Source organism: Orcinus orca, chromosome 5 (genome assembly GCF_937001465.1).
Source record: "Orcinus orca chromosome 5, mOrcOrc1.1, whole genome shotgun sequence".
Taxonomy (NCBI): domain Eukaryota; kingdom Metazoa; phylum Chordata; class Mammalia; order Artiodactyla; family Delphinidae; genus Orcinus; species Orcinus orca.
The window spans coordinates 34,611,041-34,753,885 of record NC_064563.1 but is presented as its reverse complement, the minus strand read 5'-3'; the positions used below and the strand labels follow the sequence as shown (position 1 = coordinate 34,753,885).

The 142,845-nt window shown below is 50.6% G+C and overlaps 2 protein-coding genes across 3 annotated transcripts in view; both read right to left on the bottom strand.

Moving 5' to 3' along the window:
* The window catches only part of RAB6B (RAB6B, member RAS oncogene family), a 58,899-nt gene extending 26,306 nt beyond the window's left edge, over positions 1-32,593 (bottom strand). Inside the window, exons 1-2 of the mRNA XM_004278924.4 lie at positions 32,174-32,593; positions 6,314-6,372 (exon numbers count right to left, since the gene is read on the bottom strand). Coding sequence (XP_004278972.1) covers positions 6,314-6,372; positions 32,174-32,243 — 129 coding nt within the window. The 5' untranslated portion in view covers positions 32,244-32,593. The remainder of the gene's footprint in view (positions 1-6,313; positions 6,373-32,173) is intronic.
* Positions 32,594-60,201: 27,608 nt separating this feature from the next.
* SLCO2A1 (solute carrier organic anion transporter family member 2A1) lies at positions 60,202-138,413 on the bottom strand. Of its 2 annotated transcripts, none has more exons than XM_033404063.2 (14): positions 137,874-138,413; positions 102,236-102,373; positions 95,641-95,803; positions 79,927-80,154; positions 79,060-79,158; positions 77,039-77,175; positions 75,135-75,213; positions 74,450-74,614; positions 73,264-73,453; positions 71,500-71,665; positions 69,022-69,185; positions 65,629-65,693; positions 63,024-63,193; positions 60,202-62,182 (listed from the first exon to the last, which is right to left on the bottom strand). In XM_033404063.2, the coding sequence occupies exons 1-14, from the start codon at positions 137,967-137,969 to the stop codon at positions 61,994-61,996; spliced, it is 2,049 nt and encodes a 682-aa protein (XP_033259954.1). In that variant the 5' UTR covers positions 137,970-138,413; the 3' UTR covers positions 60,202-61,993. The 2 variants fall into 2 exon arrangements, with proteins under 2 accessions (XP_033259954.1, XP_004278974.1); XM_004278926.3 differs by having other exon boundaries at positions 63,024-63,147; positions 137,874-138,411.
* Between the last annotated feature and the right edge of the window lie 4,432 nt (positions 138,414-142,845).

The window sequence follows — 142,845 nt, the reverse complement described above, 5'->3', positions numbered from 1 at the left end:
TAATAATGAATCCAGCCTGTATTGTCTTCATCTTTAGAACAATACAGTTATAAAATATAATTTACATACATTATATATATTTGTGTATATATATATATATATATACACACACACAAATATATATAATCTATCTATCTATCTATCTATATATATAGCTTTTTAATGAAGGAAGGAGCAAAGTGCCCTGGAAGGCAAAAGTGCCTAAGGCCGTGAAAGTCAAAAGGCAGCTCAGCCAGTAGCCCATCCACAGGCCCGCTAGGACCCTCCATTCCAAAAGGGCACAGCCCGCCCCGGCACCGCCCCCCACGCATGCGCAGCACTGGATCATTGCACCTGGGGCCCCCACCAAGGCTTCTCCTTCAGCATACTAATCCTCCCTCCCACACAGTGGCATCAGATCCTCCCTGCCCCTTCCCACTCAGCTCCCACCCTCTCCTCCAGGAAGTCTTCCACACCCACTAGAACAGCCACTGATCCCTGCCTTGTCTGAAGCTCCACGCCCCCAAGGACCACAACACTCTTGATGAGCTTCACGCATTAATGTAGGATGAGAGAATGGGAGGATGAGCAGGGAAGTACCTGGACAGCAGTGTTGGTTACGACGTGAGCCTCAGCCCCATGTCAGCACTCCAGCCGCAGACCATGCTCCCCGGGGAGGGGTAGGGCGGCCACGTGAGGCCCACCCCCTCACCTCTACCCGCCCACCGCCCAGGATCTGTCCTTGCAGAGCTGCAGCCTGGCCACCCCACAACCGGACCTTGCCCTCAGAGCTGGGTGCCCAGCACAGTACGATGTGCACACACACCCTGGCAGATGGGACAGATGCTGCACCGTGCACCCCGTAGGCCAAGGGCCAGCTGCCTTGCCCGGTGCCCTTGCAGCACGCTATGTGGCTCCTCTGAACCTCCTGCCTCTTGCTGACCAAGTGCTCCATGCCGTGGCCACAAAAGCCATCTCCCCTGGACCCTGCGTGCCGACCCATCCACTCGTCTGACTGGCTGCACCTCCTCTTCAAGGTGGAGCCCCGGGCACCTCCCCACCTATCAGAGGGAACCCTGGCTCCTGGTCTGTCTTGGCTGCTGTGGGCTCTGTGTGGGCTCACTCATCTCCTCACAGTGACCCCCTGACAGAAAGGTGCTCAGTGCCATCAGCAACCTACCGCCAAGTCCCCAGGCCTTTCCTTTTCCCTGGCCCCGGCAGGGGAGGGGATCAGAGAGCAGCGCCCATGAGTGTGAGGCTGGGTGTCCAAGGAGGACATTCTGGCTTGACCCATCCCCAGGTCCTTCTTCCTCACTGTGGCCCACTTCAGGCCCACCAGTGAAGGCGATGTGGAGACACTTTAGGTGTGGGGCTTGGCTGCCCAAGCCTGGCAGCCTCCAGACCACCTTCCTGAGTCTGGTTGGACAAGCATTAGCAGAACTCGCTGCCCCTGAAAGAGAGACTTCAAAGCCCCACGCGGACGACCCCTCACATACCATGGTCATCACAAACGCCCCCTCCCTGAGCACCTGGGATGTGCTGCTGTGAGACCCAGCGGGAGCTCGGCTCCCCTGAAAGGCCACCCGTGCTGCAGGGGTGAATTGTCGGGGTGGGGCAGGCGCTGGTTTGGGGGCTGCTGAGCAGCCAGATGGGCAGCTCCATGGCGTCAATGACCAGGCCCCAGTGAACCTATTTACTTTATTAAATCAACTTACAAATGTTACATAAAGAAACATCTGATCATTCTGAAAAGCCCTGTAAGAACAAAAAGACTTGCTGCCAGATAGGCTCCTGGGGAAATGGCTTCCCCAGGTCAGATGCTGGGCCAGTAGCACGTGAAGCGCCAGAGGGGCCTGGGGCCTGGAGGGGTCCCCAATGGGATCAGACTGGGAGGTGCTGGGACACTGTGTAGTGGGTTGAAGAGTGTCCTCTTCCCAAATTCTGTCCATCTGGAATCTCAGAATGTGACCTTATTTGGAAAGAGGGTCTTTGTGAATGTAATTAGTTAAGGGTTTCAGGATGAAAAATCATCCACGATTTAGGGTGGGCCCTAAATACAATGACTGGAAGTGGTAGGAAGGATTCTCTCCCAGGCCTTTGGAGAGAGCATGGCTCTGCTGATTCCAGACTTCTAACCTCTGGAATTGTGAGAGAATAAACTGTTGTTTTCAGCCACTTGGTTTGTGGCAATTTGCTATAGCAGTCCCAGGAAACTAATACACAGCTAGCAGGGAGAGAGGAAAGCCCCCAGATCACTCAGGGGCTAACAGCAACTCAGGCAGTCCCTCGGCCTGTGAGGGCACAGTGGACACAGCCATGCTGTCCCCTTCCCAGAGGCACCGTGGGACCCAGGGAGTGCTCCAGTGCAGTCCTCCAGAGACACTCCCAGGAGCACCTAGGTAAGCCCCAGCGGGCCGGGACCCACTGGCTGCTTTCCTAACTTGTGCTGGGTGGGAGGTCTAGGGACAGGCCGGGGGCTCCAGCCTTGGTTATCAGTTCATCTCAGTCACCTCTGAGATTTAAAAATGCTAATGCCTGACCCAGCCTGTGCATCTCCAGTCATCCCCCCAGTAGGTACTGCTAACGTGCAGCCAAGATGGGGGACCCATGAGAAACCCCAGGAAGAGGGCTGCTCCCAGATTCTCCCCTCTCACCCACAGCCACCACCTGGGGGGCTGAAACCTCCCATTCTGGTTCTAGTGCAGGTTTCAAACAGATGGACCAAGGGCCAGGCCCACAGGTGGGTTTCACTGGCCACCGGGAGGGGAAAGGGAGTCTGGCCCACAGAGAGGGCCATATCTCATCATGGCGCAGGTACCAGGGGTTTCTTCTTAGTACATTTTGAAAGACATTTTTTAGTTGGGATTTTATATAAGAGCATTGTTGCAGACATGAATCTCACCAGGCTGTAAGTCTTGACTTTTTGCTTCTTTAAGTGAGTGGATTTAGATGGGGTGACAGGTGGGTGGTGAGAGGCTGGGGAATGCACATGTCAAGAGGAGAACAAGGTACACGTGTGTGCAGGGGAAATGCCAGGCAGGAGGCGGCAGGAGACCCGCTCCCAAGGCCACAGGTCAACAAGGCAGCATCTCCCCTGGGCCTGCCAGGCGGACCGGACCCCGGAGAGGTCTGGCGGGGAACCGCGCTCTGCGTGCCCAGGTCCTCATGCCAGCTCCTTGGGGCCTCGGGCATGTTCAGCCCCAGACAGAGGGAGGACTCGCTGCCACCCAGGATGAGGTTGAACCCTCTCTACCCTCCATGCCTGGCTCAGGGCAGGGCCAGATTCTGTGGCCAGGTCATTTTCTCCCACTTCTCTGCAAACAGAGTAAGCACTTGACAAACATCCGTTGTCAGAATAAGTGAATAGGGGAGGGGGTGGGAGACAGAGCCAGAGACACACATAAGGATGGGAGGGGTGGAGCGGTGGAGCCGCCCTGGGAACTTTCTGGGCACCTCAGCCAATCAAGGCGGGGACAGGGGCGCTCTGCTGGGCTGTACTGGTTGGTACACAGGGTATTTGTGGGCAGTGCTGGGGAGTGGTCAGTGTAGGGGGGCACAACTGGGAACATCCCCCGGGGCCCTCAGGCATCTTGTCTACTTCCCAAGTGCCTCTGCCACCATGTTAAGAAAAAGTAACATTTCCCCCTCTCCATCTCCAGAGAATTCATGAAAATGGGCCTGTGTGAGCACACAACTGGAGCCCCAGCCTCCCAGCCTAACTACCATCTTAGAGGGTATTGGGAGAGAAATTCTACCTGCAGCCAAAAAAAAAGTCAGAAAAGCCTACAGTGGGGAGGGACTTGGGCTTTCTTCACTTTTTGCCAGGACACTGGACATTGACACTGGGCCACTGTGGCCGCTCAGTCAGATGGAGTCTAAAAACCAAGGCAGACAGGGCCTCTTGAAGCCACTGTGGTGGATTCTGACACCAGCTGACACCAGCTGTGGGCAGGCCCTGCTCTGGACCCATGAACGCAGAGGTGGATCCGAGGGGTCCTGGCCTCAGCCAAGCTGAGAGCCCATCCGGCAGCCAGAGCAGTAGGAGTTCCTGTAGGGCTGGGAGGGCAAAGGAGCCCCGAGGACAGTGTGCTAGGGAAGATGGAGCCGTGGAGGGGTGCAGAGCATGAGGAGGGTCCTGACCACAGACAAACATGTGCTCTGAGCCTTGATGAGTCAGAGGAATTTTCCACAGCAGAGGAGAGAAGAGGGAAGGGCATTCCAGCAGAGGTGACACCATGAGCCAAGGCATGGAAGTGGGACAATGTCACTGAGTGGGGAGCAGCAAGCAGGGAGGCCCGCTGGACCACGGGATATGGGACAAGCAGTGGGCCATAGGAGGTGACACTGGAGACTCAAACGACATGGGGAGGAGTTGAGGCTTTGATCCACACCAGTGAAGACCACTGCAAAGGCTCTGAGGCCATCTCTACTGCCCACCACTGCCAAGAACACCAGCCAGCCAAGGGCATCACTTATTATCAATGGGACATCAACAAGAAGTATTATAAGTAACTTAATATTTGAAAAATCAAATAATCAGAACAATATCTGTGAGATCATTCACTGACACACACACACATGCACATGAATACACACACAAATATGCAAATACCAAGTCAGACTTGAGAACTGAAGTTAGAGCTGTGATTCGGATGCAAAGCGACGCAGTAGGACTCCCCTTACAGGGAGGAGAGGGCTCTGCAAGCCTGCCGTGGTACAGAGCCTGGCCTGTACCAAGCAAGACAAAGTGTGGCTGAGATAATCATCCCAGAGCAGATGTCCAAGGCTGTGTACGGCACTCGGGGCCCCATGTCCTTACCCTTCAGTCAATTCTTACCAAGTCCGCTAGTTATCTGGTATTTCAGATGACAGCAGAGGAAAAGGAGGGATTTAGAGGGAGGCAGAGAAAGGAGCTGTGTATGAGGCAAAGATGCTGGCTGGTCCAGAGTGAGACAGACAGACTAAAGAGTAGACACAGAACCGTAATCTGCAGTGGGCTGTGCTCTGCATGCTCTGTAGGTCCCAGCATGTGGGAGACCTCTTAGCACAGCAGTCCCCAGTGTGTTCTATAAATATTTATCCTTTGAGGACTCGATGACGAAAGGATTCCATGACCAAATACATCTGGGAGATCCTGCACACTACATCTCCCTTTCAGCAAATCAAAACCATACACTGATGTAGTAAAAGGCCCTGAGAAGTCCTGCAGTAGAAAAGTAGATTTACTTTCGTTCACCAGTGTTCCCTAAGCCCCAAACCCTTCTCCCTGCCTTTGTTCCCTCAAATAACACCTACTAACATCCCTTGGAACTACTATCTCACAGAACCCACTGGCTTAGAAAATTGAATTATTATTTGTGTCTGTCTTAAGGAAGAAAACAATATATTTTTTCTTAAAAATAGTTGAAATGATTAAGTTTGGTGCTTTGTGATAACAGCTTTAGCTGCAGGGGAAATTCACTTCATTTGCTCATCAATGGTGACAGGAAAGTGAAATGTTACTGACCTTCAAGAACTCAGCCTTAGGCTACATGGAGCCACCTCTGGTTGATTCCAGACCACCCTTGAGAGCCAGGAGCACACAGGTCACTCTATCCAGCCTCCTGCCCATGTAGAGCAGTGCAGGCCCATCACACCAGCCTCTCCAGGGAAGGAAGTGTCCCAGCAACCGTGTGTGTGTGTGTGTGTGTGTGTGTGCGCGTGTGCGCACGCGTGTGTGCGTGTGTGCACGCGTGTGTGTGTGGGCGTGTGTGTGGCTGTGTGTGTGGGCGTGTGGGTGTGGGCGTGTGTGTGGGGGGGGCGTGTGTGTGTGCGCGTGGGTGTGGGTGTGTGCGTGTGTGTGCGTGTGTATGTGTGGGCGTGTGTGCGTGTGTATGCGTGTGTGTGCGTGTGTGTGTGTGTACGCACTCACGAAGGTCCAGCACACAGCCACGCTGGAGGAGCAAGTTCTCCTACTGCTCTTTCACGTCCCTCATTTTGCTTCTTGCCCATCCTCCTCCGCATGGTGATGCCCCCAAGAAACCAAACACTGTCATGGTTTAGCCCTGCCATGGGGGGCAAGAGAACACAGACTGAAAGGTGTCCTTTCTCTACTGGAAACATTTCCCTTATTGAGGTTTGCATCTTCAGAAGGGCCCAGGGTCTTTACCGGGCTGGGACCAGTGTGCAGATGGGAAGCTCCTCCAAGGCAAGATGGATGCCCTAGGTCCCAGGAATGCCCCACTCTCATCCTAGCATCAGCAACCCTGGGAGGGAGGCTGGCATGGTGTCCAGGTGGCTGTCAAGGCTGCAAACACTGCGGGGCTTGGTGGGGGGCAGGGACCCAGGAACTCACCTGGTACGTGTTGTCGAAGCTGTCATACATGAACCGCGTGATCAGAGACGTCTTCCCGACTGTAAAACAACAAGAGAGGGGTTTAGCCGTGATCTGAGCTAGGCTCCTCTAAACACATTTCATGTGACAAAAACAGATAATGAAACAAAAAAGCCCAGAGGAAAAGATGAGATGCAGAAACAGAAGTGGGAGGTGGGACCCCCAGAGAGGGACATTGAGGTGAGGCAGCTGAGTCTACACTGGGTGGGCTGCAGTGGCGTTCCTGCCAGGCACCAAGGAGGAGGCCTCCCCCTGCCCTGTGAACTCTTACCACCCAAATCCAAGTCTTCCTTGACCCATAAGAGCCCAACTGATGCAAGAGCCATACCTGAAGAATCAGAGCAAGTGTGTGCACTACAAGATGCTTCTGTCACATGGGCCCACGCTCACCTGGAAATACTGCCTTGCCCTTGGTCACAGGCTAGGATGGAGACATGCTCCTTTATTTCAGCCTGGGCACTGATGAGGAACGTGGCTTTCCAAGGAACCAGAGGGCAGGGGAAGTAAATGACTCCCCAGTGTCTCTCTTGGGCAGGACTATTTTTCATAACGTGTGCCTGACTGTCCAGCTCCTCGCAGGATGTTTAGCATCCCCGGACCTTGCTGGGTAAATGCCTTCAGGATCCCCCGTCACCGTGACAAGCCTGAACTCCCCTGCACATTTGCAAATGCCCTCTAAGGGGCAGTAACACCTCCAACGGAGAACCACCGGTATGGCTAAAAGAACCAGGAAGTCTCTTGGGAATCCCATAAATGCTGCTAATTTCCCAAATTGCAGGGTTTGGCTTCTGACCTAACCCTGTGCAGGTCCCCTGAGGCCTGGCTGTGGCGGAAATGCCTGCTGCAGCATTTGTGAGCATCTGGGTGGGAAGGAAGGGCGATAGGAATATTTGTTAGGTCAGGCCCAGCATGGAGTGCTACTCCATCCCACCGAGTCTCTGCCATGGCCCTGGGAGGCTCAGAAGGGGACCGGACCAGCTGAGCTTGGCTCAGAGCTCTTTGTGCTCCGGGCTGCTGAAGACAGATAACTCTGGCAGGGAACGCAAGAGAGCCAGCGCCCAAGAGCTCTCATTCCACCTCTCCCCGATTCTTGGACGGGATGTCCACAGGCTGGGCCTGGAAGGGTGGCTGGTCACTGCCTGGACGGAGCAGGGCAACCCAATGGGGTTCCTCTGGGAAAGGTCCTTTTCCAGTTCGGAAGCCTCAGTAGTGCACCAGGTGAGTGCAGTCCTCTCCCAACAGCCAGCACTTGTAAGGGAAGGGCAATTGTCTTCCACGGGGAGAAGACACACTGCTTGGTTCCAGGCCTCCCAGACCTCACCCTTCACGTCTCTTCATTGGGCTGTTCCTGATTTGTATCTTTCATAGTAAAACTGTAATTGTAAGTAGAGTGCTTTCCTGAGTTCTGTGAGTTATTCTGGTGAATTATGGAACCTGAGGAGGGTCGTGGGCACCCCCAGATTTGCAGCCAGCTGGTCAGAAGTGCGACTGCTCCTGGGGACCCCACTTACAGCTTGCGTCTGAGGTGGGTGGCAATCTAGCTGGGGACTGTGCCCTTAAACCTGGGCAGCCTGACACCAGCTCAGAGTGGGTAGCGCCAGGACTGAATTGCAGTACACCCGCTGGTGTCAGAATAGCCTCGTTTCTCTTCTCAGTATCTCTGGGGTGAGCAGTAATACACCCAGGATCTCTTGTAAGTTTACCTGGAAACTGCCCTTTGAGGTTCTAATAAAAGTTAAATCTGTAAAGTACTTTCCAATTGCTTTAAATCTCCACTCAAACTCACACAAAGGTGAGAAGTGGGGGCTTCCCACACCTGGAGGATCGGCTCTGAGGCTCTGAGGCCACAGAAAGGCCTGGCTGGGAACTGCTGAGGGGGGACCGACCACAGAGTGAAAAGTGGAGCAACCCGAGCCAGCAGGAGGAGGATGAAATCAGGGAGCGCACGGCATCCTCCTTTTCCAAGAGACAATGGACAGTTCCTTCCTCCTCGGGAAGAGAGGTACTGCAGGGCCCACTGGTAGCTCCCCTGTGGTGACACACAGCACCTCACACCTTGGCGAAAGGGACACGGTCCTCTTCTCCAGCGGGCTCTCCCCTGGGGCAGCTGAGCAGGCAGGGAGGAGAGACAGCGGAATCCCCAAAAGCCACTAAAGGAACAGGAGGTTCACGGAGGAGTGAGAGATCAGAAAGCCCTGCAAGGCTTCTCTGCCAAGTTCCCCTTCTTGGGGCGCCAGCCACTGCCAGTGGCTTCACAGTGGCTTGCAGGGCAACTGCTAGGTGGGAGGAGAAAATGCCAAAGGAACAAGTAGTGTCCTGGGACTGTGCAGGAGGAACTTTTAGGTGTGGGGTCCTGGCCAGTGCCAATATTTTCTGAGCTTTCTCACAGTCACTGTAACAGGCAACACCTGAACCCTGTATTTACGGAGCACGTCAGGCACACCCCAAGGCTGTGCCAGGCACAGATTTACACGACAGCAGTAAACAGAGGAGACGGGACACCCACCTACCTGAAGCTTGCAGGACTTCTGTGTTTGCAGCTACGCTGTACTAAGCCCTTAAGACCACCCTGGTTAGTCCCCAACCCTGAAGCAGGTACTCATGCACCCCCATTTTATACAAGGGGAAACGAGCTGACAGCTCCTTGCCTAGGGCCAGAGCCGAGCAGGGTCAGGATGAGGTGGTCGGACCAGGGACTGAGCTCCTATCCCTGACGCTCCTCAGCGTCTTTGGGTCATGCTGGGTTTCAGGATTCTGCTGGGTCATTATTGCCACCACTGTAGATGTCACGGAGCTCTGGGAATAGCCTTGCCAAGTCAAGGCACCTTTTTCTTGGGATGGGCTGGAGGCAGGGCCTCTCCCTACTCAGGCAGTGCTTGACCCAACCTGCAAGGCCAGAAACTGGGAATTCAGGCACGGGTTGGGCAAACGGAGGGCTCAGCAAAGCAAGGATGGATGGGTTAGGACACCTGGGGCCCAGCACACCAACTGAGGCCTGGACTGAATGACAGCCTCATTATCAAAAGGGGATGATTTCTTCCCACTCTTCTAGGTGGTTTTTCTCATTTCTCAGAGCAGAAGCCCTCCTCTTCCTTACCTCAGAGCTTCCCCAAGACCACCCATATTCTTTCCATGGCTGCCAGGACAACATGGCTCAGACCCTGTCTGAACCTGTCAGCTTGGCCTCCCTGCTTAGAGGCCTCTAACTGCTCACCCTCCCCGCGGCCTCAGTGTGCACCCCTTACTGCAGGCAAGTGTGCACCAACACCATGGCTGGTGTGTCCTGCCCCGGCCCCAGCTTGAGCCAGGCCTCACCCCTGACCCATGGCCCCAGGGCTCCAGGGTGGGGCTCACCAGCCTGCAGGGGACCAACCAGCCCTCAGAACAGAGCCCAGGCAACACTATGCAGCACCAACAGCAGGAAAGGTGCCTCCATGCTTTGTCCCTAGGGCCCTGAGGCAGAGCTTTACAAAGGAGCCCCTCGCCCACTGCTGCCCTGGCATCACGTAAAGGAGCTGGCTGCGTAAAGGGGCCGCCCCACGCACTTCCTGACCCCACACCCCACCCTCAACAACTGCTCTGGGTGGAAGGTGCTGGAACCTGGGTATGAAGAGCCTGCACAGCCCACCTACCTGGCCACTCTCGTCTCACCGCAAAGAGCAGCGCGACAGCTGGAGCCGTCAACTGACAGGGCACCACCACTGGGCCAGCCAAGGGGAGGTCCAAGAGGACAGCGCATTCAAGCAGCTCAGACAGGGCTGGGCAGGGGGAGGGGTGGGAGACCCTCCCCCTGAGGTCCCCTGCCCTCCTGAGGCCCCTTGCAGCCTGTGGGAGGGCCGCCTCCCACACAGCCCTGTCCTCAAGGTCATACTGTCCCACTGCCCTTCTAACAACTGCTCTCCGACACCACTGCAGCAACGTGGAGCTCTTTCCCAGGGCAGAGATTCAGCTCTATTGGAAGGATTTTATTAAAAATAAGCAGGCAATCATTATTGAGCTTTTCTCTCTCTGCTCACGGCTCAGCAATATGCTTATAATCTTCTGGTGGTTTAATCCCACATGATTAAGCAGGGAGACATTTTCCCTCTTTCACCCAAATGAGGGTGAGAAAATGCATTCCTGAGCACTTATTAGGAGCCTCTAGAAAGAAGGAATGGAAACGCTAACTCTTACTGGGATTCTGCTCAGCGCCAGACAAGAAATTCTTAGGTTTCCTCATTAATCCTCATCATGATCCAGTGAGGTGGTTCGTATCCCCAAGGTCACATGGCTGGGAAGCAGTGGAGCTGACATATAAAACCAGATATGATGCCAAAGACCTCACCTCATGAATGACATTGCGCTGGTTTATGGGAAGGTCTGACCAGCAGCAAAGCAGGAGATCACAAAGGGCGGGGGCCCAGGGGGCTGGGCATCAGGAAGGCTGCAAGGGCAGCTGTTGAACTGTGGGAAGCGGGGGTCAGAGGAGACCAGGTATTTCGGGCGGAGGGAACAGCGGGAGCAAATGCACACAGGCAGGAAGATAAAAAGCTTGTGCAAAGAGATGGGAGGCAACAAGGTCAAGGTCATTTCCCCTGTCCTTTGGCTCAGGGAAAATGGGGCCAGACCAGGTGTGTAAGGAGAGGGGTAAACGACAAGCACTGTTTAAGGAAGCTACGTGTGGCCACTGAGTTGATTTAAACCAAAATCCATCTATGGAGCCAGTTGTAGAGGAAGGGAAGGGACGGAGAGATAGAGGCAAGCCCGGTGGGCCAGGGGCTAGATGGCCAGGCCATGTGGCCACACCAAGGAGCACGATTCTCTCCTGGGGCGGCAGGAGCTCCCGAAGGGTCTTAAGCAGAGAGGTGGTGGGAAAGGTGTGGCAGCTCATAATGGCCACGATGGCTCACAAAATATGCCCCATACCACGTGCTCTTCTTACAATGTACCACAGACACTCTATCCAGAGGTAAATCTGTGGGCCCGTGACTGTGGCAGAAATGGCACCGTGTGTGACTTGAGGCGAGGTTAGAAAAGGCAGCACAGCTTCGGTCTGGAATGCTCCAGCTCCCTCACACTCTGAAAGCTAGCCCTTCAACCCAGCCACCATGCTGTGAGGAAGCCCAAGGCAGCCTACACGTGAGAGAACCACATGGAGACACCCAAGTGTGAGAAACGGAGGCCTCCAGCCAGCAGCCAACAGCCAGAAGACCTGTGGGTGGGCGAGCCTTCAGATGACTCAAGTCCAGCCTTGGAGCCATCAAAGTGGAACAGAGGCACCCTTTCCCTGCTAGGACCTGCCCAAATTATAGATTCCTGAGCAAAGTAAATATTTTCATCCTCTCGAGCCACTAAGTTTGGGGTGGTTTGTTATAGAGTATTAGGTAATCAGAGCAACAGTTCTGTGCTTTAGGAAGAAAACTTACACTTCTAAGGGGGGAAGGGCCTACAGGGGCCAGATTGGAGGCAGGAATCCAGCAAGGGATGGCGGATCTCAGTTAAAGCAAAGGCAGTGGCGCTGGGGAGAAGTGGAGAGCAGAGGAGAGTGACAGGACCTAGTAACTGGTCAGACTCAGAGGAGAGCCCAGGACGCCTCCCTGACACCTGGCTTTGTGACTAGCACACGATGGGGCCATTCCTTAAGCCCAAGCGAACTGGACAAGAAGCAAACACCACGTCATCACTCTGGATTCAGGTCACCCATAAAAGCTTTCTTTAAAATTGTCAGACCAAAGCACAGATACCAGCACTACATTCTGAAAAAAATCATTACATAATGATGGGTAATAATCATGCAACCTCATGAGCTGAGGATCTAAGCTTATTTTCCATTATTGATGTCACCACGGAACAGTCCTTTCCTTACTCACATCTAAGCTTCGGGCCCAGAGGTCTTGCAAACCTGTGGGCTGTCCCGATGAGCTCGGTTCCACACACCCTGGAAGTTCAACCAGAGCAAGGTGGCCCTTCATAGCCAGCTAGCAGCACCCACCTGGACCTCACCCATGGGGGCCACTCACTCCACCAGCCTCCCATGGGCCCCAGTCCCCATCTCAGTGGCAGGTCCCAGGTAAATAGATTTTTGTACATTCAGGTGGCTTCTAGGTAGCCGCAGAGGACGTGAGGCCTCTCTGTTCATTCAACAAACACCCAGTGGGGGCTTACTCTGTGCTAGGCCCAGGCTAGGCCCAGAATTCATAGTGAGAAGCAGATGTCCTTCTGCCCTACAGCAGCCCTCACCCAGTGGCAGAGCCAGATTCAGGTGCAAACACCTAAGATGTGAAGCAACTTGAGAGGGGGTACCAAGAGGCCAACAAAAAGGTAAGGCCACTCTCTGCTGGGGAATTGCAGAAGCATCCTGCAGGCGGTGGCATTTGGGCTGGGTCTTGACTGGTGAAGACAAGGCATCAGGGGGACAGCATTCCCAGGAGAGGGACCAGAGGGGTCTGGTGATGTGAGGCTGAGGTGTCCTCTGCATACAGCTGTCCCTTACCCACATCTCACCATGGCTGCCACGTGAAGCCAGACTCCCAGGGCTTTGGGGTCAGTGCCTATGAGAGTTCCCTGGCATGGCTGGGGCCCGGGCCACAGGCTGACAGCTGAGTGGGCTGTGAGCACCCAGACTCCCACTCCGACACTGTCTTGCTCCAGGAAGGACCCCTCTCCGCCCTGTCACCTCAACTGCGGGTGAGGGTGGAGGTGGAAAGACTGCCGTGAGGGCCAGAAATGGGGCAATATGTGAGGCAGAGTGCAAGAAGTTCGCTGGAGACTTGGTAGAGGGTCTGCCAAGACCCGGCAGTGTGTGCCCCACCCCTGGGTTCCCCCCCCACCGAGCCACACCCGAACCTTGCCCCACCATCTGTGCCCAGCTGCTCACTCACGTTTGCCGCCCACACCAGCGCAGGGGCGCTGCTGGATGGTCAGTGGGGTCTCCCCTGGTCCTCCTCGGGGTCACAGAGCTGGGCCCAGGGTGGCAGGCAGGAAAGATGTGGCAGACCTCACTGCCATCTCTAGGCTGCCCTGGCGGGCTGCCCACCTCTCAGACACTTGTGTTTTTAGGAAAGCAGTCCCCATGCCAGGGAAAGGGTCTCTGCATTCTTGGCCCATAGCCCCATCAGCCTGCCCAGGTCAGAGAAGGTCCGAAGCTGTCACAAGGTGGCCCTCGGGGCTGAAAAGGCAAATCTGCTTCCCCAGGGCTCAGACCAGCAACCCATTCCTACGATGGGCCCAGCTAACTCAGGTGTCCCATCAGCTCAGTTTCCAGAACACAGATGGGAAATGCTGGGGAGTGCTGGGAAGGAGGCCAGTCCCTTCCTGGTCCAGTGTCCCTGCCCTGCAGGGGCCTGGGGAGATGGCTCCACCAGTCCCATGCACCTCCCTGCCTACAAAACCCCCCATTCCTGGCCTGACCATGAGGTGCACAGCCCCCAGGCCCTGTGGTGATAAGACGAACAGCTGGAGACACCAGCTTCATCTGTCTGATCCTTGTTTCCTTTTGTTCTATTTTCACAAACCAGAAAACCCAGCCCTGCCCTCCTGCAAGGTGGAGAGGCGTGGGGGGCTGGGCACCGGGCTCCTGCTGCACACCCCACCCTGCCACCTCACGCTCAGAAGAGCTGCTGCAGAACAGGGCTCTCCCAGCTCCTACCTGAGCCCTGAGGGGCTGGCTGGCTCACCATAGGCTAAATGAGGAAACACGTGAAAATCCCATTTCAAACCATCCCCCCAAAGACTCAGGCGGTAATTAAGAAATATGTAAAGCTCTTAATTGGACACTTTAATTAAGTGTGTTAATTCCCTCTGCCAGAGGATGCTCAGTCACCTGGGCCTCACCCGGGGACCCAGGGAAGACAGAACCGAGGAGGGAGGAGGGGGGAGAAGCGGAAGGAGTGGTCGCAGGACAGTGGTAGGGGCTGGTCTGGCCCAGGCCCTTTCTCCTGCTCCAGCTGGGAGCCTGGTCCATCCCCGACGCTCTCGCTTCCCCACTGTCCTCCAACTGTCCGCATCTGCTCTGTCTGAGCCCAGTGATGCCAGGAAAGCCTGCCCTGGGTCAGTCGCTGTGGGGTGTCATCCACTCTCTTCCCCCACCAACATATTATCTCACCTCTGCCGCTCACTGAGCTAAGAGGTCATTATTCCAATGAGGTCAGGCTAGATGGTCTTTAAGGGCTGCTTCCAGTCTGAGGCGAGTGACAATGCTTACCAAGACTGAAATGCAGCTGGATAAAAGGACCAAGGGAGGGGCTCATTTCCAGCTGTGGGCGGAGTCCCTTTGACCCTTGGGTCTCACTAACCTTCAAACATTTCATCCCATTCCCACTCCCACCCCCACAGGCCTAGAGCCCTGAGAGCCCAAGAAGGGTCTGTGCTCCGCTGTCTGCTCTGGTGGGAGGGCGGAGGGGCACAGAGGCCAGGGAGGGTGCACCAGGCTGTGTGTTGGCATGACTGCTGTGCACAGGAGAGCTCACACTCATCTGATAGCCTGGGTTAACCCTCTCCTTCTTTCCCCCACAAAAGGATCACTGGTGACTATATTATTTAAAATAATATCAGGATACAGTAGCTACCTATCAATAACAATAGTGGATAGCTGCCCAATTCCTCTGAATGCCCCTACTGTGTTGGAGAGGTCTAAAGCCATCCTCCCCAATGCAAGAGCCTCCCTTGCAGCTCTGTTGTAGGCATCCTACCTAGAATTCTCCCATCAGATGCTCACGTGAGACTCACCAGAAATGACCGACATGAATCTAGTGAGGTGTGGGATGTCCCTGGATTCTGATGTGGGTTTCAACACCAGCCTTTGACAGTACCCAGCAGAGGGACTGCGTCTACCCCTGGACCAGTGCTGGTGTGAGTCAGGCTGCTGCTCCAAGCCTGGTTCTCTGACTCTGACCCTCCCAGAGACTCTGTGCTCCCCAGTCATTGCTCTGATACACTGCTTGAATCGGCTGGAGAGTGAGAGTAGACTTCTCTTATTTGCAACTAAGAATTTTAAGAGGGATATAAGGGAAAGGATAAATAAGCTAAAAAGAGAAGGCTGGAGCAAAAAGTTTGTTCACAGACATACATCTTAAAATATATTACCCGATCATTAAAGTCAGACTAAGAAACTGCCTGAGCTCTCTGGAGGTCAGAGCAAAAAAAAAAAAAAAAAAAAAGAGCTAACGTGATCAACTGTACAATTCTCAGTATTCATAAGACAAGACCAAACTAGTTGTTAATGATGAGCTTGTAATAAGAGCTGGATAGCAAAAAGTTCTTGCCAAGACTCCAGAGTGCAGAAATCATGCAGCAAATTTACGTTTATATAATTAATTGTATGAATATCACAGATGAAAATCAAGAATACTAACTAGGGTTTCCCTTGTGGTGCAGTGGCTGAGAGTCCGCCTGCCGATGCAGGGGACACGGGTTCGTGCCCCAGTCCGGGAAGATCCCACATGCCACGAAGCGGCTGGGCCCATGAGCCATGGCCGCTGAGCCTGCATGTCCGGAGCCTGTGCTCCGCAACGGGAGAGGCCACAGCAATGAAAGGCCCACGTACCACAAAAAAAAAAAAAAGAATACTAACTAGACAACACTCCTGTCCAAGCCAATGTTCTCACTCATGGGCCCAGACCAGTGTCCCCTACAAATAAATGATTAAATGAAAAAACAAAGACCCAAGATGTTAGCTTCTGGTCATCAGATTTATCTTCTCACTGGAAACAATCAAAAGACAGACAAAATATATGAAACTGATTTTCAAGACAGTACATAAGGGCAGTAAAGGACAGTAAACCCTGAGAGACATGAAGCAAATCAAGTGAGCCCCCCAACTGCCCCCAAATTGTTGCCTTGAGAAAACTTCAGGACATGGCACAGGGAGTGGGGAGATAGAGCTGAGAGTCTGGAGAAAACATGTCAGCCGAAGTTCACAAGAGAGGAAAGAGGTGCACAAAGAGAGAGAGAACACCAGAGGTCTGCGAAGTGGCTCACTTAAGTCTTCAGCTGAGGACTGATCAGCAAAGGTGTGTAAAGAAACTGCTCAAGACTTGGGAAAGAACCACCCAAATGGATTAAAAAGGAAACAGCACCTGGCATCTACATAGGCCTGGGATAGTGCCTGTTCCTACCAGCCAGAGTGAAAAGCTTCCTCATTCATGGCACACTGGGGAGAGAACTCTGAAGGGCTGTGCCTCAAGAGTGGGAAATAATTAGCCCCAGACTGAGCACCACTCCAGTCCCAGCTAACAAATCCTAAGAATTTATAGGAATACAAAAACCATCCAATACACAACATGACAAAATTCACAATGTCTAGCATCCAATAAAAAATTACCAGGCATGAAAAGAAGCAATAAAATAAATCCTTAATAAGGAGAAAAAAATCAGTCGAAACTGACACAAATGTTAGAATTAGCAAACAAAAATATTTTAAAAAACAATTATTATGACTGTATTTCATATGTTCAAAAAGTTAAACAGAGATATGGAAGATATTTAAAAAGACACAAATCATCCTTCTAGAAGTAAAAACTACAATGTGGGAAATGAAAAATACACTAGATGGGTTAGCAACAGATTAATCCCAGATTAAATGCAGAAGAAAAGATCAATGAACTTGAAGACAGAGTAATATCTAAAATAAAACACAGAGTAAAAAGAACAGAAATAAATTACTGGAACACTAGTGAGCCATAGGATGACATCAAGTAGATTAACATACATGTATTTGGAGTTCTCGAAGAATTGAAGAAAGTTTTACTGAAAATATTACAAATTTGAGAGAAAATGTAAACCACAGATCCAAAAAGTTCAACAAACCCCAAGCAAAGGAAACATAAAAGACATCACACAGAGGCACATCATAATCAAATTGCACCAAATCAGTGATAAAGAGAAAATCATAAAAGTAGCCAGGGAAAAATGACACACTATATACAGGGAAACAAAGATAAAGAAGACAGCAACTTCTCCTCAGAAACAATGCAAGCAAGAAGAAAATGGAGCAGTATCTGTAAGGTCCTGAAAGAAAAACTTATCAACCTAGAATTCTGTAACTTTCAGATATATACAACATCTTTCAAAAATAAGGATGAAATAAAAACTTTTTCAAATATTCAAAAGCTGACAGAATTCATCATCAGCAGATCTGTACAGGTAGTACTCCAGGAAAAAGTGAAATGACACCAGATGGAAATGTGGGTCCACATAAAGGAATAGTGAACACAGGGAATGGTCACTACATGGGAAAATGTGTAAGATTTCTTTTGTATCATTGAAATCTCTTTAAAAGATAACTGACTGTTTAAACAAAAATAACAAGAATATATTGGCTCACAGGCCTAAGAAAATATAGAATAAAAATCTTTGTTACCTTGTCAGAAACCATGCAAACCAGAAGAAAATGAAGTGACATCTCTGAAGTACTGAAAGAAAAATATTGTCAACATAGAATTTTATACCCAGCAAAAATATTTCAAAAATGGAATTGATATAAAGAAGTCAGATGCCAAGACAATTTCTTGCTAGCAGATCTACAACACAAGAAAGGAAGTTCTTTGGGCAGAAGGAGCAAGACACCTACACACTCACGCTTACATCACACATGGTTACACACAACTGACAGGCCTGGATTTTAATCTTGGCTCTGCCACTTATTTGCTGTGTGATCTTGAGTTAGTTACTATACTCTCTGAGGCTCAGCATCCTCATTTGTACAATGGAGGCAGAAGTGCCTACCTCACAGAAGTGCTATGAATCCCACAGGAGCAGTAAAATGTTAACATTCTGGGTGGAAGGCATGTGAGAAGCCTTCATACTAGTCTTACAACTTTCTATAAGCCTAAACTTATGTCAAAATAAAAAGTTAAAGGAAAAAACGAAATATGACGATTTTTAAAATTATGCACACACACACATATGTATGTTATATCCCTGTCTCAGATTCTGCACACATTCAGGAAATGGCTTGTTCTGATTAAACATTGTGGTCAACGTGAAATTTTCCTAAGGAAATAGAATATAACTGTACTTGGCATCAACAGTCTTCACCAAGAACAGGGACCTAGCTGGGCACTGGGGAACTGCTGTGAGCCCTTCTAACCACAGGCCAGGAGATGGAGTAAGCCTGGACAGGACAGCTCGGTGGGCAGAACCTTGGCATAACCACCTAGAGCCTTATGCTATCTAAGTGAGCTCATGCTCACTTAGATGCATGCAAACACACACACACACACACTCTCTCTCTCTCTCTCAACCCAGAAAGCACCAGAAGCCCTGGTTGGGGGGGGGGGACTCTCTAGTACCCCTGGTGTCTTAGCTACGAAACTGAGAACCTCATCAAGGATGACGTCTTCAGGATTTCTTGAAAACCACTTGAGCCTGAGCACACAGCTCATGTGGGCTGCAGAGTTCCTCCCCACCATGGCCAGCTCACCCACTGTCTGGACCCTCTCTACCTCACTGAGTCATCTTGAACACTCTTCTCAGCTTCAAAGAGGTGCTGGGTCTCCCCTCCAGGTCCCAACAGCAGTAGCAGCACCTGCTAGCTTTGAGTGCTAGCCACTCTCCACCCCCAGCTAGAACAGGAGCTCCCGCCTGCAGTGCACACACTCTGGCTTGGCTTCCCTGGACAGCCAGACCTGGATGGGCAGGATGCACTCCATTCCAATTGGCTTGAGGCTCAGCCCAACTCTAGTCCGACCCTACGCTGGCCAATCATGTCACATGTCTGAGTAGCTGCATGGGTGCTGTGAAGAATTCAACCATAGTGAGGATATGTACGTTTGAGAGAAGGAAGAAACACATGCTAAATTCCCACCACCAGCTGATCTTTTGACAAGGCTGGTGTTAATGCAATTTGGTAGTTTATTAAACTGAGAGGAACTCTTGGTTCATCCACAGCATGGAGGTTGGCAAAGTAATATACGTACATGCTCACATTTATACTTCTCTTCCTAAGGCAAATTGCTGGTGGCATTGCTATTAAAAGCCTCATTCACAGGGAGAGGACAGTGACAATGTGTAGACAGAGCGCTGAGAGCCATGGCTTGTGTTTTCCAGATTATCAGCTGAGGTCCAGTCAGAGGGGCCTTGTGACAGTGGACCCACAGCCCCCATCCAAGGGGGCCCAGCTGTTGCCTGGCCATGAGATCAAGCTTGCCCGGTCAGGTGGAAGGTGGCCTCAAGGTCACAGGCTGCTGGAGGCATGGCATCCTTCAGAGGAACCCTGGGCTGGAGCTGACCAAGGGTGCTGACTCCAAGGCCTCCCCGAGCACAGGGAGCTGCTCCCGGCACTTGTGGGGGCCCAGCGCCCCCTCCTGTCCCTGCATACCCTCACACAGCCTGCTCACTCTGTGCACCTTGCTGCTTTGCCAAAGAGGAAATGGGCACAATCCCAGCCGCATGTCCAGAGCCAGCTGGTGAGGGAAGAGTGGATGTGGAGACCTCCCCATTCAGTCAATAGAAAGAAGACCCCTCCTGCCCTCAGGATGGGCTCAAGGGCACCTGCTCAAGATTCACCTGGAGAGTAGGGATGGCCTTCCAGGACCATTGTTTCGGGGGTGGAAGATGCACTCTAGATCTCTGGACCCCTGGGCCTGAGAGTGAGCACAGGACCACCCAGCAGGCAAGGAGGATTCTTTGTCTCCAGCCCTTGTGGACCAGAGATGACTGCTGGCCAGGCACTGGGGTGGCCGGAGGGCCAGGCTGGGGAACAAGAAACTGGGCGTATATTCAGGTCTGCCCCTGGACTTGGACGCCTGGGTACCAAGAAGATGTATCCAGGCTCACTTGTCCCATCCCACAAGCTCCAGGTCCTTAAGGAGCCCTTCTCCAAAGCAGCACCCCAGAGGGTGTGAGCCATAGAGGACTCTGGAACTAATTCTGTCCAAGCCTCTCACTGAGCTAGGAGATGTGAGGTCAGAGAAGAGGGGCCGCTTGCCCAGGATCACATGATCCCAGGGTCACGGCCAGATAGTAACTCCTGGTGCACAGCCAAGAGCTCCACTTCAGAGGTTTGCCTGAACCCATCAGGCTTATAGAAGTATGCCCAGGACAGGAAGATCATGCCTCCTGAAGCCACAGTGGAAACACAACACGGGAGGAGCAGCAGAGATTAAAACTCACAAAGGCCCTGAGGCCTGGCTTCTAGAAGGATCACAGATCAGAGTGGCCTCAGAATGCCAAGTCATGGCAAGAAGTCACCTAGAGATCATCAGATCCAGTCCTTCACGTAACAGAGGAAAAACTGGAGGCCCAGGAAGCAGGAGGGTTTGCTCAAAGCTGCACAAAGGGAGAGAAGTAGCAGAGCAAGAACCAGGACCCGACTCCCGGGGCCTCCCTGGAGGAGGGCCTCCCTCCTCCCATGGCCCCAGCCAGCTGCTTAACCAGGAGCAGGTCATAGTTCCTCATGGAAGCTCCAACTCCTTGTCTGCAAAAGGAGGACATCTCTAAGGTGTGTCTTCCCTGGAAAAATCTTCACCCCATCTGTATTAGTTATTTGTTGCTGTGTAACAAATACCACAAAGTTAGAGGATCAAAACAACATACATTTATTATATCACATTCCCCTGGGGCAGGAGTCTGTGCACGGCTTTCCTGGAACCTCTGTTCGCAGTCTCACAAGGCTACAATCATGGTATTGGCTGGGCTACGTTTCTTCCTGGAGCTCGGGGTCCTCTTTCAAGCTCCTGTCTGTGGTGGCTGACCAAATTCAGTCCCTCGTGACTGGAGGACTGAGTCTCCATCTTCTTGGGGGCTACCGGCCAGGGGCTGCTTTTCCCCTAGAGGCCACCCACAGTTCCTCACCACACGACCCCTCACTGCCCTCTCACCACATGGCAGCTCACGCCTTCAAGGCCAGCAGAGGAGTCTTTTAGAGAAACAATCGTGGGAGTGACAGCCCATCATCTTTGCCACACCACACTGGCTAGAAGCAAGTGTCGGGTTCCACCTGCATTCAAGGGGAAGGGACTAGGCAAGGGGGTGACTCATTCAGGGTCACCTTAGGTTGTATCTGTCAAACCATCTCACATTCCTAAAAGATGCCCCCTCTACTCTTCCCTCAGCCCCCGCCTCCTCTCCTGCGGTGGTGTTAGTGGCTGGTCACCTGCTGCAGAACCTCGCAGGTCTCTCTGTTTAGGACTGAAGCGCTCAGTTGCCCTGCACGGAGGCTGTGGTGGGCAGGGGCTGTGACTACCTCACCATACATTTCCCACAGCACTTCCAGCCCCCCGAGGTGAGGTGGATAGATGAGTGGACATTGCTGTCCAGACCAGAACTCTGGCTTAGATGACCCTTTGGCTGCATGACGGAGAAAGGGGAGGAGCTGGCTCTTCTGGCCCAACACCTGGAGTTCTGCCCTCTTCTGATGCAGGTGGGAGAGAACCAGGGTGGGTGGGCTGGCAAGGCAACTTTCCAGGCCTGCATTTCACATTCTGACGTGGGCAGCAGCCGGCAGTGCTTTGGCTGGATGTGGGGGAGTGACGGATTAGAGTCAGGGGAGAATTTCCGGATCCTGGTGCTACAAGTAGGATCTGCTAATATCCCTAAAATAAGTGGCTAATCTGAGAGTGGCTTTTTTTTTTCCCCTAAAAATAAACCCTTCTCAGAGGCGCTCTCTACACAGAGAAGAGCAGAACCAAATAATCTCCTGGCCCCAAGGCTTGACCCTACTTGCAGCAGCCCAGTCTGGGAACTGCAGGGTCCCAGTGGGGCAGAGCCAACTGGCCTTGGGGAGGGAGAGACGAGGCTCAGTCTGCTCATGGAAGCCCGGTGTCGCAGCACTGGGGCCGTGGAGCTGAAGAATGCCCTCCCTCATCTCCCGGGGCCGAGCTGAGAGCCCTTCTCTCCACTCCTGCTCTGCCTGGCCGAGGGTCGTCGGCCTCCTCACAGCAGCAGCCCCCACCCCTCAGCTCATCCTCCACGTGAAGACAGAATTAGTCCCGTCACTCCTGTGCCCCAACAGGAATCAGTGCCTCCACAGGGCCCTTTAATTCTATTTGGTTGGGGCCCCAGGACGGACAGCACCATTGCCTAGAGCCTTATGCCACCCGGGCTTTCCCAAGGCCGCAGCACGTGGCGGCCAGCAGGCCTGTGAAGGTGCGCTCCGGCACCTGTGTCTGGTGGGGGGGCCTCCCCTCAGTGCCTCCATGGCCCTCTCTTCCCTGCACTTCCCGACTCCCACCCCCCATCCTTCACTGGATGGGGAAATACACAAGAAATGTGAGTTTGAATGCTTCACTTTATCCTCTTCAGTCTGTGTGATGTTTATTCCCCGCTCGTCAACAGGGTCAGAACTTTTCTCTACCTCTCTCGGAATCCGCACGCCGCCCCCAGAGGGACCTGACGCCCATGTGGAGGTCACACTCGCAGCTCTGCAGTCCTGAACCAGGGATGTGTCTCTTGGTCCTGCTTCTGCCCCGGGATGGGGGCAACGGGGGTACCCAGCGGGGTTTCAAACAGGTCAAAGCTGGGCTGAGCTGCTTGCGGCCAGCTTCCAGGCTGTTTTCTCTAGTCCAGCAACTCTGGGCAGGGGTGACACCTCTGCTGAGCACCAACCGAGGGCACAGGTCTCCTTACCCACTCTGATCTCACAGACCATTAACGTGGCCCTGCCCACAGGGGCCACTGAAATGTGCTGTGACCACTGGCGATGCATAATTAGGGTATTCTCCCTCTACCAGCTACACTGGCAAAGGAATGCCCAGGTGGGGCTCAGTAACCTCCATGGGTGGAAGACACGAGGGGCAGGGAATAGAGGTTACCAGGGCTTTGGAGGGTGGCGTTTCAGGCCTTGACGACAGACCATCAGACCGTGAGCGGGCCTGCGGGTGGGGGCCGGGTTCAGGAAGGCAGCCCCCTGTCTCCACGCCAGCTCCCTGGCTCCCACCCTTTGCCTTTTGCACAGCCAGCTTAAGACTAGGTTTCTGTTTCCAAGGCGGGGAGGGAAGCTCTTTCCCACACAGTCCTCCCTCAAGTCCTCGGGACGCCTGAGCTGGTTGGGAAGCTGGAAGCTGGCAGAGAAGAGCAAGGGAATCTATGGAAGAAAGCACAGGAAGGGAGTCAGGTGTCCGCTGGAAGAGAAGCCCAGCAAGGGAGGCAGTGGCAGGAGGCTGCACAGGAGGCAGGAGCTCGCACACCCAGCGGCCCGCTCCTCTCCAGGTGTACACCCGCCCTGAGCACCTGGCGGACGGGAAGAGTCTGGAAGGGCTGCCAGCAGTCCCAGAGCACCCAGGGCACTGTGGAGGCTGGAAGGGCAGAGGAGCTTAAGGCAGCCAGTTTGGGTACATCTGGGGACAGTGTGGTCTTGCAGAGAAGGACAAAAGTCCCTCCTCTACAACCCTTCATTGTTCCTGAGTCCTCAGTCAACAGAGAAAGAATCAAGAAAATATACATCCGCAGCAGAGGTGAACTTCAGGGCTGGAAGGAAGCTCAAGCTGATACCTGTCACAAGGCCTCCTCTAAATTCCATCCTCTGAATGTTCCCAGCCGGCCGGGGTCAGGCCACCTGGATCTCCTGCCTGCAAGTGGGCCATAGCCTTGTCTTCTAACCCATAAGCATGTCCCTCCTTGGTTGACGCCCCCCATTGGGTCCCAGCTGCCTGCAGGGAAGACCCAGACTCCTGTGTGTGGCCTGACCCTGCTTCCCCAGGTGCAACTCCTCCCACCACGTTCCCCCAACCACACCAGAGCCCAGCCACGTGAAGGATACCCAATTCCCTAGAAGGCCCATGCCCATCACAGCCCTCAGCCTTGGCACAGCTGGGCACTCTGCTCGTGATGCCTCCCTCACCTGCCAGTGAATTCCTGCTCACTGTGCACCACCTCCTCCGGGAAGCCTCCCCTGATTCCCCAGCAGACCACACCCGCAGCCTTGCTTGTGTAGTTAATACTCACATCAACACTGGCTGAGGTCCAAGAACTGTCCCACTCACAACACCGCAGACCCTCCAGCCTGCAGTCCCTGGGCCGTGTCCTCAGGGAAGGACAGTGGCAGTGAACTTGAGGTGCTCTGCTTGTGAGCAGCTGTGGGGCCACAGGGGGTCAGGGTGAGTCTGTCCCTCTGTCCCCCGCCCTGCCAGGCCAGGCAGCAGGGAAAACGCCGGCCAGTGAGTCAGAGACCCGGGGGTCCTTCCCAGCTCAGCAGTAGCAGCTTCTGGGTCCCGCACCCTGTGTAAACATCTTCGCCTCTCAGAGCCTCACTTCCCTCATCTACAAAAGTGATAAGCAGCTCTACCTGTCAGATCACAAGAGCGCTGCCCTGCAGCTCACTACACAAAAACGGTCCATCAGTGATTCTCCAAACCTTGCACCCCTACTTCTCCTCCCCTCATACATCTACGAGCAGGCGGGGAGGGGGGGTGCCGTCACTATTTCACCAACAAAATTACCTCTTACTGGAGCATTTAGCATGTGCCACATATTGATGTATTAGACACATCTTGGAAGTCCAACAAGGTCATAAAGACCCTACTGTCTTGGAGGGAAATGAGCACCGGGGGTCCTCATTTTTGAGGCCCCTCTCTGTCTGGGTGTTACATCCCAACACCCAGACAGAGAGGGCCGGGCTGGGGTGGAAGCCCAGGGCTCAAGAGGATGCCGTTGGTGATGGGGCTGGAGTAGGAGCTGGGACTGGTCTACTGGGGACACCGCATATCCCTCTTGGCTCTGGCCCCTTCCCAGCCCTCCCCACTTACCACCCACCCACCTGGCTACAGAAGGAAATGTCCCGGAGTAGGAGTACCTGGGAGCTGTCACCCATTCTGCTGTCCTCTGTATGAGATAAATGCCTGTCGGCAGGAAGGGCAAAACAGCTCCATCCCTGTTGCCTGGCAACCTGAGCCAAACACATCATCAGAAGGGATGAACCAAAGCACCCCGAGGGCACAGTAGGTAAGGCTGGGCCCAGGTAGGTGGGCCTAGAATGTTGGCCAAGAGAAGAGGTGGCAGACTGGAGAGGACCCTGCACTGGAGCCCAGGGCAGTTCCAGGGGAAACAGTTGGCAGAGGCCCTGATCCCATGCATTCATCCCTGCAGCCCCTCTGACCCGTGCCGTGCCCAGGCTGGGAGTGTTACTGGCTTGGCGTCATACTCTAAGCTGGTGCTGAGTTATAGAACCACTTAGAGCTCCACTGGCCCTAGTGATCACCAAGTTCACTAGCCTCCAGGGACACATCGAGAAAGTGAAAGGTGGGCTGGGGCTAATCCAACCACATGGCCAGCTGGTGGGAGACCCTAGACAGGATCAGGGTCTCCAGGGCCCTGATATCTCCAGGCCTGGAGGGAGAATGAGGCCAGAGGAAGGGCTACCCCCAGAGAAGGTAGGAACTAGCTTCTCAGTGTGACTGGTTCTTCCCTTCTGAGTAATGAGTTCTCAGCTAGAACCTGGCTGAGCCAGCCTCTGTGACCTGCCCTCACCTCATCTCCAGCCACAGGGGGAAATGGGTGAGCCAGTCATCCCAATACTGGAAACCCCTTTCTCGAGGGAAACCCCACTAAAGCAACAAGCCCATCCCCCAACTGCCCAGACCCTGGAGGAAAGCTGTGGTCTCCAGCACAGAGCGCACCCAAATGAAGTCCTCCTCCCTCGCCCGTCCTGCTGGGGCTCCAGGCTGCCACTCTTTTAATGCCTTTTATAGAGGTAACCTTTACTGTAAAGGCTCCATTCTGCCCTCAGGGGTGAGGCATCATCTGCTCTCTCCTGAACCCTGGTCTGTCCATTGGGTATGTCACCCCCCGGGGAACAGGAGGCACCTGGCCGAGTCACTCAGGTTCCCACCGGCCTTGTTACCAAGAGACCAGGATAAATATGCTTTTCTACTGAAAATAAATCATTTTACTAAAAACGATAACATATTCACGGTAGTGAAAATTTACTTTTTAAAAAAGATCCCACTTAGTTCAGGGCCAAAGTTACCGAAATAAAAAAGGGAATTGGAAATTTCAAGTTCAGTAAAGAAGCTCTCTTAGGAGTCCTCAGGCGTTAGGAATCTGCATCCTTTCCTGCCCTGTTCCAGGAAGCAGAGACTGGCTTCCTCATTATCGCGGTCCCCTCAGGGCTTAAGTGCCCAGCCCTGCCTGCAGCCCCATTTCCCGGCAGCCTGTCTTTTGAGCTCTCACAAAAGCTGCTCATCTCAGGGTGCGTCAAGTACTTCTCCCTGGCAACCTCCCCCATCTTCTCTGTGGTGAGAAATGGAAAAGGATGACAGACAGATACACAGACAGACAGTGGAGGAAATGCCCAGTACAGTAGTCCACCCCCGATGATTATGAATTTTGCTGTTCCACCTAACCTTTCCTCACCCTCCCCAATGGGTCTGTCCATCAGTTTCTCTAAATGATTTACACTGAGACCAGAAAGCCCTGCACATTCAAAGGCTCATTCATTCTGCAACAGTGGAAGAACGGTTGGGGAGGACAGGAACACTTTGCAGCCTGGATGGGACACAGATGGTACCACCCTCAGGCCTGCCCTGGGCGAGCTTGCAATGTCAAGGCAACACCTATAAGGATAAATATTCATGGGCTGATTTTAGGGATTTAATAAGTAACAAAAGGACAATGAGGTTATTTTGTTATATTTTAATGGTATTCATTATAATTTGGAGGCTGCAAATGATAATGATAATCAGACCATGCAAACGATGGTAATTACTGTTACACCTGCACCACCAGAACGTGTTCTCACAGTTTCTTTTTTGTCTTCTGGCGAGTTCTCGAGCATCTATCATCAGCACTGAGGGTGCCACTTTTCTCTTATACCAAGTACAGGTTAATTCTCATCTTGGTGTCTGTCTGTCTGACCTCACACCCAGTTCTTTAAACAAATAAAGCAAAGGTTCTGGGCCTGCACCTGACATCCAAGGTTCCCTCTCTCATTCCAGCCACTGAGGCAGGGAGAAAAATTGGGAAGAGAGAAAGCAGGACCAAGAAGCTGAGGCACAGAGACACTGGGTGATTCACTCAGATCTCAAAGTGAGCTCTGCCGGGTCTGGATGTGTCCCTTCCGCCCCACCTCTGGTGGCCTTGCTGCTTCTCAAAGTTCTGCAGAGATGGTGGGGATGGGGGTGCCCTGAGAAATTCAGCTTCCGTGAGATGAACAGTGAGGTGGGCATGACCAAGGCTAAATGAGCCAATCCTCTATGAAGGACTCTGTAAGTGTTGCAGATAAAAATCCTCTGGCTTGAGAAAGCGGCAGGTGTCAGGATGAAGAATCCTATTCCAAAGCGGCCTTGACTCCTGTCGCTTTCAATCTACTGATGGGCCATCAGCAAATCCCACACAGCAAAGATCTCTCATCATTTTCAAATGAGATATTTAATGAGCACAAAACTCCTGCAGGCGGAGAGGGGGGAAGGATGACTAAGATGACTAGTCACCTTAAGGTGCTGAAATTTGCCCTTAAGGGGCTTAAAATTCAGTTAGGGTTTCTGTACCTAAAAGAAGTTAATAAGCATTTTAAAATCCCGAGGAACCAAGACAACAGAGGTCTTGGGGCAGCATGTGATTGTTTCTAAAAATGTTCAGAAAAAAACAAAGCTCCACCATGGTGAGTGCCCAGCTAGGCTGGGCACAGCAGCGCCAGCAGGTCTGGGAGGAGGCAACTTCTGGGATGGGCTTCAGGCACTACCACCAAGCCAGCAGTGGGCTCCCTGTGGGGCTGCAGCAGTGTGGGTTGCGGGGAGGCAGGGGTCAGGCAGGACCCTCCTGGCAGTGAGGACAGGGATGAAAGTGGAGGGGCAGCCCCTTCCCTCTCAGCAGTTGCTACTTGTCCTGCTCTCCTTGTCCTTGTCCTGCTCTCCACCCTTGTCCTGCTCTCTACCCCACGCACTTCCTCAATGCAGGAGGGAGAAGAGCAGGCAAAACTCCCTGGAGAGGGTGGGCCCCTTGCAAGACCTACTCCCTGCACTCAGCCCGAAGAAGGAGTACCAGCATGCTGCCTATAGAAGCGTCTCCCCCTCTGACGCCTTTAGAAGGCGCCTCTGACACCTGCCCCCATAGGTGGGTAGGACGCCCTGCTATGTGCTTCTGCAGCAGCTGTTCCTCCCTCGTCACGGCCCTCGCAGACCTTTACTGTAATTATATCCGCAGATGTCTGTGCTCCCCAGTGGACTATAAGTTCCACGAGGCAGGGATACACTCAAAGATCTGACTGAATGAATAAACGGATGCTGGGAGGAGGAAGTGAGAGAGGCGGATGGGGGAGGGAGAGAGGGATGGTTGAACAAATGAGAAAACAACCAAAGCTGCCTGCTGGGTCACTATGCTGCATGAGTCCAGGGATGCCACTCACATCGTGCTCGGCATGGATGGCACCTCCAGCAACACAACTGCCAGGGAAGGACAGGAAGGTGGCTGGTCACAGGGAGAAGCTGGCCTACTGGCCTCAGCCTGGGGAAGGAGACCAAACTTGTGTCCATCAATCTTCCTGCTCCGGCTGGAGGAGTCTCAGGGAAGGGAGGTGAGCAGAGGCAGCAGACACAGCCCACTTCCCCCTCCCTGCCACACACACTCGGAGAAGCCCCGTGTGAAGCTGGAGCCCCACAGAACGCCATCAGAACTCAGGAGGAGGGCTGTGTCCCCCAGGTCGAGCTCCTTCCTCAGATATCTGCTCATGCCTGCCTTCTCTGGATGCCACCAAGTGCCCAAGTCGGGACTGGTGTGCATCACCCCCTCTTTCACCTCCACTGCCATCAGCACAAGGGCACGGCCAGCAGGCCCAGAGAGCCATCTGAGCCCCAGCAGGATTGCACAGCCTCCACACTGCAAGGAAACCCTTCATCCTGGGTCCACAGCAACCTCTCCACAATCCCTCCCCCTGCCAGGCTGATACTGGCCAGCCTGTATTCCATGCTCCACGTAAGGCAATCATTCGGCTGCTAGGAGGGGGTACTCTCTCATGCGCTAGAGGTATTCTCTCCAGATTGGCTCCTCAAGGCTTCCCACCCAAACCAGATCCCTGGAATCTCTGAAGGCCCGATGCCCCTGGGATTATCTGGTCCTGGGCACCCTCCTCATCACTGGGCTCCAGGCCGGGCACTCCTCTCTGGGATCCAGCTGTCCTCGCCCACTGGCCTAGAGAGATGCTACCAGTAAGCCAGGCACAGGGAACAGGAGAAGGCCAGCTCCTTCCCCTGGCCCCTTTCCAGGGGACTCAGCTCATACAGGCCAGCCCATGCTGTTCTAGAAGTCCCTGCTGTGCTCAGCTGACCCAAGTTCCCTGAGTACAGAAGGGGAGGTACCTCCAAGGTCACACAGGGAGGGAGACCCAGGGTGGAGGTGATGGCCAGAATTCAGTGGGAACTCAGAATTCCCTCCAGCACACAGGCTGTAGAGGATGCGGGCACAAAGGACCAACACGTGTAAAAGTGCATGTGGGCAAGATGGAAGCCATGGCTGCGGTGGCAATTCCTCTGTCCCACCAGGCTCAGAGATGCACATGTCTCCTGCCTAACTCAGGGACCCCAAAAGCTCTGTAAAATTGAAGGTAAACAACCCACTAATGACACAACAAAGTGGGGGGAGGCTTTTCAGGGTCCTAGGGCTCCCTGCCAGAAGGGACCAGAGTGGCTAATAGCCAATGGCACTGATGGCAGTGCCTTTTTCCCTAATGACCATGTTCAAAGGGCGCAGAAAGCAAGCTCCCAACCAACTAGCCCGGTATCTCCACCAGGTCACCCAACCCAGCCACAAGCCTGGCCAGAGTATGGCAACCCTAACCCCCTATCAGCTCCCCAATTCTTGGCTTCCCCAATTCAAGGTCACCTTATTTCCCAACGGCATGTTAGTGACTGGGAACAGGAGATGTGGTTCCAGCCCCAGAAGGGTTAACAACTCACAATAGGACTCTGGGTCGACACCCCATCCCTGGGGCTGGAACTTCCCATATAAACATGCTGGAGAGGTGGGGGCTCACGCTCTGAGGACTTCAGGTCTCATTTCTGTGATTTTAGGGGCAAAGGGGGTTTGCAGGGCTCAGTAGGGGCCTCAGCCCATCAGAGATTCCGTGGGAGCCCAAAGTTTTACCTCAAACACACCATCCTCCTCATCAAACCCCTGGTCCTTTGCTGAAGCATGTTCAGACTTGGAATAAACAAGTGTTTGTTGGGAACCTCCCATGGTCCAGGCCCTTTGGGAGACACTGAGGAAACATGAAGGGGTAAGAGAACTGCCCTTAGGCAACCATCTTACAGAGACAGAAACTAAGGCTCAGAGAGGCTTTGAAATCTGCTCAAGGGAACACAGCTAAGAATTCAACTCCCAGGGCTCTAGGCCCGCTAACACTAGCACTGGGATGTGAAGACCACCCCCACCCCCCAAATCCCTTTAGGCACAAGGAAAAGTTAGTTTTGTGAAACTGGAATCTACTAAGATCAGAAACTCAGAGTCCAGGACACAGGGCTGGCTGCCTGAGTTGATTTTGTTCTGAAACGCCCAGCCTGGCCCCAAAACCCATGTCACAACTCGACCACCTTTTGACACCCTTCTCTGAGCTGTAATGAGCAGCAGCAGCAGGCAGGTGTGTGACCTCCACAACCCATAGGCACACACATCACAGCAGCACTGCTCCCGGAGCCCACCAGGTCCTCCCAAGGTTGTGTGTGTCTTGGCCCCTTGTATAGACAGGCACCAAGCCAGGTGAACGGGACTGGTCTGTAGAGCTAAAGCTGCTGGTCCTGCTCCCAGAGACGGCCTTCTCCCACAGCAGAGCTGGTCAGGGCCCAGCTGGTCTCCCTGCAGCCCCAGGTGAGAGGGCTCTGGAGGGATGCTCTGAAAAACCACTCCTTCCTACAAGTGTCAGAGGGTCCATGCTCCTCAACCTGGTCTTCCCACCTCGGGACTAACCTGGATTTCAGAGATGCTTTCTCTGGGGAGGCTGCTGGGCAGTACGTAAGCCATTTGTCTCCCCCTCTCCCCGGCCCCTGGCCCGCTGCCACGGTGACCTCCCCTCCCCCAAGAAGGGCGGTGAGCTGGGGGGTGGGAAGAATCCACCGCCAACGCTCTCGGGAGGGGTGCTGGGAAGCCAGGCAGGGCGTGTCGCCTGGTCCTTTCTCTGCCCAGCCCCGGGCGTCACGGCTCTTGGTGTGAGGCGCCCCGTACCATCCCCCAAATCTGCCTCGCACTGGGGAACCCTTGTTGTCATCGCCCAGATCCCTGAGCCCCACAGGGGCTAATACACACTGGCGAAGGGCAGCGGGTCTAGAACCTTCTGTGCCCAGTCGGACGTAAGCCAGGGGAGGTAGGCGCCCTGTTCCCCCACGACCTGCACCGGCTCTTTTCAGAGGAGACATCTGTGGGTCTCCCCCCGCCCGCGGCCGTCTGCCCTGGGGTCTGGACGTGCCCGTGATTACGGTTCCGGGCAGGGGCCCCAGGGAACCCCTCCGGTGCCGCGGGGTGGGGAGCGGCCAGACGCCAGTCCCGTCTCGTTCTCCAAAGAGGGGCGCCGTCCTCCCCGCGACCCTCACCGGCGCCCCGCCACCTGCGCGGTCGCCCGCAGCCGGTGCCGCAGTGCGAGCGAGCCAGCGAGCCCGGAGCCTTCACGCCTCGGCCGGCGCCGCTGAGCGAGCCGCCGCCCTCCGGCCTCCCCGCCGCGCCGCACCTGCACCCGCACCCCGAGCCCCCACCCCAGATCCCACCCTCACCCCCACCTCCGGCCCCAGCGTCTCCACGGCCCTTACCCTTGGGCCCTCCCCTGCCCGGCCCCGCCCGAGCCGGCCCCGACTTCTCATCCCCAAACCTCCCCTCTACCCAGGCACCGAGGGGCCTTTTCGAGCCGGGGCTGGGGTCCCAATCGGGTGGATGATTTGGCGGGGGTTCGACTCGACGCCAAGCCAAGAGAATAAGCGGGGTACTTACCACTCTGCTCCCCCAAGAACACCAACTTGAATTTTCTCAGTGGGTTCCCAAAATCTCCCCCTGCGGACATGGTGCTGGCAGCCTGGGCTGGGAGAGGAGGAGGAGGAGGAGAAGCGAAGGAGCAGGGAGGGGAGAGGAGGAGGGCGAGGGGAGGCGGCCGGCGGTGCGGGAGCCGGAGGGGGAAGGGCTGGCTGCGCGCGTCCCTGACTCCCCAGCTGCGTCCCGGCCCCGGCCTGCGGCTGCGTGTCCGGCGGCGGAGGAGAAGGAGGAGGAGAAAGAAGAGGAGGAGGAGGAAGGCTGGGGCTGGGCTGCCGCGGGCGGCGCTTGATGCGGTGCGAGGGGCGCGCTCTGGACGCCCGAGGCGCGGCGCGAACAGCGAGGCGCGGGCTGAGCGGGGCGCAGGGACTGCGCGCAGGGCGGAGGAGCGCTCTCCCAAGCCGCACTGGTCGGCCCCCCTCCCGCCTCTCTTCTCCGCCCGCGCCTGCGCTCTGCGCGCTCCCCGGCCTCTGATGTCATTCGGGGCCTGCGGGGCTGGGGGGCGCCAGTCCACCCACCCGGAGCCCGCACCCGGCGGGGGAGAGAACCGCCTCGCCGTGCCTCAGAGAGATCCCCGAATCGAGCCCTGTCTCACTGCCCCTCTACGTCTGTCTTCCCCACTCTACCCCTCCTTTGAATCCAGAAAATGACGTGAAATTATCAGGGGATATTCGTTTCTGGTCTTTAAACCTAGATGCTAGTCCCTTCCTCCACCTCCTGCAACACCAATGCACACTCAACCTGGCCATCCTAGAGGGTGGAAAGGAAAGGATTGGGGGATGAGCCAGGGTGTGGTGGACCGTGTGTGCTCAGACAGGCTCTACTGTCACCTTGTGCGTCTCTTGCCCTCCCTACCCTCTCTAGACCCAGATCCCTCCTCTTGGGCACAATCTGTGAGGTCATAGGTGTCCCCACAGACATGCCCAGTGAGAGAGGAAACACCAGTAAAAGGCGTACCTTCCTCAAACCAACCGCTCCTAAGAATCATTTTATCCTAAACCTAATGCCCCGTGGGAGAGAAGGAACAATGAGGCCCTGAATGTCAGCACCTCCATCTCCAGAACGGTGCCCTGGATCCCTGGACCCTGGGGCCTTCGTGTTGACAATGCCGCTCCTTGCCCTGGCAATTAGGTGTATCTGGACAATGAGCTCCTGGAGCACAGGAGGGAGACCTCCCATTTGCCTCTGTATTCATCCGACCTTTTAAGGCACACAGAGTAAGTTGTGAGTGGGTGAGAACAAGGAGCAGGTGCCAGGTGTTAGAAGCACTCCCAACCCAGTCCTAGCATTCTGGCTAATGCTAGCTTTGAGGTTTTGCAAAGCTGCCTCTACCGTGCTGCCACCACGTGGTCTATGCTTTTAGGACTGTTCAATGAACATTTATTTGGGATTATAACCCAAATGTTTAGGAATAAGTTGCATGTGTGTGTGTGTGTATTTCATACAGAGAGAAAAGTGAGAAGCAGCCTTCATCTCTGGAGATTTCCAGAGGACATTTGTTGACCTCTTTTTGACTTACATGGCTTGCTTGGGATGTCTCCCTGTCTAGCTCCATGGTTTGTTTACTTAGAGTCTCTCTTTCTCTCATTGCTTATTAAAAACCAGAGAGTGAGTTCCATGAAATCAGCAGTTGAGGCTCCACTACTGAATCCCAGGATCTAGCTCAGAGCTTAGGAAATAGTTGTTGAAAGTTTGAATGAATGTCTAGAATGCAAATCAGAACAACTGTTCCACTTATTGAAGAGATTTGTCTTTTCCCCATTGTATGTTTTTGCCTCGTTTCTCATATGTTAATTGACCATAAGTGTGTGGATTTATTTCTGGGTTCTATATTCTGTTCCATTGACCTATGTGTCTGATTTTTGTGCCAGTGCCATACTGTTTTGATTACTGTGGCTTTGTAATATAGTCTGAAGCCAGGGAGCATGATTCCTCCAACTCTGTACTTCTTTCTCAAGATTTTTTTGGCTATTTGGGGTCCTTTGTGTTTCCATACAAAATTTGAAATTATTTGTTCTGGTTCTGTGAAAAATGCCATTGGTATTTTGGTAGGGATTGCATTGAATAGGTAGATTGACTTGGATAGTATGGTCATTTTGACAATATTAATTCTTCTAATGCAAGAACACGATATATCTTTCCATCTGTTTCCATCATGTTCAATTTCTTTAATCAGTGTCTTATAGTTTTCTGAGTACAGGTCTTTAACCTCCTTAGGTAGGTTTATTCGTGGGTATTTTATTCTTTTTGATGTGATGGTAAATGGGATTGTTTCCTTAATTTCTCTGTTTGATAGTTCGCGGTTAGTGTATAGAAATGCAATAGATTTCCATATATTAATTTTGTAACCTACAACTGTACCAAATTTATTGATGAGCTCTAGTAGTTTTCTGGTGGCATCTTTAGGATTTTCTATGGATAGTATCATTTCATCTGCAAACAGTGACAGTTTTACTTCTTTCTTTCCAATTTGGATTCCTTTTATATCTTTTTCTTCTCTGATTACTGTGGCTAGGACTTCAAAAACTATGCTGAATAAAAAAGGTGAGAGTGGACATTGTTGTCTTGTTCTTTTCAATAAATGGCACTAGGAATACTGAACAGCTATGTGTAAAAGAATTAAGTTAGAACATTCTCTAACACCATATACAAAAATAGACTCAAAATGGATTAAAGACCTAAATGCAAAACCAGGTACTATAAGACTCTTAGAGGAAAACATAGGCAGAACACGCTTTGACATAAATTGCAGAAATGTTTTTTTTTTGGATCCATCTCCTAAAGCAAAGGTAACAAAAGCAAACATAAACAAATGGGACCTAGTTAAGCTTAAAAGCTTTTGCACAGCAAAATAAACCATTGACAAAATGAAAGGACAACCTACTAAATGGGAGAAATGTCTGCAAATGATATGACTGATAAGGGGTTAGTATTCAATGTATTTAAAGAGCTCATACAACTCAACATCAAAAAAACAAAACAACCAAATTAAAAAATGGGCAGAAAAACTGAATAGACATTTTTCCAAAGAGGAAATGCAGATGGCCAACAGGCTCATGAAAAGGTGCTCAGTATTACTAATCATCAGGAAAATGCAAATCAAAACCACAATGAGATATTATCTCACACCAGTCAGAATGTCTATAATCAAAAAGACCAAAGATAACAAATGTTGACAAGGATGTGGAGAAAAGGGAACCCTTGTACACTCTTGGTGGGAATGTAAAGTGGTGCAGCCACTGTGGAAAACAGTATGGAGGTTCCTCAAAAAACTAAAAATAGAACTGCCAGATGATGCAGCAATTCCACTCCTGGTTATATATCCAAAAAATAATAATTCAAAAAGATACATGCACCCCAATGTTCATAGGAGCATTATTTACAATTGGAAGCAACGTAAGTGTTCATCAACAGATAAAGACAAAGAAGATGTGGTGTATAGATAGATAGATAGATAGATAGATAGATAGATAGATAGATATAGATATAGATGGAATACTACTCAGCCATAAAAAAGAATGGAATTTTGCCGTGTGCAGCAACATGGATGAACTTGGAGGGCATTATGCTAAGTGAAATACGTCAGACAGAGAAAGATAAATACTGTATGATATTGTATGTGGCAACTAAAAACTATAACAAACTAGTAAATAGAGCAAAAAAGAAGTAGACTCACAGATACAGAGAACAAACTGTGGTTACCAGTGGGGAGAGGGAAGGGGAAGGGGCAATATAGGGGTAGGAGAAAGAAAAAGGTTATTATGGGATTATATGAAATCATATGTGTGAAACTTTTGAAAATTGTAAAGCACTGTAGGATTTAAAGAATCTTTCATTCCATAAAAAATTTTCTAAATAAAAATAAATTTAAAAACTAAAAAATTCATCCTTTTCCCACTGGGAAAAAAACAAACAACTGTTCCACTCCTCAGAATGGCCTTTGGTTTGGAGCCCCATAGACTGTAGGGCATCACCCTGGGATATCTCCCCTATGATGCCTGGCATCAGGCACAGGGCCACATTTCAAACTCCCACCCCACTTCTGCTCTGGGGTTTTGCTCTCTCAGGAGGCTGCATCCAGCATGGGGCTGAAGGATGCCCTAGAAGGAGACAAGCCTCCCAACCGCAGCCCTTCCTGCCTCTATGAGTGGTCCCTCCATGGGAGGGGCAGGGGAGGCACCCAGCGGGGCACCCTTCCTCCTACCCACACCTTTTCGTAACATCTGGTGCTGTCTTCCCACACACTCTTGTCACATCCTGAGGAAATCATCTGTGGCAAGACGAAGTGTGACAGAAATTGTACCATCTTATCCGTAAGCCTGCGCAAGTCCTGTGCCTTCCCTGACCATCTGGTCCATACATGAGGCAGTGGGGCCGTAGGGGACGGAGGGGTGGGGCACGGGCCCCTCTGGGCACCTCTAAGCCTCTGAGTCAACTTACGTGCTTACCAGCCCCAGCTGACTGTGGGCCAGGATGCCTTGTGGGACTCTGTCCAATTCTTCCAGTTCAAATGACAAAAGCCCGACTCCAGCTACTTAGGTACAGCGACGTGGGCTGGCTCAGGTAGCGGGAGCAGACAGTGGCATTGCTCACAGAATGTGGTCGTCAGGCTATGGGATCAGAGTTGGCTCCACATCCCTCTCCTTCCCCATCTTTTGTCATTGCTCGTCTCTCCTTATTTGGGGTCTGGTTCTTAACCTGCCCTAGAGCAGACAGGCTTTCTCCAGGTGGGGAAAACAAAATGTGAAATGTGGCCACTGTGACACTCAGTTTGGCACTCCCACTGGAACAAGTTTCTTCCACATGGCATCCTTGTGTTCCATTTTTGAAAATTATGTAAAGCTTCCTATTGAGGCTAACGATGTATATATAAGTTGTAAAGAAAACCTGTCATTAGGAATGCCCATTTACCCTCCACCCAGCTGGAGCAATCAAACATCACAATATTCTGAGGCGTCTGTTGTTTCCCTCCACTGCACCCCTGCTGCTCCCTCCCTCCCCAACGCAGAAATGCAGAACCCCAGCTGCCTTTTCGTTGAGTTTATCACATTTGGATGTGTCCTTCAACAATATCTCCTTTTGTTTGCATCTTTTGAACTTTATCTAAGGTATCAAATGACGTGTTTTTCTCCTATGACTTACATTTTTCTTACGTCATGTTCCTAAGATTCATCTGTTGATGAGTATAACAGCAGTCCTTTCATTTTCACTGCGATTTTGTATTCCATTGTTTGCTCCAATTTTAAAATCATTTTCAGTAAAATGTGTCCAGTTTAAAAATGTAAAATACTTTTAGATTCACAATGATAACATCTTACATAGCCATAGTACATTAGTAAAACAAGGAAATTAACACTGGAAAATGTACCCAGTTTTCCTTCTGCTACTACAAATAATGCTGTTGTGAACATTCTTTATGTGCCTCCTGATACACCTGTGAGAAGTTTTTGCAAGCTGTGTTTTGAGTAAATAAACTGAGGTATAGAATTAAGTATATGTTTAATCTTATGCCAAACTGTTTTCCAACAATAGTTCTCAGCTCATATAGCTCTGCACCTTCACTTATAGTTTTCATTTTCTTCAAGAGACTCTTGACTCTTCTCAGCTCTTTGCTATTATATGCACTTTTTAAAAACTTTTTAAAAATTTGAAGTATAGTTGATTTACAGTGTTTCAGGTGCATAGCAAAGTGATTCATTTATACATATTATTATATGCATTTTTAATTAAACTTTTTATTTTGAGATAATTATAGATTTACAAGTAGTTGTAAGAAATAAGACAGATCCTGTGCATCATTTATCCAGATTCCCTCAGTGGTAACGTCTTGCAAAACTATAGTACCATATCACAACCAAGATACTGACAGGTGCAGAACATTTCCATCCCCACAAGGGTGCCTCATGAGGTCCTTTTATAGGGACACCCTCTTCCTCCTGCCCCACCCCTTTCCTAATCTCTGGCAACCACTAAACTGTTCTTTGTCTCAATAATTTTGTCATTTTAAGAATGTTATATAAATGAAATTATACAGTATGTAACATTTTGGGATTGGTGTTTTTCACCTGGCATACTTCTGTGGCAATTCACCCAGGTTCTGTGTATCAATAGTTGGCTCCCTTTTACTGCTGACCAGTATTCCATAGTAGGGATTACCACAGCTTGTTTACCATTCACCCATGGAAGGGCATCTGGGTTATTTCCAGTTTGGGGCCATTACAAATAGAGCTGCTATGAACATTCATGTACAGGTTTGTTTGTTTGTTTGTTTTCATGTACAGGTTTTTGTGTGAACATAAGTTTTTATTTCTCTGGGATAAATACCAAGGAGTGCAATTGCTGGGTCATATGGTAGCTGCATGTTTAGTTTATTTTTCTTTTAAAGGAATAGCCGAACTCTTTTCCAGTTGGTACCACTTTATATTCCTACCAACGTCACATGAGGGTCCGGTCTCTCCACATCCTTACCAGCATATGGTTTTGTCACTATTTTTTGAGCCATTCTGTGAAGTGTGTAGAGATATCTCACTGTGGTTTTAATCTGCTTTTCTCTAATGGCTAATAATATTAAACATCTTTTCATGTGCTTATTTGCTATATGTATATCCTCTGAAATATCTGTTCATGGCTTTTGTTCATTTTTTAATTGGATTGTTTGCTGTTTTACTGTTGCATTTTGAGAGTTCTCTATATATTCTAGGTATTAGTCCCCTGTCAGATATGTGGTCTGCAAATATTTTTCTCCCAGTCTGCAGCTTATGTTTTCATCCTCTTAACAGGGTTTTTTGCAGAGTAAAAGTTTTCAATTTCGATGAAGCCCACCTTACTGATTTTTTTTCTTTTAAGAATTGTGCTTTTGCTGTCATGACTAAGCCCTAAGTCTCAAAGATTTTCTATGTTTTTTCCTAAAAGGTTAAAAATAGGTTTATGTTTTACATTTCAGTTCATGATTCACTTTGAGTTAAATTTGTATGAGCTATGAAACTTAGGTTGGAGGCTTATTTTGGTTTTTTTGGTCTATGGATGTCCAGCTGCTTCAGCACCATTGTTCTTCCTCTAGTGAATTATTTTCGGCCATTTGTCAAAGATCAGTTGGGCCTTGTTACTGTTGGGGAGGGGGTGAACATCCGGTCTCCCCACATGGTCTTCGCTGACACTACAGGTGGGAGTCACTGCCCACCTCCCCCCACCCCATACTGCCCAGTGGGGACAACAGGCCCAGCTCCCATCTTGGTCTTCTCTGATGCCCCCATCCCAGCTGAAGGATTGGGGCACCTTGATCTAGCTTAGAGATGGTAGAAATCTATACTCACTGCTTGGACTTTACTGGGGTAGGTAGGTGGGAGTGGGGGGACCTCACAGTTTTTCTGCAGTATTTGACTAAAAGTTTTCTGTCTTACTAAGCTGCCCCTCTCCTGCTCCATTGACTAGAGAGAGCAAGCTTTGGTTGGGGCTTTATTTTTGTCTGTGCTCAGTGGTGTTTTTTAGTCACTAGCTTCTTCAGCTCCAAGTCCAGGACATAAGAGATAAAAGGAAAACCCAGGGAACTCATCACCATGTCATTTCTCAGGCCCTAAGGTCCAAAGCTGGTCTGCCTTCTTCTCTCCACCTTTTAGAGTTTTCTTATGTTTGTTTCGTACATAATATCTAGAGTATTCAATTGTATTTAGCAGGAGGAACAGGGAAGAGTATGTTTGCTCCACCTTTCTACCTACATATTTTAATGTAAACTTTTATTAAAATGTATCATGCATGCCTAAAAGTCAACAAATCACAAGTGTACAGCTTAATGAATTTTTCCAGAGTGAACGTATCTATCTAACCACCACTCAGATCAAGAACAGGAATATTTTATATATATATGTATAACTGAATCACTTTGCTGTACACTTCAAACTAACATAACATTGTAAATTAACTATACTTCAATTAAAAAAAAAAAGAAGAGGAATATTGCCAGCATCCCAGAAGTCTCCGTCATGCCCCTTCCCAGGCATTGTTCTGTTCCCACAAAGGAAAGAACTATTCAAATATTTCAGCAAAGACTGGTTTTGCCCATATTTAAACTTTGTATAAGTGGAGTCAAACAATATGTACTCTTTCTTTTATATTTATTTATTATTTATTTATTTGTCTTGGCTGTGCTGGGTCTTAGTTGCAGCACGCGGGATCTTCATTGCAGCATGTGGGATCTTTAGTTGCAGCATGTGGACTCTTAGTTGTGGCATGCATGTGGGATCTAGCTCCCTGAGCAGGGATTGAACCTGGGCCCCGTGCATTGGGAGCATGGAGTCTTACTCACTGGACCACCAGGGAAGTCCCAAACAATATGTACTCTTGCATCTCTGGCTTCTTTCATTAAATACTGGGTTTGTGGGAGTCACCCATGGTGTTGCATGTAGTAGTAGTTGATCCATTTTTGAGGTTGTATAGTGTTCCATGGTGTGAATATATCAGTTTATTTATCCATCTATTGTAGAGGGACATTTCAGTTGTTTCCAGTGCTTGGTTATTACAAATATTGCTGTTATGAAAATTCTTAGATGTGTTTTTTGATGAATATATGTGCCAGATATACACGTGTATTTCTTCTGGGCATATACCTAAGTGTGGAATTGCTAAATCATAGAGTATGTCTATTTTCAGATTTAGTATATACTTCCAGCTTTCCAAAGTAGTTGTACCAAGCAACAGTGATATATGAGAGTTCCAGTGTTTCACATCCTTGCTTACACTTAATATTGTCAGTCTTTTAATTTTAGACATTCTGGTGGATAGGTAGTGATTTCTCACAGTAGCTTTAATTTGCTTTTCCTTGATGCCTAGGAAGGTGTTATCTTTCTTTAAGGAGGATTTACATTTGTTTATGCCAGGCACTAGGGAATCCTAGCAAACGGTATTCACTTAATCCAGTTTCAGAAACTGAAATGCTTTGGAGCTGGACTGAAGTCTCTGTGAGAGCTGGTCTCCTTGCAGTCCAAACTGATGACTAGGCTGCACTTCTCTGGGTTCTCATCCCAACATGAGTCTCTCTTCTTCAGTGAGTCCTAGACTCCAACTATCTACCCCATTCCTTTGAGCCTGACTAGTACACCTCCCAGACTCTCGGCTGACTTTTCCAGAATTAGTAAATGCTTCTGGGCCAGAAGTAGTCCAAATGTTGGGCACACCTTCCTGGCTTCCCATTTTCTCCAAAATCCAGGCCCACTACATCTTTGCTACTTTGTTCTCTCTCCAATACCTTCAAGTATATTTTTAAAAACTGTGCCTAGTTTTTCTTGGTGTCCGGAATGAATCACCTAAACTTCTATCAAAAGAGGCATGGGGTTTTTAAAAAATTGCTTCTTGTTCCTTCTTCCTTTTACAGATATTCTCCCTTATACCTTTGAATATATTTGCCACATTTGCTATACTTATTTTACACAGTTGATCTGTATGCATTGTGTCCAGTTTGTTGTATATCTTTTATAGTGGTTTTAATCCTCAAGTCTCTCCTGGTTTTGGCTTGTGAACTCCCGTGTCCCTTGTGGTTATCAGCTGTCCAATCAGATAATGAGTAAGGGATACGATGAAGGTCTGTTTTTGTCGCTCCTGGTAAGTACGAAGGGTGGTGTGGGGATGACTCACACCAGATGGAGAGCCCTGGGTACTCCAGAACTGCTACTCAACCTCCTTCTTGCTTTTGTGTCACAGAGAAATCTCTCTAGTCAGGGACTCCTAGATTCTTCAAAAAAAGCAGCAATGATAGAAGACAGAGTCTTTAGAATGGTCTCATGAGTGGGATCACCTACTGTCCTTGAAACCATCATCTGCCATCCATGAGGGTCTGGAGGAGACTGGGATGGAAGAGCAGATGTCTGGGCATCTGGGCAGCCTGCATGTGCTTCATCAGAATCCCAGATGGGCGTGGCTCTGCTATGAGCCTGGCACCCCGAGCAGCCAAGTTGCTGCCGCTCATTCCTTTTCTCCCGTGACAGAGGCTCCAGCCATCCTCCGGGAAATACAGCAGCAAGGAACGAACAGAACTTAACATCTCTCCACCACCCTTTCTTCCCACCTGTGTACCTGCCACCCCCGCCTCAGACTGCTACTAACGTTTCACATTAGTCACCCAGCTTAGTCTCCCAGGGGTTAGTCACAGTGTTTATATTAGTTTCTCCATCTTACTTCTGTAATTTCTCTGTCATTGATTTCTTGGGGGAGGCAACCAGAAGACAGGGCTAGTTCACTATCTTGCACCTCCCTTTCTCTTCCTTGAATTCCTTATCATCATAATTTACGTTCCCTTCTTTTTCCTCCTTCTTCCTTTTCTCCTTTCCTTTTTCAACTTTAGGTTTGATTAGAGTTTCCTTATCTCTACTTTGCAAATTACTCTGCAAGAGAGTCTTTAAAATTTATTTTTATTTCTACTCTATTTCCTTTTGATTTGTTGTGATGTGTGTTTTTCATAAATCGCCTTTATCCAGTCATTCTAGCTATGAAACACTCATCTGAGTGAGAAACTGAGCTTCTCTCCCATCAAGTTCTTACTGCGGTCCATTGAAGTGAGGCTTCCAGGCTGCTTAACCTACATAGGGTGGGGTGGAGTAGATGTTAAACTATGTGTAAATTGGCAGGTCATGTTCAATAGTGGCTGGATGGCCAGAGAGCTGAGCAGTGGGTGGATTTTTGAAAGGTTTGCCCACAACAAAAATATCAGGCCAATTGTTGGAGGAGGTCTAAAGCAATCCAAATATGGGCAAAATTTCTGCCTCATGGTCTGCGGCTGTCATCTTTGCTGATGACCCTTCAATAAAGAGGGGATTGGTTATTGTGAGAAGATCAGAAGTTTCAGTTATTGGGGAGATTGTTAACAGAGGGCTCCATGCTTAGAGCCATAAGATCCACAGTCTCTGTTGTAAGAATTTTCATATGGCTGAGAGATGATTAGGGTGTGAGCTCACAGACCTCCTTATTGCTCCCATGGAATGCTGTGCTCTTCTCTCTTTTCTTCTTTTGTTCAATTTTTTTTCTTTTTTTTATACAGCAGGTTCTTATTATCTACTTTATACGTACTAATGTACATATGTCAATCCCAACCTCCCAATTCATCCCACCACCACCCCCACCCCCGCTTTCCCCCTTTGGTGTCCATATGTTTGTTCTCTACATCTGTCTCTATTTCTGCCTTGCAAACCGGTTCACCTGTACCATTTTTCTAGATTCCACATATATGCGTTAATAGACAATATTTGTTTTTCTCTTTCTGACTTACTTCACTCTGTATGACAGTCTCTAGGTCCATCCACGTCTCTACAAATGACCCAATTTCATTCCTTTTTATGGCTGAGTAATATTCCATTGTATATATGTATGTGGTCTTCTTTTGATGATGTGAAATGGAATGAGATCACAAGAGAATCTTAGAGGGATACCACTCCTTATTCTATGGAAGGTCTAGATTTCAGAGTTATCTGTGATTGGATGAATTGAAAAACTGTCTGGATGAGTAGATGAATTAATAGAAAGGATAAAAGGATCCATGGGAGATGGAATGGACTAATTTTTGAATGGGTGGCTTTGTGGGTGAATAGCTGAATAGAAGATTGTCCAGAAGAGTGGGTGTAATTATGTATGGATCTATGTACATGGGTGGATATTGGAGTAAATGAATGTACATATATGGATAGACAGATAAATGGAAGGGTGGTGGGTGGACTGACAGACAAAATAGGGGGTGGATAAATGGCTACATATACATGCATGTAAGTCTGCATCATGTGTGTGAATGGAGGGATGATGAGGTAGGCAGGTGGATGTTTGATGGATGGATGGGGATAACAGATGGATAGAGTCAGAGTTACATAGGTGGGAATGATGGATAATGAGCGAGTGTGTAAGTGGATGAGGGCAGTGGATAATGGATGGATGACAAAAGGGTAAATTTTGAAATCAATCCTGTGTTTTCATCTTGACTTTGCATCCTAGCTCTGTGACATAGGGTAAAATCCTTTAATTTCTCTAAGCCTTGGGAAAATTTTAAATATTCAAGAAAGAGTAAGCCATAAGTGAAAAATTTAAGGGGAAGTATTATTGAAAATAAATACTTCCAAGGATAAAAACATTCAAGAAATAAATATCAGAGAGGGGTTAAGGTCTTACTTGGAGTTAAATGTCTGTAAATCAAAATGTAGATTTCAGGAGTGGAGAAGCTGTGTTAAGATTTGGAAATATTTAACTATGAAATAATAGTAATACAAAACATTTTACAAATTGTAGTTACAAACTAAAATATAAATACTATTTATGTAAACATATTAATATCACAATATATGATGATGTGAGGGAGGGGAAGGAAGGCTTTGGATCTGGTGTCCTCATCTTTCATATCAGGGAGTCCAATGATAATGCCTACATTGAAGTATGGAAAGTAAAAATGATTACTCTCATATCAATGTGTTTTTTCCCTCTAAACTCTCTTTTTGTAATTATAGAAGGATCTTTTACAAAACCCTCTTGAAGTGAATAAATATTTATTTGAAATTTTATCATTGTTTCATGTTCCTTTTGATTTCTTTTTCAGGTTTTAACTAAAAATGAACTGAAATACAATAACATTACAAATAACATATTAAAAATCACATATTTATCAAAATATTTCAATATATATACACTTGATCTTAGCCAAAAAGCTGAGAAGTGATAAAATATTTCAGTATATCTATTTAGTTTTTCTGGAACACATACATGAAATGATGTCTAGAATGATACCCTCCTAATGTAAATATTAATTATTTATGAGTAGTGGCATTTGAATTTCTTTAACCTCTACACAGTGCTTGAATAATTTATAATAAGTATGCATTCTTTCTACAAAACTCATACTGGTTTTACCTCATATGAAAGAGAAAATTAAAAAAAAATTAATTCTCTGCTTATTCAGATCTTTGTATCATTACCTGAAGTAGTTTATTTGTAGGCATGCTCTGTAACCCTCTAGCTCCAGGCTTACTGTTAATTCTCTCTGGAATGCAACCCTTAATCTCAGGACATAGAAACTGCCATACTCGCTTTATTTTGTACGCTTGTTAGAGAAAAGTGTTCCTTTTTAAAGTGTGAATTATGTGCCCCACGAACGTCCCAGTGCAGTGAGGTGGGAGGAGAGAGGAGGGTGTGTCTCCAGAGATGCCCGATCAACACATAAGAATCATGCTCATGGACTTCCTTGGCGGTGCAGTGGTTAAGAATCCGCCTGCCAATGCAGGGGACACGGGTTTGATCCCTGGTCTGGGAAGATTTCACATGCCACGGAGCAACTAAGCCCGTGTGCCACACCACTGAGCCTGCGCTCTAGAGCCCGTGAACCACAACTACTGAAGCTCTGTGCCTACAGCCTGTGCTCCGCAACAATGAGAAGCCCGTGCAGTGCAACGAAGAGTAGCCCCCGCTCGTGGCAACTAGAGAAAGCCCACATGCAGCAACGAAGACCCAAGGCAGCCAAAAAGAAATAAATTTATTTTAAAAAAACCATGGTCATATGAGGTTATCCATCCAAAGACGTGGAATAAGATTCAGTAGTATTCAGGTAGACAGTACAGTGATTTGTAGATTCCTGACTCATTGCCACAAATGTTTTGTTCTGTCCCCCTGCCCTCCATGTGTCCCTGTGGCCTGAGAGGGCCCATCTTTGCAATCTCACACAAAGTCCAGTGAAAGAGTGTGATTTTTAAATTCTAAAATATGTGTAAGCATATTAAATGAGTAAAGAAAATTCATGTATAGAGGACTGGACTTTATAAAAAAAACAAAAGCTTTGTTCTTTTCTTTTTTCAATACATGAATTGTTTTTAATGTTTACTTATTTATTTTCTTATTAGTTATCCATTTTATACATATTAACGTCCATATGTTAATCCCAATCTCCCAATTCATCATACCATTACCCCCACACCCTGCCACTCTCCCCACTTGGTGTCCATACATTTGTTCTCTACATCTGTGTCTCAGTTTCTGCTCTGCAAACTGGTTCATCTGTACCATTTTCTAGGTTCCACATATATGCGTTAATATATGATATTTGTTTTTCGCTTTCTGACTTACTTCACTCTGTATGATAGTCTCTAGATCCATCCACATCTCTACAAATGACCCAATTTCGTTCCTTTTTATGGCTGAGTAATATTCCATTGTATATATGTACCACATCTTCTTTATCCATTCGTCTGTTGATGGGCATTTAGGTTGCTTCCATGACCTGGCTATTGTAAATAGTGCTGCAATGAACATTGGGGTGCATGTGTCTTTTTGAATTATGGTTTTCTCTGGGTATATGGCCAGTAGTGGGATTGCTGGGTCATATGGTAATGCTATTTTTAGTTCTTTAAGGAACTGCCATACTGTTCTCCATAGTGGCTGTATCAATTTACATTCCCACCAACAGTGCAAGAGGGTTCCCTCTTCTCCACACCCTCTCCAGCATTTGTTGTTTGTAGATTTTCTGATGATGCTCATCTTAACTGGTGTGAGGTGATACCTCATTGTAGTTTTGACTTGCATTTCTCTAATAATTAGTGATGTTGAGCAGCTTTTCATGTGCTTCTTGGCCATCTGTACATCTTCTTTGGAGAAATGTCTATTTAGGTCTTTTGCCCATTTTTGGATTGGGTTGTATGTTTTTTAATATTGAGCTGCATGAGCTGTTTATATATTGTGGAGATTAATCCTTTGTCCATTGATTCATTTGCAAATATTTTCTCCCATTCTGGGGGTTGTCTTTTCCTCTTGTTTATGGTTCCCTTTGTTGTGCAAAAGCCTTTAACTTTAATTAGATCCCGTTTGTTTTTTTTAATTTTTATTTTCATTACTCTAGGAGGTGGGTCAAAAAAGAAAAGATCTTGCTGTGATTTATGTCAAAGAGTGTTCTTCCTATGTTTTCCTCTAAGAGTTTTATAGTGTCCGGACATACACTTAGGTCTCTAATTCATTTAGAGTTTATTTTTGTGTATGGTGTTAGGGAGTGTTCTAATTTCATTCTTTTACATGTAGCTGTCCAGTTTTCCCAGCACCACTTATTGAAGAGACTGTCTTTTCTCCATTGTATATCCTTGCCTCCTTTGTCATAGATTAGTTGACCATAGGTGCGTGGGTTTATCTCTGGGCTTTCTATCCTGTTCCATTGATCTATATTTCTGTTTTTGTGCCAGTACCATATTGTCTTGATTACTGTAGCTTTCTAGTATAGTCTGAAGTCAGGGAGTCTGATTCCTCCAGCTCCGTTTTTTTCCCTCAAGACTGCTTTGGCTATTCGGGGTCTTTTTTGTCTCCATACAAATTTTAAGATTTTTTGTTCTAGTTCTGTAAAAAATGCCATTGGTAATTTGATAGGGATTGCATTGAATCTGTAGATTGCTTTGGGTAGTATAGTCATTTTCACAATATTGATTCTTCCCATCCAAGAACATGGTATATCTCTCCATCTGTTTGTATCATCTTTAATTTCTTTCACCAGTGTCTTATAGTTTTCTGCATACAGGTTTTCTGTCTCCCTAGGTAGGTTTATTTCTAGGTATTTTATTCTTTTTGTTGCAGTGGTAAATGGGAGTGTTTCCTTAATTTCTCTTTCACATTTTTCATCATTAGTGTATAGGAATGCAAGAGATTTCTGTGCATTAATTTTGTATCCTGCAACTTTACCAAATTCATTGACCAGCTCTAATAGTTTTCTGGTAGCATCTTTAGGATTCTCTATATATAGTATCATGTCGTCTGCAAACAGTGACAATTTTACTTCTTCTTTGCAATTTGTATTCCTTTTATTTCTTTTTCTTCCTTGATTGCTGTGTCTAGGACTTCCAAAACTATGTTGAATAATGGTGGTGAGAGTGGACATCCTTTTCTTGTTCCTGATCTTAGAGAAAATGCTTTCAGTTTTTCACCATTGAGAATGATGTTTGCTATGGGTTTGTCGTATATGGCCTTTATTATGTTGAAGTAGTTTCCCTCTATGCCCACTTTATGGAGAGTTTTTATCATAAATCGGTGTTGAATTTTGTCAAAAGCTTTTTCTGCATCTATTGAGATGATTGTATGGTTTTTATTCTTCAATTTGTTAATATGGTATATCACATTGATTGATTTGCATATATTGAAGAATCCTTGCATCCCTGGGATAAATCCCACTTGATCATGGTGTATGATCCCTTTAATGTGTTGCTGGATTCTGTTTGCTACTATTTTGTTGAGGATTTTTGCATCTATATTCATCAGTGATATTGTTCTGTAATTTTCTTTTTTTGTAGTATCTTTGTCTGGTTTTGGTGTCAGGGTGATGGTGGCCTCATAGAATGAGTTTGAAAGTGTTCCTTCCTCTGCAATTTTTTGGAAGAGTTTGAGAAGGATGGGTGTTAGCACTTCTCTAAATGTTTGATAGAATTCACCTGTGAAGCCATCTGGTCCTGGACTTTTGTTTGTTGGAAGATTTTTAATCACAGTTTCAACTTCATTACTTGTGATTGGTCTGTTCATATTTTCTATTTCTTTCTGGTTCAGTCTCGGAAGTTTTTGCCTTTCTAAGAATTTGTCTATTTCTTCCAGGTCATCCATTTTATTGGCGTACAGTTGCTTGTAGTAGTCTCTTAGGATGCTTTGTATTTCTGCGGTGTCTGTTGTAACTTCTCCTTTTTCATTTCTAATTTTATTGATTTGAGTCCTCTCCCTCTTTTTCTTGATGATTCTGGCTAATGGTTTATCAATTTTATCTTCTCAAAGAACCAGCTTTTAGTTTTATTGATCATTGCTATTGTTTTTGTTTGTTTGTTTCTGTCTCATTTATTTCTGCTCTGATGTTTATGATTTCTTTCCTTCTGCTAACTTTGGGTTTTGTTTTTTCTTCTTTCTCTAGTGCCTTTAGGTGTAACGTTAGATTGTTAATTTGAGGTTTTTCTTGTTTCTTGAGGTAGGCTTATATAGCTATAAATTTCCCTCTTAAAACTGCTTTTGCTACATCCCATAGGTTTTGGATCTTCGTGTTTTCATTGTCATTTGTCTCAGGTATTTTTTGATTTCCTCTTTGAATTTTTCAGTGATATCTTGGTTATTAAGTAATGTATTGTTTAGCCTCCATGTGTTTGTTTTTTTTCCCTGTAATTTATATCTAATCTCATAGTGTTGCAGTCAGAAAAGATGCTTGATATGATCTCAGTTTTCTTAAATTTACTGAGCTTTGATTTGTGACCCAAGATGTGATCTATCCTGGAGAATATTCCATGCGCACTTGAGAAGAAATTGTAATCTGCTGTTTCTGTATGGAATGTCCTATATATATCAGTGAAATCTATCTGGTCTATTGTGTCATTTAAAGCTTGTGTTTCCTTATTAATTTTCTGTTCAGATGATCTGTCCATTGGTGTAAGTGAGGTGTTAAAGTCCCCCACTATTATTGTGTTACTGTCAATTTCCTCTTTTAGAGCTGTTAGCAGTTGCCTTATGTATTGAGGTGCTCCTATGTTGGGTGCATATATATTTATAATTGTTATATCTTCTTTTTGGATTGATCCCTTGATCATTACATAGTGTCCTTCCTTGTCTCTTGTAACATTCTTTATTTTAAAGTCTATTTTATCTGATATGAGTATTGTTACTCCAGCTCTCTTTTGATTTCCATTTCCATTGAATATCTTTTTCCATCCCCTCACTTTCAGTCTGTATGTGTCCCTAGGTCTGAAGTGGGTCCCTTGTAGAGAGCATATATATAGGTCTTGTTTTTTTATGCATTCAGTGAGCCTGTGTCTTTCGGTTGGAGCATTTAATCCATTCACGTTTAAGGTAATTATTGATATGTATGTTCCTGTTACCATTTTCTTAATTGTTTTGTGTTTGTAGGTCCTTTTCTTCTCTGTGTTTCCCACTTAGAGAAGTTCCTTTAGCATTTGTTGTACAGCTGGTTTGGTGGTGCTGAATTCTCTGAGCTTTTGCTTGTCTGTAAAGCTTTTGATATCTCCATCGAATCTGAATGAGATCCTTGCTGGGTAGAGTAATCTTGGTTGTAGGTTCTTCCCTTTCATCGCTTTAAGTATATCATGCCACTCCCTTCTGGCTTGTACAGTTTCTGCTGAGAAATCAGCTGTTAATCTTAGGGGCGTTCCTTTGTATGTTATTTGTTGTTTTCCCCTTGCTGCTTTCAATAATTTTTCTTTGTCTTTCTTTTTTGCCAATTTGATTACTATGTGTCTTGGCGTGTTTCTCCCTGGATTTATCCTGTATGGGACTCTCTGTGCTTCCTGGACTTGGGTGGCTATTTCCTTTCCCATGTTAGAGATGTTTTCGACTATAATCTCTTCAAATATTTTCTTGGGTCCTTTCTCTCTTCTCCTTCTGGGACCCCTATAATGCAAATGTTGTTGCATTTAATGTTGTCCCAGAGGTCTCTTAGGCTGTCTTCATTTCTTATCATTCTTTTTTCTTTATTCTGTTCCACAGCAGTGAATTCCACCATTCTGTCTTCCAGGTCACTTATCTGTTCTTCTGCCTCAGTTATTCTGCTATTGATTCCTTCTAGTGTATTTTTCATTTCATTTATTGTGTTGTTCATCTCTGTTTGTTCTTTAATTCTTCTAGATCTTTGTTAAACATTTCTTGCATCTTCTCGATCTTTGCCTCCATTCTTTTTCCAAGGTCCTGGATCTTCTTCACTATCATTATTCTGAATTCTTTTTCTGGAAGATTGCCTATTTCCATTTCATTTAGTTGTTTTTCTGGGATTTTATCTTGTTCCTTCCTCTGGTACATAGCTCTCTGCCTTTTCATCTTGTCTATCTTTCTGTGAATGCGGTTTTTTCCCCCACAGGCTGCAGGATTGTAGTTCTTGCTTCTGCTGTCTGCCCTCTGGTGGATGAGTCTATCTCAAAAACTTTGTTCTTGAAATAGGTAGCTTGTGAGTATAAAATTAAACTATGTATAAACAATTAAGCTCCCATTTAAAAAGTAAATATTGTGCTCTGACAAGACAGAACAAATGTATGCAGATATTTTGGGGGTAAAAACTATTAATTAGAACATTTTAAGAGGAAGATGAATTTTGAACAATAAGTATTAAAATTTATTACAATTTATGCTGAATGTTAAAACTGATAATCCTATTTTTTCTCACATAATGTTTTTTCCCCTATCAGACAGTGCAGACTGAGGAAGTGGGGAATAAAAAAGTCACTTCTTTATTCTACTAAGTTAAAACAAATCAGACTTTTGGCTTGAAGCCATCTCTGTCTAAAATAAGTTGCAGGGCAGGTGGTGCCATATAACATGATAGTATTGGCCCTCATTTTAAAAAATCATAAATATAAAGATAAATTGGTGCAAGTTTTACAATTGGAAATGCTTTCTATTTGAGGCACTTCAATACAAAGACCATTTATTTTAAAAGATAGTAACATGTTACTGTACAATAAAATCACAAGTGTTGATTTTAATCTAAAATTTACTCAAAAAACTTAATTAAATAAACCCTTGTAAAATCAAATCTTAGGTGTGAGTTTTACTTTAAGGACAATTCTGTGTTTCATCCATGGGGCAATGGTGCAATTACAGAGGTACCAAAAGAGATGCATCCATGTCGTTTTGACTCTTTATACTGTGAACTATGATACACAGAAGCACATAAAGCATAACTGCATGGCTCAATGAATTATCACAAAACAATGTATCCACCAGGAGTTCAAGAAGTAGAACATTGCTACAATCACAGCAGGCATCCTCATGCCCTTCCCAGTTACTAAGCCTTCCTTTCTTCCCAAACTAACCACTTTTCTGACTTACAACATGCAGTTTCATTTGAGTGGTTCTAGAAGCCCAGGGTATGAATTCTATTGGGTTTCAGCTTTTCACTCAACGAAATGTTTGTAAGATCCATCCATGATGCTGTGGTTACTGTATTCATTGCTGTATGTATTGTATATGTATGTGCTCATGTATGTGTATGGTGCAGTTTCCAGGTGGGGCTATTATGAATGATGTTGTTATGAAACATCTTGCTGGTGTCTCTTGCACACAGGCAGTGTATTTCTGTGGGTATATGCATAGGAGTGGGATTTCTGGGTCAGATGATATGCAATGTGTTCAGGTTCAGTAGAAAATGCCAAAATGCTTTCAAAGTGATTACACCAATTTACACCCCCACCAGCCACATATGAGCATTCCTATTCTTGTCAACACTTAGTATCATCAGTCTTTATAACTGTGGCCATTCTGGTAGAGATGTAGTAGAATCACTCTGTAGTTTTAATTTTTATCTCCTGAATGACTAATGATATTAAGTACATTTTGATATATTTGTTGGCATTTGGATATCCTCTTTTGGGAAGTAAGTATGCAAGTACGTTGCCTATTTCTCTGTTGGGGGTATGTTTTTCTTGTTTACATGTATAGGAATTTTATGTACAGATTCTGGATACAAGTGTTTTACTTATTATATAAGTTGGAACTCTTTTTCTTCTCTGTGGCTTGCTGTGTCACTCTTTTAATGGTGTTTTTGCTGAAAAGAAGTATTTAATTTTCATGTAGTTCAATTTATCAATCTTTTTAATAGTTAGTGCTACTTGTACTCTATATAACAGATCATTACTGAGGTCTTCCACTTCCATTTCAACTTTGGAAACAGGCAGTTTCTTATGAAGTTACACATACACATACCCTTTGATCTAGCAATTTTTACTCCTAGGTTTTTCCCCAAGAGAAATGAAAACATAGATCCATAAAAAGATGTGTGCATAAATGTTCATAGCAGTTTTATTCACAGTAGTAAAAAAAATTGTAAACAACCTAAATGCCCAGGTGAATGGATAAATTATGGTATACTCATCCAACGGAATACTAACCAGCAATAAAAATGAATGAACTTGTACATATCCACAACCACATGAATGAATCTAAGCAAAAGAAGCCCGACACTGACGACTATGTATTGTGTGATCTCATCTATATGAAATTCTAGAACAAGTAAAGTTATCTGTAGAAATAAAGCATATCAGTAGTGGTTGAATGAGGTGAGAGGATGGGGTAGGGAGGTAAATGTAGTATTGACTGCAAAGCGGTATCAGAAAGTTTTCTGGAGGTCATGGAAACATTCTATATCTGGATTCAAAACTCACTGAACAGTAAGTAGGCTTAAAATTAGTGCTTTTTGTTGTATGCAAATTATATGTCAATAAAGTTGATTTTTTTTTAAAGCTTATTTTCTATTGTCTCCGAGGTTTTGGTCTAATCACTAGGAGGCTAGAGTGCTGTTAAGTGAGATGGGAAAGTCAGTGAAAGGAGGTTTGGGGAGAAAGGTGGGAGTTCTGCTTGGACTTCATTCTCCAGCAGGCCCCAATCAGCCACCTGCAGTCACCACTGTCTCTCATGGCTTCTAGCAGGCAGTCATCTATCTGGAGGTTATTTCTCAAACACAGCCCTTTGCTTCTGGACTGGCCCTTTCCAACATTCACCTGGATTTCTGGTGGCTTAGCTTGAAGCTTTAGGGGTGTAGGTATGTGTGAAAATTTAAATACCCACAGGGGCTAAGCATGTGATGTGGGGACCTCAGCAACCCTAAGAATACAAGGACCACCTGAAAGGGTGGTGTCTACTCAGCTCCAGTTCCTTGTTGTAGGACTTGAGTACTGGCCCAGGGTTTTTCCAAGAAAAAACCCCCGAGATTCAAACTCTCTCAATGATTGCAGCTAATTTAAAAACAAATGTTAAGTGGGCCAATTAGACCCCATGTGTTGGGCCCAGAGACAGCCAGTTCCCAACATCTATTTTTTAACAAGGCACATTCTGGTGCAGGGACCCGCTCCAGCAGGTCTCATGCGAACCCTCACACTCTGGGCAGCTCAGCCTGGCCACCGGGAGCCTGTGGGCCCCTGGGAGGCTCCTGCTTCTCGCTGGTCCCACCCTCAGCTCTGGACCTGCTGGGGCATCTCAGCTCTGACCTTCTCTAGCAGCAGTGCCCCCAGCAGCCACCAAGACAGGAAGGAGGCCTCCTTCCTGAGAACCTACCTTTGCCAGCCCGGCTCCCTTTCCCAAGTACAGTGCAGCCCCAGCGGCCTTTTAAACCCAGAAATCTGGTTGCATCTTGCCTCTTAAAAGCGTGTCGGTGGCTTCCCATTACCCACAGGCAGCATCCAGTTACTAAAGGAGGTGTAGACGGTACGTGGCACACCTTCCCTCTAGAGTTTGCTTCCCAGCTACACTCCGCCTCCAGCAACTTGTAACTGTGCTACCCACCCCCGACCCCCCGCCAGGCAAACATACCACAAGCTTCTCCCCTGTGAGTCTCCAAGCCTGTAGCTCCCCCTGCCCAGAACACCTTCATTCTAAGGCCCCTGCTCCACAAACTTGCTCCCACCCTTCAAGATTCAGCTGGAGTTCACCTCTCCTACTCCTGATCCCTAATCCACTAGGGAACTGGCCTCTCTCACCTTTGTGATACCACCACATACCCGCCTTTGCCCTGCATTCCGATGCAGGCATCTGTCTGCACTTCTCCTCCATGGCACTATTGCAACTGGAATTATTAGCCAATCCCAACCACACAATTTGTGTGCCTTCTTGGTTATGTCTGTCTTCCACCGGGGAATGGCTTCTATTTGTCTTGTTCACCGCCACAAGCCTGGTGCCCGGCACTTGCCTGATGCCCGAGCCTGCGACAGGACGGGCAATTGGACACTCCCCGAGATGGACAGGGCCTGAATCGGACACAGCTTTCTCTCTGGTGTCCGCTTCTGTCTCAGGGCCAGACCCCAGGAGGTGCTCCAAGAACCGGAGTTAAGGAGGGATGGGAGGATACCTGAGCGCCCTGCAGCCACAGAACGATGGTTCCCAGGCGGCGACGCTGCGGGGAGGCTGTGACCCCACAAGGCGGGCTGGGGTGACCGCCCTGCCCACGACACGTCGGAGAGCGTGGGGGAAGACGTGTGCCTGCGGGCCCTCTCGGTGCTTCCTGGCACCCTTTTCTCTACCTTCCTCGTTCTTGAATGTGTTTACTGCACTTTCGTACTGAAAATACAGATAAACAGACTAAATGGCGCTTTATCGCGCGGCGGGGGAAGGAAATCTTCTCAAGGACACGCCAGAGGCAGGCGCCGGCGGGCTGAGACCCCGGGCGGTCCCGGGGTGTCCAGGATGCGGGAGTGGGGTGGGCGAGAGGAGCCCGGCGGGCCCCAGGGCGCCGGGGCGGGGACGCTGAGCTGCGGGAGGCGCGCGGGGCCGGGCCTCGGGGGGACCCCGGACGCGCTTGGTGGGGACGCAGAGCCGGTCTCCCCCGCGCCGCTCCGGCGGGCGGGGCGTGGTGCCCGGCGTCTTACTCCGGGCCCGGCGCGGCGGGCGGCGCCCCCTGGTGGCCGCCTGCCCCTCGGCCTCGCTCCCATGGCGCCCGCGAGGCGCGGCTCTGCAGACCCCAGCGCCTGCCCCGCGCCGCCTTTCGGTGGAAATGAGAGAAAAGGGCCCCGGACCACAGTCCGCTGTGCCTCAGGTTCCTCATGGGAAACGGCAGGATAATTGCATCTCACTGGGCTTGTGGTGACGATTAAAGGTGCAAACGTATGTGAAGCTCTTAGGACGGAATGAGTGGGCGCTCAACACACCTGATCTATTGAAACGCTGGGCTGCAGGAGTCCTTCTGGAATCTCGGTGTGAATGGGGAGGAGGCTGGAGTCAAGGAGCCAGACGGGAATAGCGTGAAACCTGCCTCGGTCTTTCGCAGTGGGGGACCCAAGGGAGAACTCATCCGAACCTGCTGCTTCCTCTTCCGTAAGCTGGTGGTAGTGAGGTGTAATGAGGGCTGAGGTTTAAACAAATGTTGGGCCCCGTCTGGGATCTCTGAGGTCACGTTTATGGAGCTGGTGTCTGTAGAAGGGGCTGCACGCTGATGGACCACAGACAAAGGAGAAGGGGGTAGCAACACACTGAAGGCCTGGATGGATGCCCCTTTAAATTACCTGCCCCGTTCTGCCCTGAGCCTCAGACTTTCTGACTCCCAGCTCCAAGTCTGGAGTTCCAACAGGCTCAAGTAGGGAGAGAGAGGAGGTGGGAGGGGAAGAGAGGGGATAGAGCAGCTTCCACCCCACGCTGGGCTGGGGCAGCCTTGGAGCTCTGGCCAAGAGGGAGGACGCAAATGGGTGGTTCCTCCAAGCACAAGACGTGGGGGCTCCCTGGGAGCATGCCAGGTGTGCTGGGGGTACCGAGAGGACCGCTCCCTGAGGGACGGCAGGGCCCACTCAGGAGCCCTTTCCCAGTGTAGACAGAGTCCTGGAGGGGACCTGAGCTAGAAGGACCTTCCTGGGATGGGTTGGCTGGGGCTCTGAGGTCCTCCTTCCAGGCCCAAGTGGGAAGAGGTGGGCGCTGACTCAGCCAGGACCAGGGGGCCCCACCACTCCTGGCCGCCCTCAAAACCCTCCAGGAACCGCTAAGCCCAGACATGACTGCCTCTCCAGAGATGACCCCTGCTCTCCTTCATGCACCCTGTGTCCAGTGAGTTCTCAGAACTCCCACAGGTTTTCCTGCTTCCTGATCTCTGCCTGGAATGTCTTTCCCTGCACCTTGGGGTCTCCTGAAATCTAGCCCATCCTGCAAGGATGGATCAAGACCCTACTCTGATCTCTCAGCCGAATGAGCTCTCAGCACTTGTACCTAATTCTTGCTCTTAATTATGTGACCTTGGAGGTTAGGGATCATGTGTGTATCATCTTTTGTCCTCATCTACATCAGGTACTAAGTGAATAAAGGAAGGCACAAGTCACAACTGGGAGGGCCTCGTTTTCTCCATTTGTAGGGTAGAACTAGTCGTGCTGGCCTTTCAGGGCTGGTGGAAGCTCTGGGTGAGATTCCTGCACAGAGGATTGGCGCACCCCCTCTTCCTCCTCAGACCCCTTCTCTCTGGCTCCTCAGCCTCCCCGCTCCCTTGGCCATTTGCCCCAGAAAGTCTCTCCCATCTCAGGAGAACCCTTCCCTGACCTCGCATCTCCCTCTGCCAATACTCCATCTGCTTCCTCTGAGCCAACCTTCCTGCCCACCTCCCCGTTCCTCGGCAAACTGCCTACGGGCTCAGCTTTGCCTGGAAATCACCTCCTCACCTTTGGGAACCCAGTACTGATGCTGCCTCCTTTGGAGAACTTCTTTTTGCTGGACCCCATCCCCCAACACCTGATGCACTTAAGTGTCCCAGTGAGCACCTACCTCCATCCAGGTTCGCCCCAGTGGTGGAGGAGCCTAGCGCTTATCCATACCTGCTGTCTCTTCTGAGCTCACAAAAGGATTATCTTTCCCCATCCCTGTGGCAGTTAGGCAGGGACACTGACTAGTTCTGGCCAAGGGGCTGGGAGCAGAGGTGAAGCATGTTACTTCTGGGCCAAAACGTTTACTTACCAGCGCAAGACCTTCGAGGACTGCCTGGCCCTGCTTCATCCATCATGGCAGCATGTTATGAAGTGGAGGTACTGAGCCACCGCTTGGAGGCCACTGCCCTGAGAGTCACCCAGAGCCACAGTAGACTAAGACTAAACTCCTGTTGTGTCACGTGACAGATTGGTGAGGTTTGCTACCCAGCGCAGCCAAGCCTATCCTGAGTTTCCAGTTAAAGGAGTTTGTTAAATGAATGGATGGCTTTGTGAACTGTAAAGATCTGTGCACATTTTAGTTACTGTTATTGTCATCAAGCTGTAGCAGGTGCCTGGGATCAGGGACTCCAGCAAGCTGTGGTGACCCCTGTGTGGCACGGCAATGACACTGCGGGGGTGGGGTGGAGAGTGGATGAGTGGGTGAGCGGGCAGGGTGTATCTTGGGAGAAAAACTTTCTCTCACTTATGATTTGCCAAGGGCTTGCCCACGACCTGTTTACATATTTAATCTCTGGTTAAAGGTTATAATGAATTCTGTGCTGTTGGCAGGAGATGGACATTTCTCCCAGCTATTTAGTTCTTGTGGTTGTAAAAGATAGTATTTCTCTCTTGGATTCACAGAGTTTTTATTTTTGTTTTTTCTTTCTCTCTTCCTCGCTCTCTGTCTCTGTCTCTGTCTCTCTCACACACGCGCGCACGCGCGCACACACACACACACACACACACACAGCCCCTGGGAATCTGTAATATAATATTTTAATATTAATATGATAGTGACTGGATTCACCCCCAGATTAAATGTATCTCTTCATCTTTGAACGCAGCTGGAGAAAATCACAACGTGGCTTTGTTTCCTAAGCGAGACTGCTAACCCGTCACCAGGTGGGCGTGTCTCCTTGAAGGTCTGTCTGTGTGCAGCTCTCTCAAGGCCTTTTCTCCTAAAAGGCTTTTCCTCTTTGTGCCTTTTCTCCGTGACTCTCCTTTAACTTCTGGTGCTATAGGGCTGACGTGGCCCTGGTTAATGAACAGTTGTAACGTTCATTACTTGAAAAGCAGGTGGGTAAGTGAAATATTACCTGGTTCTCTCCACCTCCGTTACCTACCTTGCTTGGCCCTCAGTAGATTCCCCCACCTCCGTCCCATGGGCTAGTGAACTTCCGAGGGAACAGACTGACTCAGTAGGGGAGCTGGAGCAGACAGAGAGGTCTGGACAGCCTGGTTTGAGTCCAGATCCGGCCAGTTATTATTTGCATAAACTTGACTACACGGTCACTTCCTTGATTTCAGATTCCTCATCTTCAAATGGAGCCTTAAGACCAGTCTGGCCTCCAACATGGGGCTATGGTAAGGATCACCCCAAAGGGCTGTGGGCCAAAGCATGATTTATGGAGATGTGGCATTTAATTCTCACTGCGTTTTCCCTCTCCTGTGCCAAAAAGGCTCAAGGAAGGATGGGATAAAAAGGTTCCTGCATACCCTTCCTTTCCTGGCTTTTTCATTCAGCCCCCGAGGGGCTGGGAGAGGGAGTGGAGCAGAGGGGTGGGCTTCCTAGGACTGGTTGGGGGGATGGGGAGCATCATTGCGGGTACACAGGACCTTAGTCTTGGGATCTGGCCTCTTCAGGGTTTCCAGGCTCAGGGAAGAAGCAGGGCTTCTAGGAGGCCTCAGACTGGGAAGGGACCAAAGACCCACAGTGGCAGGACCCAAGGACATGCAGATGGCTCTGAGAGCCAAACACAAGGCTGGTTGAGGTTGAATTTCCGGCCAGTCAGCAGCATGAGGGCCTGAAGTCAGACACAACCAATATGAAGAAATGACAGTGACACATTTTGCACTCTCAAGCTTGTAGAGGGAGAGTTCCACCCTTAGGACTGGTAGAACCCAATATAAATGTGGGCTCTTGCATTGTTTTCCATGTCCACTAGCCCCTGATTGGAGCCTTCTCCTCCTCCAGCCACCTTTGAGCTGACCACAGGCCCAGTGTGGGTCCGTGTCTCAGTGGTCTAAGCATAAGTGGACATCCTTGAGGCCCTGATGACCCACCACACAGGGTCTAACAAGCCACATCAGCCTCACACGAGGGGCCAGTTAAAAATGCCACTCCTGGGCCCCCTTCAGCCCCATATAAAGGGCCTCTGGGGCTGGGTGGAGAGGGTTGGGAATCTGCATTTTAACAACACACTCTATGAGCGTCCAACACTCAAGGAAGCTTGTTAAGCTTTGCACCGGAAGTGAAATGAAGGTGACACCATTATAGCCCCAGCTGGCAGGTTTGCTGTGGGCCAGTTGTACTGGCTGTGACCAAGTGATCAGTGATGATTACGATATTAGTTCTCTTTTGTGTCATGGACTTAGCTGTCCATGTCCAACCCCACTTCTGCATATAAACTCAAGGGCAGGGATCAGGGCTCCTGACAGCCCAGCACTGTGGGGTCTTGACAGTCACCTGCAGAGATTCACTGAAGGGACAAGAGGTACCTGCTGCTGCTCTGTACCAGGATTATGGGTTAGAGTGGCATCACCTCCCATCCCCATGGCCTTGGGCCCCCAAGGGTTGGGGCAGGGGCAGCTCCTCTGGCCAGAAGGTATAGGTTCTGTCTGCTCTCTAGCCAATATACATGACAGTACAAATTCATGACCAAATTATATCAACAGCAGAATTATAATATATTAATAGCAATATCATAATAGAAAAAAAGGCTTGGGAGGGCAACCATCTTCCAGAATCTGAAGGTTGGCATTCATTCTTCATGAGCTCAGCTGAAGGTAGTGCCTTCAGAATTTGGTTAAATGGCAGCGAGAAGGACCAGGGTTAGTTGCAGGGAATCATTTTCCAAGCAGGCCATTTAAGGGCCTGAGGTTGCGTGGAGCCTCCCTTCCAGAGTGAGATCTGTGGAAATAGAGCTGGTGGCTTTGGAATCAGGCTGTCTGCGACAGTGGCTTTCACAAAGACTTCGGTCCCATGGCAGTGTGGCCGTTGACATTCCACCATATGAGACCTTTCTGGAGGTGGCTTCTGGACGGGTCTTCCAAGAGCAGTGGCACTCAAGAGATCTGCATGTGGCCACGACCAACGTCCAGCTGCTCCAGAGGACATGGCGAGTCAGCTCCCTGTTTGGTAAAGGCCAGGAGCGGGCTCAGTCCGATGGGGCGTGGACGGTCAAGGTCTTGTTGACAATCTCCGGGTTCTTGCTTGTGCAGCCCCAGCCCTGCCCAGTGAGCCCACTCTGGGAGGAGGCCTTAGTGTAGATGGAGGGCGGGGAAGCTCCGGGAGAACCACGCGCCAGCGCCGCCTTGCACAAGGTCGGTCTCCAATAAATAAAATACTTGTGGATGAAAGGCCTCCCTTGCTGGTTTCTGACTCTGAACCTGCACCCACAGCAGCAGCGCCTCTCAGCCCAAGTCCGGAGAAGGCGCTCACCCCTCTGGAGGCGGTGAGAAGAGGCTGAGAAAATGCTGATGAGTGTGTTCAGGACCAAGAGAGTCAAACTCTCGGGCCTCTACTTTGTGGGCTGCAGATGGCCGAGCAGCCTGGCAGCTTTTGACATTCCCTGGGCTTCATCACCTGTTTTGCGGACATCCCTGATGGCCTCCCTTTACTCCGCAACACACAGGCTAAAGTCCAGACGAGGGAGCCCCTGTGAAGACACCTCATCTGCGCCTGGGGAGGCTTGTGGGGGAGGGGTTCTTCCCACCACTCTGAGATGACGAGTCCTGTCCTCACACCGTGGAGTGGGGCCTGGGCATCACGGCTATCCACAGCCGGCCGCAGGTCTTCACCACAGCATGGCATTCTTAGTTCGAGATATACCCCCAGAAAGACAGAGATAAACATGCACAGACCCGTGTACGGAAGGGCCTAGAGTTAACGTGAACGGCATTTGGATGGCCCATCCTTGGGTGTCAGTCCCAGCTCTGGCGCCTGAGCATGGGTAACTGAGAGGGGAACAGCTGGCTGTACTTCCCAACGGGGAAGCTTCCAAAGTGGCCTCTCGGGGCAGGAAGCGAGGATCTGAGGGGAAGGGAGCCAGCCCCTCCTGGGTTCTGTGCTGGTACCGAACCCGGAGGCAGAGGGGGCTGCAGCCAGCCTCCCCCTCCCCTAGCCTGGTTCTGGCCAGTAAGAGCTCAGCCCTCCCTTCTTCCTCTGGGCAGATACCCAGAGGTCTCTCCGCCTGGGAAACCACCCACTACGGGGCTGGGGGTGCAGAGCTGCCTCAGTGAGCATCCCTACTGTGCAGGATGAGCCTGGGCCTCTGGGGGCCCCTCCCAAGGGGCCAGGGAAGACCCAGCCCACCAGCTCTGTGCCCCCCCCGGCCCAGGTGCACAGCAGCCCCAAGGGACCCTGGGGTGCTCTGGGAGGCGGGGACAGGGAAGGCAAATGGTGGTGGGGTTTTCTCTCTTATTTAAGAAATGAAAAGGAGATGCCGTGTTAACGTTAGTAAATGTGGGCAGGTGCGGGGCAGGGTCCGTTCTCGAGAGCAGAGCGGCGGCCGAGGTCGCCTGTCAGATGAGGCTGGCGGCCTTCTCCTGCACGTTGTACTCCTTGTTTTTCTTCACCCGCCAGCTGATGTAGAGGAGCAGCAGCGTGCCCAGAGCCTTGTAGCCCACCTGCAGGCCCAGGTACCTGTGGGGCAGGAGACAGGCCCTGTGAGGGGTGTGGAGGCTCTGTGGGCAGCATCACAGTGGCCCGGGCCAGGTGTCCTCACCACTCAGGGCAGGATCCGGGCCCACCCAGGTGGGGCCGCTCTCCTCATTCCTTTTAACCCCAGGACCACAGGCCTCGCAAGGAGTAGGCGGGGAGTAGATGTGGGACTCCCAGTCCACTGCTTCTCGTCCCTGCCCTGGCGACCCCTGGAGGGCCAGAGAAACACTGCAGACCCAGCCACCTGGAGGGTCCTGCTGCCCAGCACAGCCAGGAGGGGGCACCTTCCCGTTGCCTCTTGGTCTGCCCCTCTCCAGGCCTTCTATGCCACTCCCACGCCGTTTCCAGATCCCGTCCTGCCCCCTGAAGCCCACTCTCCCTGCTGTTTCTGTCTGTGTGATGAGGCAGCAGGTGAGGTGGCTGGAAGAGGTGCCAAACTCAGTGGTGCTGCAGCTGGGTGCCGCCTGCCCTTGGCCTCTGCCAGGAGCCGTGACGGGCCACCTCTTTCTGAGCAGTGGGAGGCTGGCCTGGCATCGTCATCCCACAGCCACGGCCTCTCCCTTTGAAAAACCTTTCTGCTGCTGTTCCCACCCCCTGAGGGCCAGTGGGGACCGCAGAAGCGGGGGCCACAACAGAGCAGCCCCTGAGTCTTGGACGGCTCTCTGTGGGCCTGAAATGCCGGTCACCGGTGGCCCCGCTCCCTGCCGAAGGCAGCTCCCCTCCTGCCCTCTCCCTCGGAGGCCTGAGAGCCTCACAGTTGCCACTGGAGCAGATGACGGCCTCTGCTTGGGCCTGGGGCCTGGCACGTCGTGCGGGCCCTCACCTGTCTCGGAGAGCGTCGTTGTCGTAGTAGATGCAGGCCCCTCGCCTTCCAGAGCACTGCGCGCCCCAGCGGATGCAGGAGTAGTCGATGGTGAGGCCGTAGAGGGCTGGAGATGGCAGCCAGGCTGGCATCAGTGGGAAGAGAGTTCAGAGAGCTCAGGTCACGTGGAGCTGCCAGGAGAGGCACCCGGCAGGGTGGGGAGCGAGCCCCCCAGCACCCCTGCACAGCTCACGGGCATGAGCACGGCTCTGCCCCACCCTGGGAACCACAGTGACTTTGGAAAGCAGAAGAGCTTTCCATGAAGCCTGAATTACTCTTTCACCAGAGGCTTAGAAGAGAAAAGGAGCCTGAGCCATCCTTCCAGGGCAGAGTGAGTCGCAGATGTCACCGTGGGCCTGCTCAGACAGATACCATAGTTCCCACACTTGGGGTTGGTAGGCTCCACTGGGTGGCAAGAGGCTCTCAAGGACACCAACTCCTCGGGTCCTCACAGCAGCCCGGAGGTGGGTGGGTGTCCTCATTTTAACGGGGAGGAAGGTGGGCTTGGCTGGCTCACCTTTGCATAGGCAAGCGGGGTTAGGGCTGGACTTTGCACCCTCGTTTTTGCAGGTTCAGATCCCACATTCTTCCACTACACGAAGCTGCCCTCCTGGTTTAGACAACACCCCCAGCAGACCCCCAATACCCTGGCTGCTCAGAACCTCCCAGGCCCCCTGAACTTCCCCACAGCTGAGTGGCGAGAACTGGTCCATCAGGGGCCATGCCCTGCGGCTGCTGAATATTCGGATGAGCCCCACATCCTTAGCTACAGTTCCAGGCAGTCACTGGACCGGGGAAGGGCTTGGCCGGATCCACACCCGGGCCAGGCCACCCCATTCTCAGAACCACTCTGAACAGCCTCTCAGACTCTGTTTTGGGCCCTGTGGGAAGCTGCTTCTGGAGGAAAGAAAAAGGCAATCTTCTGCTTCTGGCTCTGCCCAGAGGTGGGAACCTTCAAGAACCAGCCTCTCTATTCAGACCTGCTGGCTCCCAAATCTCCAGGTGAACAGGGGATGGAAACTGGACACAAGGACTGACCTTCCTGAATGCTGTTCCCTGAACAGAAGTAAAGTCCAGAAAAATTTTCAGCCAAGTCCCAGTGGGTAATTTGAAACTTGCCAAGTTCTTTTTTCTACCCAGGGTGGAATTGCCTTCTCAGGTGATGAATGGATCCCTCCAGCCTGGGTTTTCTATCTGTGGTGGCCACACTGAGTTATCTGAGCTCAAATGACAAAACAAAGGCAGCGGGTGCTTTGAGCCTCAGGAGAGGGGCTGTTTTCACCGTGGCTGGAAGAAGCAGGGCAGGGCTCTCCAGAGCCCATCCTGGCTGCTGTTGGGCTGGGCGGAACGTAAGGTTTCCTTCCCAGTGGAGGTTTCAGAGCAAGTTATAAATGGAAAGGCACTGGGTGATGACCATACCTCTGCCACCAGGACAGGATAGATCCCAGTGTCCTGTGTCCTTTGTGCTTGTAATATAGGCCAGAGGAGCAGAGTCTGAAGGGGGGCTTCTGGGGCGAGAGGAGCAAGTGGCCAGACACCGAGAAATCCCACTGAAAAAACGGATTCACTCCTCATCACCCCACACTTCCCCCAGATTTGGTCGGAGAGGGCCTCCTGCTCAGCAGGCCCAGGAGAGACATCACCCACACACCCAGTGTGATCATGGAAGCTGCTACGGGGTGAAGTGCAGATCAGACTCCCAGATAATAATGCACCATGCGCTCTGCAGGGATTTCAGCGTTTAAGGTCAGAAAGTGCACCCTGATCACAGATGAAGTCCCTCCACTGCAGTCACCGTATTCCCCGCTGCGGTGCATGCCCCCGGGTCCTCAATAAATCTATCATTTTATCTGGTCCCTTTACTTAGTGTGAATCCGTCCTGGAATCAGTCCCTTTACTTAGTGTACCTTCACTGCAAGGGTCTCCATATTAGTGCCCTGTGTTTATCTAGTGCTTGGAGGTGTCCAGAAGGGACAGTCCAGCGTGAGCAGTCTGGGAAAGGACCTGCAGGGCAAGCTGGGTGTTCCCTGATGCCTGCAGGCAGCTCGTCCTCCTGTAGCCAGTCCTGATTGCTGTGCACAGTTCCCTTCCTCCTGGGTTCTGGGCTGCTTGAGAGCAGGCAGGGTTGGTCGGCAGAGGGCCCCACTTTGCTAAATAGAGGTAGGAGGAGTGTATTTTGTCAAATGGAAAGGAAGCCAGGGCTGGGCTCCGCTGCCGTTCTGCTTGGGACAGGAGCACGAGGTTTTGTTCCTACAGCGAATTCTTGGAGAGAGGTGAAAAAATACCTGCCTTCAATGTTCTATTAGGCATTCTCAGCTGCGTCCACTTTTCCTTTTTCTTACATACTTTCATTTGGTGTTAATGCCATAGATGGAATCTTTCCTAACCTCAAGTGATGGGGAAACCGCCCATATGGGATTTGGCATTTACTGTTGTGTTGACTGTGTACAGCTTCTCTTTACGACAGAGATGAGACGGGGCTTTCCCCGTCCCCACCCTGCACCCCACAGCCCTCTGATTCCCTGTCATCTGGGGCCACGAGGAGGGGGGCATCTCTGACACTTACCCAGCAGACGCATCAGCAAGAACTGTACTCCGATGGCAAATGACTTTTCCTCCTGGTTCACCACGCTGAAAAGGCACACAGGAAATCAGCAGTGGGAGGACTCAGGGCTGTGCCTTCCCCCCACCGGGGCAGCCACAGCCTCAGGGCGCGTCGGAACATGCCCTCACGTGGCCTGGCTGGGTTCCCCGGGGCCCCGAGCTCCCGTTGCTCCTCTCAGTGGTTCTCAAAGCATGATCACTGGACCAGCAGCGTCAGTATCCCCTGGGAACTTATTTGCAAGGCAGATTCTCAGGCCTCGCCTCAGAAGAAGAGTCAGACACTCTGGGGATGGGGCCCAGCGATCTGTGTTGGAAGAAGCCCTCCAAGAGATTCTGTGCACACTCAGGTTTGAGAACCACTGGTCTCTGTGATTTTCTGGGCTGCCCAGAGCCCCCTTCAAGAAGCAAAGGGCAGAGCGTCTGGGAGCGGAGAGGATACTGAAGGCTGTGTTTATGGCCGCAGGTCTGAACAGCTCCTGTGGTGTTTACAGCAATAGAAGACAGCCCTGATACTAAGTGTAATTAGGGCCCCTGGGCTGTCGGCTCCTGTGTGCAACTAAAAGAATCCTCTACTTTGGGCCGGCTTCGTGGGCATGTGACCTGTGTGGCCTCACAGGGCCCCACCCTCCGAAAGGTCCCGTGTTTGCTTTAGTGCTCTGCTGTGGCTGGCTTGAAATTCTTAATAATTTTCAAACCAGGAGCCTTGCCTTTCCATTTTGCACTGGGTCCTGAAAGTTATGCAGCCAGTCGTGCTCCCACCCTTCTTCTCTAAAGAGGAGAAAAGTGCTTGGCTGAGGAAGGAGGTTCAGAGAGAGAGGAGGCAGGCTGTCTGGAGGAGGTACCGCCAGGCCCTGTCATCCTGGCTGGGCGTGGAGCGGAGCGAGGACACGCCCTTCCACGAGGTGGGGGGCCAGGGGCGGGCCAGCTGGGGCACCAGGCTTCCCTGTGCCCTGAGTGCACGCACTCCTGAGCGGGAGCTGGCTGGGGGAAAGCATTCGGGGGCTGAGGGGCCAGCAAGGGAGGGAACTCAGAAGTAATCCCCAGGTCTCTGCACACGTTTTGTTTTACCTCCATAGTTCTGCTAGCAAACTGGAAAGGGACCTTCTTTCAGCTTCTCAGAATACCCACTGGGGTGAAGCAGCGGGGAGGCACCCACTGGGATCCCCCACGTGGGAAGTGCCTCAAATCTCAATCTCATGGACACTCCCTTAATTGCCCACAGATGCCTTCAGTGGTCCAATCCATAGGAGAAGCTTCCGTGTCTTGGTCCTTATCCCTGGGCAGACTCCTCTGGATTCTCAGCTAAATGGGACTTGGGAACCCCAGTTTGGCTTCTGATAGAGATTTTGAGTTCCTTGTACTCTCTGCCCCTTCAGCCCCGAATTAACGCTGGCTCTCTGACCTCTCTTTCCTGATACATTTTCGGCAAACCTTCACTCCCAGCCTGTATTTCCATGCCTGGCTGGAGGCCACGACTGATACAAATAAGGTTTGGGTCACCTACAATGCCATCGTTAAGCCTCACCTTCTCCATACGACACAGCATCCATTCTTTCATCTTTCCCAGTGGGATTTATCTTTAAATCATTTGGGGATACTGGGGCCTCTTCTCCAATTTCACTCCAGCCCCTGACCAGAGATTTTCTAGAAAAGCCCACCCTGTGGTTGAAATGGTGCTTTGCCTCCACTACTTCCCCATCCCTGGGGCTTGACAGCCCTCTGGGAGGTGATCTAACAGGGATGCCCTTCTCCGCTGCTCAGGGACTTCCTTATCCTATTCCCTCTCCTCGTCATGGCCACCCACACACCTTTCTCAGGATCCCTGGGTCCACCATGGTCCATCTGACTTGGGGTGTAAGAAGGGAAGCCCACTCAGGGGCCTTGGGTGAAAGCACGGGTACTTGGAATGCACGGATGGGGAGCAGTGGAGGAGAGGGTGGTGCTGGGAGGCAAGGTGCTCCCAGCGTCCCTACACAGTCTTGCGGAGTATGCTAAGAATGCAAGGTCCTGACTGTTCGCTTCGTGGGCCATTTCCCAGGGTTGTGGCTGCAACGAGCATCCTTGAGGCATGAGGTAAAATCTTCTAGACCAGCAGCAGGCTTGGTCTATATAAGCAGTGGCTCTCCCAAGCTCAGTGTTCCTTAGCTGTGACCTACACCCACTGCAGGCGAAACATACACCTGAGCCCCTCCACGTCACCCAGTAGGACTTGGGGGGCATGGATAAATGACGCAACATGAGGTTCACACTGCTTGCTGTGCTGTGAGCAGCAAAGTCCTTTGGCTTTGACCCGGGAGTCTCCCGGCCTCTGCCAGCATCCTTGTGGAACAGTAACAGAAACAGGAGCTTGGTAGTTTGCAAGCTAACTTGTAAATAAGGTAAAATCCCAGACCCTTCCTCATCTCCTAGTCTTCTGGGGAAACTAGGTCATTGCCACCTAACTAGCTGATAATAGTAATAGCAATAACAATAATTTGGTTAATAGTGATAATTAACCAATATGCAGAGCACCTTGTATTTACAAAGCAATTTACCATATAACCCTGACACCAATCCTTCGAGGTCAATATCATTAACCCCCTTTCATCCGCGAGGAAACTGAGACTCGGTGAGATGGGCAACACCCGAGGACTTTCAGCCAGTACATGGCAGAAGTGGGCCTTTGACCCTGGCCCTGGGCTTCCAGATCCTGTGTTTTTCCCTCTCTGCTTGCCAGACGGATGAGGACACGAGGGAGGCAGGCAGGGGGTGAATTATGCCCACTTGGTTGAAACCTTATTTTCCCCTTCGCCGAGGGTGAGGTGAAGGGAGGTTATTCCCTGTCCACACCTCAGGGGCACCTCAGTGCTGCTGTAACAGGATTCCTCTGTCCTCCCCTCCCACCTGGCCGGCCCCTCCCTTCTGACCTGGCTCCTAGCACACTGCGCTTTTCTCATTTCCATCCTTTCCGTGGCCCTCATTCTGTCTCTGGAACTTTCCTCATTTTCCTTCCCCGATTTTATGTATCCAACTGAATTCTCCTCCACCCTCTCAGTTCTTTTAGGACTTGAAGATAAATGAGTCTACAGGCGTGCAATCAGGCAGCCTGGCTTGGTCACGTGGCTCAGCCGTCAGGCTCTGCCCTCCCTGTGCGGGATGGAGGCACAGGGACCCCGTGAGACACGGAGTGAGGCTGCAGCGAGGGACTCCCAACAAGCCCGGCACAGAAGCCCCCGCCACTGCCACACCAGCATTATCTCCCTGTATCACCCCAAGAACGTCCAAGGACACTGAGGGGCACAAAAGGCAGGAGAGCTGAGAAGGGGGCAGCTGGGCACGAAGTGAGGGAAGCGTGGGGAAGGAGAGGCACACTCACCGCAGCACCATCATGTAGAGAGGGTTGTGGGAGATGCAGGCTATGAGCGCCACAAAGGAGATGAGGAAGATGGCCGGGAGCAGGAAGTGGGCGCAGGGGATGGGGCACGGGCCCGTCTTTGCTGAAGCAGATCCTCCTCTCACGCAGCTGCAGTTCGAGTAGGTCTTGGAAGGAGAGGGAGGGGAACGGGGGAAACCTGCTGTCATTATTTCGACTCCACATACTTTTAAATGCCTGCTCCAGCTCTCGCTCCTCTGTCCTCCCTGGGGAGCTGGTGATGCTGGATGCAGAGGTTGGACGGGAGACTAGGTGGGGGTTTCAAGTGCCCCATGGATACTGCCTCTGACCACTATTTGGGCAACAGAAACCATCTTCACCAAAACCAGTTGTCCAGCGTGGGCTGGGCTCTTCCCGCAGTTACACCCGCATCAGGATATGTAGGATTCCACTGCCAGGCACTGCCCACCCAGTGGGGACCGGGGCCTGGGAGGGCCCTCCTCTGGAGCAGCAGTGGTTTTGTGGGTTGCTGTTTTTGCTGTTTGTGTGTTTACTGCAGGGACATTAAAGGAAGATAAAAATAGGGGGAGATAGCAGTGGGAACCCAGAGGAATCTACTGTACTTTCTGCCTGAGAGAAATTCTTCCTGTCTGCAAAGGTCTCTGTCTCAAGTCTGCAAATCCATACGGCTCAACACTGTTGTATAGCTCTCCTTGGTGGCCACTGCCTGTCAGGTGGCCTTCACCTTTTCTCTCACATTGTCTGATAGACCAGCCTATGGTCCAATTACTGTAAGTGTCAAAGCAGTTATAGGGGCAAGATTAGAACTAATGAACTGGTATGCTTCCTTCTACCAGGCATTGGAACTATGTACTCTTTTTACTTTGGCTGCTAGGAAGCTCATAATTAAGTTATATACAGTGTTGCTGCTACCTCCTTCAGTCTGGATTTTTTTAAACATAGATACTTTTCCTTATAATTTGCTATTTTTTCTTGATATTATGCTAATGGATTTTGGTCTTGATGTGCTTGTGCTGTTACTGGAAACCTGTCAAGATTATTTCTGGAAATAGATGAGTCAGAGGTAAGTAAATAAAGATAAGAAAACCACAGAAGCCACCACAGGCTCCTCCAACTAGAAGGCAACTGAGAGAGTAACTTGTCCAAGTTCTTTGTCCTCCTGCTGCCTGAGAACCACGCTCCTCTGTCCGCAGAGCTGGCTGTGGAAGCAGCCTTGTCCTGTCCTCTCAGGGGAGGATGGTAAATGGGTCTAGCCTTGCCTGTGCCCTCCACACAGGCTTAAAGGAATAAGATGCATCCTCTCCTTAGGGCATCCTCAGGGGAACTGCACAGACTTCCCAGTGCTCTTAGGAAAAAGAACATCCAAATCCTAACCTGACCCCTGCCGGCTCCCTGGCTGAGCTGGGTATGACTCTTCTCCTCACTCCCTGGCAGCCCTGGCCTTCTCTCTTTTCTCCTTTGCCAGCTCATTCATGCCCTGGGGCCTTGCAGCTGCGTTCACTCTGTTCGTTTCACTCCCAGGTCTTCATAGTGTTTTCTTCTTCTGGTGGTTCAGTTCTCATGTCACCTCCTCAGGGAGGCCCCCAGGCATTCTCTGTCCCATTAAGTCTCTTCATGGCATGGGTTACTTTCTAAAACTCCCTTGTGCGTTTATTTGGTAGAATACAAACTCATGAGGGCAGGGACCTGGGCTGATGGGTTCCCCCCTGAATACTTAGCACCCGCGGCTGTGTCTGGTGTTTACTAAGTATTTGCTGAATAACCGCACAAACGACTGGACTTGGTTTGCTGCTGTCTGGTCCTGGGAGGCTGGGAGCCGTAGTGCTCTGAGGGCTGGCCAGGACCTCACCAAGTTAGCCTGGTGAGTGTGGGCTACCTGAGTGGGAGGCTGTGGCCGGGAGATACCTGGCCTTGCACAGACATGCCCCAGGCTGAGGCAGCACCCTGAGTTCTAGTCTCAGATCTGCTCCTAAATAGCTGCAGACTTCAAGCCAGTTGTGTGGCCATAGGTGAGTGTCGAGAGGGATTGAACCAAATGACCTCTATCACCACTTCTGGCTCTAAGCTTCCAGGTCCACATCACAGAGGCCCTCTGCCCTCGATTTATCTGGGCCAGTCCATGTGGCCTTGCAACACTGCCAGGACGCAGACAGGCCCATCAGGATCCTTCAGGGTGAGACTGGCAGTCCTCAGCTGAAGGAATGCTCTGGCTTGTTTCTGCTCTGAGCATTGTTAGGCCTCAGGAATGTGAATTTGTTGGACATCGGCCAATCTTTAATTGACTTTAGGCTGTAGACATCTGGTCATGACCCTAGGGAAGGGGAGGTGGACAGAGGGTGGGTGTGGCCCAGAGGCCAGGATGCTGGGAATGAGTGGGGTGGAGCCCTGCCCATCCCGAGTGGAGGAGCAAGCTGCAGGGGCACACACTCGGCAGTGGCCCGGGGCCCCTCCGGCCCTTACCGGTTGCTTGGAGACTATAGAGCTGACGTTGATTTCACTGCAGCCAGCATGGCAAGGGGAGAGGTACTCAACCCCATCGTCTCCACAGACCGGGTGGAAGATGGAATCTGGGCATGAGCAGTCCCTGCGGCAGGCGGGAGGCTGTGGATGTATAGAACTTGATGTGCTGCCAGCAAAACAGGAAATGGGAATCAAACAAAGCAAGACCAAAGGAAAACCTCTCCACTCCAGCCCAGCGTGAGTTCCCCGCCTGGTTAGTGTGCCTGTGCGTCTCTGTTTGTCTTGGGCCAGCGCCACCCAGGGATCTGAATTATGTCTATTGGAGCCAACAGTGAATTTGGCCAGTGCTCATGGCACCTCTACTTCTTCTGCTAGTAGGATCCCAAACTACTAGTCGTTGGAAATGCTTGGTCGGCAAATCCCCCACTTTGGAAGGGGTCGAGACAGCCAACCAGTCAGGACTCTGATGAGAGAGGTGGCAGATGCTATGGGAGAGTCACAGGCAATAATTTCCCTTCCCTTCTCTTTCATCTGAGCTCGGGCTGAGGCCCCTTGAGGCAATCCAGGGTCTAGATGGCTCCCGTCTCTGGGTCTATGTAGCCATCACCCAGGTCACTCCATTCCCCTGAGCTTCAACCAAGCGATTTCACTGGCTGATCTCACCAATCTTACCGTATCTGATATTCCTGATCTTCTTAGGGGAGGGTCGGGATTGGGGCTGATAAACCAAGGTTCAGAGCTTTGCTAAAATAATTACACTAATCCTAGTTAATGGGCATCCCTCATGCTCCAGGCACTGTGCCCGGGGGCTTTTCATGCGTGCCAGCCATCGCAGTATTAGTGGTGCTCCTTTTGTGGATGAGGAACCTGAAGATTAGATAAGTTAAGTAACTTTCCCCAACCAGTAAAGAACAGTGCCAGAACTAGGACCTGGTCTGATGACAAAGCCCCGTGCTAAACTCCCAGTGAAAGCCTTCTTGGTCTCTCTCAATCCACAGCCAGAAGACCAGGACAAACCGGTGGGTGGGGGGGGGGGTCCCATCCTGAGTGATACTCCCTTCCCTCATACCCACCAGAGACAGGAGAGTTTCTTTCAAAGAGAAAGAGAAAACACCAAGGCTGAAAAGTATGGCATCTCCAAGTATTGCAACCTCACCGGGCAAAATCTTAAAGAAGAGCTGTTGAAAGGTGGCTCCCAGGAAAAAAGTAACGGCTCCTTGCTCAGCACACTCCCTCATGGGCCTCAAAGCCCTTCCTGAACATGAAGGCAGACTTAGAACTTAAAACCATGTTGCTTTATGCAAACCGACAGGTATGCTTTACCTGCCCTCTTCCTCACCTGCCCTAGTTTTTCAAGTCTGCCATCACCTTCCTTGTTCTTTCTCAGACCTTTGCAGGTCTCCGTCTCTCATCTTTCTCTGGCAGCTCAATAAGACTCTGTAATTTTAGCCGGTACAGAGTGGATGCTAAAGGTAGACAGTTCCTGGTTTCTGAGGCTCACAGCACTACAGATTCATCCTGAAACCAAACTAATTAGTTTTTGGTGCTTCTTAAAAAACCGAACCCTAACCTGATTGCTGGTGCCCCACTAGGACCCTCTGATTTCCTCTCATAATTGAGCACACTACTCAAGATCTGATTTTCTCAGTTGCCACGTAAGAGATTAGATCAACAAGGGAAAAGGAGAGAGGACAGTTGAAGAAGCAGAAAGGAAGACGTGTGGCAGCCACAGACAGGCTCTGGCCCCGGCCTCATTCCCACTACCTGCGGGGGTTGACCTCTGCCACGACTGGTGTGGAGCAGCCCATGAAGAACAGAGGGGCACAGAGGATCATGGAGATGGTGATGATGGTGGCAGCCACGCGGGGAATGGTTTGCAGAGAGAAAACAAAACGCTTCATGAGGATTCCTCCAAACAGCATCCCCAAGGCCGCAGCAGGGAGGTTCACAGCACCTACAGACGGAGAGAAGCTGGTCTGGGTGCACAGGCCTCGCAGTGTGTGTGGGCCGCACGCTGAGCTGGACCACAGAGAAGGGGGCATGGCTTCCTGAAGCGACATTCAATATGATTAATTGCAATAGTAATAAACGACATTAATTGAGCATTTACTGCAGAGTTATCTTGACATGGCAGACTGCCCTGCCTGTGCCAAGAATAAAGAAAGAAGTGGGGCCCTTGCAGCCAGAGGGATGTGGGTTGAATGTGCACTTATTAAGCGCCTTTCATTACCTGGCCCGTCCTTGAACTGTGATCACATGGGGTTAGCAAGGCACTGGTGGCGCCCCCTGCCTGATGTGCTAGTCAGAGGCCAAAGGCTAGAGGCGTGAAGTCACAGCCAAGAGCCACACAGGAGGTCAGGGGTCACGCCCTGACCACCTTGCCACTTCCACATGGTCAAGCTCACCTGTGAATTGGGCCCCATAACTCCCTTGGGTACTTGGTGGGACCACATCAGTGCTTCTCACCCTCAGCTGCAAAAAACATCGATGCTGGATGCTGGACATTCTGCTTTCATTGATCGAGGGTGGGGCCTGGGCGTCCGTATGTCTTAAAGCTCTCCATGGGAGCCTAAAGTGCAGTGGGGATGGAGAATCACTGGGCCCCATACTCCTTATCCAGGTGAATGTCTTCAAGTCATTGGAGAAGAAGGAAAAAACCCAGAGGCATCTTGCCCAGCCCCCAGTTCAATCCTCTCTCTTTCCTTTGTCGCCCCTGATGATGTCAGGGCCTTTGGGAGGCAGTCAGGCTTTCAGCCCCTCTGACAGGGTGGATGTCATCCCCCAGCCTCCGCCCACTCCTGTCTGGAATGATAAGGGCCTAAGAAATCTGCCAGAAACGGTCTAGACTGCCAACCTGGAAGAATGTCCTTAAAATTCTTTCTCTCGGGCAAGAACCCTCTGGCTCCTGCCTGTGTCTGGTCTGGGGGTTCCCGGCACCCGGGGGACTCACCGATGAGGAAGTTGGCATAGGCCGCGGAGGCGCCGTACTGCTTCTCCAGGAACTTGTTGAGGAAGGTGGAGAGGCCGGCAATGACGGAGGAGAAGGTGCACTGGGCCAGGACCACCAGCATGAAGAGCGGGCTCATCAGGAGGCTCAGGAAGATGCGGGGGAACCCTGCCAACAGGCTGCCATCAGGGCCGGGCCTCCGGGCAGCGGTCACAGGGTCCGCGACACTGGCCACTGCCCTTCCTCCCCCCGGCCCCCCTCCAGGCAGCTCCTCTCTCTTCCTCAGGGCAGAATCCAGGCCCTGAGCTGTTCAGTGGCCTGTTGGGGGCACACAGCCACTCGGACTCCACTCAACATGCTCATGGGCTGAATGAAAGGAGGACAGGCCTGGAAGAAGTCAGGCGGAGGGTGATTGTACATGATGGCTGCATCCATGGAAAGGGAGGGGAGAGGAGAACGTGGGCCAGGCGGTGTGGGTGGGGCTACCTCTATCTGAGTTTGGGTCTCCTGCTATCTGCACAGCAGCAGTCACCAGGGCCCCTGGCAGAGCCCCTCGTGAGGGGTTGTCCAATTTTAGACTGCCTGCTTTTAGTGCCCCTCACCACACCTAATACCACATGGGCTGGGCTACCCCGGACCGCCCCCACCCCAAGCCAGCCCTCCCAGGGCTGCCGGGTCACTCAGTTACGTTTAATGAAATCCACCAGGGAGCTTCTTGACTTGGCCTCTTCCATCTTCCTTGCCTCATCTGCTATGGTGGGAGTCCTCTGAAGGCAGCGAAGGGGGTGAGGGTTAATGACCCAGGTTCCCTGCAGCCACCTTCCCTGGGCCCTTGATCCCTCTGGTCTTAGTGGCTCAGGGCTGGGCAGTGGTCAGCCACCCCGGGTGTGTGTGGGAGGGCGTCCAAAGCCATCACCACCTGCATGTCGGTGAGCCCGGTGCTTGGCCACCGACCAGAACGCATCCATGCCAGGGCCTCCCAAGATGTTATTTCATACCTGGGCATATTATTTCGTATCTAACTGCTGGCTGATGCCAAAAGGCATCTGAGCGGATCTCACCCCTCGTCTGTCTGTCATGGCTACACTTCTTCCCTGTCCTCAGATTCCAGGGGCTGCGGGCTTCTGGGACGCTCTGGTCTAGAATGACCTCTGTTTTCCAGCTCTCTCTTTCAGTCTCCTCTATGGAGTCCCTTCTTTCTTCTGGGCCCAAACCTGGGTACTGTTCAAGGCTCTGACCTGGCTCTCAGCCTGCACTTTCTGTGCAGACCTCCTCAGTGAACTCGCCTTCCGCTTCTGAACTTGTTAGCTGCAGCCTGAGGCCCCCAGCTCTGAACCACCACACAGACGCAAGGCCCCTGAGCTCTGACGCCATTAGGATCCCCCAGGGGACTCATCAGCAGGCCTAGGAGCGCCCATTCGTTTAGTGCTTTCTCCACGGTGGGCACCACACCCAGCGCTCTGCGTGCAACCTCCCATTCCTCACAACCTCCTCCCAAGATAGGGACTCTACCTCCAGTATTTTAAAGCAGAGGAGACTCCGGAGCAAGGAAACTTGCCTAGGATCCCTCAGCTAGTTGACAAGTAGCAGAGCTGGATTCAGATTTGCCTCCCCGCAAAACCACCCCGATGTGCTGCCAACCTCTGAAATTCTTCCTCAAGACAAGTGGAGGCCCCTCTCCCCTCACCCCTCCTCCAAGCTGGGCCTAGATCTCACACACCTCATTGCCAGACGTCTAGCTCTGCCTCTGGCTCTGAACCTCGGCACAAATTTTTGCCCCTCTCAGCTCACTGCTGAGTCCTTCTCGGCACCCCCTCCGAGGACATCTACCCCTGCCCTTGCCTCATCTTTCCGGCAGCCATGGCCTCGGTCCTCAGCTGCATCCCCCATCTCTGCACTGGCCTCATCAGATCTCCAGCCTTCATTCCTTCCCAACTCTCCAACCTCAACCTTGACCCAGTTGCCATGCTGTCACCTGAGTGGGCACCATTCACTCAGAATTTCATGGGATCAGAACAAGTTTTAGACCCTTCAGTCTAAGGGCAAGGCCCCCACCCAGACTTCTCCCTGCTGTTTTCCATTCTCATCCTTCCCTGATTCCTTTCCCCAACAGATATGACTGGAAGATGCAGGGCAGGGCAGTCGGCTCAAAGTATGCTCTACTCACAGCCCACCCTCACGCTCTGCAGCACTAGGAATCCCCTTCTTACTCAGTCCTTTAGGATTAGACATGACCGGCCCTATCACATGCAAAAGTCAACTGCTCCAGGTCACATATGCAGCTTTTATTGGCTCTTAATTCTTTATCCCACTTTAGATGAACTCAGTGTTTCCCCAAACTACATTCCCTGGAGCCCTCCTAATCTGTGAGATGCTAACACAGTAAGGGAACACTGATGAGATACCATCTTTTGGAAATTCACAAGCACTCTCACCTCTCAAAGTTTCTCAGAAGTCCTGTATCATGAAACTTGTTTAGATTTCACCCAGAATTTACTTAACCTGCTGCAACTTCTCAGCTCTGTTTATTTTCTACCTCTACCTACTTTTATGAAACTCTTATAATAGGTAGAATTGTGTGTAGAAGCTTACCTCCATTCCTCTGGGCATTGCTCGAGGAAAGAAAAAAAAGGGGAAAGAGGTAACAACCAGGCAGGCTGAGGAAATGAGCAGGCCCAGCCACCAGGCTCCTATCCATCGGGGGTCTCCGGGGCTCAAGTTAACTGCAGCTGAAGAGAAAACAAAGGACACAAGTGTTTGTTGGATGAATGCATGATCTCACCTTACTGATCGGGGGAACTTTCTTCCCATGATGCAGAAGAAGTAAGCTGTGAGCTAGCATCTTCGTCCAGTCGGCGTTCTCTCTCCAGGCCACTCTGGTCTTCTCAGAGAATGGAGGCCACTGGGAGGATCAGTGAGGTTAACTTTGGCCTGCAAGCGCCATTTCACTGGTCAATTTTCAAACCCATGCATGTATTCGTGGTTTCCAAACCTGCACTCTTAATCACTGGATGCTACTGCCTCCCAACTTTATTGATCCCTAAGAAAGGAGGCCTCATAATCCTTAGATGCTCAAAAAAACAACCACCAACAGAGTAGGCTACCAGGCCGCTGAAGGCGATGCTTTCTTCTTTGTAGTCTCCCATCCACGTCTAAGGGTCTGCCACTGTGTTTCTCTCTGTAAAGAAACTACATGGGCATGGAAGGAGGGAGAAGATAGCAGAACAGCCCTCAGCCCAACACTGTCCTGGGCACTGTCCCTGGTGGCCTGGGAGCTCAGTTGCTAGTCTCTTTGGGACCCAACTCAGGAAGTGCCAGTGAAGGGCAAAGATGGCTTGACCCTGAGCAGACAGCTCTGCTAGCTTTGCCCTTTCATTTGAAGTACAGGTGGATGACCCTGAGCAGATGACCTTGTGGTCAGACAGTCCCAGGGACAGGAGTCTATGGGCTCTGGCAGCATGACTGGGTTAAGGCCTGCCCACATTCTTTGTGAGACAGGCAGGTTCTGATCTGGGTGCTGGGCACTGGGGGGTGGGGGGGGGTGTTATTCCTGAAGGTCTGGCTTGGACCTGCCTTCCAGCCACATCTGGCCTGTGGGAACTTACATATCACCCACACACGCCCCACGCATTGCCCCCCTTGGCTCTGCCCGGATGGTTTCCTCCACTGGGAAGGCCTCTCCCATCACCACCTGTGTAATTCCACCCACATGGGATGCAGACCTCACCTCCCTGGGAGGCCCTCCCTCATCACCTCATCAAGCACTTTGTCTGTCCCTCTGTTACACTGCCAGCCTTCCCTGCCTTGTGGGAGGCTGGGGTGTGTAAGGCAACCTCACAATAACCATATGCCCTTGCAGGGTCCATCCTGGGGTCGGCTCCCTGAACGGTTAACTCAGTACGTGTGCTCCTGTCTATGGACTGTACTTTCTCATCCTAAGATACACAGTGGCTTCATCCAGGTCACTTTTTAAAGAGCTCACTCCTGTCAACCTCAATATATATCAGGCATGTTCTAAACACTGCAACATCTCTATTTCCCTATCATTAGCCCCTTTTTACAGATGAGGAAACTGAGGCACAGAAAGGATGAAGATACTTGCCCAAGATCACTCAGCCAGTAGAGGAGGTGGAACCAGGATTAGACACAGGCTCTCTACTACCTGTGCCCACATGGTTAAACATGATGTTACACCCCTCTGGATGGGAGTCATAATCCATGTGTGTACTCTATGTAGTGCTTCTTCTTTTCCCCAAAAGAGCTCTTACCAATATTTTTTTAAGCAATCAAAACCATCTTAGAATCAAAGAATCATAGAGCTCTTTTTAATACCACCACCAAGACAGGCAGCTGTGGTGGCAACACCTGAGGCCCTGCCCTAGGTCTCAAGGTCTCCCGCTGCAGAAAGTGTGCTTTCTTAGGGCAGAAAGTGTGTTTTCTTCAGCAGCGCATCCCCCTTGCCCACCCCCACCTGCTGGAGAGAGGAGGCCCACCTGTCCGCTGACTACAGGAGGGAGGGAGGGAGTGGGTGGCAAGGGGGCCGTGAGCATTTAAAGTTCAAGCTTCATCCTTGTCCTGACTGGCTGGGGGTTGTGGTCCTGGCACACACTCACCTGTGTCCACTCTGCCGTAGTCCACAAAGATCTGCAGCATGACCGAGCCCAGCAGGTACCCGAAAGCCGGTCCGAATACAGAGATGGCAAATAAGATGGCTGGAAAGGGGAGGAGGAAAGGAGGCTGAGAGGGTGGCAGCCTCGGGCTCTTTCCCTTGCTGAGGGCTTCCTGAGACATCACCCCATCTGTCCCCTGGCCCTGACAGGTCCACACCTGTGGCATTTACTACAGGCACTCAAGATCCTGAGATGTGCGGAACCAAAGTTGTTTCTCCTCCAGCCAGATGCCAGAGAGATCCGCTTGCCGGGAGAGAAGCGGCCTCCTCGGCATTTACAGATGCTGGCCCAGGTGCGTGTTGCTGGGCAAATCTCCTTGCAGGTACAGTGTGGCAGTGGCAGCCCTGGGGGAGCTTGTGGGCCACAGAGCCTGTGGGTGTGGTCTGTCTGGTCTGGGCCGTGGGCCCTGAGGATGCTCAGTGTGGCTTGTTCTAAGGGAAGGATTTGGTCAGTCAGATGGTCATGTGCTATCTGCTTTGCATATGCTTCTTTGAGGCCAAACTTCTCCCTAAGTGGATGGCTCAGAGAACACGTGTGCCCAGCCTGTGCCCAGACGTGACAGATGCAGTAGCTACTGCTGGTCGAGGAGCTGCCCGGTGCCTGCCCTGGGACCAAGGGCTCACATACATCACCTCAGGTACTCCCACGTCCCCAGTGCACAGAGACTGTGGGCCCCATCCTGCTGGTGAGGAGCTGGGGCCTGGGCTGGGACTCAAACCAGGTGTGTCAGATCCCCAGACCTCTGCACGCATTGGCTGGGCCACGTCAGGACCCGCCCCCATCCCGCAGCCCTCTTCAAGCCCGACTCACAGATGTACAGGGGCGAGTTGTTGGGCTCCGAGAAGTCGTCCACATAGGAGATCCCGAACGGCTGGATGGGCACCGTGCCGATGCCTGCCAGCAGCTGGGCCACCACCATCAGACCCCACATGCTGCTGGTCTCCTTCTGGGAGTCCTGGGTGCTGCTGTGGCACCTGCTGGGGGGCAGGCCCTGCCAGTGTTTCTGACAGAGCTCAGTCTGGAGACGGCTGCTGTTCCCTGCAATGAGACAGCGGGCGCCGGTCACCCCCACCCTGGAGTCCTGGCCGCATCAGCTGGCCTCCAGACCCGGACTTTCTCCCAGGCCTTCGGGAGCGGCTCCAGAAACAAACGTGAGAGGAGGGGAGAGGGTGGGCTCCCTGCCCTGAGGCGGCGCAGCCCTTGTCGGGTGTGAGAGCCATCCTCATCTCCCGGGGGTCCATTCCTTCTCCTCTCTGGGTACAGGTGGCGGGCTGGGCATGGAGGGATCAGTACCTTCCTCCCTGGGAAAGAGGGAGCCAAGGTCAACACCCAGGCTTGTCGGCCTTCAGCGTCCCTGTGCGCAGCCTCAGGCTCGGGCCCCCAAGGTGTGGTTCACTTTAGCAGGACAGAGGTCATTCTGTCCCACAGAAGATGGTGTCACCCCCAGCCTGGGATGCTCGCCGGGGGTCATGACCCCCAGAGCCCTCACTCCTAGATGAACCCGGCATTGGGTCACGCTAAAGAGCCCTGTTGTCAAAGGCATTGAACGTGCTTACCCAACCTGGCAGTTCCCAAGGATCAAGAACCTGGGAAGCTGAAGGGACTTTGAGACCCTCTGGTTTAAAACCCCCTATTACAGATGGGGGGCGGGGCTGCACCCACAGGAGCTAGGCTGCACCTTCTGTGAGGGCCCCAGAGGCCGCAGTGTGGCCTGTGGGCACTAGTGCCTATGGCTTTGGGGACCTGGCCAGGCTGGACTGCCCCTCCCATGCCACTGTTTCCAATTTGGCTCACACTAAACAAAGAGCACTGTCCGCTCTCCGAGGCCTTGACGGCTCCTGAGGGCTCCTTTCGGTGAGATACCTTCTCTTCCAGCCTTGTAGAAGCCAATGGAAACTGCTAACATCACGGATCCCTCTCCTTGGAGTTCTGTTTCACTCTCATTTGTGGCCCTCCCAGAGGTGGCAGAGCTCTGAGCTGGGTGGGCCTCAGAGTCCCACAGAGAGGAAAAGTGAGGGCCGTGGACGGGATCTGTCCATCACACTGGACTCTGCCCAGTGCTGTTGAGCTCAGGGCTACCCTGGACGGTGGGGCTGGGGAGGGATCTGCCCTCCTATCGTCCCCTCACCTCCCGCAGACACACATGCTTGTCCATCCTGGCCCCAGCATCTCCTGTCCTCTATACTACTGCCTATGTAGGACATGTTTAAAAACCACTGGCCTAGGGGGCTCCCCCATCGATCAGGGGGCCCCTTGGCAAAGGGGGCCAAGACGCCTGTCTGGTCGAGGTCATCCAGACCTGACACCAGCCGTGTGCAGGGGAGCTGTGTGCACCCAGGCCAACGGCCAGCCCCAGACATTTGGAAGTGTCCCTCTGTACCTTCACCCTCCCACTCCACACCCGCTGTCCCACCTTTCAATTCAGGGTTTGGATAGAGAGTGGTCTAACCACATGGGTAAATAGGAGGCGCCTCTTAGAATCAGAGTGGGGAGGTAGCCTTACTGACATGCAAAGACAGCTGTAACATCTTGTAGAGTCAAAAAATAACTCGTAGGGCTTCCCTGGTGGCACAGTGGTAGAGAGTCCGCCTGCCGATGCAGGGGACGTGGGTTCGTGCCCCGGTCTGGGAAGATCCCACATGCGGCGGGGCGGCTGGGCCTGTGAGCCATGGCCGCTGAGCCTGCGCGTCCGGAGCCTGTGCTCCGCAACGGGAGAGGCCACAACAGTGAGAGGCCTGCGTACCGCAAAACAAACAAACAAACAAAAACTAGTAGTTTGGAGAAGAATATGATCCGTAATTTATAAAATGTATGCGGCCTAATGGAATATGCAGAGAAAAACTCTGGAAGACCACGGTTCTCTCAGGGTGATGGGATTGTGATGATCTTTGTGTGTGTGTGTGCTTGCCTCAGTGTACTTTCTAATTTTTCTATAATGAACACAAGATACTTTTGAAATAAAGCAACAGTGAAAGCTTTTAAATTAAAAATATTTTTTTCATAAAAATATATAGCCAAATTGTAACAATGTCTCTCCCACTTCTTATTTCTTTGTTCCACAGCCATTGCCCTAGGTCTGCAAAAGTCAGGCCCATCACACTAGGGCTGAGTTTCTCTGCCCACCCCACCTTCCCTGACGCCTCTCCTTGCTTGTGTATTGGGCCTTTCTCTGACTTACACGCTTTACTGTAGAGATCCAAGTTCCAGCGCCAGAATTTTTAAGCTTCTATTTACTGCACAGGCAGACACTGCCAAGGCTGTGACGTACATTTTGTCCTGTTCACAGGGGTTATTGGCCCACATAAGTGGCTGATCTGGGGCAGAGCTGGTATTTGAACCCATATGTGCCTGACTCAAAGTCCTGAATGAAATCAAATCTGAAATGGCAGTTTTGAAAAGACACAACACACATTTTTCAGGGATGGAGGAGCCAGGCCTGGGGAGATTCCTCTACCCATCCCTAGTTACATTCAAACACGTGAGCCCTCTGACCTCTGTAAGCGGCTGGGAACTTCCTCCCAGGTAGAGGTATCCTGGAAAGGGGCTGGCTGCTGGGAGTTTTGCTGAAATCCGAGACAAAGAGACGAAACAAACACATGGTATAAAGAGTCAAGAAATTGCCTTTGGTGAAATAAGCCAGACACAGAAAGACAAATACTGTATGATCTCACTCATATGTGGAACCTAAAACAGTCAAACACAAAGAAGCAGAGAGGAGAATGGCGATCGCCGGGGGCTTGGGGGAGGGGTAAATGGGGAGGTGATGGTCAAGGGTATAAGGTTTCAGTTATGTCAGATAAGTTCTGGAGATCTACTAGACAGCATAGCGCCTCTAGATAACAATACTGCACTGTATACTCAAAATTTACTAAGAGGGTAGAACTTAAGTGTTCTTAACACACACACACACAACAGTAATAACGGGGCAGGAGGAAACTTTGGGACGTGATGGATATGTCTGTGGCTTTGATGGTGGTGACGGTTTCATGGGTATATTCATCCTCAAATTCATTAAGTTTTATACATTACTATGTACAGCTTTTTACATGTCAATCATATCTCAATAGAGGTTTTTTTTTTAAAGAAAGAAAAATTGGTTTTAGCCCCAGGTAGCTGTGTGATCTTGAGCAAGATTCTGAACCTCTCTGAGCCTCAGTTTCCCTTTAGGCAGAGACCATAAGGTGGCCGGATAGGGAGAGTCCCCATGGGTCATTAAAGTGCTAGAAGGCTATGGTTCCAGAAAGGGGAGCAGGCATGAAAAGTTGGGCCCGCTGGTTAGTCAGCATGGCTGATGGCTGTGCCTACCCCTTTGTAGGAAGGCTGGTGTGCCTCAGTGATGCTGCAAGGGCCTGATTCTCAGGATCGTCACTTTAGTCTGGAAGCACAAAGCTGTGAAATGTTCCTGCTGAGAAAGAGCCACTCCTCACCACACTCAGGAACCCTCCCACCAACACTGCCCCATGTCCAACACTCAGAGACGGGGCTGTGGTGCTGGCAGACTCACGCCCATCCCCAGGGGGAGGCCCAGGTGGCTGTGGGCTGGCAAGGCCCATAGATGTTGGAGCGGCTGGACTGGGAGCCTGGGACCTGGGTTCTAGTCCTGGATCTGACTCCTCACGTCAGTGACCTTGACTTTGAGAGACCTCAGAGGATTCTGGGGAAGGGGCCATGCACTGCAGAGGGTGGGCGGTAGCCGGAGGACCAGGCTCACAGCATACTCCGTGCCCTCAGTGCGGCAGCCACACGGACACCCCAGCGGGTGAGCGTTTACACGCTGTGGGCTGTGCTAGTCTTTAGAAAAAGACCCCACTTCCCTTCTCAAGACCATATGGGCAGGTTCAGGAATGAGGGCAGAGCTGGTTGCCTGGCCCTGGCCACCCTCTGACCCGTGCTACCAACTGGCCAGGTGCAGCTGTGTGGTCACTCAAACGGTTGGCCACTCGCCCTGCTCACCTCCCTCCGCCAACTTTGACTGAGGTGACACACATCCAAAGGGCTCGTAAATTAAAAAGCTGCTCAAATGGGCAAGTTCTCAAATGGGCATTTCTTTTCAGAAGATTCAAACAAATTTCGAGCAGATTTTGTACGAGGAAATGAGCACAGTTTGGAGTTCCCTAAAACCGTGGGCTGCTGTCACTTGCAAATGTGTTTGGCTGAGCTGCCGGTCTCTGTCTAGGTGTGACAGCAGCTCCCTGTCACATGTTGTCTTGTGGGCTATGGGGTGGCAGGGCCAGGTCTCCCTTAAGTGCAAGGGTGGAGTAAAGATCCCCCAAAGGCAAATGACCACACTGGGAAAGAGGTGCAAAGAATTGGCCCCTGCTCCCAGGGCAGCCACTGAAGGACCACACCCAGGCCCGTCAGCTCCCATGGACGATGCCTGCCTCACAGGGAAAAGCTGGGATGCTAAGACCTGAAAAGACACCTGGACACACCTTCCACAGCCTTCTGTCTGCTGTGCTACACACATCATCAAAGAAGCAACCGCAATGTTGCCAAAATATTGCTCAAATCAAAACCACAGTGAGATACCATTTCATACCCTTCAAAAAACAGAAAACAAGCGTTGGGTAAGATGTAGAGAAATTAGAACCCTTGTGCATTGCTGGTAAGAATGTAAAATAGTGCAGCCACTGTGGAAAACAGTATGGAAGCTCTTCAAAAAAAATTAAACATAGAACTACCATATTATCCAGCATGTACGCTCCTGGGTATTTACCCAAAAGAATTCAAAGCCGGGACTTGAACAGATATTCGTACACTGGCGTTCATAGCCAGATCATTCACAATAGCCAAAAGGTGGAAACAACCCAAATGTCCATCAGATGAATGGTTAAACATAATGTGATACACACATGCAATGGAATATTACTGAGCCTTAAAAAGGAAGGCTTAATACACATGCTACATACAAAATGAATGAATCTTGAAGATATTATGCTAACAAACAAGTCAGACACAAAAGTACAACCATTGCATGATTCCATTTATATGAGGAACCTAGAATAGACAAATTCATAGAGACAGAAAGCAGAATGGTGGTTGCCAGGCAGGGGCTGGGGGAAGGGGGAAGAGGGAGTTAGTGTTTAAGGGGCACAGTTTCCATTGGGAAAGATGAAAAAGCTCTGAAGATGGATGGTGACAATGGCTGTACAACAGTGTGAAAGTACTTAATGCCCTGAATTGGACACGTTTAAATAGCAAATTTTATGTTATATATATTTTACCACAATAAAAAATACAGCCTGGTATCCACAGCGTACCAGAGAGCACGTGGGGAGGCACCAAACCCAGTGCTGTTGGGGAGAGGGTTTGGGAAGGATTCCCAGAGACAATAGCCTCTGAGCTGAGAAGAATCAGCAAGAGACAGAAGAGCAGTGCTGAGGAGGGGAGAGCTCAGAGGTTCAGCGGGCTCGGTATGCAAACACCACCAGGGCGAGGCCCAGCTGCTCCTGGAGGGCTGCTGTGTCCCGCAAAGGGGCCTGGATTACATCCTAAGGAGAGCCCAGAGGGTGACGATCAGGAGGGGGGGCAGTACAGCTAACACACTGGAGGGATTAACCAGTTTTCTAAGGCCCATGTGTAAAGAGCAGAACTGACCCAGCCAAGAGCTACTTCGGTGGTAAAATAGGTGAGGCTGCGTGTTGCCTGAGAGGCACGTAGGGAGTGCTGATCTACTCCACGGCTGCGAGCACGGGGATGCTCAGCCCACAGCGGGTGTGTCAGATACACAAGGCCAGCCTGGCTGTACGGAAGCAGGAGCCTCAGAAACAAAGGGCCAGAGAGTAAGTGTTTCTTTTCAGAGTTCTAGTTCTTGATTTTGCTGATTCTTATTATTTTACTAAAGTCACATTTATTAGAACATTGTTGCTGGCAAAATTATTTTTTGTGTGCCATTTAGCGGTCATCAAAGATTGTAAAAATGTTGACTGGCTTATTAAGTCTTTACATGGCATGTTGCACGGTGCACCAATGCCACAAAAATCCTCATGAAATTTCACCTAATGAAGTGTCCAGGAGGCAAAATTCTCTGGGGATCTTTTAACTGTTATCATTAACTTGTAGAACGTCAGATTACATGTCAGAAACTAACTGCCTTTATTAAAAATGTGTATTTGGGGACTTCCCTGGTGGCACAGTGTTTAAGAATCTGCCTGCCAATGCTGGAGACACAGGTTCGAGCCCTGGTCCGGGAAGATCTCACATGCCGCAGAGCAACTAAGACCGTGTGCCAAAACTACTGAGCCTGTGCTCTAGAGCCCACGAGCCACAACTACTAAGCCCACGTGCCACAACTACTGAGCCTGTGCTCTAGAGTCCGCGAGCCACAACTACTGAGCCCACGTGCCACAACTGCTGAAGCCTGCACGCCTACAGCCCTTGCTCTCCAACAGGAGAAGCCACCACAGTAAGAAGCCCACGTCCCACAATGAAGACTAACTCCCCACTCGCCACAACTAGAGAAAGCCCGCGTGCAGCAACGAAGACCCAACGCGGCCAAAAATAAATTAATTAAAATAAATAAATTTTTTAAAATGTGTACTTTAAAAGCTAATCAATTGGCCCCAAATTAAATCCAAGTCTACTGAGATCTTCTTGGGCTATTCTACATTCCAAATTGATTCAAGATCTCCCAACAAACTCTCTTTTCCTTATGCCTGCCCTAAGTGGGGCCAAATCCACCCCAGACCAGGCTGTGACACAAGCGAAAGGGAAAGATCAGTTCCTCCACCTGGGAAGCAGCGGCTTGCTCTCCGTCCTGGAGGCGGGGTACGGCGGTGGGGAGGACCCGCTGCTCCCTGACGTGTTGTGTTGTGGTGAACGTGTTTGTCAGAGACAAGGTCTGAGCTTTCCAGGAACTCACGCCTGGGCCTCCCTGCGGTGATGGCCGTGGCCAGCTCTCTCTGGTGAAGATAGAGTCTTCTAGAGTTTAGAACATTAGGCTCTTCTCTTAAAAAGAAGAAGACAGGGCTTCCCTGGTGGCGCAGTGGTTGAGAGTCCGCCTGACGATTCAGGGGACGCGGGTTCGTGCCCCGGTCCGGGAGAATCCCACGTGCCGCGGAGCGGCTGGGCCCGTGAGCCATGGCCGCTGAGCCTGCGCGTCCGGAGCCTGTGCTCCGCAACGGGAGAGGCCACAACAGTGAGGGGCCCGCGTACCGCAAAAAAAAAAGAAGACAGTGATGGAGTGAGAAGACCTGTATCAGGACCCATTGGCAGAACTGTGGGGCTCAGCTTTCTGCAGCCCACCCCACCCCTCTCCTCCCTGGAGCAGAAGAGCTCGGGCCACGTGAAGGAGAGAGCAACCTCTCCCCGCTCCTCAGGCGTTCCAGCAAAGGCCCCGCACCCAGTCCTCTCCTTGGACTTAGAGAAGCTCACCACCCTCCTTCTCCCACCTGCCCACCATCAGATCCTGTGATATGGTCAGAGAAACGCCTGCTTCTTCCAGCTACCACAGACTCGGGGGCCACCCGCCTCCGCCTTGAGGGGCCTGGGTAAGGGAGGGAGGGGGTATGTTTGAACTGGCTGTCAGTCTGTTTCTCATCTTCCCTGAGGCCCACTTCTGGAAGGCTCAAGTTTGTCAGAGCACATTCTTCTTCCCACAAGACACCAGAGGTCTAGCCGTGCCAGTTTTCACAGGGCTAACTAGAAACAATTCAGGACCTCTCCCCTCCTCCAGCTACCCCCCCACCAGCCCAGATGCACGCCAGTCAACCCTCTGACTCATCCCACAATTTACATACGCAGAATTTCAGCTCTAATCTCTGAACCCCTCTGTGGGTTTGCAAAGTGGGGACGCGGTGGCAGGAAGGGCTACCTCCCTGGAATGGGACCCACGGAGATGGGTGAAGCTGGGCAGACTAAGGCCTGGCCTCTCCATTGTTCAAGGACACACGTTCCAGGTGCGGCCAGGCTGAGGCCAGCGGGCTGTCAAGGGTCTAATAAGAGGTCTCTGCACAAAGATCCAGCGCTGGGGCCAAGAGAGGACCCTAGAAGGGTTGAGCAACATAGGAAGGCTGTGGTGAGTGGGCTTTCCTTTGAGTAGTGCTTCTTGTCTGGTAGAGGAAAGAGAGAATTGTGCCAGGAAACAAGAGGGCAGCACCTTGAGAGCCACCCATTACCTCCCTGCTCAGAAGGGGGCACCGTTTGCGAGTGAGTAGGGCCAAATGAGGAGGAGGTTAGCAAGGCCCAAACCTCAGAAGCGACCCATAGAGAACAATAGAGAAAGGCAGCGGTGTTTCCAGAGAGTATTCTGGAAGCGTGGCCAAAATGCCAAGCCTCGAGCTCTCAGCAAACTCCTGGAAGCTCATTCAGAATGTTCCACTCTGAAAGACCTATTTCCTCATCCTCCCAAATTCGGCCACTCAACAGTTCTTCCCGAAATTCTGGCCACGCCCACCGGCAGGCCTGGAACAGGCTGTCCCGAACTTACCCATGATTGAGATCTCAAAGTCATTTATAAAGTGACCTGTTTGCATATCAGAAGTGATTGGGTCCCCATGGAGTTCACAAAGCCTTGTCAGTCCATCGTGCCCCTGTGATAACATGTGTTCTCTTCCAACCAGACTAAGCCTCCACTTAGAAAATGATTTCTATGCGCACGTGCGTTCTGACTTTTATTTTGGGAAACTAGGAGAGCATATCCTTCTGCACTAGCTGGGGGTTGACAGCTGGTGGAGCAGTGCAAGGAATTCATATTTTGAAGTCAGACAGACCAGGTTCAAATCTTGGTTCCACTGCTCACCGGTCAGGGAACTCTCAGAATCTTAGTCTCTTCATCTCCAAAACAGATACAGATAATCATACCTACCTTGTAACATTCTTATTCAGATGGAAATGAATAACAATGTCATAACCTGGGATATAGTGATTTAAACAGATGAGGGAGATGGCAGAACCCTGGAGACAGGCATTATGGCCCAGGTTTTTAAGGACTTGGGCACTGGATCCAGAAACTTAGAGATAAGTAAGATCAGCGCTGGTCACTAGCAACGGATGGATGTAATAGAGGGGTTGAGGGCAAGTGGGTTGCTTGCAAGGATTCACATCCATGCAGGAAAAGAGTGAGCTTAGGTGAGTGGAAGAAGAGGGATCCTCTGCTCTGATCTCAAGACTGACTTTCCGAGACTGAGACTGAGGCTGGACGCCCCTTCCGCACCGCCACCCTGGCACTAGAGGGGCCTTGGGGAAATGCCTACTTGTATTGAGGAGGCCATGTGGCGAGTGAGCTGGGCATGAGAGGGCAGGTCCACTGTGTGCTGTGTGACAGGCTGGGCACCACGCTGCTGGCAAGGGGCTTGCCTCAGCCCCACCCTACCCCCCTCCCCGCACACGCGCCCGCCCCTGAGGAACTGCCACCAGGCCTCGGAAAGAGGCATCACCCAGCTCAGCTCATCATCAACACTGTTTCTTAGTGGATAGGAGGGAAGCAAGACACACCCGAGGCAACAGGATGGCAGCTCAGAGCCATTTAATTTTACTATTCAAACAGAATGTGCACCCCCCAGTTGGGAGTGAAGCAGAACTTATTGTTCACAGATTTATTAACAGGCTAATGAAGAGCAATTTGAAGGGGGAAATAAAAAAAAGGGGATTAGCTGAGCCAACATGAGTTCATCAAGAGTCAGTCCTGCCAAGCCAAGCTCATTTCCTTTGTTAATGGGGCTCCCAGACTGGCAGGAAGCCAGAACACGGTGTTACTTGAGTGGAGGAAGCCTTCTGACAAAGCCTGTCATGATATCCTGACAGATATCCAGACCAGAGGTGGACACGTGGCTGAGTCCTCGAGGGAGAACTGCTCAAGGCATGCCCAATGCAGGCGTGGATGGGCCAGTGTGACCTGGGAGACACCACGCAGCACCGCTGTCCTGGACCTGGGGACAGCTGAGAGCAGCTGACAGATTTGTGAAGGACATGAATGGTGTGAAGCCGGTGGCAATGGCAAATAAGACAGTCCAAAGGCTGAAAATTCAAAATGAGATCCCAGGCTACAAGGAGGGGCTCCAGCCAAAGGGACTGAATCTTCTGGAGTCAGCTGCAGCTGCTGTACCAAAGAATCATAGCCTGGGAGGCTTACACACAGAGGAATTATTTCTCACAGTTCTGGAGGCAGGAAGTCCAAAATCGGGGTGCCAGCCTGGTGGGGCTCTGGTGAGAGCCAGACTGCTGACTTCCCGCTGCACCCTCACGGGTGCAGACAGCTCTCTGGCCTCTTCTACAGGGCCACGAATCCCAACACGGGGCTCCACTTCCATGACCTCCCCGCCTCCAAATACCTGACTTCTCTTTGCCGTCTCCCCCTTTAGATCTCTGAGCCTCACATCCCGTGACGGTGGCCAATCCAAGCTCTGAATCCTCAAAAGTCCTTTTGTTCCTGAGAGAAAGAAACTGCTTCTGCTGGTTTCCTGCCTCATGGTGTGGGTCGCTCGCTGCCCGAATGTGCCTGCTGGTTCCCTAGTCAAGCCTTTGGGCCACAGGAGGTGTCTGGGCACAGCAGCCTCGAGTGTGGCAAGAAGAGCAGAAGCTGCTCCCTGTGTCCTCTGGGGGTCCTTGGGGGCCCAAGGCCTCCGGCAGGAGGCATCAATGGTTTCTTCAAACCACAGTGCCCCAGGGGACAGGGGCTGGCACCCTGCTTCTGTGGGGCTATCCCCGACTCCCTGACTGTTTTCCTGGGGCAACCATAGCCACTGGAATAGTAACCAGCCTTCCTTTTCCACCCTGGCTGATGACTCTCCCCAGGAGACCCTCCCTGCTGCCTTGGGTGGGCCCAAGACACACAGTCCACCAGGGGTCCCTGGGACGCCGCTCTCCCCAGAGGAGCAGGATGCAGGACGCAGCCTGGCCCCTAGGCGTCCCTCCTCTCCTCACCAGACATGGAGCAGGCCTGCAGCCCCCAGCCTCACCCCTGAGCAAGGGAAGTGAGGAACAAGCCTCCAGGGGAGGGGGAGTCACCCCCAGGTCTCTCCTGGGCCCAGGGCTGGAGACCCAGAACAAGGGATCCCGCCTCCAGGCCAGCCAGGGTGGGTCGTGACTCTCCCACAAGACAAACGTTAAGAGAGCCTGACAGAGGCAAACGCTCTCAGGTCAGCCGCTGGGGCCATGCCTTGGAGATGCCCTTTCTCCACGGCCCCAGCTCCTTCCCCGGCCTTCCCCTGACACGCAACACAGCAGCCTGGTGTCTTCTGTCATTTCTCCACACGCGTTTCTCTTCTTTCCTATACTGTGTGTTGAAAATGTGTTCCACATCAGGTCTCGTTAGCTTAGCTGTGCTCATCCGTTCAGGGCTGTTTCCCTCTCAGTTGACTTGATAATACCCATGTGTTTTGTGACTCGCCCCCCCTGCTGCTTTCCCCCCCTTTTCAGGTTAAACAGATCCAGCTGGCAGGGCCATGCACCTCCCGCTCGACCGTCCACCCACTCTCCGCCCCCAGCACACCCATGCTCCCCCCGCCTCCCTAGGCACCTCCACCTTAACAGCGGCCCTGCTGCCCCCTCGTCAGTCCCCGCCTCCACCTCCACACCCACGCAGACCCCACACCTTCCACCCCCCCCCCCCTCCACTGCTGGCCACCTCCTCACAGAGGAACGCCTCCCTCACACACACTCACGCTTCCCCCGCAGACACACTCCCTTCCCCCACAGTTCCCAGCAGGTCCCTCTGGCACCACGGCTGGGTGCTCCCCGCTGAACTGCCCTGAGCTCAGGGCCCCTGAGAGGCTCCCCCAGTGGAAGGACCCTGCGTGGCACTGGGGTTCTGCTCCAGGCCGGCGTGTCCTCCACCGAGGAAGGGGCGCCGTCACTCAGGAGCCCGAGGCTCCCGTCCCCAGGCCTGCCCACCACCCTCCTGCCCAGGGACGCCTCTGATGAACGGAAGTGCGTGAGGGACTGGCAACTTCATGAGCAGAGGACTGGAAAGCCAAGCCACTCTTCCCTTTCTTTTTTTGACTGCTCCAAAAATACAACAGACTCCCCCCTGCCCTGCTCCTCCCACAGGAAGCCCCTCCTGTGTGCATCCATCGTCTGGGTGGGGCTGACTTCCCTCTGGACTTGGCTCAGGACCTCTCACAGGTTACACCTACTCCTACCAGACACTTGTTTCCGAAGCCCCTGCTCTTGTCTCCCGGGAGAACTGGTCTCGGGTTGGCCTGTTTCCCCCCTATCCAAACCTCTCTGAGCCTTCCAGAAGTGGTCTTAGAGGCTCTGGCTTGGTGGCTAGGCTTTTCTCGAAAGGCGCCAGGCGTATTTCCGGACCCCACTGACATTTAGAAAATCTAAACATTCATAAATGTCTGCATGGCCTTTTTAAAATTAGCCATGAGTTGTTAAAGGTCTCTGTGATTCCCACAGTATTCAGCTCCTCTTTAATTTTTTTCCCTAAAATACAGAGTTACTTTTCATTTCCCACGTTCATTTCTGGAGCAGCTTTGCTCCAAGGGGAAAGAGTCAGCCGTCAACACATGATAATAGGTCTGGGGGTTATTGCTCATGAGGAAGAGATTTCAAATACCACATCAAGGGCAGGCAAAGAGAAATGTGCTGAACAGCTAACACGGGCGAAGCACTTTACCTATACTATGTAGTTTTAATTTTGCCCTTGGAACACACTGAAAGTGGAGGTATTATTGTTCCCACTTTACAGATGAAGAAACTGAGGTTCAGAAAGATGAACAGCAGCTTGCCTAAGCAGACTTAGCACCTAAATGGCTGAGCTGGGATTTGAATGTCTATGCTCTCTCTACCCAGCATACCAGGTGGCTCCCACTTAAGGGTCTGGGAATAGAGCAGAACAGCAGCCTAAGCTCCAACCAAGAGAAATCCTATGCCTCACACGTAAAGGCGCAGCAAGGACTACACCAAGGAAGGGGCCCCGCTCTGGCTACAGCAGAGGACAGCCGTACAGTGAGGACCAGGGAGAAGCTGCCTTCAGATGCCCGCAGGACGCCCAGCGCGTTGGCTGTGAGCTGTCAGACTCTCCAGAGGAAGCAGGCGCTTCCTCATTTGGGACCCTAGTTATCCAGCATATTACACGTATTGTTCCCAGCACCGCTTGTTATAAAAGCCGCTGCTTAATGGTTACCGCATGTGCCAGCCCCTTGGCTAAATTCAGAGCATGCATCCTTCGGCCTTCGCAGCCCTGCGGGGGAGGGTCCATTTTATACAGGTAGGAACTGAGACTCAGCTGCGGAGGAAGTGGCCCAAGGCCATGCTGTTAGGGGGTTTCAAAGCCCAGCTTCAGACCCCGGACCGTCCAGATTCATGACATGATTGAGGGTGGCACGTTTAATGAAATTTGTGTGTGCCTGATGGCCCTGCATAATTTAAAACTGAAGTTCCCATAGGAATACATTTGAAGTAAGAGTCGTATTTCAAACTTTTCCCACGAAGTGAGATTTTATGAATATTTTTGTTTGCACATATTAGCATAGCACATGCCCCCGCTGTAATGGCACCCACAGCTCCAGCTAGATCCCAAGGATGTGGCTCCTGGGCCAAAGTCCTCCTTATCCCAACCCCCTGGCACTGGGAAGATGCCCTGAAGGTAGCCCAGCCCTGAGCACTTGCAGCTGCTGCTCTGATCCCAGCCAGCGTAAAGGAGACTGTGTCCTATTGTTGCAAATAGAATTTACACAAACAAAAAACAACAAAGCTCACGCTCCTGGACAGCGATTCCTCCCTGCAGGCTGGCAGGTGAGCTGTGGTCCCTCTCACAGTCCCCTTCTTCCCTCTCTCAGTGGAGGTGGGCTAAGAGCACTGAGGCAGAGAGTGTGCCTCAGAGCAGGGAGGATGGTGGTGGAAAGGACCCAAGACGCCCGGCCATCCCTAACAAGGAGCAGAGGGATTGCTTTCAGAGGCCCGCAGGTCTCCAGCCACTCTCTGTGGTGGCTGCTCTGCGTGATGCAAATGCTCCTGGTATTTGGCCCAGGCTGGGGGAGCCAGCCCCCAGGCTAAGCAGGCCATGGTGTGTGGCGCCTAGCAGCATGCCCTCCCCGAAGCCTGGCCCCAGCACCCCAGGTTCCCTTGCTGGTTTCATAAGCCCAGTCTTCATGCTGACGGGGAAGGGCAGGGACCATGTGTCTGGAGCAGGCTTGGCACATGGCTCTCTGAGGTGGCCAGCAACTCCTGACCTTCAGAGCTGGCCTCAGACCCCTTGTCTAGACCGAGGGGGAGAAAGAGCTTAGACCCCTAAGCTTGGGTCTGTCTTCCTCCTGGGCCTATTTGAAGCAAGACTCAGGCTTAAAGAGTCCAAATAGATCCAAGGCCACCGTGAATTTATGGTAATCATCAGTGATCAGTCTACTGGTGATTACAAGGGAGGTGGGGAAAAGATTCCCAACCCAACAAGCATTTCATCATTACACATCACTGTTCCTCCATTCTTTTTCCATTCCAGCTACCCACCTCCCCACTGTAGGTCTCACAGCCTATAAAGCATCCCTGTTTGGCATTCTAAGTGACTCCCCTCTTGGATCTGATCTGCATATATGACTAAAAACAAGCCTGGTATTTAAGCGAACAGGAATCAGTTACCCCTCCGCGCATCCCCGGGTGGCCCGGCTATCCTCAGACATCTTCAACTCCAATACAGCAGACCGAGAATAAGCATTTAGGGACTGGGCCTCTCACTTGCTGCTCCTCACAAAACCACTGCCACATACCATATCCCTTAAAACAAGTACAAATTGATCCCACGCCAATACATTATCATAAAATTGGCTCCAAAGCAGTGACGTTCCCAGGGTGCCAAGTAAATGCAAATACAAAACCACCCTTGGGGCTATTTCCTACCCAGACCACACAAAATTTCCACAGGGGGAAAAAAAATCCCACTGCCAATGACCACACCATCAAACATTACAGAACATAAAGGAAACACTCCACCATAAACAAGAGCAAGCAGACACAGAACGTGGGAGGATTAGCAATCTCAAAATTTGCGCTAATAAAACAATCCAAAAAGGACTATAAAATAAATACATTTAAAATAGTTGAAGAAACTAAAATGAAAATAGAAATCATAAGGAAATACCAAGAAACCATGAAAATAGGGCAGATAGATTTGAAAAACTATTTGAAAATAATGCTAAAGGATGTACTTCAGGAAAAAGGAAGTTAAATCAACAAGGGTGGGTGAAATGCAAGAAGCAACGGTGAGCAAAGAAACCAGTAAACTTGTGGGTAAATATAAATAAGTACTGAACTATTTATAAATAACAACTGTATTAATAATGACCACTGGGAGGAGGGTAAAGACAGGCAGAGCTAAAATATAGTCAACAATCACATGGAAGATGGGAGACGATGCTGGGCATCCAAACATCCCAGGATCCCACCAAAAGCACAGGAGGATTGAGCGGGTGTCTCACAAAGTTGGTTGGGGTGCTTCTGGGGCAATGGATACCACTCTGGGCTATGCTGTCCTCTCCCACCAGAAAGTTTCTTCAGCTTTTCTCCCCAGAGCGTATCTGAAAGTCAGAACCTACAGAATCATGTACCCTCATCCCCTTGAAGCAAGAGTGGGAGGCCACTTACCCATGCTGGTCACGGTGTATTGGTAAGGTTCTGAGAGGAAGTGTGGGAGGGTGAGGACAAAGGCCCCCGAAGCCAGGAGGAGACCCCCCATGCCGATCAGCCGTGGACGGTGCACCCGGCTGCCAAAGTAGCTGACAAAGATGATGAGGATGGCGTTGCTGATCTGCAGAGAGAGCAGAGGAGCCAGTGAGACCAGAGGCTCTGTCCTCACCCACCCGCAGAGTGGACCTGACCGTCACAGCAGAGAGGCAAGAAGCTGCCTGGTGTTGCCCAAGGGCCCAGGCAGAGCTGTGGTGCCAGCTTTGCCGGGAGGGCCAGGCATGCAGTTTCAGCTTTCCCCTGTTGTCAGAAACCCTTCCCAGCCTCAGCCTTCTAGACCAGACCGAGAGAAGTATCTAGAGACCATGGGAGGCTCAACCATTAGGACCAAAGCTTTGGGGGCCAAATTCAAGAAAGCTTCCTATTCTGGCTGGCTCCTAGGAACAGTACATGTTCCCTAACTAAACTCCCTAAGGACTCTGAGTTCATAGTCAGAATAACCACCAAGCAACCTTCACTATCTCATTTCATCATGCAACAAGTCGCATGTTTGCAGACGACGCAATTGGGGCTCAGAATATTAAGTAACTTGCCATGTCCATGAGGTCAGGAGGCGGCTCAAACAAGGACTGCCTGAGTTTAAAGGGCCCCACCTTAACTACAGTGGTCTACTGCCCCTTGGAGAAGTGAGTTTCTGCCCCAGCAGCTCTGCTCCTAATCGGCTCTGGCCCTCCCTGGGTTGGCTTCCACCTCTGTGAATGAGGGATGAGGACTAAAGCGCCCTAAGTCCCTTCCCGGGTGGAAACACCAGTAACTCATGTTCCTGGTGCTCCCTGGAAAGCGTGCTCTCTGAGCCACACCCAGAGCCAAAGAGGGGAACCGAAGGCCCCAGCTTGGGGAGCAGGGTCTTAAATGGTAAAAGGGGTGCGGCAGATCTTCTGACCTCGACTCCATCCAAAGAGATGGTCCTCTGCCCCAGAAGGTGAGTCCACCTGAACCAGAGGAGCCCTGGATGTCAGCACTCATAATCCCTACCCTGTCCACACCACAGTCTCCTTCCGGCCGTTAAAGCAGGTGTCCCTGTCTCGGGAAATAGGGACCAGAGTCTTGGTATGTGGCTCTTGCCAAGATTGTCAATGACCTCCTCATTGCCAAGTCCGCTGGCCAATTCTCAGTTCTCTTCTCACTTGATCTCTCAGCACCATTTGATTCAGTTGACTGTTTCTGCCTTCCTGAAACACTCCTTTCGCTAAGTTTCCATGACACCATGTTCTCCTAGTTTGCTGCCCCTGGTTGCTCCTTCTCAGTCTTCTTGGCTGGTTCCTCTTCGCCTCCCTGATCTCTCAACTCTCAGAGCTCAGTCCCCATACCTCTGCTCTTGTCTTGGGAGCTCAGCCAGTCCTACGGCTTTCCTTGTTCTGTATGCGCTTCTGATTCCCACAGGCCCGGCGCATCCCAGAGCTCATTCCTCACCTTCCACCCAAAATCTGGTGCCCCCCTCCCCAGTCCTCCTCCTCTCAGTAGACGGCACCTCATCCTATGAGTGGCTCAAGCAAAACGTCTGCGCATCATCCTCGACTGCCCTTTCACACCGACATCCAACCACCAGCAAATCCCATTGGCCGGGCCCTCAATGGAAGCCAACCACTTCTCACCACCTCCACCACTACCACCTGGTCTCAGCCACCATGGCACCCTTCTGAGCTTTGCCTTCTACCCACCGCCACTCTTGCCTCAGAGCCCTCTATTCTCCTCCTAGCGGCCAGAGTGGTCCTGCTGAAATGTCAGACCGTGTTCCCTCTGCCCAAATCCGATACGGTCCCAGAGCCTCTGAAGCCCTGAGGAGCCTGTCCCCTTCCCCATCACTGCTCTCCTTCTGTCCCCCCAACTTCCTCCACCCCAGCCACTCTGCCTCTGGCTGCTCCCTCATCTTACATGTCTGCGGGGGGCTCCCTTCTCAACGAGCCCTACTTTAGATCTCTGCTCAGGTCGAACCTTCTCATTAAGGCCTTCTCTGAAAAAGAAGGGGGTCGGGTGGGTGAAATGGGTGAAGGGCGTCAACAGTACACACTTCCAGTTATAAAATAAACAGGTCCTGGGATGTCACATACAGCATGGCGACTATAGTTAATAACCCTGTACTGTATATTTGAAAGTTGCTAAGAGAATAGATCTTGCAAGTTCTCATCACAAGAAAAAAACTTGAACCATGTGAGGTACTGGTTGTTAGCTAGACACTGTGGTGATCGTTTTGCAATATATACTTATCTCGAACCATTATGTTGTACACTTGGACAGCTAATATAAAGTTAAATATCCATGATATCTTAATTAAAAAGGAGTTATTTTAAATATAACTTATATTTGTAATAATTAACAGAAATAAATTATAATATATTAAAATATATTTATAATTTAAATATAATTTAAAGAATAAAGTTATTTAAAATGTAACCACCGTGCCCCTCCACGATTTTATTTTTCTTCATAGCATTTACTCTAATCTGATCCACCATGTTTTATTTATTTCTATAAATAAATGTCATATTTATCAGTAGAATGATATATATGAGCAGAGATTTTTGTCTGTCTGTTCATTCCTGTCTCCCCAGCACCTAGAATGGTGTCTGACACATAGCTGGTGTAAATGGTAAGTTTTTTCAAGAAGAGGACACGATTGCCCAGAGACCCCTCCTGTGTGGCCAAGAGTAAGAATGGTTTATGACACACAGAGAAAGGGGATGTGAAGGTGGGTGAGGAGGCAGCCTAGTCTGATCGGGAAAGACGTGGTTCTAGGACATTCTGAAACCAGCACCTGGAAACAAAGCTTTATCCTTATGCTTCCTAGATTTCATTCCGTTTTTGTTTCCCCATCATTTTGCATGAAATGATTGTAAATGTCAGACCATATCAGCTAAGCTAACTGAGGCTGACTTGAAAAGGTCTGGGAGAGGGACAGGAGAGGGCCCCGAAGGGACCCAGGGAGGAAGGATTGGGGGGTGTCCCACCCCATCCACCTGGAGCGGCCCTTCCTGCGCTCCCCCCAGGGCCTGGGCTGGCTTCTAGGAAGGAAGCTGGGCCTCTACAGCTGTTACGGCTGATGCTGGCTTAAGACCTTGGTTCCCAAACTTTCCTTCAGCTGTGGCTTTCCTTTGAAAAAAATTATTTTCCCTAATATTAAAAAAAAAAGAAGAGCTGTTCTAGCTGAGGAGAATAGGGCCTCTGCAGCCTGGGCCTCAGCCCCTCGGCCCGGAAATGGCCCCTAAAACAACTCTGTGGACTTCGTGTTAGAGCATCTGAAGGTTATCACACAGCCCATTTGTAACACATCCCTGCCCATGCCTCAAACCAAAGGGGCCCAGGGCAAACTGATGGGGGGCATTAAGGGTGGCTGACTGTATCTGCTCAGCCCTGGCCGTGGGTGGGCCAGGGAAGCCGCTACTTCACCAGGCTGGATGCCCCACGTCTTCCCTGCCAGCCAAGCCCTCCTCCTGCCGCTGGCTTGTTACACCCAGCCCTGGTCTCCCCTTCTCCTCACCCTCTGAACCCCAGCGAGACTGGGTCCAGCGTGAAGGCTCCCGTCTCCTGGAAGCTGGCTGCACACTCCAGGCATCCAGATGGGCTCGCCTTCCCCTCCACCAGGCCTGGTTCTTTTCTCACACCCCTCAGGCTTCTGATAGGCAGCCGCCTTGTGGTCTGCGGTGCTGCCAAATCCTGCCTTTTCTTCCTTTGCAGCACTGCCGGGGTCCTCTTCTCCCCCAGCCGCTCAGGCCTGGTTGTGACAGCCGCCCAGCCATCTGACTTCGGGATACACTGTCCCTCAACTCAAGTGTCTACCAGGCACCTCTTCCAGAGGGTTCGTCTTCATAGACTGTGCACCCGGGCCTGGCTCTGCTCAAGAAGCCAGGCCAGTCCCCTACTGACCCCCCCAAAAGCTGGGAGCCTCGAGCTTGAACATGAAGCCCCCTCTGATTTGGCTGCTCTCTGCTCTTCCGGTAAGACTCCTACTTTCTTACTCAGTCTGTTTCTAAACGCTTCGGTCAGAATCAACGGGATTGTAGAAAGCCCTTTGGCTGAGTTCCTCTCCTCCACACAATCACCCATCCACTCCCCCTCAACACACACAGATACACACACACACACACACAGATACACACACAGACGCACACAGATACACACACACACACACACACACAGATACACACACACACAGATACACACACAGACGCACACAGATACAGAAATACAGACAGACACACAGATACACACACAGTCTCAGATCACAGATACACACATATAGTCATGCACACAGACACGCACAAATACTGAGACACACAGAGAAACAGATATACACACAGACACACATTTTCCCACTAAGCACACACACAAGATTGTTAGGTTCAAGGAATTAACTTTCTTATGCTGTTTGCCTCAAACCATGCCCACAGGCATGTTCTAAAACCTGACTGTTGAAAAGCTCATCTAAGTTTAGAAAAGAGAAAATTTAATGGGTGAATTATTTTCATTTTTTATTGAACTATAACCTGGGGAAATATTTTGCCCCTTATTTGCCTAATCAGTCTCCTGCCACAGACACACGGATACACACACAGTCTCACATTTCCCAGCTAGCTACTCCCTGCCCCTTGAAAAATCCAGTTGTTCCTGGGCCCACATCTTTGTTCCAAGCATGGGAAAAATAAAAATGAAAATTTAACCATCAAAGATCATAGATTCAACTATCATGCGAGCCATAGTGGAAGAGAGGATTAGCCTACACACCAGCTCTGATATTGATTAGTAGATGTGCCTAGAACACTGTGTTGAGAAGGATTCAGAGTCTGGACTCAGCAGAAAAGAAGACTGCAGTTGATTAGTGATGTCTGCCAGGGTCACGGGATAGGACTGTGATGACACAAATGTCAGAGATTTGTTTTTCTTGTGTCCTGCGTGAATGAAGACAACATGTGCCAGAAGCATTATCAAAGTCACAGGCCAACACATAGAAGCGTGCATTTTGTGTGAGTGGTGCCAGGTCCCTGTCCTGTAAGAGAGCACAGCCTATGTGGAGGGGAAGACCCCCGTCACTGGGCATCACCAGGAAGCTCAAGACACAGATGCACAATCAGGTAGACAGAGGCATACGTATGCACGTGTATACACACACACATACATTAAAACACACGGACACAGACACACATCCAGAAAGGAGTGAAGGCATCCACGTGGGCCTGGGGGTTCAGAGGAGGGGGTTTGAGGCCCATGAGGCCAGCAGGCATGACTGATGGGCCTCAGGGCTGTACGTGTGCAAGTACGTGCACGTCACAGGGTGGAGGAACAGTCCATGGGGAGGAGGAGTGCGTGGCGACCGTCAGACGGACCTGGGCTCCCACCCTGGCCGCACTACACACGTGTGCGGCCACTGGGATGGGGGTAGACTTTCTGCTGCCAGCTTCCTGTCTGGAAGACGTGACTGTGAAGAGAGCCCTCCTCCGAGGACGGCAGAGGCGTGGCGGAGAGGGCTCCTGAGGGGCACTGCCGTGTGGGCCGTGGAGGGCGCAGGAGTCAAGGGGAAAGGGGCGTTTCCAGCAGGGAGCAGGCTGTGGGATGGGGAGACTGGAAGGTGGGGGTTGGGGGACGTTGGAACACTTCCCACCTTCTTTACAGCCCATTCCAGAAGCTGTCTGGGGAGCCCAGACTCTACTGGGTCGGTTGTTGGCCTGAATTTCGCTATGTCAAGGGAAGATCTAATTGCATCTGGGCTCCTGGGAGGGGGAGGCCAAGACCTCCATCCCAGAACAGTGGGCCTTGTGGGAAGAAAAGACAGGAGCCAGGCCCAGGGCCCATCTCCTCACCTGGAGCCAACGATGCTGCAGCCACGATGCAGGGGCTTGCTGCCTCCCCTGCCCCTTTCTCCCTGGCTTCCAGTGACTCCTAGCTGACCCTGCCCTCTGACCTCTCACCCTGGCCTCTTGGCCCACCCTATCTTCCTCTAACTTTGACGTGCCATCAGTGAGGGATAGTGTAAACTCCACGTGGCTGGGAGGTCATAGACCTCTGACCTTGCCTGGCAGTCAGGGCCATTGAGCAGCTCTGTCTCCTGTTGCCCTCCTAAGACAGGAGCTGCCAGCCTGGGGCTGCTTCCCTAGCTGCATGCCTGGGGCTCGTCTTCCCCTGGACCGGGGATGGGCAGAGGCCACATAACCTCGTGGATGGTCACAGAACTCAATTAGAGGCACAGAGTTTGGAGGCAGCAGGCCTGCACACCTGGCACAAGCTGCTGCCCTTGCTGAGCCCTGGTGCCTTCAGCTGTCAGCAGGGAGGAGCAGAGTACCTGCTCGCAGGGCTGCTGTGAGGAGGTCAGGTGCCTCCAGAGGCTCTCAGCTCAGCGCCTGGTGCAGGGCAGCCTTGGGAAATGTAGCTGGCTGTCTCCATCCCCCAAGGGTCCAACCCCTCCCCCCCACCCCGTTCTTCCGCTCCTCCCAAGGCCCCTCCTGGATGCCATGATCAGGGTGGTGCACAAGTGGGGTCTGATGGACTAGAGCATCCTGCTTACCTCATTCAAGCTGGAAATGAGACCTGAGGAAGAACTGGAGAGGCCAAAGCGCTTCTCAATGGTGGTGAGGCTGCTCTTGAAGTAGGCGCTATACAGGAGCTGGCAGAGCTGCAGCAGGCCATGGCACAGCACGAACACCTGGGGAGGAGACCTGGATGGTGAGGCCTCTGGACAGTGAGCCCTGACCACCCACCTTGGCCCTCCATTCTGGGGCACAGAGGCCCAGCAGCCTGGCCCCGCTCCCGTTAGTTGGGAACACTTTCTCCATCAGGTGGTCCTAGGGTGAAATGTCATCATCCTCGGACCAGTTTCACCCACAGCCTTAGTCAACACATGTGAACCATTCCCATCATTCCTGCCATTCTTGTCACATTATCATCAATGGCAGGAAAACCACAGGGTTGAAGAAGCATCCCTGAGGGAAAGGCCTGACTCATCAGCCATGGCCCAGGGCATTCAGCACCTGGAATTGTTCTCTGACAGCTCTGCCCTCCCTCCTGTGTCCTGAGAGGTGAGGGCCACATTCATGTCACTCCCAGGGGCACAAACAAGCCAGGGGTCACACTGCTCCATTCCTCTTGACCTGCCTTCTGTTCTCCTCCCTCCATCAACACCCATCCTCCCAGGCCCACCTCTCACACCTCAGTGACACTCCAGGATGGGCTTTCACACTAGCCCATTTGAATGAAAACACTAGCCAAGCTTGTTACCACCTCTTATACGGGGTATTTGTGACTGTGCCGGCTCCTCTCCTGAGTGGATGATGAGGGCCTGGAGAAGGCATCCCACCCTGCCCCATATGCCTTGTCCTGTGGGTATGAGTAAATGTGACAAGTAAATGTGGTTGATGGGGAGGGTGGAGAGGGCTTGTGGTATCTGGAGTCGGCTGCAGGAGGAGCTCTCCTGGGTCCTCGGCTATTGGGCTGAGAGCAGGCTCAGAGCTCAGAGCCCAGAGCCCCACATCCTGAGCCCCCTGGAATTGCCCCTTCTGGAGATTCACTCTTCCTCCAGGGAAGGGTGGAGTGCCATTATGTTTCGCAGTCTGCCAAAGCTCTTCCCTTAATTGAAGGGCTGCCATCTCAGGAGAGCAACTGGGGCTCCACCTTCATTTCCGTTTCCTTGTAAAGCCAAGCCAGCCCCTCCGCAGGGGCCCGGCTCCAGGCTGTGGGATCAGAGCTGACCTCCCCTCTCCTACCTGTCAAGGCAGAGCCTTTGTGAGGCCAGCGTGCAGCCCTAGTTGCCTGCCCGTGCATCCAGATCCAAGGAGGTCATCAGGCCACAAAAGCAGACACCTGTCCGAACCACCGCCCCCTGACCCCGGAGCCCGCGGGGCCTCCTCACTCCTCATCAGTGGCAGAAGGAAGCCTGTCCACCTGGAGTCAGGGGCAGCCTGCCACCCCTGCCCCCTTAGGGAGGCTCCACTCTGCTTCATTTCATATACTAGAATTCTTAATATTCTGTGATAAAGGTACCCTGGAAAATGATCTAGTCTCTCTTACAAATGGGGAAACAGAAGTCCAGAGAGGGAGAGGGGGAATCCTAGCGCCCCAGAGTTGGGGAAACCAAGGGCCTGCGAGGGTGGGAACTGGCCATGGCTGCTCCATTGTGTGAGAGGCAGGCCCAGAACCTGTCCCCGGCAGGCATCTCAAGTGCCTGGCACTAAGCCCACAGTGCCTGCCACATGCAGGACAGAGGCCATTTGGTCTTGGATGCCTTGCCAGATCCTCTTCTTCTGACCGTCCCCTAAAGGCTGATGGCCCCCCCAGACTCTGTCTGTAGTCCCCTTCTCTGCGCACGGCACCCTTTCTGCACACACTCATTGGAAACCCCATTTGTGGTGCCCACATCTCAGACCCTCCTCCAGAACGTCCCCCAGAGCTTATACACTCAAGTCCACCTCATTGTGTGCTGGACGTGTCCACGTGGACATTCTCAGACCCCTCAGGCTAATAGCTTCCCAAATAGGGCTCAGGGTCCTCCCCCACAAACCTCTCTAGTTTTTCGTTCATTCCCCACCACCTTCACTCATTTCCCTAAGCCAGAACCCGGGAATCCTCCTGGATGCCTGTTCGTCACTCCCTGGCATTTGGTGCCACTGCTGAGCCCTGTGATTTCACCTTGGCATCTCTTGTATTTGACCGGCCCTTCATCTCCAGATTATGCCTTGCCTCAGGCCCTCTCCCCTCTCCCCTAGATTCCTTCAGATTCCTCTCACAGATCTCCTGCCATCCCCTCAAACCTTCCATCCCACCACTCCAGAAAGAGCTTTATCAAACACCAATGTGAGCAGGTTACTCCCAAATTAATACCTCTCACTGGCTCCCCACTTCCTACAAGATATAAACCAATGCTCATGGTTGGTATCCAAGATGCTACAGGTCCTAGACCCTGCCTGCCTCTTTGGCTCCACATCCTGCCGTGGCAGATCAAGTTTCACAAAGATGGCTACACCAATATCTCCTGTCCCACATACACCTCTAACGATGGGACAATGACATTCGTTCATCAAGAAGTGGGCTCTGTACTCCCTCCCGTTCAATATGGGCCAATTTTAAGTATTTGCTTCTAGGGAAGAGAAGGAAGAAGAAGTGATGCTCTGTGACCCCTGGAGCCAAGTCCTGAAAGTTGATAGTGAACCCCCAGCCCTTTCTCTCTTGGGACACTTAGACCCCAGACATCACACTATAAGGAAGCCCCGTCTTCCCTACTCACGGGGGGTCCACATGGTGGTGTTCCAGCCAACAATTCCAGTTAAAGTTTCAGCCTGCAGCCAGCATCAGCGGCCAGACATGTGACTGAGAGCCTTCAGAGGATTCCAGCCTCCAATGCCAAGTGGAGCAAGAGTGAGCTTCTATGGATGGCAGATCCGTGAGCACACTAAATGTTGCCATTGATTTAAGCGCTAAGTTTAGGGCTGCTTTGTTATGCAGCACTAGAGCTAGAACACCTTGTCCTTCAAACTGCATCAAGGTCACACCACCCCACAGCACACACTCATTGTCTGCATCTTTGCTCACAATCTGCACAAAATCATCTTCCCCGCCTTTGTCTGGATAACCCTTCGGTGGCCCCCTTGCCCAGCACAGGGCTCGGGCATGTGTCAAGTTCAAGGTGGCTTCCGAAAATCCCGGCACCTGATACTGACTTCTGCGAAGAGGTATCTTGATGCCTTGGCACATGGCTGGCATTTAGGGCGACATCCAGCAGAGGATGAGGGCTGTCATAACAGCCTGGGGGAGAGACAGTGAGGGCTGAACCAATGTCCAGGGCAGTGGGGAGGTGGGCAGGGGCCGATCAGAGGCTCCTGCAGAGGTTGAGTTGACAAGGCTGTCACTGATCCCAGGTGGAAGAAAAGGGGCAGTGTTTCCAGCCTGAGGGCCAGGAACGGGGCAAGGCTGTGTGTGACGGGGGCCCACGAGGAGGAGTGTAGATGGAGAGGGTGGTCAGTGAGTTCAGGTTTGGAACACCCGAGGTTCTGAGCATAAAGCTCAGAAAAGACTGTCTCCCTCTAACCAAATTAGTAATGAATTAACAGGAGTGACTAATCTCTCCTCAGTTCCCTAGCAGTCTCAGGAGAGGAAGGTGAAGATAGTGGGGGGAAAATCTGTCTCAGATCTTTTCCTGAAAGATAAGCCTTTGCTTTTTCCAGTAAATACAAAAATCCCTTCAGATATGAGGTGGAAGACTCCACCTAGAGCCAGCGGGTACCTCCTCATTCCATACCCCCACACACACACCAAAGAGCCAACCACACGGCCAGCTTTCAGCCACTGCAGTCCTGTCAGGTCGGGGTGCCTTATGGGTGCCCCAGCAGAAGATGCCAGGTAAAGAGAAAGAAGTGGATGGGTGGTTCCAGCAGAGCTTTCTGGCCTGAGCCGCTCAGAATCACAGCCATCTGGTCCCATCTACTGAGCTTATGTGGACAGGACCCAGGCTGCTGAAACTTACCAAGTACCCACTCCATGGCCAGCATGATATGGAGCAGCAAACACTCGACACCAGGCAGGACACCATGCGTGGACGCAGAACTCCACCCCTCGCGAGAACATGGGGCTTATGAGCATAAGCAGACGGATTGGTGGGAGAAGGAAAGGTGCGCTCATTGGGTTGCAACCCACCTCCTGCCACCACCATTTAGACAACATAGTGTTGTGGAATTTGATAGTTTGGGTTTGGGAGTCAAACAAGCCGAAGTTCACATCCTGACTGTAAGGAACGGCAAGACCTTCGGCCACGTATTTGACCCTCTGACAGCAGTTTCCGCGCTAGTGAGTGGAAGCTGTGATGATACCTGTTCCCGCTGCCTTGTGAGGCTTGCACGAGAGAGTCTGTGTTTAAAGGCCTGGCGCCCTGCCTGGCCCACAGAGAGTGCTCCACATTCTGGGGGGATATGTAATAAGCCCAGGCTTCCTCCACTCCCTCCTCTTGCCCAAATAATTGAACCTTTCTGTTGCTTTCACGTCTCCTGTGGCATGAAAACTCTAGGATAGAATTTCCCACAATGTCTTAGGCAGATCACCACTTGCTTGAGATGCTCCAAGTTGAAAGGATTCCCAGGAGAAAAAAGTTTGGAAAACTTTGCATGCTATAATCCTCCCTTGCAAATATTTACAATTCACATTAGCATATTAAAGGCTCTAAGAAAACCTTGGGTAAAGACCGTCTTAGCTTTGTTTTACCCAACTTTCTCCATAGTTTCTTTAGCCATGTAACCCCCTACATATATATAAAACAGATTCTAGCATTCTGCAGAATACAGCTTAGGGAAAGATTCCATGTCCCTTTTGAAAGAAGCTTATGGTAGAATCTGGGTCTTGAGATTTCTTCACAAAAGGAAAAGAAAATAAAGATATATTACATGGGCTGTATTATCTTTTTAAAAATAGCACACCAGCATTTTCTGTCTCCTCACTCTACTTTTTTCCTTTTTCATAGCACTTATTGCTTCCTAAAATTACATCATGCATTTGACTTCTCACTTATGGACATCTACCCCCACCAGAATGCAGACTTCACAGAGGAAAAATGATGTGTTTTTAAGATGCCACATACCTGTTGTCTGGGACAATGCCTGGTCCTTAAATGGGGCTCATTCACTGTCAAGTGAATGAATATGTCTTTAAATAGTCTAACTGATGAACCCTCTTCCAGAATATACATCCATCAGAGTACCCATTTGGGAAGCTGCAGATTTGTTCCAATGATCTGTCCTCAATCATAAATTTCCCCTTCAGCATTGCTTTTAATCAGTCTACAAGCCACAGAGTTTACAAGGTACAAAACATCATTTGTCAGCTCAGCTGCCCCACCTACTCACTTGGCTCGGCTTGAAATCATTTTTGGATATTTCTAAACTCAAATTAAAAAGTTAAAGATTTGCATTTATGTATGAAGAGACTTTCTGGGGTGGTAGAAATATTTTATATTTTGATTGTGGTGGTATTTACACAGGTGTATGCATTTGTCAAAACTCATCAATTATTTAAAATCTGTGCACTTTATTATATGTAAACCATACCTTAATAAAGTTGATTTAAGGATCTTTTAAAAAAGATCTGCAACCAGGAAGGTATTCAAAATAACGTTCTGAGCCTTTGCAGGGAATTCCACAAACAGTTTTTAAAAAATACTATGAGCATGGGCAATTTCATTGGAGTATATCTGTTTATTTAAGGGGTTCACTTTGAAACCATCAAAACCCATGTAAATATCTATGTGTGTGTGTGTTAACATAAACATCTAGGTTTGTGTGTGTGTGTGTGTGTGTGTGTGCGTGTGTTAAAACTATACATGTCTTTAGGCACATCTTATAGAAGAAAGCTCGAAGGGAAAGTTAATGCAGGGGGAACAACATTCTTGTAGGGTGTGGTGGGCAGGAAGCTCTAAAACTTCTAACTGTTCATGTTCACAGCTCTATTCTTTTTCCAATCTTAACAAACATGAAGAGGAAGTTCGACGAGGAAGGAAGCAGGGAGATTGGAATGGTCATGAAGATCTTTCTTTAACAATGAGGACTCTTTTTACCACCTTTGCCAGAGAGCTAAGAAAGGTTGAAAAGATGCTGAGATGCCAAGTGAAGGTTCAGAGTGGGGCCCCAGGCCCCAGCCAAACTTCAGACCTCTAAGTAAGTAAATAAGTAAGTAATCAGACCATAAGGGTAAACCATTAGGACAAGGGGTGAAACCCTCACAGCACAGGATGAATCAGAAAGGATCAAAGTCCAGCCTAGCCGTAGTTTCCTCTGCTCTACACGTTCATGACCCTCTTTTCCAAACTAGACATAAGAACTATGATCTGAGGCAGCTAATTAGAGTTACAGGGACACTGGGAGAAGTTCTGCAGTGTGGACCCCACAGGGTTATTACCTGTTTAACCACTGACTCTGTTGTTAACCAACTCTGATTTCATCCACACGCATCCTGATAAAGGCAAAACTCTAGAAAATTCAGCTGATGCCTTAGGTCCACTAGGATGTGATGTCTCTGAGATAGTTTAATACACTTAGGGAGCCCAGGAGTGGGAAGAAAGTCATTCAGGAGCAGGAGATGGGGCTGGACTGGGACATCGGCTGTGACCTCCCAGTTTGGAACAATGCTCTGATCCATAAATGGCAGGTGTCAGCAGTCTAAATGGAACTATTCGTCAGAAGGAAGGAAGGAGGGGAGGGAGGAAGGGAGGGAAGGAAGGAAGGAAGGAAGAAACGGGAGGGAAGGAGAGAGAGATGAAAAAGAGCTCAGGGAAACCTTAATCTCACCCTGCCCAGCAGTGCAGGGAGGGCTCAGAGGAGCGCTGAGGGCTGCTTGCAGCTCTCCTGAGTGAGCGAGGAGACTCCGAAGTGCCGCTTGCTTTAGCTCCTCCAGCTTCTACGGGTCAAAATCTGGCCCCAGGGCCCGTGCGGTTCCTCCTCTCTGGGCTGGAGCGGACTGCAGTCCAGAGGCAGGAACAGCTGGAGGCTCCCATGTCTCTGGGGCAGCACCAGAGCTGCCCAGCCATGGTGATAACCCAGCTGGGTTTGAGCCACACTGGCTTTCAGAAGCTCTTTTTCACGGTCAGCTGGAATCCCTCCTACAATCATAAATCCACTTACATTTATTTTCACTTTTTCATTTTTTTCTTTTATTTTGAATCAATGTATCATATGCGCATGTTTAAAAAAATTAAGTAATATGGAAGGGCTTAGAACGATAAGGCCAGCCCTGGGCTCAACTGGAGCCCACCGCCAGTACTGCAGGGCAAGGACAATCAACCACCTCTGTTTTTAGTGTTTCTGTTGATTACATCCACGCATCTTAGAATGATATGCTTGTTCTGCAATTCCTTGATTTATCACTTTTGACTGTGTGCCATGATAGAAGAGCATTTAGCTCACTTATTCAGGTCCCACCCCTCTTCCTATTCCCCCCAACTTTTAATAGTTCTATCAGTATTTGTATCCTTATTGAATCACTTCACTGTGTGGCAAGCAAGCTGGGAGCCAGGAGCAGGGCTTCCGCCCTGGGGGCGCACCCGCACCAGCTGACGGCCCCTTGGTTCATGGAGAGAAGGCTACCTGTGCTTTCCCTGGGGTAAAGGGCTGCTCTCTACTAGCCCCTCGGGTTCAGCTTCACGTGTCATCTCTGCCTTCTGCCATGTCTGCCCACTCTGAATGCGCTGTTCCCCATGGCTGTGCCGAGTCCCAGGTCCACAGGCTCCCCCGCTGCCGGCCCCACCCACGCACTTAAGAGCCCACCCTCCGCCACTCTGTTCCATCCATCAACACTTCCATCTTGCTGAAGCTATTGGACCATTTCATCCACTCATAATCCCTCTCCCTTTCTTTCTTCTGTTGTTGGTCTTTACCATTTTTGAATTCATTGCTCTTATCCTAATGAGAGTGCTGGAGATGAGGGGAGACAAACGTGATGAGCCTACCATCTTGAATTATGAACCCAACCTACCTCCTGATGAGGACTCCAGGACACAAATTAACAATTCTGTCCCCACTTTTTCAATGGGAAAAAAAAGAAGTGGACTAAGTGGTCAAACCAAAAAGTGTACTCAGGCCCTTCTCCACAACCTTCCCTGCCCCACCCCCAGGACACTCATGCATCCTGACACCTCATGATTTGACTAGAATCTTCCAAAATGGTTGGCATGTCTCCAACAGAAGGCACATGGCTGGAGAGTGATGCTTGCTTGGGGTGTCTCCCCATCTCCGCTTAAATATTTCTATGTTTTTAGTGTCTCTATTCTCATAGTCCATGCTCAGTCCTGGTTGGAAGTTCACCAAATGGGTAAGACCTGGAAGGTGAGGCTCAGGGCTCAAGAGGCCCTAATGCAATGGGGACAGAGAAGGAAACTCAGAAACGGTGACTCCGGCTGTTTCCCAAAGATCTCAGAGAGGCAGCATCTGAAAGGGGAAGAGGGTCTGTGGGTTGGCTCCTCTGAGGCCCCTCAGAGCTGGAGGAGAGAGGGGATCGTTCCCCCATCCTGCCAAAAGAAAAAGGAAGCAAAGCAAAGGTGTGTCCTGGAGTAAAGGCCTTCGGCCTACTCACCCCTCCTGTACCTTCAGCAGGGTGTGACTTTGGATCCGAACCATGGCCCAGTGGCCACAAAAGGGAATGTCTCTTCCAAGTGATTCAGAAAATCAAGTATGTTCCTGTGTAGCAAGAATGCTGGAAAAAACATAAAGTTCAGATATTCAAAATAGCTAGCCTAGGGTCCAAGGTGGTGGTAGTCACAGTAGCAGGAATAGAAGGCATCTTTAGTATCATTCGTGTTATTATGAACTAGAAAAAGGTTTTGATAAGACACAGTCCTGGGGACCCTTGGAAGTATAAAAATCAGAACAATCAAAGAAAAACACAGATTTTCCTCACAGCTTCCTTGTTCCCTAAGAGGGCAGTGGCCAGGCTGAAGAGCTGGGACTGGGATCCTGCCTGGGAAGGGAGGCCAGCTGAGCCAGGGCCCCGACAGTACCTCTGCTCAGTGTAATTGTCCTTTCCAGGGCCCCCGAGCCAGCCTCTACTGTCCACAACGTGACCTTCCTGTCCGGCAGGTTCTCCTCTGAGGTCTGTGGGAGCTGCTCCAGGGAGGACTGGAGCCTCAGTGGGGCCAGGAGGCCACCAGAAACCACAACAGGCCCAGAGGACCACGGTGCTGAAGTGGCCTAATCCACCGTTCATACTCCTGGGGGGCGGGGTGGGGCTGGCCAAGTACCTCTAGGAGCCAGGTGGCCAAGGAATTGGGTTAGACCAGGATCTTTCGGCCATTTTTTAGTTTAGTCCACTCAGCTTAGAAAAAAATCTCACCTGAAGGCCTCTAGGTAAGAGAAAATTTAACTGGACAATGGAAGTCCCAATCCGCATAATTCTGTGGTTTTTGTTGTTATTGTGATCTAGGAAAGGCCTTTGATAAGACCGAGTCCTAAGGGCCCTTGGAAGTACAAAGATGGGCACTATCTGTAAAGAAACACATGGATTTCCATGGCAGCGGCCCTGCTGGAAGCGACACGGCCACGGAAAAGCAAGGCAGACGAGCTTCCTAGCTCCTAATACCAGTAAATTCTCACACGCTTTTGGCTGTGGTTGTTTTGCTCTGCTTTTCCCGGTGGTGCGTGTCTGAAGCTCAGCCCCAGGGATGAAGAAGGCAGATGGCTGCGTTGACCTGGTGGCATTTGCAAGGGAAGATGAAAGAGCAAAGGGCGAGAGACCGCCTGAGGTGACCGGGACCTGCAGTGTGGGCTTTAGAAATCATAGATGAAAAAAAAATTCTGGAAGAGATGAAACATAAGCGCATGAGACTAGATGAATTTATCAGATTAGCTAGAAGCATGGTGCTCAAAGTTTCCCAGAAATATAGAAACTTTGAAACAAAATTATCATTGACATTTATGTAAGTATGTGTCCAAATTCTTCTTCAGAAATTTCCAAATTTCTTTTTTTTTTTAAGTCGGAAAAGCTTTCCCTCACAGAAAACAAGTGCCATGTGTCTTCTCTGGAAGTTGGCACAAGAGCAGTTTGTTAGGTGAAGTAAGGAGCCATTAGGGAAACTGCTTTGAATCCATTTATGGCAGGAAAAGAACATTCAAACTGTATTAATATAGAAACTTCACCTATTTTATATTCTTCCTATTCTTTGTGTAACAGGATGGGATGTTAATATTTTTCCTCACCTCCCTGAAGGGTTTGCAGATTAAGCTCTTCCCTTCCTGCCCTCAAGGAAGGGGAATTTAGTTTTTCAGAGAGAGAGAAGGCGGGGTGTGGGGACGTGGTATCAGAAGGGCCCAGGACCCTGGGAGCTGATCCCTGGGAAGCCGGCCAGGAAGGAGGGACCCCACTGCCCCAGAAGCCTGGCTCATGGCCACAGGGAAGCACTGAGGGGCTATTTTCCTTACTCATCTTCTTTGTTCTGTCTTCCTGTTTGTTGGTCACCCTGTATCCTCTGCATCTGGCTGCCTATCTGGCACATAACAAATGTTCAATAAATATCTCCTGCATAAAGTGAATCCTCATACCACCCTGAGAGGCAAATATGATTCTGTTGGTTTATGGCTGAGGAAACTGAGGTTCAGGGAAGCTTACAAAGTTCTCATGTCACACAGTTGGTAAATTGTAGCAACCGACTGAAGCCATGTCACGCCCTCGTTCTGCTCCACCCAGCAGCCCAAGCGCATGAGAGTCTGGGCAAAAGAAGGCATCGCTGACATTATTTTCACCAAGATTGCTGGTTACCTAACTGCCAAATCCAGTGGGCTCTCCAACAACGGCTTTACCCAAGTCCTGCAGCATCTGACACTCCTGTTTCCCCTCACCATCTGTGATGTCATTGCCACCCCCGAGCTCTTGCAGTCTCTCTAAGTGTTTCTCCTTAGAAATTCTTGTGGGAGCTCTTTCCTGCCACCCCACCCGAGCTTCTGTCCTCAGCCCCCTTGCCCATCTCTTTGCACACACTCACCCTGGGGGTCCTACTCGTCCACGCCAGAGGTCATCCTTGGCAGTGTGCTGGAGCCTCCAGTCCACAGCCAGGCTGTGGACCTCCCATCTCAACCCCCTGCTTCCCACGCAGTTCAACTTTACTCCCAATGATCAGTATCTGAAATTCACGCCCCAAACGACTATCGACTATCGTTACCCTGCGCTGCCTCCTCTGGGTTCCAGTCTTCGCCCTGCTGCTTCGACCTCCAAACCAAGGCTCCAGCCCACGCTGCAACTCCACCTCCACTGCCACCTCCCGTCCAGACACCACCTGGCCACTACCACAAGTTCCTACCCTTTCCCCAAGCCCACTCCTTCCTCCTCCCAATCTATTCTTTAACCAGCAGCCAGAGTGATCTTTTAAGAAACTTTATTTAAGTATAACATTCACCAAAAAAAGGCAGAAGTCACAAGGGTACAGCTTGATAAAAATGTCACATGCCGAGGACACGTGAGGGACCAGCACTCAGACAGAGAAACAGAACATTTCCGGCTTCCCAGACGTCCTCCAGTGCCCTCTCGGTCACCCCCACCCCCCCAGGGGAGTGACTCTCCTGGCCTCTAGCAGCACAGGTTAGTTTGCCAGTTTTGTATTTTACAGAAATACGATCATATAGTGTGTCAGCGTGGCCTTCTGAAGACGGAGACCAGAGCCTGTCACGACACTGTGAAAAAACCCTCCAGTGGACTCCCACCAGCTCAGATCAAAATCAAGCAGAGCTCCCCAGCCTACAGGGCCCTCCCTGTTCCAGCTCCCATCCACCTCCGGCCCCGCTGAGCTTCCCACCACCATGGGCTCTCCTCGGGTACTAAGCTACCTACATTCGGTCTGGGGTAACAGGCAGTTGAAATTTGTAAGCTGTTTGGAAAACTCATGGCCCATGTGAGACGATGTGTTGCCTCCGAGCCTTTGGTGGTGGGGCCCATTCTCTCTATGGAGGGAGGGGCTCTTCATTCCCACCCCCTCCCTTGCTTAGCTTCTACTCACCTATCTATATGATGGCAAAGAATGTCCCTCCTGTTACACATTCTCCATTGTTACTTCATGGCCCTGAGCCCAGATTACAGTTACAACCACCTTAAGTGTTTGGTGCCCTGTGGCAATCCTGGCACCCAGAGCATAGCTGTTGCCAGCCAGCGGGGCGGAGGAAGAAAATGACCACAGAAGCACTGCTGCTACTTTATGAGGAAGAGGCAGTCCACTCAGCAAATATGACGATGAACAAATCAACGGGAAAGAATGAATTTCAGGGAATGACACCACCCGTTACATAGACACCTGTAAGCCATAAGTAAGTGGATGTAAAATTATCAATGTGGATCATGAATTCCTTGAAGAAATAGGTTTTCTTTTTTCCCCCTTCTACTATGCCCATTTATCTCCCAAGGAGGTAAATCAATTTCTTAGCAAACCCTTGTAAATTCTTTCACTGTCATCAGGGTGACACCCAGAGCCAGCTGTGCATCAGAGCTCCCAAACATCTCCACTTGGAGAAATGAACCCCTGGACTTGTGTTCACCTCTTGGCCCTGCCCGATTTTTTAGGAGAAAAGAGACTGGAGACATACTGAGCAGTGAGGGAGGGCGTGTCTGGGTGTCCCCCCAAGGCTGCCCGGCGGGGAGTCTGAGGTTCCATCGGGAACAGTGGGTGCCCCGCTGGGACAAGAAAGGAGCCCTCGCCCGGGGAAGCGCTGCCCGGCAGCCTGTGCCCACCCCCTCAGAGGCTGCCGAGCTCCTGATGGACCACAGCACGCCCAGCCCCTTCAAAGCCACTGTGGAGGTCTGAGAACCCAGTTTCGAGAACCTGTAACAGAGTCAAAGACAGCAGACGCCTGAGACGAGGGTGGGCCCATCGCCCACAAAGAGAGGCCAAGGCACAGGCGTGCGTGGACGCCACGACGCTCGGTCGGCTCGTCGTCCCACTGGCCCTCTCACTGGCTGCTCTGGTGTCAGAGCGCCTCCTGAGGCTGTGGCATTCCGGAGCCGCACGGACGCAGAAGGCGTGTCCCGCCGCCGCCGCCGCCGCCACCGCCTGAGCTCACAAAGGCGGGGACTCCCCTGCAATAGGCTGTCACTGGCAGCGACGCTCTCCTGCACGGAAGCATTCCCACACCCCAGCCTGATCACCCCGGCATTCCTCTGCCTGCCGGATACCCAACATTCATAACCACGGCTGTTCTCACAGGTGCCTGCTTCCTTCCAAGACCGCCCCCATCACTCCAAAAGCCACGGCAGCTCCCTGAAAACTCCGTCCCAAGAGGAGAGGCCCCCGGCAGCCAGGATAAGATGTTCCCAGCCGATGGTCCCTACACAGGACAATCGCCACACAACGTGGGCATGCCCTCCCTCTGCTTTTCTGGCGGCAGGTGGAAGGGTGGCAGGAGGAAAAGGCTTTGTCCAACATTCAAACCTCTCTATCCCATCAGATGCCTCAAGAGGATGACGTCTTCTCCCTAAGTGCTGAGCACAAATCCATATCCCACCACCTGCCCTCCTGGAGATCCCTGGAGGGGCGTGGAACCTGGTGGTCCCGGCTCCCCACTGACCGCTGACAGTCAAAATACCAAGGATGTTGACCCAAATGGCTGCACCTCCTGCAGGTGACTCTGGCAAGGAAACCAGGATATCTGTCGCCACCATGCCCTGTGGGCCTCCACTTCACCTCCCCACAAGCCCCTCTCCCCTCCAACCCCCCAGCTGGTCCCCCCGCATCCTCGTTACGATCCTCACGACTGATCTCACCTCTCTCTCCACTCTACTCCCTCTGCCTCTGCTAAGGACATTCCCTATCACCTGTGCTGTCCCCAGCCTCTTTGTTGGGTATTATGGGCTGAATTGGGTCCTCCAAAAGATGTCAAAGGCCTAACCCCTGGTACCTGTGAATATGACATTATTTGGAAATAGGGCCTTTGCAGATATAATCAAGTTACGGTGAGGTCATACTGGATTAGGCTGGGCCTTAATCCAAAGATGGGTGTCCTTATAAGAAGAGCAAATTTGGGTACAGAGACACAAGACACTGGAGGCACAGAATGGAGTGATGTGGCTAAAAGCCAAGGATTTCTGGCAGTCACTTAGAGGCACACCTGCAACTCCCTTGGTCCTCTTCCCTCAGTTCAGTGAACAAATCCTGTCGCTCTGGCCCAGATGTCCCCAGCTGACCCTACTAGAAACCTGGTTCACCTCTCCCGGGCCCACCACCCTTCCTCCTCCAGCTTCGGAGAGAGTCTGCGCTCACCTGCTCTCCAGCTGACTGAGGAAGCAGGTTGCCTTATTTTTGAATTGTTCGAGTCCCTCCAAATTCACCCAGTTATTTTCTTAAGTCCGCGATTACTCATCATTGTTCTCTGTGGACAAACACCAAGATAGCTGAGGCCTCCTGCGCTGGTCACTCCTTTCCTGCCTCACTCTCCCCCACCCTTGATTTGATTGCCTCTGGGCTCCACTCCCCTGCCCTGGGTGCCCCCCTCTCATTCCCAGGCTCTTCTGCCTTCTGTCCACACCTGGGGGGGCCTGATTGCTCACGTTCCATGAGGATTTTCCCCCAACACAGACCTCTCCTCTGTGGGAGCCAAGTCATTACAGGAAGCCCGTGTGGAGTGGAGGGGCCTTCCTTCTCTCCACCAGCTGAGACTGTTTCCTTCCTTCCCTTCGAAGCTGTCCTGTAGGGTGGTGCTCTGCCTTCTCGGCTGATAGCCATTCTCCCAGGTAGCAGAGGCAGTCTGCAGGCATTTCTCCACAGGCCAGAGAATGTCTACCCACCATTTTTTTTAGGCCTTGTGAAAGACAGAACTCCAGATTGATTGGCTTTTCCACACTTGCTCTAAACCTGAGCCTGCAACGTGTGTACCTGAAAGAGGCCTCCTCGCCTTGCAGGGCTGTGCAGCCCCGTCACACTGAACTTGAACTCAGCCCTCTTCATCCAGGTTACAACTCCTCGTGCATGCTGCCCTATGCCTAGAATATTCTCCTGCCCCTTCCCTTGCCTCCTTGCTGGCCTGACTCCCCTGTCAAGCACTGTTTGAACATCGCTTCCCTAGGAAGGCTTCCTGGTCCCTTATTTAGGCTACTCCGCTGCTGACACATACCCCCACAGGGACCTGTGGACCCCTCTCTCCGACGCCATCACACTTGTGATTCCAGAGCAGTGATTCGGGCATCCGCTCCTGAAGACGCTTATTTCCTTCAAAACACGCACAAGTCAAGACATCCTTCACTGGAGGCTGTGTCTCCCTATGAAGACTGAAATGGAACCTCCCTCTGGCAAAGGTGCAAGCACAGTTTACAGTTCCTGTGGTCGGCCAGCTTTGACAGATCTTATTGGGGGCTGTGTGTATGTGTGTGTGTGTGTGTGTATGTGCGTGTGTGGCAGGGGGTACATTATTGCTAATTTTGCCCAGAAGGAACATTTGAAGTAATGTGATAAGCAAATATTTATTGAATATCATTATGGGCCAAGCATATTCCAGGGGAGACCAAGCAGGGCTAGACTCCTCTGGGGCAGTGTGTTAATAAGATGAGGTATGTGTACATAGTAGTGGCAACTACTCTCAAGGCAATATGGCAGATCCCAAAGGGGCTCAGGACACACGAGGGTGAGGGAGAGGCTCCTGGAGAAAGGGAGGCTGGACTTAGGTCTTTGAGGATGAGGAGAACATCAGAAAGTGGAATGGAAAAAAGGGGCCATCCCAGGCCCAGGAGGCAAAATGAAGAGTAGAAAAACACAAGTGTGATTAGGGGTCAGGAAATGATCTGGTTCGTCTGAGGAAGTTCTGGCTAAGTGAGAGGAGAAAACCAAGTCAAGTAAGAGGACTGGTACCTGAGAGGAGCCACAGACTTTTCTCTCTCTCTGGCTATCACCGACGACTTCTGAGCAGGGATAATGCATGTCAAACATTTTTAGAAAGGTTAATCTGTAGCAGAGTAGGGGCAGGGAGGCCAATAAAAGATCTTGGGACAAGGTCCAAGAAGCCTCTAGTCAGGGGGTGGCATTCAGCAGGGACACCAGCAGGGGAGAAGGTCATGACCTGATGACTAAGGAGAAGTGGGAGATGGTGAGTGGGCATCTGAAGACCAAGGGAAGGGAAGCAAGGAGCTCAAAAGACAATGCAGAGCAGGTGAATGGTGGAGGCAGAGGTGGGCTGTGGGGCAGGGGAAGACCCAAGTGGACATCCAGGGAGCCATCCCTGGTTTCAGGCTAGCCGGCAGGTACCTCTAGGGAAAGATGCCCTCACTTCTGACAGCTCTTTAACCCCACACCCCAAGAAGAAAGGAGGAGATCCCCTCAGGACCAAACGGAATCCAAGGACTAATCACTACATTAAAATGGTGACTCAGTAGCTACTATTTGGGGTCTTGAAATAAATCCCCCTAGGGCTTTATGTTGGCACTCTTTGAGCAAGACCACAGCTGTGGGAAGATGTCTTGTCCTATTATCTCTGTTACCTTTTGTTCCTTCTCCCAGAGGTCAGAGCCTCATGCCTTGTTAGACTTCACACAGCTGCAAGTCACTGTCTGTAAGATGGACAGGTTGCCTGCAAGGAGCCCCAAGGATATCTCCTAACAGAACTTCACTTGCTAAATTTGCAGAAGAATCAGGAGGACAAAGGGGCTTTTGATGAGGCTCTCTGGGACATGTGAATTCTGACTTGAAAGATAAAGGATCTGGCCCCTGACAGAGGCTATTTGATTTCTAATATGATTTGGTCCAAGTCCAGTCTTTTGTCTAGTCTTTAAATGGGTAGAAGTCTGCCCATCTGGTCCCCTTCTCCAGGGGTGGGCAGCTTTGTCTCTGAAGGCTGCATCAGGATGAGGGTGGTCAAGGCATCTACTTGGTCTTCTGTAGTCACCCCCGGCCAGCACAGTGGCCTGGGACATCTTTGTCCCAAGGAGCCTCTATTCCAGCTCTACTCTCTCCATCACTTCAACTTATTTCTGGACTTTTCTGGGCTGAGGGCTGCTCCTTCCATGGCCTCACCTCCTGGACTTTCCTACGTGCCTCCCAAGGTGTTCCCCTTGCCCTCTGCCGTGTCTGCCTTCCTTCCCACTCCACTCTTCAGATCTGCAAGGAGCAGGGAAGAGGGAAAAACAGTTGCAGGGCCTGGAGAGGGGAAGGTAGAAGAAACTGAGTGGGATCCAGCCCTCGGCTGACAGGAGAGGATTTCAGTCAGCACCGCAGAAAATGCCCTAAGCCTTTCTTGGAAAAGTTTCCTCAGGTCCCAGGTTTGGCCTGAGAGAGGAAAGGAAGCTGTTAACACGGAAAGGTCAAGGCAGGGGGCCAAGTGAGGCATGCTAGCCTCTTTCCCATCACAAAGCCACGTTTAGATGAAAGCAACTGAACATCCTTTCCTGGTACCCACACCCTCCGTTGCTCCCTCCCACCCCCGCTGCCTAGGGCCCCAGGGAGCGAGCAGGGGAGTGGGCCACAGGGGTCTCTACTGTTGCTGGGACGGGTCGTTTAGGCTGTGAAGGTCTTCTCTGTGCCATGAAATGGCCAGTCTAAACACAGGAAATGAGGGCAGAAGTGGGAGCAAGGGGAAAGCAAACCAATTCCTCAAATTCCCTGTTTACCTATGGTAAGCTTTAAGCTATAAATAGCATTAGTTACAATGCCCCTGACCTCGGCCTCCGAGAACATCTGCCATTTCCAAACTACCTGTGGGAAAAAAGAGAGCAAAATGGAACTCAGCGTAGCAGAGCACGCCTGTGTGCCCTGAGCTCCCTGGAGATTCTCTGAACGTCAGCGTGTGGCCGCAGTGCTCCTCAAGGCCAAGAAGGCTCTGCTCCACCCCACCCACCTTCCTTTCTCCACAGGGAGCTCTGGGAGGCCTTCGCTGGCCAGTCTAGAATGCTTCCCAAACTTCCTCCCTTCAGTTCCTCTCCACACAAGAGACTCACGTTCCCTGGGAACCATTTCAGTTTAATACGATTACTTCCCATCAATCACTTTAACGAATACCTTGGAGACAAGAATATCACAGCCACCTCAGTGCCCTCTGCCTGTGAATCAGTGCTCTGATATGTGCCTTGCCTTAGAGCAGAGGTTCTCGACCTTTAGGGTGCATCAGAGTCGCCTAGAGGGTTTGTTAAAGCAGCATGCCCCACCTCCAGCTTTGGATTCAGTAGATCTGGGATAGGGCACAAGAATTCACATTTCTAACCAGCTCGCACGGGACGCTGAGGCTTGCTGGTACAGGGACCACACTTTGGGAACCACTGCCTCAGACTCGAGTAAGTCCCCCTGAACTCTAACCCAAATCCTTACTTCTGGGCACTCCTTTCCTGGAGACAAGGCCCAACGTCTGTGTAAACCCTTTACAAAGGAATGGGGGTAACACTGAGACACACCCTTGATGTCTCTGCCCTCCCCTTAGCCATCTGCCCATCTGGGTACGGGATCTGCTCGCACAGTGAGGCTCTGTCCGCGCTGTCGTGTGGGCCGAGAGCACCCCACAATTAGCTCTGACTAGGAACTTCCATCCACCTCCCAACTCCTTTGAACTGCCTCGCATGGAGCTCTTGACAGCAAGGGCAAGGGAATGTGATTTCATCTTCCACACCTGGTCTGTTTGGCTGGACTCTCTCTTGGCAGGTTTCAAGACTCCTGAATGAAATCATCAGTAACCATCTTCAGATGGGGAAAGATTAGCTGGGCAAATACTCGACGCCTACCAGCCGCAGCCCTGGGAGGAGCAGACATGAGCTCACCCACCCTTCCAACACTGCGGGCGATTCATGTCTGCAGCCCAGGGGGCTGTGACCTCAGCAGCAGGTCACAGAACAAATACTGGTGGGCAGCGTAGGAAGGGTCATTGAGACGCTGGTGATATGCTGGGCATCTTCTCTGTGTAGGGGAGGGAAGCACAGCCCGATCATGGAATTTTCAAACTGTGGTAAGGAGAGGATGGAATGCCCCATTGCAAGCCTCCTTGTGGAAGCTCGCCCCTAAGCACAGCTTCCTCCCATCAGTGACGTCAGCAAAGCACCTCTGGCCCCCCACGCCCCTCCTTTTTCAGGGCTATTGACCAGGGGGGCTCACCTCTCCTTCCTGCAGGACATTCTGCCCATACTTGTCCTGAATGTCACTGACCTTTGACCTGGGGCAGTGCTTTTGACGTGTCAATTTGGCCACGCTACAGTCCCCAGTTATTCAAACACTAATCTAGGTGTTGGCTATGAAGGGAGTTTGCAGCTGTAATTAAAATATATAATTTTCAGGAAGATTATTTTAGATAATCTGATAATCTGGGTGGGCCTGATTCAATTAATCAGAAGGCCTTAAAAGCAGGGTGGAGAGAAAAAGAGAGAGAGAGAGAGATCGATTCCCCTGAATAGGAGCTTTGGCCCAATGCCTGTGATCATCCTTTCCTGACTGCCTGCCCTGTGACTTTTGGATTTGCTTATTCACCCCCACAACTGTATAAGCCAATTCCTTGAAATTAATCTCTTTATATATATATATACACACACACACACACACACACACACACACACACACACACACATACATGTGTGTGTGTGTTTGTATCTTCTATTGGCTCTGGTTTGATTAAACCCTACAGTAGAGAAAATAATGGCCTCCCCAATGCCTGTGTACTGATATTAGAACCTGTGAATACGTTGCCTTACATGGCAAAAAGAACTTGGCTGATATGATTGAACTAAGATTCTTAGCATAGGAGGTTATCCTGGATTATCTGAAAGGGTCCAGTGTAATCACAGAGGTCCTTATAAGAAGGAGGCAGGAGGGTCAGAGTCAGAATAAAAGATGAAAAGGAGAGATTTCAAGATGCTGAACTCCCGACTTTGAGGATGCAGGAAGGGGCCAAAAGCCGAGGAATGTTGGTGGCCTCTAGAAACTAGGAAAGGCAAGGAAACAGATTCTCCACTAAAACCTTCAGAAGGAGCACAGCCCTGCCAACACCTTGATTTTAGGTCTTCTGTCTTCCAGAACTGTAGGAGAGTAAATCAATGTTGTTTTAAGCCACCAGGCAGTAGTACACTAATACAAACCCTGGTTCATATCAACCCTCCCCGTCTTCCCCCGCTTCAATGTTCTCACTCAGGCCACTTCTTTTCCCTCGGCAGAACCACACCTCCCCTTTTTTGACATCTTCGGGGGTCTGTTCTCCAACTTTCCACAGGAAGGCTCAACGGTCTTGTCTGTTCAGCCCCCCTCCTGAGAACAGGGCTCCCCCTTATTTTAGAAAAAGGTACCTATTCAACTATGAGAAGCCCCCAGAGACCCCACCTTGCCTCAAGGCACATGACCCAGCTGAACCAATGAGAGTCCTGCCCCAGTAGTTTTTCAGGTTGGAACTAAATGAAGGGCAGCAGGTAAGCTGGTTGCTGACCATGACTCAGCCATGAAGAGGACAGAGGTTTACAATGGAAGACAATGGCGAGAGGAATTAAGAGAAGAGGAGAGAGGAGATGGGGGCAGCTGGCACTCCAGGCCACCTGCCCAAATCCTTCACACATTTTTCTATTGTGTTTCTTGTCTTTTTCTTGTTGGTTAGCAGGAGATCTTTGTATAGTCTAGATATTAGTCCCTAGTCAGTTTAATTTTTTTTTTTTTGAATTTTATTTTATCTATTTTTTATACAGCAGGTTCTTATTAGTTATCTATTTTATGAATATTAGTGTATATATGTCAATCCCAATCTCCCAATTCATCACACCACACCCCTGCCCCGCCACTTTCCCCCCTTGGTGTCCATACATTTGTTCTCTACAGCTGTGTCTCTATTTCTGCCCTGCAAACTGGTTCATCTGTACCATTTTTCTAGGTTCCACATATCCTAGTCAGTTTTAGACATTGCAGACATCTCACAATCCGTCTTTCTTTTTGCCTGAAACACTATTTTCTGTTATTAAAGTAGATAAATCTTCCTTCTTTAGTTGGTATTCTCCTGATATATCTTCTTTTGTCCTTTGATTTTCAACATTTTCTTTTAAAGAGCATGAAACTAGATTCTCTCTCTCTCTCTCTTTTAGGCAGTCTGTCTCTAGCTTTGAAATGGTGAGAGTACTCCACTTTCTGATAAACCTAGATTTATGTCCACTTCCTTTTATTGTGCTCCTATTTACCATAATGTTTCTTGTTTGTTTGTTTTTGCCTTTTATTCTCCTCTTTTCCTGCCCTCTTTTGGTTGACTAGGTTTCTACTTTTTACACTCTTCTGCTTTGGAAGGTATGCATTCAATGTCTTTACACTGAATGATTACCCATACATTTTAACTTAATGTTTGACTTAAGAAAGACTAAAGTTAATTAATTATTCCACTCTCCTCCCAAGCAAGCCAAGGACTTAAGATTTTAACTCCAAATTTCCCTGCCAATTCTCCATATTATTGGTATGTCTTATTCTACTTCCATCTTTTCTGCCCTCCATAAATCATTATTATTTTTGTCTATTCACAATCAATAATTACTACCATTCTGTATCATCTTTTTCTGTGTTTGATTTCTTGCTTTATGAATTTCATCCTTTTGTAGTTTATTTTAGTAGGACTCATGATTAGTAAATTCTCTACCTTTGTTTGAAAATCTCTATTTGTCCTCTTGAATTATCATTTAGTTATAACATTTGAATTTGGTGGTAATTTTCTTTCAGCATATTGAAAAGTATTCCATTATTTTCTAGTATATCTATTTATTTTGAGAAGACTGTTATTGGTCTAATTATTGAGTTTTATGTGTAATCTATAATGTTGCTCTAGTAGCTCTTAAAGTTCTTCTGTCTTTACTGTTCTGCAGTTCCAGTATGATATGTATAGGTGTACTTTTTTGTAAATTCCTGTCAGAACTTACTGTGCTTTTTTATTTTGAGGTACCATATGTCTTATTAATTCTGGAAATTCTCTGTCATTTTTTCAGTATTGACTATCACCTATTCATTCTTTTCTTGGGGACTCATTTCAGACTTATATTGGACTTTATTTTTACTGTTTTCATGTCTCTTAAGCTGCCTTTTAGAGTTTCCACTATTTTTGTTTTTGTTTTGTTTTTTTACTCACGAAACTATACTTTATTCAGATCTCATTAGCTTTTCTCTTTTTCTGTCCCAGGATCCCATCCAGGACACCATACCACATTTGGTTATCAGGTCTCCTTAGGCTCCTCTTGGCTGTGACAGTTCTCAGACATTCAGACATTCCTTGTTTGGAGGAGTACTGGTCAGGTATTTTGTAGAATGCTCCCCAGTTTCGGTTCGTCCATGATTTTCTCATGGTTAGACTGAGGTTATGTTTTTTGGGAAGGCCACAGAGATAAACCGCCCTTCTCACCACATTAGTTAAAGGGTACATATTTTCAAGATGACTTATCACTGATAATGCTAACCTTGGTCACTTGGCCAAGGCAGTGCTTGCCAGGTTTCTCCTCTGTGGAGTGTCACAGTTTCTACTTCTTTATTCCTCTGTGCTGCATTCAGGTGACTTCTTCAACCCTATCTTCCACTTACTAATTATCATTTTGTGCAGATGTCATTAAGTTAAGGACTTCAAATTGGGAAATTATCTAATCTGTTAATTAACCAATCATTGTATCTAATCTGCTATTTCACCATTTGCTGAATTGTTACTTTCTGTATGTATAGAATTCCCATTTGTTTCTCAAATCTGCCTGTTCCTTTTTCACAGCATTTGTTCTTTCCTGGTGTTTTCTATTTCTTCTTACACTTCTTTAAACATTTCAATGTATTTTTATAGTCTCTTTCAAAATGTTCCATTATCTTAAAATCTTGAGGTGCTAATCTTCCTCACTGAATATATGTACTTCCTGTGGCTTATGGTGGGTCATTTCCTGTATAACTGTTTATCGTAAGCTCCTGTTCCACGGACATTGTCTTCTCTTGGGGATTCCAGTTGGTCTGGACTGTAGAAGTATCCCTCCAGAGTGGTTTTGCTCTTGTGTCTACCAGATGACAAAGAGTTGTCACCAGCCCGGAATGAATTTCTTATCCTAATTTATATGCTTAGAGATTCCCATACTGTGTGGATAGTATGCATTCTGCTTCCAAGTCCATGTGGCATGGACTTGGTGTTTTGATTTCTCAGCGGAATTATTTTACCCAGAGGTCCTGTTAGAGATATACCTCTAACCTGTAACAGGGTGGTGGGCAAAGTTTTACGGGTTCCTTTCTGAGCAAGGGACCCAGTTTCATGCGTGAGTCTTCGTGCCAGCTCCCCATGTCATCTTTGGTGCCTGTAGGATTACTAATACCCAATCTGCAACAGGAGTTTCTTGAGGGTTTCTTTATACACAGCTTCCCCTCAACCCCTGCTGGTACAGTCATTGTTCGGGTGTCCAACTCATTCATCGTTTCTTGCCCCTGAAGATTTCACTTTCTTTCTTGCAAGTTCAGCTCTGCATTTAAATATTTGATGGTGTTCTATTTTATGCAGTAACTCTAGGTATTTGTAGTAGGAGGGTCCCATGTTTTGTAAACCTGTCATATGGATGAAAACCACAATTCACTATAGTTCTTTATGACCCATCTTATCCCAACTAACCAGAGCCTTTGGAAGACAGGGACCTTGCCTGATTCATGGTTGTATTCCCCATGCAGCGGCTAAATAGCAGAAGCATGAAGGTCGCATGTTAGAGTTCAGAGTATGCGGTCCCAGATGTATTGAGCAGAACCCAGTTCTGTTTCTACCTTCTCCTCCCTCACAAAACCCAGTTCTTTCCCCTCTTATTTGACACATCTTGTAACTTTGCATCTATTTGTGCATCTGCCCACTGTTTACATCTCTCATGAGGGCATGGCCCATTCTGTTTTGTTCATCATTGTACCTCCAATGGTTGATGGTAGGTGATCAATAATTACATGTTGCATGAATAAATGAACAAATGAATGCATCTCAGGCAGCTGTACTGACACCATTGCTAGCCTCAGAGTTCTGAAACCCCTGCTGTTTATGACATCAGCAGAGTCCTGCCTTGCAAACAGTGGGTCACCAACTGACTCAACACTCACCAAAATGACTGTGTGAAAGCCAACCCAGGGATGTCATCACATCCTCCCAAGTATAAAACTCCAGGCTCAGGACCAGACCCCAGGCAGCCCTTAGCAGATTCTGTCCCAGACTCTGCCCTCACCACCTCCCCCTGAGGCCCATTCTTCCTAACATGGCACGGAGCTTATCAGGTACACTCACTCCCCTAAGATGTTTGGCCAACCCTTAGGGCTGGATTCCCAAACTCTGAGCCAGTCCCTGGGAGTGGGGCACCAGAAGAGCAGAGAGGCCTTCCTGGACAGAAACACTTCTCAATCTTCCCAGAAAAGAAAATGTTCCATAGTTTTGCCTCTCTTTAAGAGTTAAAGCATTGTTATCTGACTTCACCTCCATCACTGAGGAGCCATAAGACTCCAGTGAAATAATAGATGTAATAACGCAGTGACAACAGTGATGGGCACAGGAGTGGTCCTTATAGACAATCCCGTCCCCTGGCTGCCCTCCTGGCCGTACCTCTGGTGCATCCTCAGGGACCTGGAGATCAGCCTCCTCCCACCTTACGTCTCACTTCATAGACCACAACGACAGATCTCATGGCACCAGGCAAAGGTGGGTGTCACCGCAGACTTCAGGGCTTTTAATTGGTAGTTTTTTCTAATTATAAATGCAGGACATGTTTATTGTAGAAATATGGAAAACATAGAACATCACAAAGAAGAAGAAACGATTTATAGGATCCCACTCAGAGCACTATCTCTGTTTAGGTATACCCTCTTTAAGTCTCGTGACTTTTAAAAATCTGGATCATCTCTTCATACAGTTGTCCATCCTGCCGCCTCTACTTAACATTATAGAACGAACCCTTCCCTCAAGTTGAAACTTTTCGCAATAAAACTTTAAAACATGTCTTGTAAATATCTCATAGATGGATGTCCCATGATTCATTTATTGCCTTGCCAATAACTAGCTATACGAGTCATTTCCTCATTACAAGTTTCTGAACAGACGAGTTAAATGATAAAACGTTGTTCAGCAGACTGGGTTTCCATTTATTTGCTCAGGAAGGTTTTCTAAGCCACTTGGTCGCTGTTCCCACCCCACGCCGGGTCCCTGGTCTCAACGCTTGTGTGCTGTGGGTGAGACAACGTGCCACAAGAGAGGAAGACTGAGGAAGAAGGACTTTCCGGGCCACCAGTGTCAGATTTGGTTCAGGAAAATAAAACAATAAATAGGAACAAGCAGCCCTGCTGTGTCTGTGAGTATGGGCACGGAAGTAGCAGAGTCCTGGCTCGGCTGGTTGGGGTTTGTGGTGGGAAATGGAGAGCAGCCACAGAGGACAGGGTCTTAAGACAGAGTGCCCGAATTGCAGCTCTGTCACTGTGTGATGTGGCAGTGTCCACAAGCTGCCTGCCACTTTCCTCCACTACACAACATGGACAGCATGCACCTCGTGGCACAGAGAGTGTTTCTGAAAGGACCTGCCCTTGTTATTTCACTAAATTTGGCACACGTGGGTGCCCCCCAACAAAGCATTTGCATTCACAACTAAATATCCACATATCCCCTTATGCTTTATCACACAGATGTGGCCTAATAAAACGCGTCCGTCTTTGTGATGATAGCTCAGAAAATCATAATTGCTGCTAAAAATGTGTTGGTGCTGAGGGTGGGAATTCTAAAATTTGTGACTTTAAGGTAAACCAATACAGGCTTGACTAACACCTGTCCCCACTCCTTGTTAACTGTACGTGTTTATGTATTAACTTCACATGTTGACTCAGTGGGCCTGTGCTTTCCCGGGACACAGAGGGAGGAGGCTGGAGCGGCAGCGAGCCCGAGAGGGCAGCCTCCTGACAGCAAGCGCAGTTTGGAAATGAAGCCACAGGGCCCTGAGGCTCCCTTTCCAAGTCAGTGACAAGGTCCAGGGCTGGAGACAGTCTGCTAGACAAGGCCGGTTCTACCTCGCTTGGGCTCGGCCAGTCTGCGTGGGTGGGATGTGGGCGTTACAGCCTGGGGCACAGGCGGGGGTCCACAGGAATGTTCCCACTGGCATTAGGCCGGACGCCCTCCTTAAGGGTCTCTGTCAGGCCCCCTAATGATCAAGTCAGGGACTCTGGTCCTTGTCTACTTGCTCCAGAGAGATGTCGCCCAGCTGGAGGCCGGGGGGTGGACCCAGTGACCTGTCCAGGGCTCTTGCTGGACTCTCCATGAAAATTCCAAGTCAGGGAGAAGCGAGAGCTGGGGTGAGAAGAGAGAAAGATGGGGGTAAGACGGAAGAGTGTGAGAGCTGGGGCGGGAGCAGGCCTTGGGCTCCTGAGAGCATAACAAACTGTGGGGTCCCAATCATGGGAAGGTCTCTGCTGGTTCCAGGAAACCCCGGGCCCACCAGCCTCCCTAAAGCCTGAGGTCCCCTCGTGAGTGATAACCAGAGCCAGCGAGGAAACCTTTGTGATCTGGGACAACAAGGGTCAGAGGGTCACATGTGCCCCTCAGCAACACCCACCTTCAGAGCCTGGCCTGGCTTTTAGAGGAGGGTAGCCCAGGACACGTGGCTTTCTGTTTCAACCTAGCTAGAGGACTTGTGGGAGAGGGGAGACTGCTTTCTACCAGAAGCAATGAGGAGAGTGGCCAGGAAGAGGGGGCTCTGCTAGCTTCACTCTGGGGGTATACAATTCTGAAATTCAGTAATTCTGTAAGTGAGGGGCACCATGTTTCTATAGCTCAGTTTTATCATTACTCGTATGGATTCTATACAGTAAGAAGTTAAAAATGCTGCACAGGGCTTCCCCGGTGGAGCAGTGGTTGAGAGTCCGCCTGCCGATGCAGGGGACGCGGGTTCGTGCCCCAGTCTGGGAAGATCCCACATGCTGTGGAGCGGCTAGGCCCGTGAGCCATGGCCACTGAGCCTGCGCGTCCGGAGCCTGTGCTCCGCAACGGGAGAGGCCACAACAGTGAGAGGCCCGCGTAATGCAAAAAAAAAAAAAAAAATGCTGCACAAATCACAACGGGCAATGAAGGCAGGGCCAGGCGGGAGAACTTCCATGTACTAACAAGAGGCAGAAGTGGGCCCTGCCGCTTGGTTTCTCCCTGGAAGCCTCCAGTTCCTTCCTGTCATGAGTCCTTGAGGCTTATTTCCATTGTTGGGCACCATCCCTGGCTCTCCATGGGCACCTCCCCTGCCCCACAGTCAGTGGGTGGAAGTCCATTCTTGTAAAATGGCAGTGGGGTGACCAACTTAACCCAATCTGCCTAGAAGTCTTCAGTTTTAAAACGGAAAGTCCTGTGTCCCAGGAACCCCCTCGGTCCTGGGCAAATCGAGGCAGTGGGTCACACTGAGAAGCAGGGCCCTACAGGCCATTGTTTCTTGGAAACGTGGGTGTCTCTTCGAGAGCTGAGTGCAAACAGCGAAGCCTGGGGAAGAGCCTCCCTCCGCAAACATGCAGTAAAGGCTCACGAGTGAGCGAGGCCCAGGCTCCGACATCCACACTCAGCTCCCCACCACTTCCCTCAAATGCACTGTGAATCAAAGGCAAAGCAGCACAGTTTCAGAAGGGCCTGGAGCACAGGCAGGAAGGACATGTAAAACAGACTGAGAATGTGGTCAGTTTAATTCCATCCTGAAATCTCTCTGGCAGCCAGTCGGGCAGGACAAGTGTGGCTCCGGCAGCCTGCCGTCCTCCCCCTCCCCTCTGCCACTGTCCCCTTTCCCCAGGCCAACAGGGGCCTCACTGCGTTCTCTAGCCGGTTCCTCTCCTGGGGTGTCCCACAGGCTCAGCCCAGGAACTGTCTGCTATTCACACCCCACACCTGTCCCACTTACATTTCCTAGGTTCCCTCTATGCCCAACAAGCTGGCTGGGTTAGAAAAACTAATTCTGACTTGAGGCCTGCTGTGTTGTTTCCCAAACTCCACCTGGGGTCACATCTGGCAGACGTGAGCTAGACATGGCATAGCTTCCTGAAGCATCAGTGTTACTCCAAGATTTGGGGGGAAATACAACATATTGTTTGGAAGCATGTAGATATATTGTGGAGGAAAATATAAAATACACTTGATTCTAGGACGAAACATAAAATTCTACAGAAATGTAATATCCATGATTAGTTAAACCACATTTCCCAACACCACCCTTCATCCCCTTATCCTACTCCATTGTGGAGACCGGTCACTCCCTTCTAGAATTCAGGGCATCTTGGTGGGCAGATTGACAACCACTAGCTTGCTATACCCTCCCTGGTGCCCTCTGCATTTTAACTGAGGCCTTCTGTGCTCCAGGCCAGCATCTCTCAAGGGTGTTGGATGGAACATCTTTCAGAACATAAATAGGTATGGCTGATGTTTGGGTAAACAAAATAAAACTTGTCATCAGATTCCTATAGGACTTGGTGCACACTAAATGATAAAGAAAGGGTTAGTTTGCCCATATTTATAGAGGCAGTGGTCAGCCCTGTGGGGGTCAGTGCCAATGCTGACCAGACTGAGTGTCCCACAGGTCACAAGTCCTGGGGTTACTGCGCCGGCTGATGCCTTCTCCCCAAGCCACAGCCTCCATAGCATCTCCACCCAACAAGGCAACGAGGCTGGGAAGACAGCTCTGGGAGACGGCTGCTCGCTGGATAGGATCATCCCATCCATCCAGTCCACAGTGTAGTCTGAGACTCCTGGCCTTGGGTTCATCCTTCACCCCGATAAAATTTAATCCATCCCAGGGAATCAAGGTCCACGAAACCAAGAGAGCTGGGATTGATCGCAGACAACCGGGCCAGCTGCACCCTCCTCTTTTGCCAGGTTTCAGAGCAGGTCTCCTGGCAAAGCTCAGACCCAGCTGGCCCTGCTCCTGGTCTCATCTCAATCAGCAACTTAGCATGAGATGGGAATCTGAGAACCTGAAAGGACCTCAGAGATCATTGCGCTCAGGCCCCAAGGTTCACGGACGAAAGAATCCAGAACTGAGAGGCATTCTGGGGCCATGGGAAGAAAGGGGCTGGGAGTGAGATGACCCTGGTGGGAATTCCTGCTTTGCCATTGACTGGATATGTGGTCTTGGATATGCCTCGATTTCAAGTATGAAATGGAGATGCTTATACCTCCCTTGCAGGGCTGGCATTACGCACAGAAAAAGCTTAAGAACTTAGACTGAAAAATCAAATTCAAGGGAAAAGACAACCATTCAGCTAAGGCCAGAAGAAAAGCTGGAAACATGTAAATATGTAAGATCCCATCCACCTACTAAAAGCAAGCTTTAAATCTGTCCTTAAATCTTCCTAAAAGGCAAAGTAGAAGAGAAACTGAATGGGTTATAAGGTTTGGTAATCATTCCATTGCAGAATGAAAATCAAGTTTTACCTGATATCAAGACTTGCTATTTAGCTACTGTAATCAAGACACTGTGGTACTGGCAGAGAGATATACACATACATCAATGAAGCATGATAGAAAACCCAGCATGGACCCACCCAAGTATGGCCAACTGATCTTCAACAAAGATACAAAGGTAATTCAATAGAGAAAGGAGAGTCTTGTCAACAAATGGTGCAGGAACAATTGCATAACCACAGGCAAAACAATGAACCTTTACCTAAACCTCACATCTCTACAAAAATTAACTCAAAATGGATTATAGATTTAAATGAAAAATTATAAAACTTTTAGAAGAAAACAGAGGATTTCTCCTTCAGCAGTTAGGATTTGGTGAAGAGTTTTTAGAGATGACAATAAAAGCAGTATCCAGAAAATTAAAAATTGATAAATTGGACTTTATCACAATCAAAACCTTTTTCTCTGTGAAAGATTCTGTTAAGAGGATGAAAACATAAGCTATAGACTGGGAGAAAATATTTGCAAACCACATGCCCAACAAAGGACTTGTATCTCACATATATAAAGAACTCTCAAAACAACAATTTAAAAATCCAATTAGAAAATGGAGGGACTTCCCTGGTGGCGCAGTGGTTAAGAATCCTCCTGCCAGTGCAGGGGACATGGGTTCGATCCCTGGTCCGGGAAGAACCCACATGTCATGGAGCAACTAAGCCCGTGAGCCACAACAACTGAGCCCTCATGCCACAACAACTGAAGCCCGCACGCCTAGAGCCCGTGCTCCGCAGCAAGAGAAGCCATCGCAAGGAGAAGCCTGCGCACCGCAACGATGAATAGCCCCAGCTCGCTGCAACTAGAGAAAGCCTGAGCGTAGCAACAAAGACCCAATGCAGCCAAAAATAATAAAGAAAAGAAGGAAGAAAGAAAGAGAGAGAGAGAGAGAAAGAGAGAGAAAGAAAGAAAGAAAGAAAAAGAAAGAAAGAAAAAGGAAAAGAAAAATGGACAAAATATATGAACAGATGTTTCAGTGAAGAGCATATACACATGGCAAGTGAGCACATGAAAAGATGTTCAACATCACCAGCCATTAGGGAAATGCAAATTAAGACCATGATGAGATCTCACTACACACCAATTCGAATAACTAAAATACTCTACTTCCAGTTCCCTGAGACCTTGCACAGGTCACCTCCCCTCCTGGGCCCATTTATTTAACTGGAGGAGGTTCCTTCCGGTGTTTACATTCTATTGTTGCATAAAAATGGGGTCCTCTGGTTTATTTTCACCAGAGGCAGTGCCTCTCTGTAGGGGTGGAATTCTTAAAAAAAAAAAAAAAAAAAAGGATAGCTAAAATAAAAAGCAGTAACACTAAATGCTAGCCAGGATGTAGAGAAACTGAATTTCTCATAGCTTGCTGGTGCAAATGTAAAATGTTATGGCCACTCTGGAAAACAGTTTGGCAGTTTCTTTTAAAAATCAACGTGCAACTACCATATGACCTAGCAAAGGCACTCCTGGGCATTCACCCCAGAGAAATGAGAGTTTATGTCCACACAACCTATACATGATTGTTCATAGCAGCTTTACTTGTAATAGCCCCAAACAGGAAACAACCCAAAGGTCCTTCAATAGGTGAATGGCCGGAGAAATCACGATACATCCATGCCATGGAATAGTACTCAGCAATAAAAAGGAACAAAGGGCTTCCCTGGTGGCGCAGTGGTTGAGAGTCCACCTGCCAATGCAGGGGACACGGGTTCGTGCCCTGGTCCGGGAGGATCCCACATGCCGCGGAGCGGCTGGGCCCGTGAGCCATGGCCGCTGAACCTGCGCGTCCAGAGCCTGTGCTCTGCAACGGGAGAGGCCACAACAGTGAGAGGCCCGCGTACCCCCCCAAAAAAGGAACAAACTATTGATACATGGAACAGCTTGGGTCGATCTCAAGGGCATTATGCTTAATGAAAAAAGCCAGTCTCAAAAGGTCACACACATATTTCATGACTCCATTTATATATATAATGTTCTCAAAATGATAAAATTACTGTGCTAGAGAACATATCAAGGATAGGAGTCAGAAGGAGACCTTTGTGGAGATGGGATAGTTCTGTCTTGAAGCAGTGGGGTGGTGTCTCCCTGAATCTGTACACACGATCGAATGGCCTGGAACTATACTCACACATCATGGCAATGTCAATTTCCTGCTTTTGGTATTACACTGTAATTATGTAAGATGAAATCCTTGGGAGGAACTGGGTAAACACAGGACCTCTCAGCACTGTTTTTCCTATGCATCTATAATTATTTCAAAATAAATCCCTCTGCAACTTGTTCTGTGGCAGCACAGGTCACGAATTCATCACCAGGAGACACGAGGAAAGCTAGGAAGGGCTTTGAGCATAGTTACAGGAGGAAAGGGTCTAAGTGACCTTTGACCACCACCCCACCCATTCCCATGGTTCTCCCTCCCCACCCCCCAAACCATCCCCCAAAACTGCCTCCCCAACACACACACACAAGCAGGGCAAGGTGGGCCTCTCAGGGGACAGACACCCTGGAGATCATAATATATGCTGTCCCCAATGTCAGAGAAATACATCCTGGGGAGGGAGGAGCATATCTTAATCCACCAGGTTGATGAAGGAATTCTTTTGGCCCAGAGGGTTCTCTTCAGAGTGTCTCCCCAAGCATGGATTGCAGGTTGCTGGGATATAGCACTTTCCTCTGGAAACTGAGAAGTTAAGTCCAAACTGCTGCCCCATGATTGGGAGTCAGAGGCCTCAGGACGTTACGGACACAGGCCAGGACAAAGCACCTCTCCCTCATTCGGGGGCCTCCCTCCAGGTCACAGGTCACAGGTCACCAGGGCCACCCAGGCCAAGCTGTGAGACTCGTCTATCCCTTTCTTCCCACTGTTCTTCCCCAGCCTTCCATCCACCGACTGGATATCCATTATTTCCCTACACTGGGGCCCTGGGTGTGTTTAAGTTCCCAAACTTTGGGCAGCAATTACCAATCGACCACTCCTTCTATAAGACAACCTCAGTTTGGCCCCAAAAGTTTCATTTTCAGAAGAAACGGATCTCTTTGAGGCTTCCAGGATAAGTTAGCCAAAAGGCTCCCCGCTAACTCCCCCACCCCTGCCCCATAATTGCTGAATGAACCTGTTTTTAATTTAGAGCTTTGGCGTACTGGATGCCAAACTGCTCCCTCTAACCATGACTGGCGAGCAGGTCCTCTAGTTCTTAAGAATGCTGTAACCCAGAGGCAATTGAGACTGTCTCTAGATTAACACGATTGTATTGACTCCTGCAGAAGGAAGTACCAAAAACTCAGCCTGAGCCTGAGAGTCACCAGGCTCGAGATGAGGTCGGGAGGAGTGAAAGGGTCTGAGCCTGTTACTGCTTACGCGGATCTGTGCTGCAGCCATGGCAGTGGTCCCTGGTCACGGCTGAGATGTGTGTGTCACCAGGGCCTGGAGAAAGCCCTGACCACTCGGAACAAGCACATCTGAGGAATCTCCACGCGCTAACGCTGAGCTGACCAGTGCCGTGCGACAGAGAGGGCCAGGCGCACAGGGGTTAGGGGTTCTGACCTGGAGGCTCACGTTCCTGGTTCCTCTACACTCCACTCTTTCTGGTTATGTATCCAAGCCCAAAGGACCAGCCTCACTAAGCCTTGTTTTCCTCATCATTAATGGGGACAGTAACAGCATCCAGTTGACAGAGCTGTAATGAGGACTGCATATGGGTAAGATATTTCCATAGTTCCCAGTAAATTCAGACAGATCTGTTGCTGTTCGCTACTATTGCTATTTTTGGATATTATTATTAACTGTAGTTTTTCTTAACTATTAACTATGTCTCATAGAATGAGGCGTAATTGGTGGAATAATCGATCCTAAATGACGTTTGAATTCACAGTCTTGTTTGTTGAGGCGAGAACTGACCTCACAATGATGCCAATCCCAGAAAGCCCAGTATGGTTTACAAAGCCATTTCCTCTGCCTCATTCCACATAATCCTTATGAAGGCCTTCTCTACCCTGCCTCCGGGAGGAGGGAACTGTTCATGTTACCCAGTTTTTTTTCACATAAGGACTCCGAGGCTCAGGGATACTTCCCTGTGTTACCTAGTTAGTAAGGGGATGGCATGGGGCTTGGATCTGAGTCCCCTGGCTTCATCTTCTTTCCCTAAACCATGTGGTATGTGGCGTTTTGCAGGAATGTCATAAAGCCTATTGGTTAGTCTGTCCCAACAACAAGGAACCTAGAAAAATGATGGTCCTCAGGTTGGGTGTCCTGTGTTCCTCCCATGTTACACATGTCACGACATGTGCAGTCCATACCCCCCTGGCAGGGTGCATGGCAGCCACCAAACCTCTCACTGGGAGAAGGAAATCTCTCATCAAATAGCAAAGCCCCCAGAAGCCAGCCCTACCCCCTGGAAGAAATGACTTCAGGGAGTTTAACTAATGGAATTCCAGCCCCCAGATGTGCCTTGAGATATCCAGTCTCCTACCTGGTTTCAGGCGGATAAGTGAAGCTAAGTGGAAGTTGCTCCTAACTCTGGTCTTAGAATTACTATGGATCAACGGAGGCAATGATTAAAGGAATCTGGCTTTTAGAGTTCAGAAAAACTCCTAACTGGTATGAGCCTTCCGGAGGCCAATTGGCCTGGGCCCAGGCCTCAGGCACATGTGGCTATATCATCAGCATGTGATACATTATCTTATTTTTATAGATCTTCAAAGAAACTGCTGCCATAAACTCATTTATTTTAGGGACTCAGGGCGGGTCTAAATGGATCAGTCTCGTTTGGCGTTACCCTCGCTGTCAGCTGTCCCTCCTGCTCCCAACCCTAAGAGTGGTGAAAACAGAGAGAGTTGCCCCCACCTTGGCTCCCTCCTGGGCCTCTCTCTTTTCAGACCACCCAACTGTTGCCCCTGCCCTTTCCTCCCAATTCCTAATTTATAAACCCCAAGTTTTCCACAATTCTCTGCTGAAACTTCTCTAAACTCCTTTAAATGATGGAACCAAAACCACACACAGTGTTCTCATCAGGGTCTGGCCAAAGGTGAGGAGATTTGAGGATTATTTTAAACTATCTCAAAATTTCTATGTGTTATTTATGTCCAACCATGGAATCAATTCAACCTTTATTTAGTGTGGTGTGGGGAACGAGCAGAAGCAGGAGTGGGGAGCCCAGCTCTACTGCTAACAATATGAGTAAGTACATAGATGGGCTCCACTGTGACCTCCAGATCCTTTTCTGTTGGACACACATAACTGGCCCACAGAGACCCCCATCCTCCATTTGTATGTTCTGGGTTCCCCTTAATTGCGCCACTGGAGGCATTACCTAGCCCCATCTGATTGTGTGCTTGCCAGAAACAACCTCTCTGCACCATAATTCCCACCCTGACCCCAAGGAGCCTGTGACCTGGGCTTTACAACCTCCCACATCCTCACCACCGGAGGTGCATTCCTCAGTTGCTTCTGCCCTGCCAGAAGAGGCAAAAAAGCCCGAGTGTGGATTCAACCATTCCAGTCCTCTTGGACCTGTGATGGGGTGGAAAGCATTCCTGACCCCCTGGGGGGTCCTCACCACACTACTGCCTACACCCCTTCACCTACTCCCCATAACTTGCCAGGCACCTGCCTAGACTACGAAATAGACTGCGAAAGCCGCTGCTTTCCTGGGGCCAGTTCCGGACCAGGAAAGCTGGTCCAAGAGCTGCAGTGTTGGTTGCCAGCCTCGGGGGAATTCTCAGCATTGCAGGCAGCAGCCCGTTCAGGTAGCAGAGCTCACGCACTGCCGCCCTTGGGGAAGACGAAAGCCTAGCGGAGAACAGCCCTTCTGCCAGCCACCCAGGATGAGATGGGCTCTGATATTCATCTCAGAGGGACCCCAGCCTGTCCCCTACAAGGTGCCAGACACGGGCAACTCCAAGTCCATTCCCTTAACGAAGTAACTGCCCACAGGAGCCCAAAAAGGTGCCCCGGAGATGTTCTTTTTCAAAGAACAGAACAATTCCCTCGGCTAGTGCCAGGACTATCTGAATAGATAGTTGGCCCAATAAGCAAGTACTTTCATCGCCCTGTTTCCTACCCTGACGAGGGCGTGTGAGCACGCGCGCGAGCACATACTCGCACAAACGCATGCACACACGCACACACGCCCAGCACGCGCTTCCCTGGCCAGGTGCCTCCTCGCCGGCGGCGCGGGGCCCGCGGGGATGCGTCCCGGAGCGTGACACCGACGGATGGACGGCGGGGGAGGGAGCCCGCCCGGAGGGAGCCCGCCCCCCCAGCGCCTCCCGAGCGGCCGCAGCACTGACGCCGGGACCCCGCCGAAGGTGCGCCCGGCGCGGCTCGGGCCAGGACGTCCCGGGTTCTCCGCTCACCTTAACGTTGCTGAAGATAGAGCGGGGACAGCGGCCGGCTCGGCCCGCAGAGGCGCCGCTGCCCTGGCGCGCGCCGGGCTCGGGTAGGAGCCCCATGGTGGCTGCAGCGCGGGGCCCGGGGCGGGAGGCCGGGCGAGCGGGGCCGGGACGCCTGGGCTGCGGCGGGCGGCCGGCGAGTGGCGGTTGCGGCGTTGGTGGCCGGAGGAGGCACGCGGCGCGGCCGGAGGAGACTGAGCGCGAGGGTGCGCGCCCAGAAGTTTTATAAGTGGCCGCCGCCGCCACCGCCGATGATGAAACGCGCGCTCCCTCCTCCCTCTTTCCCTCGGGTGTCAAGGGCGCTGCGAGCCCCCGCCCCGCCGCCGCCCCCTCAGACAGGTGTGACGCGGTGGCCGGCTGCGCTTGACCTCGTTCCGGCCGGAGTTGTCTCCGCGCCCGCAGCCCTGCAGGGACCCGCGAGGCTCGACCGCCCCGGGAGAAGGTCCCGCCCGCTGGAGGGTGGGGGCGGGAGGTGGCGGGCCCCGGGAGGGGGAAGTCTGAGGGAGGGGGCGGGAGGCTGCTGAGTGGGGTGGGGGGGGGCGCCCGGGGCGCTGACGGGGCGGGGTGAATGCCGCGGGCCCGCAGACTGCAGGGGCCCCGACAAGGGATCGGCAGGGCTGCGGGGGCCGGAGGAGACTGGCGGAGGAGCGAGGGGCGTCGGAGAGGCGCCGACGCTTGTGAAGGGAAGCGGAGCCTCCGCGCCCCTCCCGACGCGCTCAGGAAGGTTTACGGAGTCGGTTTCTGCTTGTTTGCACTCGTCCAAAACCTGGGCTCTCAGTTCCAGTGATGGCTCTGAGACTTGCCGAGGCTCTGTTTGCGTCCAGGACTGATTTATATTTAAACTGCTCTTTGCGCTGTAGAGGGGCCTGGAAACAAAGGTGGAGAGGTGGGGGCCGCCCCGGGCTGGGCCTGGACTCTCTGGACAGGAGCCAAGGTAAACTGGAGGTGCTGTCGAGTGTCAGCATGGCTGCGCCTGGCCTGGAGTGTTGAGGGGAGGCGGGGGAGGTCGTGGACAAATGGGATGCACCCACTGATCTCCTTTTCAGGGCTGGAATAGAACAAATGCTTACTTTTTTTTCCCCAAGATCTTTTCCACCAGGAGAGGTAGTGCAGAAAAGAGAAAGAAGGTGACACTTTCACGAGAAGGGTAAGAAGGGTCTGCCCAAAGCAGCTGCAGTAAGGAATCCAGTTCTGGGGGTATTTTTCTAACTCCCTAATTCCTGTAGTTATCTGCAGAACCAACCTCTTCAAGACCCCACCCTCACATCCTCCTCCTAGCTATTCCTAGGAAAAGATGCCCCTCAACTCCCAGGAAGATTTGGCTGAGACAGGGGCCACAGGACAGATGGACCATGTAGGTTTCTTACTTCTACCCAAGGCCTGATGCCTTTCTGGGCCTGGTCTGGGCTGTCCGATGTCCAGGGGCTTCTCCTTTCTACCTGTGGCCCAGGACCCTGGACACAACAACACACAGTGCTGGAGGAAAAGCCGCTGGACAGTGGGTGGCCTTGGGCCACTTTACTCACCCACAGATCGAGGGGCATCAGCGAGGCTTTCCAGAGCCCTGCAGCAGCCCCAGATCCAGAGTAGGCATGAAACTCTGGTCACCAGTAAGCCGTCTCAGAGAACTTGCAACACAAGAACGGCCTTCCCCACAGAGCACTCAATGTGTGCTGGGCGCTGGGCTGTAGCAGCCATGATGGACTGTGCCAGGCATTCTGCTGGCACCCCCAGGCACGATGCCACAGAACCCCAGCATTAGCCCAACGGTTATCAGCACTGTCACAATCTGGATTTTACGGATGATGATGAGGTCAACCAAAAAGAGTGACTGGAAGTCATACCCCCAGTAAGCGATGCAGCTGGAACCTGAACCCTGCTTTCCTGACTCCAAAGCCCAGACTTGCAGCACTATGCCCTTTGAAAAGCTATCTATCCCAGCAGCCCCATCTCACAAGTGAAACCAAGCAGAGACCAGAGAAGGCCCAGGCCAAGGTCATGGTCACATTAGGGCCACCATGACTGGAGCCTCTTCCTCAAACCTTGAGTGAGTCCTTGCCATGGTCCTCTGACAGAATCCTAGGCAGGGTCGGCCTCTCTAGCCCTCACCTTGTCCTGATCCATTCATCTTGCCTCTGCCCACTGTCAGGACTAGCATCATCTTTAAAGAAAAGGTCTATTCAGAAATGCCCACAGATGGTTATCTGCCATCATCTGCCTTTACTATGGGGGAGTGCAGCTAAATGTAATGGAGACCCAGCTGAAGTTGGGGCCTCAATGAGATTTATTTGTCTTTCATAATAAGAAGCCACTAGTAGGTAGTCTAGGGGTCATGACCTAGGTCCCTTCAAGATTCCTTAGTGTGTGACTCCCGTCCTTACGGCTGGCTCATCACCACAAGATGGCTGTTCCACCGCCAGCCTCCTCTCCTAATTCCAGGGAGGAAGTGGAAGACAGAAAACAGGAAGGGGCCGTGAGCACATCAGGGAAGCAAATCTCTCCTGTGCACGCTCAGCTACCTTTCCTTAAGGCTTGTTGGCCCAAACTGGGTCACGTGGTCACCCATTAGAAGGCGGCTAAGAATTGTAGTTAATACTCTAGCTGCTTCCTTTCAGCGTCTACACATAGGGTAACCCATTTCCCTCAAAGAACACCCCCAGGGTCTGTTTCTAAGACTCTTCCCAGATCCTTTGATTTCAGCAAATACTTTTTAGCACTAGAAAAACAAAGCACAAAGACAGTTCCTTGTGAACTCTATGAACTCAGGGTGGGGAGTGAGGAGAGGAAGCATCAGTGTGACCTAGGAAAAGAGCTGTTGTGCACATCTGCTTTGGGAACACAGAAGAGGGGTCCTAACTCGTCCTGGGGCAGCAGGGAGGTTTCCTGGAGGAAGTGACTTTCAAGCTGAGCCCTAGGGACTGCCAGGATTGGGAGGATTAAGGTGAAGGAAGGTAAATCTGCTCCATGATTTCAGTCTGGCTGGAGCATGAGACCTGGGGACCGTGGGAAGGTGTGCGGTGAAGAGGTTGGGACACGAGCGGCATGCAGTGAAGTGTAGGTCTTATCCCCAACATAATGGACAGCCTTTAAAGGCTTCTGAACAGGGGGTGACGTGGGCTGTTTGGCATTTTACATGGGCCTTTCTGGCAGCGGGGTCACAGTGCAGTGGGGCAGTCTAGAAGGCATCTCAGGAGCTCTGCGGGGATGACTCCCAGGGTCTGACTTGGGCAGCCTGCATCAGTGACACCAACTACTGGCAGAGGGGACCAGAAGGGGCAGCAGCAACTGGGGGAATGCGATGCGTCCTCCTAGGTTCCTTTTGAGTTCAGATGGCCTGGAGCACATGCAGGCAAGGCGTCCAGCAGGCAGACTGGTACAGGGGTCCAGTGCTCAGGGCGGACGCTGAGCTAGAGATTGTGGCCTGGACATCTGCATGGAGGCAGTGGGTAAGCCTCAAGAAAGGATGAGTCTCCTGGTGAGAATGTGTTGGAGAAACAGGTCCAGGACCAGCCACAGCAACATCCAGGTCACGCAGGGGATGGAGCCAGCAAAGGAGACAGAGGGGAAGAGTCCAGCATGGAGGGAAGTAAACCCGAGAGTGCATGTCCACATGTTGATATAGCCCTGGGGTAGTGTTTCAAGGAGGAGGAGGTCAGGAGCATGCCTAGGACGGTGAGGAGGGAAGATAAGACCCAAGGATGGCCATCGGGCTGGCTATAGGCTGGCACCGAGGACCTTGGCAAGTATTTCCGGTGAGTGATGTGAGCAGAAGCCAGACTACGTGGGCTGAGGGGGAGCTGGAAGGGAGAAAGTGCCAACGGAGGCCGGCAGAACTTGCCCCAGGAGTGCAGAGGGAAGAAGAAAGATAAAGGAGCTGAGCAGGTTCTCATCTCAGCCCTGAAACCTCCTGCTTTCTCTCCGCTTGAAACTGGAGCAGTTACATGTCCCGCCTCCAGGCTTTTGTTCATGCTGTTCCTCCTGCCCTGCTGCCTGCCTCATAGCACTGGGCTTCTACCCTTCAAGGGCAGCTCCTGTTACTGCCTATTCTGGGCCCCCATAAAAACAATAGAACCTGTCACATACAGTATCCCGTGTCGCTCACGAAACTAGAGGTCATTATGCCCATTTCACAGATGAATAAACTGAGGCTTGGGGCTCTTCCCCAACACATACGATGTGTTCCTGCCTTTATTTTCACAGGTTCCAGTGGAGACAATACATGTGTTGCTGAGGGCACAGACCCCAAAGTCAGACATAGATGCCACTACCCTTCACAAGCTGCGTTACCTTAGTTGGCCTGCTTAACCTCTCAGCTTCTCTGTGCCCATCCTGGGGCTGTTATAAGTGTGTGAGGTGGTGCCGAGAGTTCCTGGTGCTGGTGTGGGAGCTGCCGGTGCCTGGTGGTTGGTGGAATTGATGGTGTTCTCTTGCTCCAGATCAGCTGTGAGCTCCTTGAGACAACAGTTCTGTGTTCATTCTCTTTGCATCCCCCATTTGGCCGAGCACATCCCGTTGCTTTAAAATGTTTATTTAATGGAACTGAGCTGAAATGAAGTCCAAAAAGACCCAGTGACTGGGAAAGGCCTCATTGCTCCTGAGGCCTCCAAGCCCTTGCTGTCTCTGTCAACCCCCTACTGCCTGCATTCCGGGCCCCTCCCTTCTGCCCCCTGGAGGCCTCCCTCATCAGCCTTGTCGTCACTGGAGGCTGGCCAGGGGCCCCTCGGTATGTTTATCAGTCCCCGAGCCACACCCAACACTCCTGCAGCCACTAATGGGGGTCTGTTGACAATTTGGACACAACTACGATCTTGCATTAACTCTGCCCACCTAGCTCCTTGTGTGCCAAGTTGGGGGGGGTTGTGGTGAGGGGGGCCCAACGACTACCCCATCACCAAGGTGGAGGGCACCCCTGCAGCCAAGTGCTCCGCCACGTTGT

Bases quoted from the DNA above. Each gene is read 5' to 3' on its own strand.
- SLCO2A1 (XM_033404063.2), bottom strand. From the start codon at position 137,969: ATGGGGCTCCTACCCGAGCCCGGCGCGCGCCAGGGCAGCGGCGCCTCT. The intron at 102,374-137,873 runs GTGAGCGGAGAA...TCTCCTCCCCAG, and splicing joins CTATCTTCAGCAACGTTAAG to GTGTTCGTGCTGTGCCATGG. The intron at 95,804-102,235 runs GTAAGCAGGATG...CTCTCTCTGCAG, and splicing joins TCATTTCCAGCTTGAATGAG to ATCAGCAACGCCATCCTCAT.